At 51.0% G+C, this 121,896-nt stretch overlaps 1 protein-coding gene and 1 long non-coding RNA gene across 3 annotated transcripts; one reads left to right on the top strand and one right to left on the bottom strand.

Annotated features, from left to right (window-relative positions):
• Positions 1 to 22,228: 22,228 nt before the first annotated feature.
• Positions 22,229 to 83,314, bottom strand: SPSB4 (splA/ryanodine receptor domain and SOCS box containing 4). Its single transcript, XM_001494656.6, has 2 exons — positions 82,482 to 83,314; positions 22,229 to 22,820 (listed from the first exon to the last, which is right to left on the bottom strand). Exons 1-2 carry the CDS (start codon positions 83,173 to 83,175, stop codon positions 22,693 to 22,695), a joined length of 822 nt encoding a protein of 273 aa, XP_001494706.3. The 5' UTR covers positions 83,176 to 83,314; the 3' UTR covers positions 22,229 to 22,692.
• On the top strand, positions 22,814 to 28,013 carry LOC111768430 (uncharacterized). Of its 2 annotated transcripts, none has more exons than XR_011427378.1 (3): positions 22,814 to 23,138; positions 23,433 to 23,546; positions 27,256 to 28,013. It is a non-coding gene; the product is annotated as an uncharacterized lncRNA (long non-coding RNA). The 2 variants fall into 2 exon arrangements; XR_002800804.2 differs by lacking the exon at positions 27,256 to 28,013 and adding an exon at positions 26,127 to 26,367.
• Positions 83,315 to 121,896: the final 38,582 nt, after the last annotated feature.

Below are 121,896 nucleotides of genomic sequence, written 5' to 3'. Positions count from 1 at the left end.
GTGGGGGGCTGTGGGGGCCAGAGGAGAGAGGTGCAACCACTCTGTGCAGGAGGAAATGCTGTCCTGGAGGAGGTGACCCCTGAGGTGAGTTCGGCGAACTTAGGTTGGTGGAGCGGATGATCTAGACGAAGGAAGCGCACACAGCCCGAGCTGGAGAGGCAGTGGCGGAGCCTGCACAACACACTCCCCAGCAGCCAGAGGTGGAGAGGACTGGGGGGTAGTTCCTGCCCCACAGAAAGGGCAGGGGAGGATGGTGCAGGGTCAGACAGTGGATGGGCAGTGGACCTGCCCCTCCCGGATGGGCTGTCCAGGCCCTCTCCCACCTCCTGCTTCCTCTGACCTTTCCTCGTCTCTCCTGGCCTCCAGCTCTTTCTGGCTTTTCTGACAAAGTCTTCTGCTTTTTCTCCAGCGCCTCTGGATTTGGAGACCCAGTTTTGGGCCTAAATACCTCAGACCCCATGGTTCTGCTTCCCAGCTTCCTCCTCAGATCTGACTCTGGTCTTGGGAACATGGTACCCTCGGGGTTGCCACTAGCCTACGTGGTGGTTTTGTGCCTCTTGCTTGGGGCAGACACAGCCCTGTGCCAGGGTTCACAGGTAAGCAGGCTGAGTGCTGACTGGATTTCAGCCCCACTTGCCCCTCATTTGGGGGCCTTTGTGCAGTGTTCGACCTGCACAACCACACATGGTGATCCTGACGCTTAAACTCCTGCCCTCTGTTCTGCTCAGATTGGGGGTCCTTGGAGGGTGAAGAAACTGTCATACTCATTTCTGACACCCCAGTTTCCAGGAACAGCGCCCGGCACTCAGTGGGATGAATGGAGGGCCTCACACTCATGTCCTCTAGTCCAACTGCCAAAGGAAGGGAAGGGGAATCTGGGGCCACACTGCACGGCCCACTGCAGGTGCCAGGGCTGAACTTGTTTCAGTCTCTGGCTTGCCCCAGCTCGGGCTCAGAGAACCTCGGCTCCGCACTTCTGCCCTCCAGTGGGCCCAGACTGGGCTAGGTCCCTGAGGCCGGAGGCGGCAGTGGGGCCTTCCAGGTCCTCTGTGCACAGGCAGAGCTGCCCCCGCAGCACGGGAGGGACGGGGGATGGAGCTCCGGGGCAGTTACAACCAGGGTGGGAGATGTTAGGTTTCTGACAAGAATGAATGAGGAAACTCTCAAACCTGCCGATCATTTCAGGCCCGGACCGTGCCGTTCAGGCCTCCTGACTCCACCAGTGAGCGCGTCCACTGAGCTCCCCGGGGCCCCTGGGAGTCTGCGGGGAGCCCGAACCACCTGCTGCACCGCACGCTCCAAGTCTCTTTGAAATTACCTCTTTCATCTTAAAAATTCATGAGAATTTCGCACTCCACTTCTGGGCTGACTTTACAGTAACATTTGTGTTAAATTACTTAAAATAGGAGCTGCAGAAAGACACAGTTTCCCCGTCTTCGCACTCCGCTGGCACAGTCCTGGTGAGAAGATAGCCATTCTGTCGTTTTCCTGCCCTGCCTCCATCACTCTCTGGCGCCAGCGGCTCAGTTTCCTTTTGGGAGTACATCCCTCCCCACTCTCCGTCCACAGTCAGACTCAGCCCTCTGTCCCCGGTGGACCCGTGACTCCGGTCACATTCCTCCGAGCACAGTGATTGCTTCAGGAGTGAACTTGTGGCCCCAGTGGAACCAGGGAGCGTTAGTGCCAGGACTTCTGCTGATTCTGTTGGGACAGAGAAGGCCTATTTCAGCTGGGATGGCTAAACCGCTGGGAGATAGCCTAGAAACTTCGAGGCCACCTAGTAGAAAAAAACTGCCTGAGAATGAACCAACCCAAGGGCAAGCAAAGCTGAAACACGGAAAAAGACAAAGTCTCAATGGGCCATGTAAGTCCCTGGATCTAGCTATACCTGAAGCCATGTATTTTTTTGGTTAAACTGGTTTGCATTAGGTTTCTTTCACTTGTAACCAAAAGAATTCTGACTAATTCAACCAGTGGACACACGTCCCAGTTTGGAGGCCCAGGCTTATTGGAAAGAATGTCAGAGCTCTGGAATGGAGCCAGAAGACTGGATTTGGGTCCTAGCTTCCCCACAAACTTGCTATGGGATTTTAAGGTTTGGATTAGGCCATCTCCAGGGTTTCTTCCAACTCTAAGATCCTCTGCCTAAAACTCTCATAGAAATTTAATGAAAGACAAATTTACCACAGAATTGGGGTGGGATTCCTGGGCTGCAAATCTGGAGATTGTGACTCTATGTCTGAGTGGGGCTTAGAAGTCTGTATTTTTAATGAAATGTCCAGGTGGTTTTGATACATAGCCAGGTTTGGAAACCATTCGGCTTCTTAAACTCTTCCTCCTAATGCAGCCATTTAAAGATTCGTTCAACAGGAAGTTGTTGAGTACCTACCGTGTCTTGGTGGCACCTACCTCTGACAATGGCCTTCTTGTTGGGTGGGGGAGGCTGACCTCCATCCTCATGCCGGACTTTCTGTAAAATCCCAAAGCTGACTCTGAGAAAGAACCCACATTACTGGCAACACACTTCCTCCAGTCATTCAGTTGCTTCACAAATGGCATCTAAAACTTTTATTGATGAATAAGCTATTCACTGTCCAGCTGGTTCATTTATAAACAGCAAGTGGGTGAACGCGTGCATTTATGTCGCCATTGCTGTTGACATCTCATTTAAAACCTTAATGAGACTGTGCCATGGCAACTGTAACTCCCACAGGACCAGAACTCAAATGGCTTATTATCAAGATCAACATTTCTTATATTAAGGTATGCAATATTAGTGTCATATTTTATGCATGGTTACTTGTAGCATAGTTCAGCTCGGGGCCAACACCATATTGAATTATTTAAAGCCATTTCTCCCCGGCTTATTAAAAAGTTCAGTAAAATATATATTAGTGTATAAAATTTTAATGCATAGTTCACATTGCTGTATTTGCAAGCTCTTGGCCTTTAGAAGAGGAAAGCCAGGAAACCGAGCTCCGAACAGACTGTGTCTTTGAGAAGGTGCAGACTGCGCACCCAGACACAGCCTGCACTTGGTCTCAGCGATGGCTTCAATCCTGCAAGGCTGTCTTATACAAGTTACGGGGGAAGAGGCCAGAATGAGGTGACAGCCACCACTCGTGGCTTACCAAGGTTGAATCGGGTGACTTTCAGCTTGAGCAACTTACTACATTCCTCTGAGCCCCAATTTCCCCCAAAATACCTGAGGCTGTGAATATAAGACCCACGACCCCCACTGGGTGCTCCCCACCTGTTCCATCGCCCTCCATGGATGTTCATTTCTTCTCCTGAGAGCTGGGTCTTCAGCGCCTTCTCATTTTTCTTCTTTATGCCCCTGGCTGCCTTGACTCGGGCATTGTTCTACGGCGGGAGAATGTGTCGCCTGTGTCGTGTTGTTGCTTGTACCCTCTTTGCAGCAGGAGACGCTCAGAAGGAGGAAAAGTTCATTTTTCTATCTTCTCTTGCCTCTTAACAGGTAAGGACAGACTGGATCTGGACTCCTTTGCCTCTGGAGAGAGTGACAGCTTTTGGGTTTTAGAGCCCAGAACAGAAGCTATCAGGAGTCTTAGGTCAGGGTCCCGAGAAGCAGACCCTGAGACCAGGATTTGGGGACAATCTGGGAGGGGAGCCCAGGAGGGAAGTGGAGAAGTGAGACCAGGAAGGAAGGGGAGCCGATGCAGGTGTGTTAACGAGTGGTACCTGCTCGGCGCATCCAGGCTCCATCCCACTCGGACGTCCGGGAGATGGTGGGAAACAGCTCCGCGTTGTCCCACACCAGGGGCCCAGAGCTGGCATACTTATCCGCCAAATGCTTCTGTCGTTGGTTGAAGTTGCTCCCAGGGCATTAGCTTCTGGGCACCCCTGGCCCGCACCCTGGGCCGAGCACATGTCTGCAGCTGGCAAGTCCTCAGGCAGTCCCAGGGCCTTGCAGGAAGATGCTGTTGGCTTCCCCAGCAAGGTGAGTCCTGGGGTTAGGTGACTACTACACTGGCACCCAGAAGACAGTCTCTCCACAGTGAGGGGGAGGCATGGAGGTTGGGGCTTCTGGTGACTTCCAGAGATGCAGGGGAAGAAGGTGGTGGTGGGTCCATGCAAGGTGAGAATGACACTTTCGTGTCAGGGCCTCTGAGGGATGGCACACAGATGTTGAGGACTGGGCCCTGAGGGGTATGATATTGGGGAACAGCAGTGAACAAACGCTGTGCCCAAGCCAGGCAGAAGGAGGTGACCCCACCCGTTTTAAATGGACAACATAGATGATAAGAATCTTGCTGGTGGTCATGATGGACTGAAGGCCAGAGATGCTTCCTCAAGTTTTCAGGACTGTGCAAATCCCACTGGCTTGTCGGGTGACCTGGGGAAGAGAGAGTATCCCCAGTAATGAATGATGTTGGGTATCTCATTGCCCTGGTGAGTGGAGCTGAGAGCCAGATTGAACTTGAGTTAGGAAAGAAAGCAATGTTACTTGCTCTTAAGGCTTGTGGAGTAAAGGCAAACCTATTTCAGTCGTTGGAGTGAATAAGGTTTTGCAATCAGGCGAGAGGGAAGCCTGAGATGTGGGGCCACAACCCCAAGGGTGAGCAGTTGTAGTTAAATGCTGTGCATTCAGCAGAGGCACACAAAGGGAAGGGTGTCCCTGCAGCAGGAGACGACAGCATCAAGAGACTGCAGCACCCAGCAGAGAGTGACTAAGTGACAGAGACAAAAAAAAGGTGCCTTATCATCCTTAAAGACTCAGCAAGAGTGTGAAGTCCTGGAGAAGAGGAAGAATAGGACCTGAGGATGAAGTCCAGACACTCAGGGAACTGTAACACAGAGCGGGACCTCCTGTTTTCCCAAAGGCAGCCTGTCACTTCGAGAGACAGCACAGGCTGGAAATGGGGACAGTGTCAAGAAGGCTGGGAGGAATTCACAATTGACCAAGGCATGCGTGTTACCTGGGGAATTAAAGTTTGGGGCAACCATGCCAGATTGAAGGACCCTCCTGGCCTTTGCAAAGCCGTATGGAGGGCAGGCCAGTGGGTCTCGGGACCAGTCTATAGCGACATCACTCCACATCTACCACCGAGGTGTAAGCGAAATATGAAAACATGGTACAGTAACTCAGATGTCCACAGTGGACAAAACGTACTGTGGTCCCACTTTGTTGAGGCACACAGAACACTGGAGGGGAAATTTTAAATACCACAGAGGGCATCCTCCTACTACACAGGGAACAAATATTGTTAAAATATCAAAAGGGCTGTACATCTATGAGCCTGAGACACGCACATGTCTCCGGCCAGCCCTGAGATAATAATTCTAACCCTTGGATGACGGAGTCTTTATGAGAGCGGGGTCTGACAGGCATCCACGCTTCCACCAGAAGCACAGGGGAGTGGAGGAGACCCCCAGGAGCAGGGGAGGGGGCAGGTAGAGGTGGCGGGGGAGGGGAGGGACACAAGCGGTTCTGTGTGACTGGAAGTGCAAGTTGGAAGTTCCAGGACAGAAAGATGGAGACATAAGCAAAGATCAGTTCCCAGGGGGCCCTAAAAATATGGTGACCATATATTATTCTTTAAATTGGGCCACTTTTTTGTAATTAAACTTTTTATTTTGAGTTAATTATAGATGCACATGTATTTGTAAGAAATAATAGAGAGGTTCTGTGTACCCTTCACTCAGTTTCCCCCGATGGTAATGTGTTGCAAAACTCTAGTACAAAATCACCAACAGGATATTGACACTGATACAGGGAAGATACAGGACATGCTCATCACTACAGGGATCCCTAACTCTGCCCTTTTTAGCTGCACCCAATTCCCTTCCACCTACTATCTCTTTAACCCCTGGCAACAATTAACCTGTTCTCTATTTTTATAATTTTGTTATTTCAAGAATGTTATATAAACGGAGCTACATCGTATGTAACCTTCGGAATTGGCTTTTTTCACTCAGCATCCTTCTCTGGAGATTCATCCATGTTGTCACAGGTATCAGCAGCCTGCCCCTTTTTATTGCTGAATAGTATTCCAGAGCATGGATGTGTCACAGAGTGTTTAGCCATCCACCTGCTGAAGGACATCTGGATTGTTTCTAAATTTTGGCTATTATGACTACGGCTGCTCTAAACATCCATGTTCAAGTTTTTGAGTGAACATGAGTCTTTATTTCTCTGAAATAAATGCTCAGGAGAGCAATTCCCAGGTCTTATGGAAGTGGCGTGTTTAGTTTTTTGAGAAACTGCCGGACTGTTTTCCAGCGTTCAAAGAACTCTGTCCCATTCTACATTCCCCCGAACGCGTGAACGACCTAGTTCCTCTGCAACCTCACCGGTATTTGGTGTTGTCCCTAATTTTTTAAATTGGGATATAATTGACATATAACATTATAAGTTTAAGGTGTACAACACATTGACTTGATACACTTACAGTGTAACATGATTGCCACTGCAGTCTTAGCTAATACCTCTACCGTGTCACAGAATTACCATTTCTTCCGGAGGGGGGACAATGCAGATCTAGTCTCTCAGCAAATTTAATGTTTATAGTACAGTTTTGCTGTCTATAATCACTGTACTGCGGATTAATCTCCAGGACTTATTGATCTCCTACTTGCGAGTAAGTACCCTTACACAACCTCTCTCCCATCCCCCACCCCCAGCCCCTGGTAGACACCACGCCACTCTGTTCCTTTGAGTTTGGTCTTTTAGCTTCCATGTATAAGTGAGATCATACAGTATTTGTCTTTCTATGTCTGACTTATCTCACTTAGCACGATGTCCTCAGGGTCCCTCCATGTTGTTGCAAATGGCAGGATTTCCCTTTTTTTTCATGGCTGAATAGCATTCCAGTGCATATATACCATGTCTTCTTTATCTATTCATCTGTTGATAGGCACTTAGATTGTCCCCATGTCTTGGCTGTTGTGAATAATGCTGCAATAAACATGGGAGTGCAGAGAGCTCTTCGATAGCGTGTTTTCATTCCCTTTGGATAGAAACCAGAAGTAGGATTGCTGGATCATACAGTAGCTTTATTTTTAATTTTTTGAGGAACCCTCATACTGTTCTCTATATTTGCTATACCAATTTACATTCCTACCCACAGTGCGCAAGGGTTCCCTTTTCTCCACATCCTCGTCAGCAGTGTTGTCCCTAATTTTTATTCTACCATCTGGTAGGTGTGTAGTCATATTTTATTGTGGTTTTAATTCATACTTCCCTAATGCTAATGATGCTGAACATCTTTTCATGTTCATCTGTGTATCTGATTCCGTAAAATCTCTGTTCATGTCTTCTGCCCGTTTTCTAACTGAATTGCTGTTGTTTTTAACTACTGAGTTTTGAGGGTTCTTTATATATTCTAGATTCTAGTCCTTTGTTGGGTGTGTGGTTTGCAAATATTTCTCTCACTCTGTAACTTGTCTTTTCATTCTCTTTACACAGTCTTTCATGGAGCAAAAGTTTTAAATTTTGCTTAAATCCAGCTTATCATTTTTTCATTTTTATGGATCATACTTTTGCTGTCAAGTCTAAGGCCTCTTTGTCTAACCTTAGATCCAAAGAAGACACTTTGAGAGCAAAGAGGAATAATAGGAATAAGCTACAAATATACAGGGCAAGTCAGGATGTATGGTTACACCGTCCACAAGTCATATTAAATAGCTTGTACTTAATCCTGTAGGTAATGGGAAGTAACAAGATGAGATTTAGGTAGGAAATGGATTGGCAGGGCCAAAACTGGAAGAGTGAGCCCCTTAAGGAGGGGCTTCTAAAATTCAAACAACTGCAGAATGTTGGGGTGGGAAGAGACCTCAGAAATCAAGTCCAACCTTCTCCGTATGTGGAGGAAGACAGTGGCACAGAGGCATAGAGATGTGTACTCCCATTGCCGATTCTTCATCACGAGTGATGGAAACCTCCTCTGGATAGTTGACAAGTCAGCTAGTGATTCACAACTTTAATGCAAATTCAGGCCGCTGGGGTCTTGATGCAATACATGACACCAGGATCACCTTCTGATTCAGCAGGTCTGGGGTGGGGCCTGAGAGTCTGCATTTCTGATAAACTCCCAGGGGATGCCTGTGCTGCTGGCCCATGGATCACACTGAGAGGAGCAAAGTTTAGAGAACATCAAACAGCTCACAGAATGTCCAGGTGAGCCAGAGACCAGGCAAGGTGGCTTCACAGTCAGGAATAATGCTTGGATCACGCTGGGAAGCTGGCACACGCGCTGTGGGGGCCCTGCCGGTGCCGCTGGCACTGGGCCCTGCACACTGCTGCCCGAGCCCCCGTTGCTGCCACCCTTGCTGAGTGGATTCCCCAGGGGCCCGTTTCTGCACATCAGGAGCTCCAGATTCACAGTCCAGCCTGGGGCATCTGACAGGCAAAGTGGGGTTCAGGCTTGTTCCTCGCTACAAGGGAAGCTGGAAAAGAGAGCACCCCTTAGCTCCTCTAGTTGGGAGGCCCCAGTCCACACAGCAGGGGATCCCCCAAACTCAGTTCAAAGGAGCTAGACAGCCAGAAAGATTGGTAGTTGTTCACTCCATCCTCTCCCGGGGACAAAGCCTACCATCTCCTACCAACCAATAAGGGTTAAAATCCTGAAACTTCTGGGAGGAAGAACACAGTAACTTGAGATGTGTGAGGGCCAATAATAATTTTTACGGCTCCATCTATTAAAGAAATGTGTGGATATTTGTTGAGTGCCTACTATGAGCAAAGCACTGAAAGCTCAGTACCCTGTGTTCATCTTTCCATCTCGTCAGGAACTAGTTTCCAAATATCTCTGCAGTTTCCTTCAGGCTTATGACTTTTCTCTGACTCTGCAGAAATCATGGGAATGGTCTTTTTTCAAGAAGGACAAGTTTCCCTGGCATCTATGATCCCTTTGAACTTCTGTTCAGACATCAATTCATTTGCACCAAATTGTTAAACTCTATTTATTCCTTTTACCAGCAGGCTCCTGGCATACTTTGCTTCATACAGAGGGGAGAATGGGCTGTCTTTCTGGAATATCCGAAAGCATACTTGAATAAAATGAGGATCTCATAACAATCTGAGGAGGATATGACACACCACAGATGGAAGGAGCCTCAGGATGTTCAATGCTTGCAAAGCAACAAACAATGGAAAGGAAGGAAGATAGAAATGGGATTTGATAACAGGTGGTCGGTATGAAAATCTGAAATCCTAATTTAGATAAGCATACATATACCTTTATGAAAAAAAACCCTGAAAATGGTAACTAAAAGGGTAAATATATAACATTTTTCTTATTATTTAAATGTCATTGAAGAGATAGTTGACTGTCTAAACAACAACAAAAAGCCACAATGGCATGCGGGGTTTATAATAGATGTGTAAGTGAAATATATGATAGCAAAAGCACAAAGGCTGGGATGGGTGAAATGAAAGCACATGATCATGAGGTTCTTATACAGTATGAGAAGTGGTAAAATATCACTTGAAGGTATAGCATGATAAGTTCAAGATGCGTGAATCTTAAAGCAACCACTAACATAGCAAAACAAAGAGTGACAGCTTATAAGCCAACAAAGGAGATAAAATGGAGCATAAACAATACTCAGTTCATCCAAAAGAAGGCAGGAGAAGCAGAAAAAGGGAACAAAGAACAGATGGGACATGAACTCCTTTTTTGAAAAAAAAAAACATATTTCCTGTAGGCAATATAAAGTTGGGTCTTGCTTTTTTATCTACAAAGAAAAATCCAGGCACAGATGACTTCACTGATGAATTCTTCTAAACATTTAAGGAAGAAATAATATCAATTCTATATGAACCTTTCTAGAAAATCGAAAAGGAGGGAATCCTTTCCCACTCAATCTGCAAGGCCAATATTACCCTGACACCAAAACCAGACAAAAGACTTTACAAGAGAAGAAAGCTACAGACTATATCCCTCACAAAGTTGATGTAAAAATTCAAAACAAAATGTTAGTAAACCAAATCCAAAAATGTGTAAAAAGGGATAATACATAACTGGTGAGTTTATGCCAGGAATGCAAGGTTGGTTTAACAGGTCAATTGATCAATGGAATTCACCATATTAATAAACTGAAAAAGAAAAAGTAATTAATATCTTATTAATTATAATAAAATATAACATTTTAATATTATTATATATAATAAAAATACAATAATTAATCATAATAAAATAAAAATATAATAAAAATAATTATCTTAATACATGCAGAAAAACATTTGACAAAATACAGCATCCACTCCAGATAAAAACTCCCAGCAAATAGCTGTTCTTCTAAAGGGAATTTCTGCAGCTTGTTAAAGGACATTTGTGACAGACCTACAGCTGACGTCTTCGTTAAGGGTGAAGGGCTGAATACTTGTGCACTTAAGATCAGGAATAAAGCAAGAATGTCTGCTCTCATTGCTTCTATTCGACATTGTACTGAAGGGTCTAGCCAACATGATAGGGCAAGGAAAAGAAATAAAGGCATCCAGATCGGTGATGAAGAAGCAGAGGTGTTCTTATTTGTGGCTAGCATGATCCACAGTGTAAAATATCCAAGGAAATCGACAAAAAGATGCTGGAACTAATAAGTGAGTGTAGCAATGTTGTAGGATACAAGATCTGCATTTAAAAATCAATTCTAATTCTCAATACTAGCAACCAATGATCCAAAGCAGAAAATTAAAAGAAAATTTACAATAGCCTCAACAAATATGAAGTATTTTGGGGTGAATCTCACAAAAGATGTCCAAGTCTTATCCGCTAAAACTACTAAACATTTCTGAGAGAAATCAAAGAAGACAAGTAAATGAGTTGGAAGACTAAATATTGTTAGGATGTCAATTCTTCCCAAATTGATCTACAGATTCAGTGCAATCCCTATCAAAATCCAAGAAAATTTTCTTTTTGGGAGAAATTGATGAGCTGATTCTAAAATTTGGATCAAAATACACAAGACCTAGAGTGGCCAAAATGAATTTCATAAAGAACAAAGTAGGAGGACTAATGTTAACCGATTTCAAGAATTACAAAGCCACAGTAGTCAAGACAGTGTAGTATTGGCATTAGGATAGACAATGGAACAGAATAAAGAGTCCAAAAAAGACCACACGTGTATGACAACTATGTTTTCACAAAGATGCAAAGGCAATTGGGTGGAGAAAGGACAGTCTTTTTAAGAAAGGGTGCTGGAACACTTGGATACCTGTATGCAGTAGCACGACATTGATCAATGCCTTACACAGTGTACAAAAATTTTCTCAAAGTGGATCACAGACCTAAATGTAAAACCTAAAACTATAGAAATTCTAGAAGAAAATCTTTGCGATCTTCAGTAAAGATTTATTTAATAAGACACCAAAAGCACAGTCTATAAAAGAACAAATTAATGATTTGGACTGCACTGAAGTTAAAAACTTCAGCTCTTAGAAGATGCTGCTAGGAGCCAGCCCGGTGGTGCAGTGGTTAAGTTCACATGCTCCACTTCAGCAGCCCAGGGTTTGCTGGTTTGGGTCCCAGGTGTGGACCTACGCACTGCTTATCAAGCCACGTTGTGGTAGGCATCTCATAGATAAAGTAGAGGAAGATGGGCTTGGATGTTAGCTCAGGGCCAATCTTCCTCAGCAAAAAAAAGAGGAGGATTGGTGCTGGATGTTAGCTCAGGACTAATCGTCCTCCAAAAAAAAAAATGATGCTGCTAAGAGAATGAAAAGACAAGCCAAGCACTGGGAGAAAACAAAGCATACATCTGATAAAGGATGTGCATCCAGAATACGTAAAAAACTCTAGAAATTTAATAATAAAAAAAGCCAGTTAAAAATGGGCAAAAGATTTCAACAGATATTTCAGCAAAGAAGATATATGGATGGTAAATAAGCATATGAAAAGATGTTCGATATCATTCATCATTAGGGATCTGCAAATTAAAACCTCAATGAAATACCACTTCACACCTAAACTTACGAAGGCTGACCATATCAAATGTTGGCTAGGATGTGAAGGGACAGGAACTCTTAGACACTGGGAATATAAAATGACCCAACAACTTTGAAAAACTATTTGGCAGTTTCTTAAAAGGTTAAACATACACCAGCACTCCACTCCTAGGTATTTACCCAAGAGCAAAGAGAGCATGTGCCCACATGAGTACTCATAGCACCTTTGCTTGTAACAGCCCAATGCAGAAGCAACCCAAACGTCCGTCAATGGTGAAAGGACAAACCAACTGTGCTGCATCTGTGCAACAGGATGCTACTCAGCCGCAAAAAGGAATGAACCATTGTTGCACATTGAGAATACGGCTGCATCTTAAAATAATTATTCTGAGTAAAAGAACCCAGATAAAAAAGAGCACATAAAAACCAACTATGCTCATTAGTGGTCAAAAATGAAAATAGCAAGCTATTAAACTCTAAGCTTAGATTCCAGTCAGTGAAGAACACATTGATGATACAAAATTATTAGTGACCTAGAGATCAAATCAGGGAATTTCATTTTCATTTTCAAAGATTGATGAGAAATAACAAGTTGATTTCAACAGTCAGAATCCCCCTAACTATTAACTCAAGTGATCAGATGTAAATGATCATCCTTCTAAATCAGTTCACCTGCACAGAATCTGTTCTTTTATTATTATTATTCTTATGGATAATTTTCAACAATAAGAGTAGAATGAACAGTGTAACAGACCTTTGTGTTCCCATTACTCATCTGCACCAATTTTCAACTATACAGCCCCGCCCACTCCGTGTGCCTCCCGCCCGGACATCATACCATTTCATCTGGAAATATTTGTTTGTATTTCTACAAGAAAAAGACTACTTTCAGGCTCTGTTTTAAACTTCTCATAATTCAGAAGCAGCCCCGGCAACTTCATCTGAAAATCTTGGGGAGATTTGAGAGGAGAGCGGGACTGCAGCACACTGATAAAGGAGAAGCGATTTAACCGCCAAGAGATTTTTCTAAAGAAAAGGCTTATCTTCTCCATTTACAAAAAAAAGAAAAAGAAAAAAGGTTGATTTTTCTGTAGCTAGTAGGCAGTGATGTCCTATTAGGCTCCATGTGAAAATTCCAGGGGCTGTTGTGTAACATGACCATTATCCAGGAAAGGAATGTGCATTTTTAGATGGCAATGTGAAATTCTAGAACCAGCCCCTGCGTGCAGTCAGGCTCCTAAGGGCATCCACACTTGCTTGATAGGGGGATCGCCCAACAGGTGTTGGCCTGGGAGTGCGTCTGGGACACCAGGTCCCTGGAGATGTTTTCACAAGACAGTGGGATTCTTTGTTCTTCCAAACCTTCAAATCTCTCCACCTCCTTTTCTTTTTTCTTCGTTTTTTTTCCTGCTGTGGCACCACCTCCCTTCTCAGATGCGGTAACTGTCCTCGTTGTAGGGAAATACTCCATTGAATCCATAGCATTGCTAGTGAGAAGGAACAAAGTTTGTGAGGACAGAAATTTGCGCTCCTGCTCCTTCCCTCCTTTTTTTTCGTGAATTTAGCTACACTATACGTATACAAAGTACACGAATCCTAAGTATGTAGTTTGAGGAATTTTTACACGTTTGTGTTCATGTAACCATCACGTACGAAAGCATGTGGAACTTTTCACGGACCCCAGCAAGCTCCCCCATGCTCACTCCCAAGATCAGTAACACGCCCCCGCCCCTCCAAAGTAATGCCGCTCTGACTTCTGCAAACAGAGGTAGCTGTTGCCTGTTGTTGAACTCACCCAACCGGAACTAAGTCTTCTTGGATGTCCAGCTTCTTTTGTTCAACGCTGTCACGAGATCCATCCATGTTGTGTGTTGCAGCAATCTTTTGCTTTTTTTAATAAAAGGATGTTATACGGTCCTCCATTGGATGAATATGTCACCATTCATATTTCTCTTCTCCTGTTGATGGACGTTTGGGCCTGTCAGCAACAGTAACACCATCCCTGGCCAGTCAGTGTGGTGCACTGTCTTCTTCAGACTGCGCCCTGCCCTTTCACTCTCCTATTGTGGCCTTTGATGAAGAAGAGTTGTTAATTTTAATGAAGTTCAACATATTTATCTTTTTCTTTATGGCTACTGCATTTTGTGCTCTGTTTAAGAAAGCCTTGCTCACCCCAAGATCTTTTCCTGTTTTCTCCAGAAGCTTTGTTGTTTTTCTACTTTTCATGTTTAGGTCTATAACCACTTTCAATTTAATTTTTGTCTCTGATGTGAGGTAGGGGTGAAGATTCATGTTTTTCCCACATGGATATCCAATTGACCCAACACCCCCTACTGAAGGGCCATCTTTCCCCACTGAATTTCAGTAACACAATTCATTGGCCATGTAAGCGTGGGTCTGTTTCTGGACTCTATTCTACCCATTGATCTATTTGTTTATCCTTACACCAACATCAAACTATCTCAATTATTAATCTTTGAAGTAAGTCTCAGTATCTGGTAACATAAGTCCTCTTACTTTGTTTTTCTTTTATAAGATTGTTAGAGTTATTTAAGGTCCTTTGCATTTCCAAATGAGTTTAGAATCGACTTGTCAATTTCCATAACAAAACTCTGAAAATTTTTATTGTTATTGCATTGACTTTATAGGTCATTTTGGGGAGAACCGACATCTTAACAATATTGACTCTCTGACTGACCCAATATATCTCTCCATTTCCTTAGGGTTTCTTCAGTGTCTCTTGACAATGTCTTGTAGTTCTCAGTGTAGAGGTATTGTACCTCTTTCATTAGATTTTCCTATTTCTGTTACTATAAATGGCATTGTTTTAAATTTCATTTTCTAATTGTTGCTAATATGTAGACATACAAATTTCAAAACGTTGACCTTATGTCTGATGACTTTTATAAATTCTCTCTTATTAATTCTCATAGTTTTCTTTAGATTCGTTTCTGTATATACTATGATGTTACCTGCAAATCATGATGGTTTTCTTTCTTTCCTTCTAATGTTTTACACCTTTTGATTTCTTGTTCTTGTTTTATTGAGCTGCCTAGGATTTCCAATATACTGTTGCATAGAAGTGAGAGTAGCAACCTTTCTTGTTTGTCATCTCAAGAGGAAAGCATTCAATAGTTTATCATGAAACATGACTTTAGCTGTAGGTGTTGTGTCCATATCCTTTATGAGATTAAGTTCCCCTCTTCCTAGCTTTCTGAAAGTTTATTTAAAAAATCATAAACTAGCGTTGGGGCTGGCCCCGTGGCCGAGTGGTTAAGTTCGCGCGCTCCGCTGCAGGCGGCCCAGTGTTTCGTTGGTTCGAATCCTGGGTGTGGACATGGCACTGCTCATCAAACCACGCTGAGGCAGCGTCCCACATGCCACAACTAGAAGAACCCACAACAAAGAACATACAACTATGTACTGGGGGGCTTTGGGGAGAAAAAGGAAAAAAAAAAATCTTAAAAAAAAAATCATAAACTAGTGTTGAGTTTTAGAAAGTGCTTTTTCTACATCTATTGAGATAATAATGTTTTTTCTTTTTTATTTGGTCAAATGGTGAATTGCACCACTTTTTGATTATTAAACCAAATTTGTACTCATGAAACAAACCCACTTTGGTTATAATGAACGTGTTTATACACCGCTGGATCGGATTTGCATTTTCTTTGATTTTTGCATCTCTGTTTTTGAGTCGTGTCTCTGGAAATGTTGTGCGCGTGGTGGGTGTTTGGATATGGTCAGATGAATAAACTCCTGAGTGTCCCTCGGCCAGACTCTGTGGGCACTGCTGTGAGGGCTTCATCTGGGTGTGGTTTCCTCATTCCCGCCCACTCTACACCAGCTTCTGCTCATCTCTCTGCAAGGGGCACTGCAGGAAAGAGACCACTCAAATCTTAGGCCAAGCGAGATGTGCTCAGAGCCGGTGGAGTGCCCAAAGGGGGTCCCAACCGCCATGGGGGAATCCAACCCCAGCAGCCCAGGGGCATCCCGGAGCTGGCTCCCACTGCTCGCAAGAGCTGATGCTTAGCACTTCAGGAATTGTGCAAGCTGGTTATTGATTAGACATTATTAAAAGTTAAATCATATAAATTTGCAATTAAATAAGTTATATTAAAAACAAAGATAAGACATACTCAAAACTCATCACTTTTTAATTATTTTACTACCCTCTTTGCCTTTTTGGTCATTTCCATTTGTTACATCTATATGGCAGAAATACTGTATAATGGTTGGCTACTGATCATCTTTGCCCAACTCGGCATTTAGTGACATCATGTTAGAGCTTGAAATTGGCTGTGTTGGGAGTATTGACGATATGGAAAACACCAAACACTACAAATCAGGGCTTTTTATTTTCCCCGGAGAACTGGTTGTTAAACATTTGCAAGCACACTGCCATAGCGACATCTGCTCCCTACATCTCTTCCCACTTTAGCACCATCCGGCTTTCTCTCTATTTATCAGTTTACCTCTTTGTGTACCTTTCCTACAAGAACATAAGTTCCATGAGGGTGGAGATTTTTGTTTGTTTTCTTCATCTTAGTGTCCTTAGCACCAACAGCCATGTCTGGCACACAGCAGGCCCTCAAGAAATTTTTGCTGAATGAATGGATGGGAGTGTCTGCACACCTTCCCTTGCCTAACTCCCGCAGGCACTGCATCATTTAGCCCCAAGGACTTGGCCCATTTGCAGCAACTCTGCCTCCCCCAGCCCCGACTCCGACGCCTTCATCCAGGACTTCCTTCTCTCCCTGACACCAACAGCCTTTCCCTTCATTTCTCCACCTCTGCTCTTCCTGCTTGCTAAGACCCCTCCACAGACCCTCCAGGAAGGCTGGACCTCATCATTCCTCCTTCAGCCTCACTGTGGCTCCTGCAACAGTGTTTTAAAAAGTCTAGTTCCAGACCCTGGACCTGCTGCTTCTTGTTACACAGTCGGATTATACTTCGGGAAGAATATAATTTTGACGGCAGCCTAAGGCTCCCTGGAGACGCTTCAGGTGGTTAGCATCTGATGTGCAGGTGGGAGAGGTATAGCGGTGGGGTTTGAAAGCAGCCCAACGCACACAATGGGAACAAATGAGCTTTTATCTATTTATACACTAAAGTTTTGGATCTTTGTGATTTTGTTTGAAAAAAGAATTTTGCAGATCTATAGGATAAAGTCTACTGAATCCTCTCCTCTTGGAACATGTAGACCCACGGTCCTTCCTTCTCTGCCCTGCTCTGGAGGACCTCTGTGGACAGCACCAGCCAGGTTCCCTTGCCTGCTATGCTCCTGGGGCTTTCGGCCAATGGGAGGCCCTGACACGAGATGGGAGGAGGGACTAGAGACTGTCAGGGTGCTATGCCCCCGCTCCCGCCTTGCCAGGCTGTGGTTGGCACTGGCTGTGGTCCTCCATCCAAGACCATAGCTCCTGTCGGGTGGCTCTTCTGACAGCTCCAGTTTCCGTTTCCAGTTACCGCTCCCTTCTCTTAGCCCTCCAAACCTAGGGATGCTAACCATTTTCCCTTCCCACCGCTGCTGGCCCCCGGGCTTCACCCTCAGTTGTTGGTTTCCTGAGCCCTGCCCACACCTCTGTACATAGCCCCTTCATTAAACTCTCCTCAGCCTCCCTTTTGAGTGAGCTGGCTATTTCCTCCTGAACTCTCACCCATACCAAGCCCTTATTCTTGAGTGTGGCTTCCAAGGCCGTCATCCTTCATCATGGCACCCTTCCCCCATACAGCTTGTCCTCCGTGACCGTGGACTCGTCACCGTGCCCTCTCACACTCTAAGCCCTTTCTCACCTCCGTGCGTTGCTTCTGCTGTGCCATTTCTCCTCCAGGCTGTTGATGGTACCAGCACCAGGCACCTGATGCTGCATTCGCCTGTCTGCGGGTCGATCTCCCTGCTGGGGTGTGTGGGTGCTCTGGGGCAGCAGGGGCAAGATACCCCTTAGGCCTGACACAAAGCCTGGTACAGAGCCATGTGCTGACTCAAAGTGATGACTGAAAGGCAAGTCTCCTCCAAACGCCATCCCTGCCCGCAAATCATTAGCATATCATCTCTGTTGGGTGGAAAAATCCCCAGGCACAGGCTCAGGGACAGTGTTACCGAGGCCTCTGTGCTGCTTAGAAGGATAGGGAATAACTTGAATAGGAGGATTTGAGATAGGGAGACCTGGCTATAAGGATGCTTTGGGTCCCAGTATTTCTAAACCTGGCTTCCTTAGGCAAGATGCTGCTTTAGGCCAGAACTCTGGGTGGGCTGGGGAGCCCTTCTCTGGTCTCTGATGTCCGTTCTCACTAAGGTCACCCATGTCTCCATTGAGATCACTTACTTAAGCACCTCATCGAGCGGGACTCAACCCTGGCTGCCCATTAGGATTACCTGGAGAACTTTAACCACTGCCAGGGCCCGGCCCCACCCCCAGAGGTCCTGATTTAATTGGTCTGGGGAATGGCCTGGGCACTGGGACTTTTTACAAAGTTCCTCACGGGATCCTAATGTGCAGCCAGGCTTGTCTAATCATATCGTCCAGCTCATTAAAAGGAGGACCCAAGAATTCTTGTCCTTGTCCTTCAGGAGTTCTTATCCTTGCCCTTTAGGAGTTCACTGTCTAACCAGGGACACACACGTTATCTCTGGAGTCTGGGCAGAGGTCCTGGGTATCTGTGAGCTCCGTGGACGTCGTGGCTGAGGCTGTGAGATACTTCAAAGTCAAGTCCAGAACTAGCTGACTTCCCGCCTGAAGCCTCCTTTTGCTGGTGTGTGTGTGTATGTGTGTATTACCCACTGATGTACGTTATAGTAAGAGTCCATACTACTCAGCCATAAGAAATGACGAAATCCGGCCATTTGTGACAACGTGGATGGACCTTGAGGGTATTATGCTGAGTGAAATAAGTCAGAGGGAGAAAGTCAAACACCATATGATCTCACTCACAAGGAGGAGATAAAAACGACAAAAAAAAAAATAAACACATAGCATTAGAGATTGGACTGGTGGTTACCATTGGAGAAGGGGGGAGGGGGGAGGGCAAAAGAGGTGATTAGGGTCACATGTGAGGGGATGTACTATAATTAGTGTTCGGGTGGTGAACATGATGTAATGTATACAGAATTTGAAATATGATGTACATCCGAAAAAATAAAAATTAAAAAAATTATAAAAAAAATAAAAACATAAAAACACAAAAAAACCAATAGTCCAGAGGCGAACTCAGAGCCTTGACCCAGACAGTTAACGCCCATGAGGGAGGTTGGCAGTGAGAGGTCCTGACGTGCCGTGGGAGGGGTGGACCTAGGGTAGATTACACAACAGAGGCCTCTTCTCCAGGGGCTGTCACTACCCAGCTTCGGCCAACATCACCATAAAGGAATGTGGGACTGGTCTTCATGCATCTCCCTATTTTTCAAGAGAAGTCAGAAATCTGGGTTTTCTGTTAAATTACTTGATGTTTCTGAGCTGAGCTCAATTTTAGTAAAACACACACACACTAAGTGGGATGACAAGCATATCTGCAGAGGGCAATGGGACCCAGGCCCCCAGACCTAGAGGGAATAGCAGACCAATTCCTTGTGTTTGGGACTAAAAGTGGAGATTTCCAGTCTTTGCCAGGAACCTGAGGACCGTGGTCCCCTGTCCATTTGCCAAGGTGCGGACGCCCACCTGTTGAGAGTGTGTGGCTGGAGCGAGGTCCGGGGAGTGGGCGCAGCTGTCCTGGCACCAACTGATCGCCAGGTAACTGTGTTACTTGCTACCTGCTACCGCTTTGGCTGTAACATCGCGAGGTGACGAAATTGTTGTTTCTTAGTGAAAGATGGCCCCCAAAGAAGCCAGCTGCTGGCATGAGTGACGAGAAGAGAAGCAAGGGAAAGAGATGGCTTTTATCCAGAAAGTGGGAATGTTAGATGGGTGAGCCACGGACTTAGCAGGGCTCAGAGCTGCGGGGACCGTGCCCACCATGTGCTCCATTCGTAGACAGTCAAAAACCGATGAATGGGTCTGTTTCAGCAAGTGCCTCCACCAGAAACAGGTCAAGGAGAGAGAGGCCAAACCCCCGAGAACACACCAAGGATGGGATGGGCTGGGTTATGATGGGCACTGCCCCGGGGAGTGGTCAGGAGGCTCCCAGGAGTCTGCAGGGAAAGGCTTTTGGAGGTGAGTGTGTGTGTGTGTGCATGTGGGGCCGGCACTAACACACAAGGAGCCCTGGAGATATGTCACATCCACCCAGGCAGGTGGACTGCAGCTTGGGGCAGAATGGCAGTGCCGTGGCTCACTCAGCTCAGCTCACTGGGTCACAGAAGCTCGAGCTTCGAGAAGGGACAGCAGGAAGCTCCCAGACCCAGAGAGCACCCCCCCGCCCGCTACTCCCTTTCACTTGTGTGGCTCCCTCTCCATTTTTCAGAACTCGGCATCTCCCCAGAGGCCTTCCTTGTTCACTCTCAGAAATGGGGTCTTCCGTGTCCCACTCTCTAGCCCCCACCCAGCTCATCTCTTCCCTCTATGTGTCATCAGTCTCTCCCTATGAATGTAGGCTCCAACAGGGCAGGGCCACAGCCCCTCCTTCCTGTCCCCGGGGGTCAGTGCTGGGGGCACACAAATGCCGAACACCTGCATCCAAGCTGGCTGCTGGTGCTGAAACTGGGACCCTAGGAATTGGGCGAGGCAGGGCCCTCATCCACTGGTCCAGCCCCCACAGTGTGTAGGAGGAAGTGACTTACCCAAGGTCACAGCATATAAGTGACAAAGCTAAGACTCAAACCTAGGCCTCTCGACCCCAAAGCCTGAGGCCGCACCTCTGCAGGAAGCCAAATGGCAGAACCCTGCCTGAGGCTGAGACCAGCCTCCAGCCCCAGGGTCAGGGCAGGGGGGACACTGCCCCTGTCTGCTTCCTCAGTCTGTCCTCAGAAAGGTTGTCTTCCCTTAAGAAGCAGGTGTAGAGAGCACCTCTTCCTCCAGGAAGCCTTCCCTGCAGGCCCCTTTGTGAGCTTCCTCTCTTTTTATTAGGCTGCCCTGTAAAGGCCTCCCCTGGGGATGGGACACGTCTACCCGAGCTCTGGGCCCTGGGAGGCTGGCACAGCACATGTTGGTGGCCTGTGTTGCTGAGGGAATGTGGGCAGTCCTGACCCAGACACAGCCTGAACTGGCTCCTGACCAGCTTCCAGCTCTGAGCCTGGCTAAGCCACTCAGCAATTTCACTGCTCCTTGGTGACAACGTGCCCTTCCAAAGCAACATCCAGCCCCACCTTTGGGTCCACTTTGAAAGTGTTGTCCCATAGGGTTTACCTTCCCTGACCCTGTGCCCCCCGCAGAGCTACCCCGTGGACACGATGGCCCTGGCATTAGGAAATGACCTGTTTGTCTGCCGTCACGGCTGGCCTTGCATGGACCCAGGACGTGGGCACATTTGCTCTTCCAGGGCAGGCCTTTGTAAAGTAACTAGAGTGTAGGCTCAAGCGGGGACAAGAAGAAGAGACGAGAAGCACCTGGAGAGGTCTGGGGACGGACTGGGCAGGTGGATGGAAGAAGCCAGTCCCGCCCCTCCCCAAAGAGCATTTAACACACAGCTGAAGGACTGAACGACAAACTTTATTAGAAACGCTCCTCATTCACAGTCAAATTCACATTAATGTCGGGGACGGCAGTGCCGTCTGGGACTCCGGGATCCCACTGCTGTGACAATTTCCAGTTAAAAATGTGTCTGGGCAAAGAGCGATGGAAACAGGAGAGGGAAGCCCAGCGGTGGCGGCGGCAGCAGCAGCAGCAGCATCGTCCGTGAGAGGACAGGCTCGGAGTGGGCAGCGAAGGCACCTGCCACATCCGCCCTTCCAGTTACAAGGCTGCCCCAAGGCCCCAAGCTGATAAATAAACAGCACACCACACACACACGTGAAACAGAAACAAACTCGCACAGTCTCCTAAAGTGAAAAAATAACTCGCTCAAATAAAGCTTTGCGGCAGCCAGGCTGCCTCCTGAATGGATGGTCACCGGAGACCGTCAGCACCCCGGAGGGCTCCCCAGCCCCAGGACATCACCCGCTTGGGCGTCACAATGCCCCCAGTTCCCCTCATAGCACCTTTGGACTAAGTACTGCCCTCACCACACTCCTCTTTTAAAATGCAACGCTGCTGAAAATAACAACAATAAAGGATCTACTCCGTCCCTGGGTGAACTAATCAGACTCAGCTTCCCTGAATAGAGGTGCCTGGGGCATCCAGAGAACCCGGGGCGGGGGGGGGGGGGGGGGGGAGGGGGGGGAGGCGGGGGGGGGGACGGGGAAGGGAGGTAAACGGCGTCCACAGAGTCGAGCTGGGAGGCTCTCACCCGGCTTCGGCCACTTGCCAGCTCTGCAGCTGGGCATCCCCGGGCAACAGTCTTCCGAAGGGGCACAAAGTCCTAACGTGTCCCGACAAGCCCGCCGCCCTGGCAAGGGGTGGGCCCAGAGCCCCGGCCAGCAGGCGCGCTCCCCCGCATTATTCAGAGGCAGTCTCCTCCCGAGCGGGCCCGTCCCCGGGAGAGGCTCCGCCCCATGTCTGATTCTTCCTCTGGGCGAGGAGGCGGGCTCTCCGATCGAGGCGCGGCCGCAGTGTCGCTGTGGCCCCGGCGGGCCAGGCGCCAGGCTCCCCGTGGCTTCCCAGGTGGTGTCCGACGTGCGGGCTGCGCCCAAGGCAGCCAATACTGTTGGCAACAGCCGTTTCGTGTTCCAGGCGGGGAACCGCGCGTCCCGGGCGCCGGAGGCCCCTCCCGCCGCCGCGTGCGCCCGGGGCCGCCAGCGCCGCCCGGCCCGCTCACTGGTACTGCAGGTAGTTTTTGAGCGACTGAGGCAGGGGCAGCGCGCCGATGTCGCCGAGGCGCGGGCGGCCGAGCGCCGAGCGGATGCATCTCCGGCACAGGTCCATCAGCGGCAGCGGCTCGGCTGCAACGACAGGGCAGGGTTAGAGGCCGCGCGCCGCCCGCCGCCGCCGCCGCCCGCCGCCCTCCGGGCCCGCTCCTCCTCCCAGAAGCCTGCTCTGGTTACACCCGCTGAGGAAAGCCTGCAGCAGTGTTTTTCAAACTGTGGGATGCAAACCGATCAGACTGAAGAATTGTGGGAGCAATCCATCGCGTGGCGACCAGCAATCAAAAAAACAAAAAGAAGGAAAGAAAAGAAAGAGAAATGGAGAGAAGTGCCATTGCAAGGATAAATACTGTCCCATGAAAGCTCTGTGCGATGCAGGTGTCAGCGGGTCTCAGGGTAAGAAACCCTTCTCGCCGCAGGCCGTGATCAAAACGGGCCGCTGACCGCAGGCGCACCTGCGGGGCTTCCTCTCTGATACGGGCTAGGTCCGGGGAGGCGTCTGAAACCCCTCCGGACCCTCGGACTTCTCCTATAGCCTCTCCTGATGGTCAGCAGATGCACTTTTCCCCAATATCCAGTTCTGGAAAAATCCATGGATTAATATCCATAAACCATGGAACCCCTGGACATAGGATTGAGTTTAACTAGGTTTGTCCCAGGCATACTCATTAAGCTCTTCTTCTCTTCCAGGCCCTCTGATTGGCCCCGGAGATACAGACATCTAAGCCAAAGCCAGAGGCAGTCCTGGAAGTGGAGGAAGGCTGGTGGTCAGGGAGTTTAAACAGGCGACAACTGTAATAGAGGGTAATATATGCACTAATTCCTAACCGCACAGGGACAGAAACCGGGGAGTTCCTGCATGGAAGAGTTGTTTGAAAGCTTCAAAGAGAGGATACCTGATGGGGGTTTTGAAGGGTGCATAGGAGTGTAATGTGATGTGAGGTTGGGGAGGGTGTTCTAGGCAGAGAGAACAGACAGAGGCATAAAACAGGACAGGCTGGGAGGTCTGGAGGAGAGGAATGGTGACGGACAGCTGGATCGGGAATGAAGTGACGCTGGTCACGTGTTGTCTCGTATGGCTTGTACAGGCCTATTTTCCCAAGCCTGCAGGAACGTGCTAGAGGCCTGAAGCTGCATCTTAACACTTTTTTGAGACCTGAACAAGTGATGTTTTACAGGTATACATAATGTGCTAAGATACAATGAAACCCTACGTGGTAGACACGAACACACGAGTTGTGATAGGGATGCTCTCCAGGGGATGGGAAGCTAGGCAGGAGCGCTTCCCAGGGATTGTCACGGACTAGAGCTGCAGTTCCTAAGGAGAGCCGTCAGGATGAAGCAGGGCTCGGCACAGGAGCGTACCCAGCTCCCCCTCACGTGGGGCGGGACCACAGGGGCTAATCTGCATGGAGCCTCAGTGGTTGCAAACACTTGCACCTGCGTAGCCTCCTGTGCGCCTCACACGACCCTCTCGGCTGGCCAGCGAGGCCTGGCATCCCCTCTTTTCCAGGCCTGAAAGACGGATCACTCACCCCAGTCACATGGTCACACGGTCACCATGCCTGGGCAAACACTTGATACCCCTGGAGGCGTCCCCATCTCTCCCCTTAGCGACACCCCTGCACGCAGATGTCCTGCGCCCTGTCCACAGCTGGGTCCGCTCCCAGCTTTGCATGCCCCCAAATCATGCCTCTAGGAACCCCGTGCCCTCCCCCCACCAATCCTCCCATCTTCCACGTCTTGCTGGCAGCTGACCTCCCCCTGCAAGTTTCCGTGCTCTCCTTCTAGTTCCTGTAGCACCAGCGCTGCCTGTGCCACCGCACAGTGGGGAGAAAGAGAACCAAGAGTGCTTGTTAAATGAGCAGCTGCTGCTTACCTACCAGGCAACGTGAGGAACGCAGCATAAGTGTAGCTGCTCGTCACTAAGGCTTATTAGGGGGCCAGGTGCTGTGCCAAGCTCTTTATTTGTTTCCACTCACATGCACGTGTGTATCAAATTCATACCACAGCAACCCCTCGGGGTTGGAACTATTATCATTATCCCCATTTTAAGGAGAAGGAAATGGAAATACAGAGAGGGTAAGTCACTTGCCCAAGGACACACACACAGCTGGCAAGTGGCAAAGTTGGGAGTTGAACCCAGACAGCTGGAAGCTGTCTTAAATCTTAACCACATTATTGAGCATCTGTTCTGTCCTCTTTGCTATGCTAGGTTTATCTCATTTAGATGTGACTGTGCCTACTTTGGAGGAAAGGAAACTGAGGCTCAGAGAGGTAGAGGCTTATCCAGAATCACACAGCTCCAAAGCCTACATTTAGAGCTGCACGCTGCCTCCCTGAAGCACTGTGCATTGATAGAGGGTAGCTTTAAGGTGAGCAGTGAAGGAGAGGGTCCCGTCTCCCAGGCTCAGTGCCGAACGTGACACAGGCCACAGGCTCTCACTCTGGCTCCCACCCCTTCCCAGCTCCCCCCGCCTGCCTCTCCCACCGGGAGGTCTGCACCCACCTCAGTGGCTGCTCTACAACCAAGATGCCCTCTGGACTCTCACACCCACCCATTCCAGTGCAGACCTCCCCAGCCACATTCCCATTCTCTTTTTATTTTTAAAATTTTTTTTGCTGAAGAAGATTCGCCCTGAGCTAACATCTGCTGCCAATCTTCCTATTATTTTTGTATGTGAGTCACTGCCACAGGTTGGCCACAGATGAATGGTGTAAGTCCACGTCCAGGAACCGAACCTGGACCACCGAAGTGGAGTGTGCTGAACTAAACCACTCGGCTGCCAGGGCTGGCCCTCACATTCCCATTCTCATGGTCCTCGGGGCCTGTCACCCTGCCTCCTCTGCACAGCCCCTCCTAGGCTCTCCAGGAATTTGGAATCCCTGATTGTGAGCTCCAGCTCTGCCAATTGCACGTTTGTGCCTCTGGGAAGGGACCTCTGTGCCCTCGTTTCCTCATCTGTAAAGCGGAGCATTAGTTCCCAGGCTCACAGAGAGGATGAAAGGATATGGCAGGTGCCAGGGCCTCAGCCAGGGCACCGTATGCAGTGGGAGCTCAGGAAATGCTGGTCCCCACTCATGGCATATTGGCTGCACCTGGGGCACCATGCACCTGGGCGCACTCACTGAGTGCCACCCTGACCAGACGTGCTCCCTTCCTCCACTCAGACAAACGTGGAGAGGATTTTCAACTTCATTCATTTAACAATGAATGCTTACAAGGGGACTGTGCACTTCTTTTTTTTTTTTTTTTTTTTTGAGGAAGATTGGCCCTGAGCTAACATCTGCTGCCAATCCTCCTCTTTTTGCTGAGGAAGACTGGCTCTGAGCTAACATCTGTGCCCATCTTCCTCTACTTTATATGTGGGACGCCTGCCACAGCATGGCTTGACAAGCAGTACATACGTCTGCAGCTGGGATCCGAACCGGCGAACCCCAGGCCAGCAAAGCGGAACGGGCAAACTTAAATGCTGTGCCACCGGGCCGGCCCCTGGACTGTGCACTTCTTAAAGGACATGGCCCTGACTCATCTGTCTTAGGCCCCCCAGCCCCCAGCCTGGGCCTATCACAGAGGGATGGCCCAGAAATGGTCTGCTAAGTAAATGATCAACTTGCTGCTTCAGGCATGTCTTCCATAGCTGTTTTTTGTTTTGTTTTGTTTTTGCTGAGGAAGATTCACCCTGAGCTAACATCTGTGCCAATCTTCCTCTATTTTGTATGTGGGTCGCCACCACGGCATGGCTGATAGGCAGTGTAGGTCCATGCCCAGGGTCCAAACCTGCAAACCTGGGCCACCAAAGTGGAGCACGCAGAACTTAACCACTAGGCAGTGGGGCCAGCCCCTTCCATAGCTGTCTTAAGTGATTGAAAGGAACTGCTCTTACCTGGCGGCGTTTCTGCCTTAGCTTCCCGCTCTCCTGTAAGCCCCCTGAGAACAGGGCAGGTTCTAACTGACCAGTGGCTTGTGGTGGGGGTTAAATGAGTTAGGAGGGGGAAAGCGTTTAGCATGTGACCAGCACAGACTAGGTGCTCCATATGCACCGTTCTAGCGTTCTCCTCCCATCCAGACATTTGTCTGGTGGCCCTTTGTGAGGACATACTTGGGGAGGGCCAGTAACAAGGTCAGCTCCAGCTGGGGGCCGGGGGCCGGCAGCTCCTTCTCCGAGTGAGGCGAGAGAGGCCTGCATTTCGCATCAGGAGAGTTTGAGCTGTTCATGTCTGATCACAATGCCAGAGCTTAAGAGCTTTCTCAATCCCTTTAAAGCTCTGTGCACAGACCACGTCCTCAATGCCCACGGTGTGGAGGCTTGTCAGCACCTCAGTCCCCTGTGTGTCCCCGCCTGGTTAGGGCTGACGGGAAGGGCAGAGCCCTGTTCACCCTCATTACTCTGCAGTCACTGAAGTCAGTCCAGAGCCCAGACTCCAAAGGAAGCGAGAAAGGGGGGATGGAATTTGGAACATGGCTTCAGCTCTAAATGTGGAATATAACTCATCCTTCCTCATTTCTGAGGGAACCTCACACTGACGCCTGCGCAGCAAGCCTGAGTGAGCAGAGAAAGCCGGGGTCGCAGCTGAAGAGCTTCCAGAGCCCCGAGGACGCCGGGCAGTGGCTGTGCCACCCTCCGACTCCTGTTTCTCACTCGCGTTGGCTGTGGAACCCTTCTGAGAACTGCCAAACATCGAGGCTTAGAAACGATCCCCCAGGTGGGAAGAGAAACAGAATCTTTCAGCATGGGAGCCATTCTCAGAAATATTTTCCGACTAAAGATACAATTAAAAAGGAATCATTGTTTGCAAAAGCGAATATCCAAATGGCCAAAAAATATACAAAAATGTGCTCAACTTCATGAATCATCAGAGAAGTGCAGATCACCACCACTGTGTGACTGTGCCACATGCCACCCAGAACGGCTAAAATGAAAACAGACAACAGCAAGCGCTAGTGAGGATGTGGAGCAACGGGAACTCTCTAATGCTGCGGGTGGGCGGGGAAAATGGCACAGGCACTCTGGAGAACTGAGAGCGACTCCTAAAGCTGAACCCGTGGCCTGCAGTTTTACTCCTGGTGCACGCATGTACACGAGCGCTCACAGAAGCGTCATTTGTAACTGCACCAAACTGGAAACAATTCTACTGTCCCTCAACAGTGGACTGTACACGTAATTGTGCATCTTCACATAGTGGCTCAGCCACCTGCATGAGGGAACCACAATCACAGCACAAAGATGGATGAACCACTCGAACATAATTTTGAGTGAAAGAAAAGTACATTTTGTGTGACTTCATCTGTATAGAGTTCAAAAGCAGGATGACAAAGTCAGGGCAGTGGGGACATTGGGGGAGCAGTGGTTGGGGGGGCAGGGGGGACTCCTGGGCGGGGCGTGTTGTTCTGCTCCTTTATCTGAGTCCTGCTATACCAGTGCATTCAGTTGGTAAAAGCCATCAAGCTTAATCACTGAGGTTGGCACACTTTCTGCATATATGTTACACTTCAAAAACAAGTTTACACAATAGGTCACTGACTGAGTTAGGAGCGCCTCGGACCCTGGTGGTGGGTGTGGATACAACACAAGCTGGGCATCTTCCCGCCTGCACCAACCAGGCCAAGTCAGGGAAGGGGATGGCTTGGATCCCAGCTCCTGCTCCCCCACCAGTGGGCCAGACAGCTGGCTCACCTTCTCGGAGCCACTTTCTTCTCATCTGTAAACGGGGACAGCAACACCTCCACCCACACGTTGTGATGATATGACACAACATGCCCCTTGCCTTAAAGGTGTTCTGTCTATAGTATGTCTTATTTCAGGCCATCAGCCCAAGAGGTACCTTTAAATACAGTGATAATCTGGGGCCGGCCTGGCGGTGCCGTGGTTAAATGCACGTTCCGCTTCTCGGCGGCCCAGTGTTCACTGGTTGAGATCCCAGGTGCGGACCTATGCACCGCTTGTCAAGCCATGCTATAGCAGGCGTCTCACATATACAGTAGAGGAAGATGGGCACGGATGTTAGCTCAGGGCCAGTCTTCCTCAGCAAAAAGAGAAGGATTGCTGGCAGATGTTAGCTCAGAGCTAATCTTCCTCAAAAAAAATAGTGATAATTTACTTGCGGTTCTGAAAATGCCTCAGTGCATCATCCTAATTGACAAGAATGCTCTGCTGTTGATGAAGATTTACTGGGGCCAGGGCTGGATGTCTGGTTCTGGGCTAAAATATCACAAGGCAATCATTTCCAAAGTTCTCCAGTGACCTGAATTTCCATAATACACCACTCACCCCCCGCACGACCCCGACTCAGCCACAGAACTTCCCAGGGCCTCTGTTTTGCTGGCAGCTCAATGGGTGAGTTAGCTCATCTGGTCAGGAGGGTCTACGTCTCTGATGGAAACAGCAGACATCTTGGCCCAGGGATTGGGGGTCTGAGCTGCTTCCCGGGCCCCTTGAAGTCTCCCCTGCCTGCAGTGGGGAGATGGCAAGACATGAGTCCCCACTGTCCCCACTGCTGATTTGTACTTTGAAAAAAGATGAGTGTTTTCAGGTTAAGAGGTGAAATTCTTTTGCAACGGTTTCAGACAATAGTGAGCAGATGGGGAAGGTTAGAGTGACAGCCCTGAAATCTGAACTTAAGGAGACCTGGGCACCATTTGTTTGTTTCCAGGAAAAGAAAGGAGAAGACACACACACAGGCAAGCATACACACACAGGCAAGCATGCACACACGCTGTGTGTCAGACACTGTGCTATCCACCTATCCACTGACTGTGGTGTCCGAAGGCTCAGAGGACTGCCTGCTTGCCTCTGGGCCTCCCCTCATGCTGCTCCTTCAGCTAAAACACCCTTCCCTGTATTGCCTGCCAGAAGCCGGCTTCCTCTTTCAGGACCCAAATCAAGAGTGGCCTCCTCCCCAGTGAGCTGGCTTCTCTGCCCTGTGGGTCTGCACCTGTCAGGCATCAATAGACGTAGTTACACCAATGGACAAATGTGTCATTACCCGCTCACTTCTAAAATACGGGATCCTAGTACCAACTGGCCCTGTCGTGGCCGACAGAGCCCTCAGCTCACTTCTAGAAAGCATGTGGAATCTGGAGTTTTCCTTAGCAATTTCCACTGTTTCCCCAGCAAAAAGGGTTCTGACTACCCGGGACACAAGCAGCACCTTCAGGTGAACTCTGTGCCAACAAGCGTCCTCAGCCCAGGAGGTCCCCACAGCCCCAGCGGGGCCCTCATTTTCCCTGGGCTAGAGAGCGCCCCAAGTCACTTCCCATGCACAGAGGAGTGCCGCACAGCAAGCGGCCTAAATAACGCGTGCCCTTCCCAGGCAACGCTGCCGAGCGAGGATGTGGGAACCCTCTGATGGGAGGACCCCTAACAGGGAGTTCTGGCTAGAAAATGCCACCTGATTGTGGGGCTGTGCTCAAGGGGCAGCCTGCGCCCACAGGCTTGGACCCCTCCACCCAGCATCCCCCTGAAATGACAGAAGATATGTGCACGTGTGTGTGTGTGTGTGTGTGTGTGTGTGTAACAGCCCTGACACCAGTGCTGGAAAGCAGGAAAGGCAGTCAGCAGTGTAGACATTCGGGGAGATTCCAGGAAGATGGAAAGCAGGTGGACAGGAGGGTGGGGAATCAAGCAGAGAACCGGCAGCCCCACGCGCCAGGGGACACCTGGCTCTCAGCAAAGGAGCCCAGAGGAGCCGCGAGCTCCAGCAAGGAAGGGCAGACCAGGCACGGAGCCAACAGCGGGGTAATCCCCTAGAGAACTCTAAGCCCGGTCTCTGGGGCGGCTGTGCTCCCCGCTCCGTCCCAGCTGAACCTGAGCCTGCTCTCTGAAGGGGCGGGCAGCCTTGGGGGGGCTCCTGGTCAGCGTCGAGGTCCAACAGAGAGGCCAAATGGAGCACAAGCGAGCCCTTCTCCACAGCGAAGGTGGCCACGGGCGATGGTGGGAACCAGAAGACACTTCCACCTAGATGAAGTGCTCAAGGGCCTGGCCGGCCCACCAGCTCCCTGACCTAGTACCAGACAGGAAGGTGTGTCCAGCAAAATATTCTCACCCCAAGACTCTGCGGTGCTCCCCGGCAGAGGGGAGCCACACTGCTGCAGAGCAAACAGCAGCTACATTTTTGATGTGTCTAAAAGAGGAGCCTCTACCCACTGAGTCTGAAAGTTACTCAAGGAGGTGCTCCAGCAAGATGAAAAAGGAATCCAAGAAACAGAATCGCAGAGTTTCCAGGAAAAGAGGGGAGGAAATGGAACACAGAGGAGCAGGAAGGTAGAATGAACGATATGAAGACCCATTAGATCTTGGTGCTTGGAAGAGCCTCCTTCCAGGGGATGTTGTTTCTCTAAAGTGCACCCCCCATACCACTCTGTGCCTCCTTCCCTCTGCCCCCAGCCCCCTGCCTCCCCACCACCCAAATCTCCCATTGTGCCCTCTGGAACCGCTGCTCCCCACACAGAAAACTGCACCCCCGACTTCTCTGAGAGCTCCTTCTACCCCCGCCTTACAGGAAGAGAGCATCCTCTCCGGGACACCACTGCCCCTCAGCATTCTCTGAGGCTGTGCGCTCTCAGGGCCAGGGGGGCGGCCAGGGCTCCTTGCTCCCTTTTGCCACGTGCAAAGCTCTGCCCCTCCATCTGCTGGGGAGAAGTTACAGCTCCTCTGTGGCTCACACCACTTGGCCTGGTCCTCTCCGGGTCCTTGCTGCTGTCATCTACTGACCTCTGGCCCCTCATGTGTCAGGGCCCTGGCCTGGGTCCCAGGTCCCTCACTGCCCACTCCTGATGATGGAACCCCGCACAGGCACATCCCTCATCCCTCAGGCTCCTGGTTCTCGACTGCCTCATCCACAGGGACCCTCTCCTCCACCTAGCTACCCTCTCACTGGGCCACACCATGGACCTGAGCCTCACCCCTAAATGCCCCTTCCTGTACCCCGGTCTCTGACCACTGGATCAGCCAGCCCCACTGTGACCATTATTTCCCCTCGTGGAAACCTCTAGGCCACAGAGCCCTCTCAACACCTCACTATTCCCAGGGACAAAGGGTACGGGGGCAGGCAGGATGGGGTGGCTGGTAAGTAGGGGGCGCAGGGCTAGCAGTAGAGAATGGACTGGGAACAAGAAGCATCTCGAGTTCGTCTATCTCTGCTCAGTTCCATTTCAGGGCCTCCCTCCTGACCTGCCGCACAGCTGAGTGGGAAGTGGCTGAGCAGCTGGCAGCCCTGGGCTCTGGCCGGCCTCGGCCACCAGCTGGCAGAGTGGCCTCGCCTTCCTCCTTGGGGCCTCAGTCTCTATCAGTGTGACAAGTCACTTGGCAAGAAGGCTCAGGGTCCTTTCCACCAGCTGACACACTTAGTGGAACAGAAATCACATGTCATCCTGGCAGTGGAAGCACTTCGACTGGACCCAATCAAATTAGGCTTAAATGCACACGAAAAAGCAAATGGCAAGGCCAGTGATGCTGGGAGATAAATGTTAGATGAGCCTTGGAGACCCAGGGCCGTGGCACCCAAGCTGCTGGCACAGGCCAGGTGGGCTTCCTGGGGGAGTGGTGTTGAGCCAGGCCCAGGGGGCTGACTGGCTATAGCCTGCTGCTACTTCTTAGGCAGGGCTGGCTGCTCAAAGGCCACGCTCAACTTGACCAAGTGAGGCTCCTTTTAGCCACAGGTTCACATTAGCAGTGTCAAAGGAACACGCAATCTGGTGACCTGAATCCCTCATCCGAGGGCCTTCCGTGCCCGGGCACCCTGTGCCACGCTAGCCAAGATCTCAGCGGGCTGGAGCTCCTGTCCGCTCACTTTGCAGCCACGCTCCGGCCATGCTGAAGCCAGCTGGGGTCAGCTGTTGCTCTCTCCCAGCTGTGAGGAAGAATGAATGGCTCCAGGCAGGTGGCAGGGACTCAGGCCTCCTGGGGGCCTTGTGGCCTCGGCCCCTGTAGGGTCTTCTCAACCCCTAGGCAGATGCGGGCGGGAGGACCCTCTGTGTCTGGGTTGGGAAGGAGTGCGGAGATGGAACAAGGTCCGTCCTGCCACTTGCCCAGCCCGGGAGCCTGGCTGGGGCTGGGGGTGCTGTCCTGGAGAAGATCCTAGCTCAGCCCCCAACCTAGCTCAAGGCCAAGGCCAGGCTCTTTCAGCAGCTTGAAACTTCTCTGAACAACGTAAGAAGTCTTCACCGGCCCATTCTGCAGATGGGAAATCAAGGCATGAAGAACATCACTGCTTTAACTAAAGGCTTCTCAAGAAGAGTTCGGAGCGATACCAGAGTTCTAATGTCATTTTGTAGACTTTGAGGATAAAGTCTTATCCAACTGGTGCTCGTCACACATGCGTGTATCCATCAAGCTTCTACTTACATACTTGATTCGCAGGACCTGAGCAGGGAGCAGGGCACTGGGAGCCTCATGGGGCTACAGCCAGGACAGGGCGACCTCAGTAAATGGTGGCAGCCAGAGGGGTCTGTGCTTAAGAGAAGGAATTGTAGGCGGAGCTGTGAGAGACAGGAAGAGGGGCTCCCAGCCCAGCCTGGGGGTGTCCAGGACGGCTTCCTGGAGGAGGCTGCAGCTAAGAGGAGTCTGAGAGGATGAATAAGAGTTAGCTCTACTGCCGGGTGACAAGAATGTTTATTGGCTCTGAAGGCATCTCTCCAAGATGTAGTCACAGAAATCTCTTTGGCGCAACATTGGGAAAAGTTCATAGTTTTCTCAGATGACACTTTGAGGAAACACTAATCAATTGTTGGAGAAAATCTAGTCTGTTAAAAAAAAAAAGTCAGTGTCCTCACCTCACGGGGAACAGAGGCATACCCTACAGATCTCAGCCAACAGCCTGTGTGGGCGCCTGGGAGTGTCCGGGGGGATGAACCCCTCAGTGGACGTCCTGTGCACCACCTGATGTCATGGACATCGCTCTTCAAGCGAAAACATTTCTGAAGAGGCCCAGATCCGCTTCCATCTTCCTATCCCTGAATTCTGACCCGAATCATCAATATTGGTATTCCTGAAGGCTGAGACACTTTTATTTTGGAGGAGAAACGAAAATGACTCTGCACACCTCAATTCAACATGCACTTAGGGCCTCCTCTTACCTGAGTTAGGGACGTTGTCGGCCTCCACCCCGGCTCCAGTCTGGGACCCTAGTGAGCTAAAGTGTGGTCGGTGGACCAGCAGCTTCTGCTTGGCCTGGGAGCCTGCTGGAAATGCAGGATCTTGGGCTCCACCAGATCGACTGCCTCAGAACCAGCATTTTAATGAGATCCCCAGTGGTTCTGGTACGTGGTCTACAGACCTACTCCCTGGGGATGCCCCACAGATGCCCTAACACCCTGCAGTGAAACCAAGCACCTCCCGTTCCTCCTCATTGCTGTGCACCTCCCATGGGATCCTTGTCCCAGGGGCCATGTCCCAGGCTCCCAGGCCTGGACCTTCAGACACGCTCACTGTGCCCCCTCCCCTGCCCTCCAAGTCCCCCAACCCCAGGCCCTTCCATGTCCACCTTCCAAACAGCTCTGTTCCATCCTGGCGCTCCATCTTCATGACCAGCCCTCTGCTCACTTCCTGACTCCTCCAGGAGAGGCAGCCGCCCAAGGCTCATCCAGCAGAGGTCACACCCCCCACGCGCAGCATCCCCTCCCCTCTCATCACTATGGTGACTGACTGAGGAGTCTGTGGAACAACCCCCGTTGGAAATAACCCCTCATTGTCGTCAGACATCGTCTAACTTTCAGTTCAGGAAACGCGGCTCCCTGCCTGCGGCTGCCTGCAGTGAATCCCGGCCGACGCCAAGTGCTCCAGCATCGCTCCCTGTGGCTGGCGTTGTTGTCACCCCTGTAGACTGTGGGCTCGCACAGACAGGGACGGGCTTTTGTTCTTGCTGCGTATGCCTTACGGCTCTGCTTTGGACACCATGGGTGCTCGGTTGGTGGGAAGGAGCTGACCGGGGTCCAGGAGAGGGGAGGCAGCTGCAACGAGCCTTTGTCTCTGTAAAGGAAACGACGGCCCCGCTCTTCTGGCTCTTCTGGCTCTTCTGGTGCAGGGAATGAATAAAAAGTCGCCCTTTCATACTGCCCTCAGTCAGCTAAAGAACCCCCGGCAAGGTGCCCGCAGGCAGACAGAATCAATAACACCCTGTGCCAGTTCCTCGGTCTAGTGGAGGATGCTCCTGACTCAGCTGAAAAGCTTCCCAGAAAATATGACTGTTTCCAGTTTGGAGGCTGCCCCGGAGCTGCACGATGGCTGGACACCCTGGCCTGGGACCAGGACGGGCCCTGGTCATGCGGTGAGAGCCTCGGGGATGGGGAGGCCTCTGGCTGGCATGCACCCTGCATCACAGACCATCCCGACGTCCTTAGGAGTTTTCTCTGCCACTGCAGCCATGGGAGCAACCTGGCTGCCCCCACAGACACTGAAGGAACCACGTCCATCGTGGGGAGATGGGGGAGGGGAGCAGGACAAGCACGGTCCTTCGGAGACAGTTGGTGCTCATCCCATCCAAGGCAGGGTGAGGACCCGCAGGGTGGGACCCCCATTCCTTGTGGTGTGTCCACTTCTAAAGAAGAATAAGCAGTGTGGGGGAGCAGGACTTGCCTACTTACTCAAAGCCATAGCAATGAACAGTGTGGTATTGACACAGGAACAGACAAGCTAGAAAGTTTGAGAACTAAAACTAAACAAGGCATTGTTTCGACACACATCTATATGTAAAAATCTATAAAGAACAATAAACACAAAATTCAGAGGCATAGGTGCCTCAAGGCAGAGGGATGGGGGTTGGCAAGGATGGACAAGGCAGGGGCACAAAGATACCCAACTGTCAACGTTCTAGTCCTTGGGTTGGATGATGGATTCATGATGGCATTAAATTATACAGAAGTAAATATATGAATAAGCAAATTAGAATGAAAGAGGGCTATGCATGGGACCAATGATGACAGTGTATTACAACTAAGGGTTATCTTTAATCCAATTCTGTGTTTCAGAGGTTCAGTTAAAAAATAAAAAAAGAGAAAGAGAACAAAAGTGAACAAGAAAAGTTTCAAGTTGGCCTCAAACAAGAGCTTGGCCAGAAGATGAATTACAGGGAAATTCTAGTTAATGAGTAATAATGGAGTCACTCTTGCCTGTGAGAACTTAGCGTTGCTTGGGGGACGGCATCGCTGAGAAGGAGAGGCGGCCCAGGCCTGGAATGAGAAGGCACAGAGTGAGTTCTGGCCTTTTATTTTTTTGGTGAGGAATTGTCCCTGAGCTAACATCTGTGCCAATCTTCCTCTATTTTGTATGTGGGACGCTGCCTCAGCATGGCTTGATGAGTGGTGTGTAGGTCCACACCAGGGATCCGAACCCGTGAACCCTGAGCCGCCAAAGTGGAGTTCTGGTCTTACAGGGCAGGCCGCTCCTCTGTGGAATGGGGACAGTGCCTGCCTCACAGGGCTGAGTAGGGATGATGAATCAAGGGGCTGCAGAAAGGTACCCAGCTCAGGCCCTGGCATATGTGGGTGATCATCAAATGACAGCCATTATTGTTCCAGAGCAGTTACTCCTTTAGGACAAGGTGAGAGAAAGAGGTGGCAGATGTGGAGAGCTGAGGACTGGAGGCCCCATGGAGGACGATACCCACAGGTCATTCCAACCAGGTTCTGCATGGGCCAGAGCAGCTTGAGCATCAGGGAGCCAGGGTCCGAACCCAGCTCTGTGGGACCCCAGACTCCAGTCTATCCATCTGCCTCTTCTATTTGGGGGATGTTCCTGCCAATCTTTTCATCAGAAGCAGAAGCATGAGGAAACCCATGAGTGCTGATATATTTTCAAAGTCCACCTTGACGTTCTTCCTGGGCTCTCTGACTGGATTTTGGGCAATAAGAACAGTATTAATGGGACTAGTCACACACAGCAAGCCTTCACATGGCACTTCCTATGTCACGAGATGTTCTGATCACTTACAGGTCTTCCTGTACTTACTCTCCTATGATCCAACGAGGTAGCTACTGTTAGGAATGTCCATTTACAGACTGAGGAAACTGAGGCACAGTAACTCGCTTAAAGCTACAGTTAAGTGGTGAAAATGGGATGGGAACTCGGGCAGTATGTTTGGGATGCACTCTGTTTCCAAACTCCCCAGGGGAGATGGCGTGACACTCACTGCAAAGGACCCCCAGCCCTACTGACTCTGTCACTCAGTCTCAGTGCCCCCACGCCCCTGACCCCATCCCTGCTCTGGGTGGTGGCGCTGGCTTGTTCCCTGTGCATTAGAGATCCCTGAATGGATGGAGGTGGGCCCCTCACCCAACAGAGCCCAGGCAGGTAAGCGTGGGGTGGTTCAGATGAAGGACTCTACCCAGTAGGGGACAGTTAGTGATATGACGGTCCACATGGTCTGGGATTTGGCCTGAAGACTCTGGAGGGAAGAAGGAAGCCAACGCCGACTGCATTACGGGGTCTTCTCCCCTCCAGGCCCAACCTCCAGAACCCCCACGCCCTCTGCAGCAGCCCCGGGCTGTCTCCTTGCACCCACTGGGGCTGACCGGCACAGCTGACTGCTGTTATCTAGCAAACAGCCAAGGTCAGGCCAACTTCCTCCCACTTGGGAAATGTCATCACTTTAGCCTCTTGCTAAACAGCACAAGCCACAGGGTTGACTACGAAGGCCTTCTAACGGATTTATCGTGTTTACCTGACCTTTCCAAGTGTGAGCTCAGAAACCGGCCCAGAGGAGGACGGTGGAAGCTTGTTTTTCTTAAATTAAGCAAAACTGATGAGTAAAACGAATTCTTGGATGGAGTCTGCCTAGTTTTCTCACCCAAGCTCCCCCCTCCTTTAGTCAAAGCATCCAATTAGGCTCCAGAGGAACCCCATATTTACGGGATGGCTCTGGAAGGGGTAGACCGTCTACTAAGAAGTGGTAAATGACGAGGTCTGCAAATAAATAGTTCCAGTGTGTAAAGAGCCGTGAGACAGAATAATAGCCAGCAAATATGGAAACTGCTGCCCTACTTCCACTTCTAGTTTCAAGGCAAATGATTCTTGTTTTAGGTAACTTCTGAAAAAGTTAACGACCAGTGCATGAATGAAAACCAATTCTAGGATCACAAGTATGTTTGGATTTTAGACCAGAGGCTGCAAACCCCCATGCCTGGGGGCCAGGCAGGGAACCTCAGTGACTACGAGGAACAGATGGAAGCGGTGGGCCTGGGGAGAGCAGGCACCCATGGACACTGAGACACACACGAGGGGGCCGTGACTCAGCTCCAGCCTTGGCTCTAAGCAGGAATGTGGCCTGGTGTTACGAGATTTCCTGCTCTTTCAAAAAAAAAAAAAAAAGGGGGGTGGGGAATCCAGATTTTTATGTGACATTTCTGTGTTATTTTAATTTAGTATGGCCAAGCAAAATACTTCTAGATCCAGACACAGCCCTGGGCTGACAGTGTCATCCCTACTGTGCAGTGAAGCTTATCTACCACCCTTTTCAGAAGCTGGTACCTGCCACCCCACCCGGGGCCAGCCCGTCCCTCGGAAACTGCCAGAAGGTCTGATCCAACCACAGAAGTACAAACTTGATCAGATCCAAGAATCTGCTCACCGTCCTTCCACGCTGTGGATGACTCTAGCTCTAATATCCAAAACTACGTGTCAAAAACCAGAACTTCACGCAAACCCCATTTTCTCTCTCTGCGGTCTCTCAGTGTGGATTCTGCTGGATTCTGAGTGTCCTAGTTGGGAAGATGTCACTCATCTGGACACCAAACACACCCACTCCCTCTGCCCGCCCAGTTTCCCTTGTGTGGCCACCAGGTTGGTAAAACGTACAGTCCCCCGGTTGAATGTGCAGGGGTTAGAATGCCGGGGAGTCAGGGCGCTGGAGGGCACGCCAGAGAGCAATAGTCGTAATAACACCGCCACTACCCCACCAATAATAAGGGCTAACAGGAGTGCGCCCCCTGCCAGGTGCTGTGTCAAGCACGTGCCCTTCGGTAACTCCTTCAGTCCTCACGGCACCCTACGACCCCAATGTAGAGATGAGGACACTGAGGCACAGAGAGGTCTCATGATTTCCAAGGTCACCCAGAAGTGAGTGACAGAGAGGTCGCTCCAGAGTCTGTGTCCCTCATAAGCTACTTCTCCACGCCCAGAACACTGATGTATTTGGTGTAAATGCTTGTAATATCTATTCTTCCATAAAATCACACACCTTCTCATTTCTTATTTTACTTCAGACAAGGAGTAGTAGCAGGTGGTAGAGGTTTATGGTCAAAAACATATTAGTAGAGGAAAATAATAGACAAAATTAATATTTTTGTGTGTGTGAGTTGGGAAAACACAGAAAAATAATTTAGTTCAGGTTGTGGCAAAACCAGTTTCCTAGAGGAACGCAGATTGAGAATCCCCTTGACATTGGATAACAATAATAACCTAATAAAATACGGTATCATATACTTGCAATGTGCTAACAGAGTCGATCTTAAATGTCCCCATCACAAATAAGACACAGTAATTACGTGACATGATGGTGACATGCAGTGGTAATCATGTTGCCATAAATAAGTGTATCAAATCAACACGCTGTACACCTTAAACTTACACAAGGTTATAGGTCATTAATAGCTCAATAAAGCTGGGGAAAAAAGACTTATTTACCAATTTAAATCATAACAATGATGATGATAATAATAACCTAAGGCAAGCAGCAGCTGCCCTCTGCCAAGCCCTGCCCGGCCACATGGGGTTTAGACACATCATCCTGCCGTGAGGGAAGCAAGCCCGGGGGCTAAGCTGCTGGCCCAACACTGCAGAGCCGGCGTGGGGAGGACACAGCCCGTGCGCATTCGCTGTGTTTCTGTCAATTAGCCCAGGAGTCCCACGCTTCTTGAGGATCCACTGTGTGCCAGGCCAATTACTGGGGAGGCAGAACTGAGCGAGACGCCCTCAGTGTGAGAAGCGCACAGCCTCCTGGGGGGCAGGGGAGCAGGAAGGGTGCTCCACCAGGGCCGTGCTCAACACCCCTTGGACATTTTCTGCACGAATACAACCACCCTGTTGACTGAGGTCTGGTGACAACTTCCTTGCACTGAATTTTATTTTTTAATTGAGGTGAAGTTTACATGACATAAAACTAACTGTTTTAAAGTATATAATTCAGAGGCATTTTGTACATTCACAGTGTTGCACAACCATCAGCTCTATCAAGTTCCAAACCGTTTTCATCACCCCCAAAGGAAACCCTGTGCCCATGCGCAGTTACTCCCCCGTCCTCCAGCCTCTGGCAACCATTAATCTGCTTTCTCTCTCTATGCACTGATCTATTCTGAATGTTCCATACAAATGGAATCATACAAGATGGGACCCTTTGTATCTGACTTCCTTCACGTGGCACATCTTCGAGGTTCATCTACGAGGTAGCATGTATCAGAACTTCACTCCTTTTTATGGCTAAATAATATTCCATTGCATGGATATATCACATTTTGTTTATCCATCCATCCATCCACTGATGGACATTCTGGGGCATTCCCATGTTTTGGCTATTGTGAATAGCGCTGCCGTGCATATCCGAGTATGCATATTTGTTCGAATACCCGTTTTCATTTTTCCTGGGTAGATACCTGGAAGTGGAATTGCTGGGTCAACGTCTATTCTATGTTCAACGTTTTGAGGAACCACCCAACTGTTTTCCACAGCGGCTGCGTGATTGTACATTCCCACCAGCAATTTCTCCATATCCTCACCAACACTTGTTATTTTCAAATATGTGAATTCAGTTGGACAGGATTCCTGGAGTGAGAGACGGAAGACACAGCTCCTGGCTCTGCCACAAACTCACTGCTATACCGATAACATTATATATCTATATGATGTATATATTATAATGTACAATACTTATAATGTACTATATATAATATTACTAACAGCCAGCATTTCCAGTATGTTTCACACACCAGGCACTGTTTCAAGAACTTTCATAAATTAACTTATTTAATCCTCACAACAACCATCAATTATCTTCCTCTACAGAGGAGGAAACTGAGTCACAGTGAGGTCATAACCTGCCCCAGGTCACACAGCCAGTGGCCTGGGATCCCAGCCCTGGCAGTCTTCACCCTGGTCCCAAGGGCCACACACTGCGCCTCTCTGGGCTGCAGTTCTCGGCCTGGACGACGGGAAAGGGCAGGTCTCCTTGCTAAGGCAGCTGAACCCTTCTGCCAAGTGAAATTTTATGTAGAACCCCGTCTATTTAGCAGACAGAAGGGAAGCTGGTCGGAGGATGGGGTCTCAGTTCCCAACCTCAGGGTGGGGCCTTGAGGACTTCAGAGGAACAGGGTTTTGGAACCCCCTTGCCAACTCCACGATTCTGAGAAGCGAATGATAAGACAAAACCTCAGACTCTGGCCCAATGGCTGGAAAGGGAACACTTTTGAATGTAAATTTAATATGTGAGAACAATACCTTATATGTATAGACCACGCTGCCTTGTCTGAGGATCTTCACAAACATCCTGTTTACTGTTAGAGGGAACCATCCCAAAAGCACACTCAAGGACTTATGAGGCCCTGACGAAGCTCTCTTCAAGAGGAGGGCATACCCAGGATCAGAGAGACCTGCTGACATCACCCATGTGCACACTGGAGCATGCCGACTTCCTTCTTGCTTTGGGGTCAGCTCTGTGGCCTCTCTCAGAAGCTAGTGCCACTTTCCTGCCCCATCAGTCCAACCCAGGGGCCCAGAATACAGACCAATTATGGAGCACTTGCTATGTGCTGGGCCCCGGGCTCAGAATTTTTGACACATCACCTCCCTTAATCCTCAAAACCTCATGAGGGAGGAGCTACAGATCCGAGGTCCTTATCCAAAACCCTGGGGCCAGACTGTTCCAGAATTTAGAGAGTTCCAAAGCTCAGTAATTAGATTGCATACACCATGTATTGCATAACATCCCATCGGTCTGGGGCAGCGCCTGCAATCAAACACATTAATATTTCTACAGCGAAACCTACGAATATTCACAAGAAGTGAAATAAGGAACGAATATACTAGTCTCACATCGCTTCAGGTCGAGTCTGGCTGCCAAATGAGTTTGCCCCAAACTGAGGAATAAAGTTCTGGTTTTCAGGATAGAGTCCTGCCCTGGTATCTTCATTTTACAGAGAAATGAGGCTCTGAGAGGTTAAGCAACTTGCCTCACTAGTGTAACACAGCTGGTGAAGACTGGAGACAGGCTGCAAGCCAGGAGTCTGACTTGAGAGCCTGCATCTGTAATACTTTGCTACATGGGGAAAGAACACAGATTTCTGGCAGAAAGAGCTGAGCGTTCAAATCTCTGCCACTTAGAAGCTGTGGGATCTGGACAAATCGCTTCACCCTTGGGACCCCTGGCTTCTGCAGAGGTCATTAGGACTCTTCTCAAATATTCCAGCTCTCACCCACGCGGCATGGGAGCAGCTTACCCCTCCCCATTACTTGAAGTTAGGTGCAGCCATAAGCTGGCTTTGGCTAATGAAGTGTCAGAGGAGTGCTCTGGGTCCCTTCCAACCAGAAGCCTGAGGGGCCAGTCTGTGCACAGCTGCCTTCTCTTTTCCCTTAGTGACCATCCGGGGCTGCGCCTGCCCTGCACCTGAAGTGAGGACGCACACCTTCCGGAATGGAGCCCGCAGCTGACCAGCGATGGGCATACAGCAAGGGCAAGAAGCAACCTTGGTTGTTGGAAGTCAGTGCAATTTGGGGCTTGTCTGTTACCTCAGCAAGATCTGGCCTATCCTGAGCTCCTTCTCCATGAAACGAGCTGTGGGAAGACTGAATGAGGTGGAACCCATGAAGCTCCATGACAGCGCCTGGCAGTGGACACTGGTCATTCCCTCTCCCATGCTCAGGCTGAATTCCCCAGCTGGTAGAAATGGGGGAACAGTTAACATGCTCTGTGTGAATGAGCGAGACGGATTTGTTACCCCATGAGGTACTCGTGGACGGCTCCTGTGGATGTTTACGTACGTACTCAGCCATATGTGTCCCTCATCCCTCTCTGGCGTTGATGGAGAGGCTGGGGAGAGGTGGTGGGAGACTGGGGACAGAATCCCAGCTCTGAGACAAACGGCCACTTGAGGACTCCAGGTTCCTGATGGAAGTGACAGCTGTGGACCAAACATCCCCAAAGGTGGAACTGCAAAGGGCCAGCTGGTGTCAGGCGGAGGTCAGGAGTGCCAGGCAGCCTGCTGGCAGCTGTGGAGCGCAGAGGAGGCACCACTCCCCCGGGAGGGGCTGCCAGGCAGAGGCTGCTCGGCTGACAGATGGAGGGAGGGCGGCCGCCGGGAGGAGATGCTCCGTGATGGAAATGTGCAGTTGCCGTGGGACTTGCATTAAGACCCCATTTAGCAACACCGATTAAGGAGCTATAAATAGCACCTGGGCTCTCTCACAGGCCATAAAACACAGTTCTCGGCTCCGCTCCCAGCCTGCAGCCTGCCTGCCTTAATTGGGGCTCAGAATAAAATACCTGGAAGGCACCTTTTTGACGGAAGGCCCTCGTTGTCATAGTGACTAGCTGCTGGGACAGGGACGGGGGGCAGAGACTTGACCCAGGGCTGTGAGGCAAAGGTGGGGACCAGAAAGCTGAGGAGGGGAATGAGGAGGAGAGAGGAAGGGGGAAGGGAGGGACCAGGCTAAAGGTTACCATGGGAGTCTGGAATCACACGTCAAGAGGCTGCTGGATACATCAGCATCAGCCTGCTGGCCGAAACGGCTACCAGAAACTGCAGCCTTACCCATCACTTTTTCCAACCGATGGTCTGACAAATGAGGACCATCGAGGCAAGGAAGTGGCTGGGCTGGCCTAGGTAGGTACGAAAGGCGAAAGACTCGGGTTTGAGCCCTGGCTCAGTCACAGAGCAGCTGGGTGACCTTGGTGGGCTCCCCACCTTCCTGGCCCTTCAGTCTCTCCCACTGTAAACAAGGGGCGGAATGAGAAGGTCTCTGAGCTGTGGACACACTGCTGGGGCTCAACAACCAACTCCCCCCACTGTCAGGAGGAATGAAGAAGCCCTCCGCGCACTGAGTCACCTCATCACCTCCGGGTACAGGCAGTGAAGAGAGCAAGGTGCACATCAGGGCGTGCGGGCAACGCCCTCATCTGACAGCATCGGGTGCCTCTGGGAGGGTGGCTGGGAACAGGGTTGGGCAGGAGACTCATCACTGTCATGTTTTAATTAAACCTTATGAATGTATTTCATATAAATAAAATCTAAATTTAAAAACAAGCGCTGGGCTTCAAAAGGCCCAGGTTTTAATGAATGACTAAATGACCGACTAGACCACTGGGGTCTCCCTCCATGAACCGGTCTCTTGGCTGACTACTCTCTGCCTCGTGTGCTCCTTGAACTTCTTGCAGTCTCCTGAACTCGGCTATGCAGCTGACAGTCTCTGTGCCTTTGCACATGCTGTACCCACCCCTGAAATGCCTTGATTAGCCTTTCCCATCTCGGAACATCTTTAAATCTCCACTCCAATGTCCCTCCTCTGTGAGCACTTCCTCGATGCCACAGCTGCCCGCAAACACCTGTTACTCTCTCCACCTCACTCCTCCCGCACTTCCTAGAGCGCTTTATTAATGCGTATCTCACGGAACTATCATTATTTGTGTGGCTGCCCCAGTAACCCAGGAGCTCTTGGAGGCAGGGCCCAGGTGTGACCCTAGGGTGTATGCCAGGCTGGAGCACAGAGGGCTGTCCTGTACAACGCTCTGCATCTCTGAGGGATCACACACACAGAGCATCCATTCCAGATAACCTGCTTGTGGTTTATCTGTGGAAAATCAAGTCTCTGCTCTCACAACGTTTCCTCCCTTGGCCTCATTTGAATGTACTGGGAAAGTTAATTTTTGACATTAGCCTGAGCAAAACACAATTAGGAAGGGATGCCCTGCAGCAAGAAGTAATCACAGAAGATGCACCCAGCAATGCAGGGTGAGGGGCCCACCCCACCGCTCTGTCGGACTATGCATAATTGATTTTGTGGATCATTCACAGCAAAGGCGTCCCCTGGGCCTTCACCTGGGCTGCCTTCCTGCCTGCCCACTCGGGGATCCCATGGTAGTGAGGCACCTATGGAAAGGGGCTGCCAAGCAGAGGGTCTTGGCTCTGCAATTTAACTGGCTGGGTGGCCTTGACAAGACCGTGACCCTCAGTGGTCCCCATCCACAGCATGAGGGGCTTGGACCAGGGTCTCTAAGGCCCTGCCTACTTGGACACTCTACTGGGAATTTTAAACATCAGCCCAAGCAGGGCCGAACAGTGAGAGAAGCCCACTCTAAATAAACGAAATCTCCGAGTGAACGTCAGAGCCCAGAGGAGGGGATTGTCCCCCGTAGTGACAGGATGATATTCACAGGCAAGATACACGGCCCCAGGTAAACCCAGAAACCTACGGAAATACCTCCCTTCTTCCAGGTCTTTGAATTGAAGTCACCACTGAAATGTGTCTTCACCCGGATTGTCCCTGTGGATGGCAGTGTGGGGAGGACAGGACACAGCCGCGAGCGAATGACACTTTCCAGACAGAAGGAAGTGGTGCCATCAGGATGGCCTTGATCATCACCCTGATTTATCTGAAAGATCAATCATCTATAGACTTTCATTCTACTGCTCTTATGTTAGCTGTGAATGGATTCTGATGGTTTTGCCTGCAGCATCCTTGCCCTCCTCTTTTAGTAAAACATCTTTGCAATCCCTTGGAGAGGGTGTTTGCTCCCAGCTCCAGGAGTGGAGGCCATGATGGGGGCTGAGCCCAGCAGCACATGCCAATTCAGTGGCCACAGTGAGTGGTTCAGAGGTGGGCATGTGACCACGCAGGACCAATCGAATTGTGCTAAGCAAGGCAGGTACAAGCATGCTGGCTCCTGCTGGGTGAGGAGGGAACAGGTGGTCCCTGGGGCTCCCTGCAGTCATGGGGACTTGAGAAGGAAGATGAGCCCAACCATGGGGCCTCCAGAAAGTGTGTGTAGGAGGGGCTTCGGGGTCGTGCTCTGTGGGAGGTGAGATCTAGAGATCAGAGCAGAATCAGTATCTTTACTTAGATCGTGTCTTTCATGTGGGTCAAGTATGGGGACCCAAAGCCCATGAGACACCCCTGAGGCACTAGAAGGCACGAAGGAGGAAGAGCTGAGAAATGGACAGAGAGAACCCAGACCCAGCAACGGTCTGAACCCTGGACACAGGCGAGGCCGAAGGCAGAGTTGCCCGGGACTGTCAGTGACGAAAGCGCACACACTCCCTGTGTTAATTGCAGGTGGTTTCAGTCAGGTTTCCTGTTCCTTACAAGAGAATACAACAAATACCACCCCTACCTCCCCCACCCCCCCACCACGGTGCTGGGCCTTCTCCAGACCCTGGACTCAAGTTCCCCAACTGTGATCAGAGGTGGTTCCTGCTGGAGACACCCATGTTTGGAAGAGGATCTCTGGTCCAGTGAAGAAAGGCAGGGACTGAGAAGGGGCCTAAAGAGGCTTGAGTCAGACAGGCTCCCAGAGAGGTGAGAAGCCACGGTGGGCGGAGCCGCACACCTGGAGGAGGAGACGCCCCCTCCGCGGAGTGGCCTGGGGGCTCTGGAGAGCCCTCCTTGCCCAAGACCATTTCTCCCACTGGTGCCGCAAAATCCACCTGCACGTTTTGCCCTCAAGGTCAATGCAACATAAGAGGGACAACAAAGAGTCAGGGACCGTCCAAGTGAGAGGGGTCTCCAGGGGTACCAGGCCATGCAGGCACCGCACACTCAGGGTCTGCTGCCCAGGGAGCTGAACTGGCTGCCTCGACGCCAACGTGGCCGGGCTGGGCGGAGCACAGACTAGAGTCCCTGGACTCCCACTTCCAACATGGGGTGCCCTCCACCAGCCCACTGCGGTTGTCTAGATAAGTCAGTGCTCTTCTCTTAAACCTCTCTCCCCTGCTGTGCAGAAGTGCTGCCACCAGGTGGCGATGAGGAGTCACCGCATGCCGTGTGGAAGGGAGGAAGGGGCCATCATGGATTTGCTTTTAAGACAAAGTATCTTTATTCATCTCAAAAGTTAATTAGCGTATAAAACTACGGTTAATTTGAATATAACTTTGAAGACAAAGCCAAGAATTATCATCGGGGTTACATACATTGTCTCTATAATCACCTGCCTCTTTGTAACCCCGTCAATGAGGGAGTGGGAAGAAGCCAGGCTTTGAAGCCAGACGGGCCTGGCTCTGAAACGCAGCTGGCCACGTATTAGCCGGACATTTTTGGCAAGTCACTTCTCCATGAGCTCCACTCACCCATCTGTGACAATGGGTTCACTGCTACTCTATCCGGGCCGTTAAGAAGGAGACTTTCATTGCTGCATCCCTGGGGTCTCGCACACACACAGGAGATCAGTAACCTCAGCAGAAGGAATGAAGGCAGAACCTCGTGGAGCACTTGGCATAGGACAGCACGCAGCCAGCAAACGACGCTTATTACTAGAGGTAGAAGGGAAGCAGGCTCCCAGTGAAACCACAGGGCTTTGTAGCGGATGTGGAACCCACTGGGAGGCCAGAAATCACAGCGTGTCCATGGCTGACCACTCACTCACTGCACGAGACCGATGCTTTTCAACCTCAGGATACAGCATCCCGACCCCAGCTCGCAGTCGGCTCTGGAACCCTTCTGGAATCCTCTCTGCCTGTGAGGGAGCTCTGCGGGAGGATTTCCACTCACCCCTCTCCATGAGCGGCCCGGCCTCCCTGTGAACAGGGGCTAGCGGGTCCCAGACAGCATGGTGCTGAGGAAGCTTCTCAGGGTGCTGGGTCTCCTCACCTTACACCTTCTCACAGGCTGACTTTCCAGGCTCAGGGCCGCCTTCTCTCCATCTGCAAAACCTGCCCCTGGCTGGAGGGTGCCCACATCCCCTCTGGGACCTGGGCCCACCCCTTCCCTCGGCTGACAAGCCTTTCGAGGGGCACAGAGTTGTTCTCTTAGCTTCAAACCTCCTCAGCTCTAACGGAGCAAATTATGTGACACTTAATTTTTCCCAGCTCGAACGGGCAGAGCTAGCACCTCATAAAGCGACAGGGAAAATATTTGGCTGGTTTCGTAACCCGGGCCTACAAAGACCCACTTGTGATGGGCGGCCCTGCCCAGGTCTGGGCAGCGAGGCCTGCAGACACCACTGCCCGCCTGACACCGGCCACCTGTGTGCAGGCCATGGGGCCTGGCAGCCTCTCTGCCCCGCCGGGCCATCTCCTCCCACACGCTTCCAGAACCTGAGCTGCCAAAAACAACCCCGGCCAGCGGCCCCGCAGAGGGGGTCCTGGGGGCCTGCCTGGGAGGCCCTCAAAGAAGCTTCTGTAGACTGGTCAGTGGCAGGCACCTGGGAGACGTCTGCAGTGCGGCCTGGTCATGGGCTGGCCCCAGAGGCGCCCCTCAGGGAATCCTCCCACAGAGCGCCCTCGTGCCCGACTCCGGTGCTCTCTGGCCTCCCGGCCTCCGCTCCTGGCCTCCCCCTGCCTGGAAAATGCTCCCAGCTCTCCGTCCAGCCCACGCTTGTCCCTCCCCAGCCCTGCACAGGTCCCCCTTGGCCCGGTCCTTCCAGAACTCCGCACCCACAGGGCCTGTTCCTCTCCAGGAGCTGTCAGCACTCACTGCCTGGGCCCCTCCTTAGGGTGCCTTTATTATTTAATGCTGGGATTATTTCACTGACACCTCATTTATTTGAAACTTAGGAAAAGCACTTTTTCAACATCAGTGAATTTTTCTGATAAATTATCCTTTTAAGTACGAATCTACTTTTAGTTTGATCTCCTTGGGTGGGAATTTTTTAAAAATGCATAATGCCCTCATCGTTTTTTTAAAAATTTTTTCCCAGTCTTATTGAAGGATAATTGACATATAACAATTCCTACGTTTAAGGTGTATGACATAATGATTTGATAGATGCATATATTGTGAAATATTATGCCCTTGTCTTAAATCAATCACTCTAAAACTTAACAGAAACTGTTTTTGAGGATTCAGAATTAGAAACGAAAATGCCACTTCTGGCACCGTGCCCTTGTTCTGCTCGGCTCATGCGGTGGGGCTGCCCTTGGCTGAGTGGCCCCAGGCAGCTGCGCCTGGCGAGCTCCAGCTCACGGTGGCTGGTGTGTTCCCCCGAGGGGACAGGTCTGCGCTACAGACCACAGTTGGTGGGCTCGCCTCTGGCCTCACCTACCCCCGCTCTCGCTTGGGAGGCAGACAACCGAGCCAGTGTAAATGCGACGAGGAGGTAGGTGACCAGCAAATGGTGTCGGAGAAGATCTCTTCTCAACTTCAGAACAGAAACTGGGTTCCTTCCAAGGAGCTTCCAAGGCCCAGAGGGAGTCGTCCGTTCATCCCAGGGTTGGGCTGGAGGGAGGTGAGGATGCTCAAGGCAGCTGTTCCTGTGTTGATGTCTCCTGGGGTGAAGGGCGAGCTGGACAGAAAGTGCTTTGCTCCTGTTCGTGGGGCTGGGCTGTGCCCGCCCTGTGCCTGACCCAGAGGGGTTCAGTAATAGGTCCTGGTTGACTCCCTCTGAGCGATGTGTGACCTGAATGTGCTCAGTCCTGGGCACTGCTATCAGGGCTTGCTTTAGAACTAACTGTGTCTTGAAAGAGCACGGTTGACCTGCATGTGGAGCCGGCTCGGCCTCCTCATCGCCTCAGAGGGGCAGTGGCTCCAGGTCGGTGGTAGCTGTTGTCTCCAGAAGATGTGCCTTTGGGAGGAGTGGGGACTTCTAAAGCCTTATTGCAAACAGCAGTTGCATCTGATCTCTGGTTCTTGGGAAAACAGAGATGTCAAACAACTTTATGCAGCGCACAGGACAGGCATGGCCACTTAGCGGCCATTCTGTTCCTTACAAGTTACCACAGCTGGCTGGGCTGCAGTAAATCCTCTTCGAAGGCCTGGAATAGGGGGGCTGAGCGAAGAGCCGGGCTGGGTGTGGTGACTACACAGCAGTCAGGAGCACAGACAGGGGCGGGAATGGGCCCCGGTGGCCCCTGGCGGACAGGTGGGAGATGGAGCCAGAGGCCTGGCCTGTTCCCATGGGCGGGGTAGCCTGCCACCTGAGTCTTGAGGATTCTGCCCAGCAGTGTACCCCTCCCTGGCAACACTCCCGGAGTGGCCACTTTGACCACAAGGCATCTCCAATGCCTTGGGTACTGTTATTGAGTTTGTAATCTCGCCTACACCCCAAATTACCCTTCCTCAAGATTCTTACACACACAAAGCTGTGCTTCCTCTTGCTTCCTGTAACCTTCATGAGACACTGCCTGCCCCCAGCCTTGTTTCTTGCGTGCTCCATGCATGCCATCTGCCGTCTCAATTCCTAAATTGTAACAGGCTCCTTCTTGCTTCGGGACCTTTGCACATGCTGCTCTTTCTGCCTGGATTCACCTTTCTTGCCTAACTAATTCCTGCTCTCTGATGAAAGAATGGATGAATCAACAGAAGCAGGAACAAATAAACAGATTATTAGAATTTCAGATAATTTCTATGAGAATCACGAGGCCCTGCACTGCGCAATGGCAAAGGCCTTGCACGTGTGGCTGGAGAAGCATTCACAGAGGAAAAGGCCCACCTGTAAGAGAATTGTCGGCAACAATGCTCGATGAATTTACAAGCATCCCTCTAAAATACTTTCGGGAAATTCTAAAAAGTCTCTGGTGAGCAAGTGCTGGTGAGAGGCAATGAAGAGTGCAGAACCTCGGATGATGAATTTAAGATGGCTTTACCCCTGGCAGCTGGACTCCGAAGTCCCTGCCCCAGCTGCAGAGAGAGGTGCTGGGCAGGCCCCACACAGGCATCCCCCAAGCTGAAGATGAAGTGCTGCCATGGGAACACGGTCCCAGCCTTTGGTCCTGCCAGGTCTGCTTCCCTGAGTCTGCAGTCAGGTCTTCCCCAGCCTCTCAGCCTGGGCGCCTGGGGTGGTGAGGGAGCAAGGGAGCGGGGGCCGTCAGGCCACTGGGCCAGACCACGACAGCATGCAGTGCCAGCCTGCTGGGGGCAGTGGCAGTCTCCAAGGGGACAGCAGTCGGGCTCTAAGATCCCCCACCTTCTGCACAGGGACCTCCTCCACTGGCAGCCTCGGAGGGTCTGAGTGGCATGTCCTAGGGTCAGTGCCGTTCACCTCTGACAACCCGCATTGTCCTCCTGCAGAGCTGCAGGTCCCAGGAGAAGTCAGTCCTCTGCCTCCTTGAGGTTCCATTCCCTGCGTTGTCACCAGGTACCTCCCCCGCCAGAAGAGCAGCCTCCTGACGTGGGCTCTGACCACTTCACAGGGACTCCCTGTCAGGTTTACGCAGCAAGCTTCCCCAGAGAGTGACCATGTGGTACAAGGGCACCGCTGCCCCCTCTCTCTAGGCTCCAGGCCCACACCCTGGACCCAGGGGGCCCACTCTGCAGGCTCTGCTCCCCTCATGCCCCTCCTCCCCCATTCAAGCCATCTTCCTTCCTGAGCCCTGGGGGCATCGGCCTCACACTGTGGAATAGATGAGCCCTTACCCTGTGTCTTGGCTGGTAGGGCTGCCGTAACAAAGGGCCACAGATGGGGCAGCTTCAGCAACAGAAGCTTACTGTCTCCCCGCTCTGGAGGATCAAGGTGTGGGCAGGGCTGGCTCCTTCTGAGGCCGTGAGAGAGAATCTGTTCCCTGCCTCCCCCTAGCTTTTGGTGGTTTGCTGACAATCTTTGGCGTCCTTGGCTTGTAGGCACGTCACCCTGATCTCTGCCTTCATGTCACAGGGCGTCCTCCCAGGGTCGTGTCTCTGTGTCCAAATGTCACCTTTTTAGAAGGACACAGCTATATCAGACTGGGGCCCACTTACACAACCTCGCCTTAACTCATTACCTCCTACTGCATCTTATTTCCAAGTAAGGTCCCATTCTGAGGCGCTGAGGTTAAGATTTCAACATGTGAGTTTTAGGGGGACACAATCACCCCTTAACACTCTGTTCACTCTATGCAAAGGAGATGACGCCTACTAGGGAAGAAAAAGACACAGCCCAGCAGCTGATCACAGGGTGGCTGGGTTGACAAGACCCCCAAAGACCCCATCGGAGAGCCACGAAGGAAAGAGGGAGACACCTGTGCAAAAGGCAGCACAGAGGGGCGGGGCCGGGGAGCCAGAGGAGGAGGCCCTGCAGCTGCCGTGTAGCTGACAAGGACCATGGCCACAGACTCGTGGCTCCTGGGCGAGGGCAGGACCAGTCGAGGCAACACTGGGCATGTGTCTGATGGTTGTGTGGTTTACAAGCATCTCTAAGAGAAAGGATTCTCAGAAGGGAAACATCCACTGAGCTGGACTTCAGCCCAGGGGACCCCAAGAAGCCAGCTGTGGCCACAATCTCCCGTTCTGAACTAAAGCTGCGTTCACAATACAATGCCTTCCCGACAAGACTGACCACCAGCTCACTTAACACAATCCCCTCTATGAAAGAGGTCTCCCAGGCCTGAGATTCTGCGAGGCATCAACTAACAGGTGTGGCTTTCAAATCACGTTAGTTTAATTAATTAGAGAAAGCTTTTCAGCAAAATCAGTTGGCATTATCAGCAATCTCAAAAAGAGTTCGCATTCCTTGACCTGTTACTTTTGCTGCTAACAAGGTACCAGGCTGATATAAATGAAAAAGACAGCAGGCCTAAGCAAAGGCACACACTGCAGTGTTATTTGTAAAAGGGAACAATCAGAAACAACCTAAATGTGCAGGACAGAGGATGGTCAGTTAGATGATGGTATAACAGACGGAGACAAATTATCCCGTCATTAAAAATTATATTATCCCACCAACACCAGCCCTGCTGATCACTGTGCTGTAAGTACTGGCCAAACAGCGAGATAAGAGAAAGAAGGCAAAGTCGTCATTATCTGCGGACAATGTGACTGTACACCCAGAAGACCCCAGGGAATCAAAAGGGAATCTGCTATAGGAATAAAAATTCAGGGAGGCAGGAAACTGCTGGTAATCAAAAATCAACAGCTTCCCTCCAGATGTAAAACAAGTTAGGAAACGTAACGGAATGGATTCCTTCCATAATAACAAAAAAGACGAAATACCCAGGGATGAACATGACAAGAAATTCATAAGACCTGGAAGGGCAAACACTGAAGTCATCCTGAAGGACCCACCAGGCAACTTGAATAAATGGAAAGATGCATGTTCATGCTCGGGCTGGAGCACTCCACAGCCCAGAGACGCCAATCACACCTAAAGTCATCTACAGATGCAGTCTGATCTCAATTAAAAGCAAGACAGGATTTTTGGGGACCTTACCAAAATGATTAACTGAAGTTTATCTGGAAAAGTAAACAGAAAAATACTAAAATTAAAGAGTAGTGAGGTGGGAGCAGTCCTGCCAGCTTTAGAGCAGATTTTCACTCACAGCATTACGGGAACTGAAACCATTCGGGGACGGTCTAGACAGGTGGGTCAGCGGAACGCTGCATTTCTCAAAGAATCTGCACGTACTTGCTGCCTGGTAAGAAGATGGTCCGGTGGAGAAGAAAGGGAGTGGGTTTGAGAACCTGACGGACCTGGGCTGTCCTCCCAGCCTCGGTGGCCTTGGACACTGTGCTGTCTGCTCTGAGCCTGTTTGTGTTTTGTGTGAGTATTGTGAGAATTAAGGTAACATACGTAAAGTGCTCAGAGTAGGTTCTAAAAGTAGTAGATACTCGTTGAAAGGTCACTAATATTATCAATAATTTTTTTTTAAGATTATTTTAACCATTGAATAGTACCACTTTGCTACTGAGCCAGAGGCCCACTGGCCTTCCGTCCTGTGGCACCAGCTGCACCCCAGCTCCACCTCTGGTCCTCCTTCCCAAATACAGCTGCCCACAGATCCCAGAGCCCATCCCGCCCCCCTTTAACAGAGGGCAGGCCAGTCTCTTCCATGGGAGACAAGCAGAAAGTCAAAGGGCAGAGGCCTTAGAAGGTATTCCTGAGAAGGGATCAAAACTATGGGCAATGTGGGTATCTGGAGAGAAAGGTGGGCAGCCTCAGCAGCACAGTCTCTATTGTTGGAAAGCCTTTTGTCACGGGCCCGGGATGGTGTTACGAAGCTCTTCCCACGCCTAGGCTGGACAAGGCACAAGGGTGGAGGCGGAGGAATCAGCATGGTGGGTCCAGGGACCGACAAAGGCCCTGGCCTGGCTTCAGGGATGGCCTATGTTAGGGCAGAAGGACACTGAGTCACACAGGGGCTGGGAGCTAGTGATGCAGAGCACACCCCCACGCAGGCCAAGTGGGCTGCCCTGCTTCTGGCCCCCAACACAGACTGTCAAGAAAGGATGGAACAAAAAGAAATGCTATTTCAGGGTGATGAATCTAGAAGCCGTGTACGAAAGACACCAGGTTGAGGACGGGGACCCAGAGCCAGGAAGGTCAGCCAGGACACTGACGCAGCTGACCAGGGACGGGGGGGACGACGATGGGCCTGGTTCAGCTGTGGGGCCCTCCAGGCACGGGGCTCTAGACTACAAATTTTCCAAGGGACTTAAAAATGTTTGAGAGCTGGGATGAATTTGCTGGTTCAAAAACTACTGAAAGTTAGTTGCAAAATTAAAATTAATACATGTTTAACTTAATATCTACCAAAAAAAAAGAGCATTAGGGCCGGCCCAGTGGCGCAGCAGTTAAGTGCGCGTGTTCTGCTTCGGCGGCCCGGGGTTCGCCAGTTCAGATCCCAGGTGCGGACATGGCACCGCTTGGCAAGCCATGCTGTGGTAGCCATCTCACATATAAAGTGGAGGAAAATGGGCACGGATGTTAGCTCAGGGCCAGTCTTCCTCAGAAAAAAAGAGGATCGGCAGCAGTTAGCTCAGGGCTAATCTTCCTCAAAAAAAATAATTAAAAGTACATTTAAAAATAAAAGAGCATTATGTCAGTAAGTCAAGAGCAACTCAATACAACTCAGTGACCCTTCGACATGTTTAATGGAGGATGTTCTGTATTTAACATGTTTGTAACAGTGTTACCAAATGTGTAAGCAGCACAAGCTGGAAAAGACAGATAATACAGAGTATGGAATTAGAAACTCAAATGATCTCTATACTCTAGGAAATTTGGCACAGTGCAATAACATGAATCCATCAGGGATTCCTATAAAGTTCCGCTTTTACCCTTGGAAATAAATCCAGCTGGCAGGACAGGGAGAGGTAGCCTGGCAGTATATTCTGTGACAGAGAGTCACAAGCTCCTTGAGACGGGACAATGGGAGCTGGCTGCTCAGTTAGCCAAGATTAAGAGACTGCATCAAAAGAAGTATGAGGTCCAGATGAAAGGAGGTGAGGTCCCACTATAACCTGTGTTGGAGAGGCTCTGACTGTCTACCATACCATCTCCCTCCTTTGGTCACTAAACTCACTTGCTGTCTTATTAACCCATTTCGCTGCTTCCACCTGTGGTCCTAGGGGGTTCTCACATCCCAGGTTTGGCTCCTCTTCTGGAGAGAAGCATCTAAGAGGCTTCTGGCTGAGACAGAAAATGTCTCCAGTTCTTCCATCTTGGGTGTCATTTCTAGCCCCTCTACGCTCTTCTTATGGCTTCCCAAATCCAGACCTGGACTCCCAGCCCAGACCTGCTCACAGGGGTCTCCTGGCTGCCCTCCTGCTTGGACCCAGGATCTCCAGTAATGCCACATCTGCTCCCTGGTCCTCCCAGCTCCACCCTGGTTGGCCCCCAGCCCAGCCTCCTAAGCAGACAGTCCAGGGCAGATTACCCAGAATGTTCCAGAGGGACAGGGCACAAAGGGTCCCGAGCCATCCCTGCATCCCAGGTCCCAGCTGCTTCCCAGGAAGTTAGGCTGTGCACGGGCCTCCCGGCCGTTCCCTTCACTTAGAGAGAAGAGTGACAATTCCCTCCTTCCTCCTGACGCCTGGGGCCTTGCAGACAACAGAGCCAGATGACACTAGGATTTATATGAGTTTTGACAACATCAAGTCCCAGCAAAGTCCCAGGGGGAGCTGGACAGGGAGCAGGTGGAGGAGCGGGGAATGAGTAAGTCAGCCCTGAGCCCCAGGACAGCCCCTCCACCACGCGTCTGTGTTCCTCCCGTAGCCATGGCGCTGCAGGCAGCCGCCCAACAACACAGAGGACGCAGCTGTGGAGGAGCCGGCAGCCTCAGATTTTCCGCCTCGGAGAGCCCGGAAATCCCTGCCTGAACATGCCCTCCGGTCTCCGTGCAGAGCAGTCCCCTCCTGGGCCCCGCGGGCGCGGGGCACCACCGGCACCCCGGCCCCGGCCCAGGCCGCTGCCCCGGCCCCTCTGCCACCACCAATGGGACGCAGGCCAAGAGCAGCCAGGGCATTCTTCAAGTGGGATGGCGATGGACACGCTGGTGGGGGCAGAACGCTTCCCTGGTGGCTGGGGAGGCACTTCTAGACCCCCATGTTCTCAAGATGAAAGTGCAGCCACAGAGAAACTGCGTAGGGCTGGGGACAAGGGAGTGGGGGGCAGGACGGCAGGGAAATGACACTAGGAAGGGCGTGTTCTTCAGCCAGTAACCTGGGACCAGAGGAGGCACTCAGAGGGACACCTGAGGGGGAGAGAGCTGGGCGTTTGCACACCACCCTGCAGACAGGGCTGGGGGGGCTGCTCCGGGGCACGGCCAGCTCCGAGGAAGCCTTCAGTGCAGCCTGCTACGGCCAGAGTGCCGGGCCTGGACTACGCTCAGCAAAGCCAGCGCAGCCGCCTCCTCAGGGTGCAGTAACGTGGTTTCCACTTGAAAGCGTTCTGTTCCAGGACTTTCGGGGTTGGTTAAAAAAGAAAGCCAGGAGCAAACTGAGAGGCAGCCCGAGTTCTCTTCAGGCCCTGACTCAAAACCTGCCTCCTCCAGGAGGCCTTTCCTGCTCCACTTGCCCGCCTGTGAGCTCACGCACAGAAGTGTGTGGAAGGAAGAGCTGTCCAGCTCGGTTGCCCTGGAGGAGCTGCCGTATCTCGCCGGGTGAGGGCCGCCCCAGCACAGATCTGCAGAGCGAAGCACGAACTGACGATGCACTGAGTCCCCCAGCACTGTCTCTGTGCCGGCTCGTGGCGGGGCAAGGAGCGGGAGGCCGTGCCGGTCAGCATGGAGAGAAGAGGGTTGCCTGGGAGCCACGGGAGGGAGAGAGTGACGGACACGAGCTGTCAGCTGCGTGGGGTGACCACTGTCCTCCAGCTGGCTCCGGGCAGCCAGGCTGCTGGAAGTACTGTTCTGGAACAGAGGGAGCATGCCCAGCCACCAGTGACTGAGGGAGCCAGGCCAGGCCAGGGCGGCATCTGTTAGACGTCAACTGCATGCCAGGCACCTGGCTGGGTTTTCATAGACACCAGCACAGTGGGGCCCCCTGGCCATCCCAGGAGGGAGGGGCTGCCTGCTAGCCCCCACTTCCCAGAAGAGGAAACTGAGGCCCAGAACATGGCAGTGACTTGCCCAAGGTCACACAGGAGGTTTATGTGGTACTAGGGGAGGGGGCTGCCTGGCCAGGGTGCAGCGAGGCGTGCTCAGGCTCTGGACGGCCGAGGGCATGGGCATGTGGCTCCTCGGCCCCAGCTGGAGGAGAACCCTCGGCTTCCGGCTTGAGCCTCCCGCAGAGGCTGAGCTGCTCACAACAATAGATGTGTGCGATAAGTATGCCTGTGGGAGGAGGGGGAGGAGTGCACGGCTGGCCTGGCAGTGGGCACACAGCCCTTCTCCAGGAGGGCAGGGTGGTATAGTGGCTCTGGAGATCCGGAAGCTTCCCCAGCCGTGACTAATCCACTGTGGGCCTGGAGCCCAGCTTAACCTCTCTGGGCCTCCTCTTTGTCACCTAAGATCAAATGTTCTGATGGCTTAAATTACACCTCAGTTAGTGTCGCAGAATGAGCATGTTTTTGGAATGAGGCAGACTCAGGTTTGGATCCTGGCCCTGTCACTTAGCTGGGTGACCTTGGGCAAGTTAAGTGACCTCTCTGAGCCCCAATTAACTCATCTACAAACAAAAGACAGTAATGTCTACTCGGTAGATTTGCTGGAAAGATGTACAATGTGAAAAGTGCCTACTACAATATATGGCATTCCTACATATTCTATTATTGCTGTTGTTATCATGCCCAGCTGGCATGTTAGGTTTAAGATCCGAGAAGCCTTGATTTCTCCCTACAGACTCTATTATGAATGGAACAGCTTCATCACCCTGTGTGATCTCTGCAAATGTTCCCCCCGCCCCCCAAGGACTGGCACCTTCCACCTCCTCTTCCCCTCACCCAGGCAGGTCACGCTCAGCCCAGGGCCCATCACTGAGGCCTGCCACAGCCCCTCTGAGCAGGGCCGAGGGAGGGAGGGAGGCAGAGAGGAGAGAGCATGAGCCCAAGCATCAGACTGGCCTCGAAACAGCTATGTGGTCTTGGGCAAGTTGCTTTACCTCTCTGAGCCTCTTAAAAAGGAGAAAGCAGCCCCTCTGTGCAGTGGAGCAAGGTGAAGGAGTCAGTAAGACAGCACATGCACACTGTCCCACAGGAGGGGCTCCCTTCCTGCAGAGGGCAGCCTTGCCTCCTCTCTCCTGTCTTGGCGTGGTGCCCAGGCCACTCACCCAGCCTGTTTCCTGCCCTGCTCTCCCTGTCCCAGGGTGCTAAGGGCTGGAGGCCCACTCCGATGCAGCCAGCAAGCTTGGGAGGCCTCTGGAGATGCTGCAGACCCCACAGCAGGAGACTGAGCCCCCACCCCAGTCACTCCTCCAAGGCCAGCTTGTGGGCAGGACACCAGCCAAGCCAGCGGCTGCCTGAGTGGGCCCGGCTGCCCTGAGTTGCTCTGGCAGAGCCTGGCCACATCCTCGCGTCAAGCTCGCTCCCGGTGCACAGGGCACACAGAGACAGCAGTTGTATCGATGATGAAGGCCTTAACTGTAGTAGGTTCCAATCAAAACTTCCCGACAGACCATCTGTCGGCAGTAGAGAACGGCAGATGTGGTTAGTGAAGAAGAGCTTTCCTTGAATGGAGGTTGGTTGCACCCCGGAAGTCTTCCTTTTGCTTGCTAACAATGCTAATCGTCATAATAGCAACATCATCTACAATTTTCAAGTCCTGTTTTGTGCCACTCACTGTACACACGCTATTTCTAGGCCGTGAACAATGCTGAGGACCAAGGGTTACCCTCCCATCCTGCAGAAGAGAAAGCTGAAGCTCCAAGAGGTGAAATAATTTGCCCCAGGTCCCCCAGCTGGGGATAAAGGCAGCTGAGATGCGAACCCAGCTCAGCTTGACTGACAGCCAACCCAGGCCTTCCCCGGCCCCACGCCACTAACTCCGGGTTCACAGCTTCTTCCAGAGTCAGTTTACTGCTGTGTCGGACAACACACCGACTGCGAAGAGAAGCAGCCTCCGGGGCCCCAGGTCAGCCAGGATGGATGGAGTTAGACCGTGAATGAGCTCTAACTCTTCATCTGCTCTAAAAAAGGAAGTTATCTGATGAAAGCAAGTTGCCCTGCCCTGTCCCCATCTCTGCAGGCTTCAGCCTGTGTCCCCTGGCCATTTGGCATGAACCTGGGCCCACCTGCAGTGGGCACTGCCATTGGGGCTTGTCCCCGGCAAAGCTGGCGTCCACATTCTCGCTGGCGAGCAGCACCTGGTCTACCTAATTAGGTCATCTGTCGGCATCAACAGGCTGTGGCGGAAAGATCGGAGCAGCAGGCGTCTGCGGTCTCCACCACTAACGTGCGCCAGAGCGCTGGCACCCCCTAAACCACACTGAAGCCCAGGCTTCTCTCCTGCCAGAGGGGAGAGAGTACACCCCGTCTTATTGCTCGGGACACTGTTGATGGTCGAAAATAATAGAAAGTGCAATTAAAAGTTGAAACGGACTTGTAAGGAAGAGGCATTAGGCTTGCTGAGACCCACCCTAGTTTGCATCATCAATAACCACACACACTGATGGTGCTCTTGCTCTAGGGCCTTGGTTGTGAAAGGCATCACGTGCACCGGCTCACGGAACCTCCACAACAGCCCTGAGAGGCAGAGACGGCGTTATCCCCAGTTTACAGAAGGAGAAACTGAGGCTTAGTTTCTAAGCACTCAGTGCCCGAGGGCTCGGTCCTGGGACTCTTCTCTTCAGTGGCTACACTCTCTCCCCAGGGCATTTCCCACTGTGTCATGGCTGTAAACCGTGTGTCTGGGGCCCCCCCTGCACTCCACAGCTGCCTGCGCACGCAGCACCCCCTCCTGGATGCCCAATGTCATCTCAACCCTCCCATGTCCGAAGTTGTGCCCCTGGTCACTGCAGTTCTCCCCATCTTGGTCCACATCCTCCCAGCTGCGTGGGCCCCAAACCTGGGGAGCATCCTTGACCCTTCTCTCTTTCTCCCCACAGCAAATTCTGCTGGCCCCACTCTGAGGATGCACCCAGCAGCCAGCCACTTCCCACCACCTCTCCTGCTGCCGACGGATCCAAGCCCCCAGCCTCTCTCACTCGTACTGAAATGGCCTCCCAAATGGCCCCCTGCTTCCACTCTGGCCCTGCTACAATTTACTCCCAAGACCACAGCTAAAGTGATCCTGCTAAAACCCAAGGCAAATCATGTCACCCCTCTTCCCAAAAGTCTGTAGTGCCTCCTCCTCCCACTCAGAGAGAAAGCCAGACGCCATCCTTGATCTGCCTGCCCCATGCCCGGATCCTCTCTGGCCTCATCCCCTGCTCCTCCTCCCTTCACCCTTCAGTTCCAGCACTTGTGCCTCAGGATCTTTGCACTTGCTGATACTTCTGCCTGGACAGCCCTTCCCAGACATACCCACATGGCTCATTCCCTCTCTTCGTTTGAATTCTTTGCTCAAATGTCACTTTCTCAACATGGCCTTCCTCAAACACCTGATTTAAAATTGCAAACTCCAGCTCCTCCAACACGTCTATCCCCTTGTAGCATTTATCACTAGCCAACACTTTAATATTCATTTACTGACTGATTGTGTCTCCATCCACTAAAACGTAAGCTTCGTAAGGACAGAGATTTTCGTCTGTCTGTCCCTGCTGTCTTGTATCCCCAGTGCATGGAACTGGGCTTGGCACACACTAGCTGCTCATTAGTATGTGCAGAATGAGTGAATTTAAAAAAAATTACTTGCCATGGTCACATGGTGGTGGAGGTGGGGTTTAAATTCTGGGCTGACCCTAATGTATATTCCTAATCTGGGAGGCACGGGGAGAGGGAGGGAGAGCTGTCCTGCTGAGTATGTCCTTTGATTAATAAGTCGCCTGGAAGGGGGCGAGGGCAGCAAAGAGGGGTAGGTGGCCGGCATCACCCCAGACCAGTGTGCATGGATGTCCCCATCCCCCCCAAGTAGATACACGGAGATGTGGCAGCTGCTTTAAAGAAGCAAAAGGAGCAATTCCAACACAGGCTCTAAGGCGACTTTCCCAAGGTCACCCAGCTGATTAGTGGCAGAGCTGTCAACACCCACAAATTCTGGAAAGATTTCTGTGGAGTACCTGAAAATTGGTTTCTCAAAGATAACTGGCTTTTGACAAATTTCCCAAAGAATAAGGTGAGGGCTTCTGTCCAAATGCGTCCATTGTCTCATCTGCTCCCTGACCCCAGGGCTGCTGGCAGACACAGGCCTGCTCAGGAAAGCCTGTGACAGAAGAACTCAGTGCAGTCGAGGAGCGCGACAGGCTGACGGCTGGAGACACCGCACGTGCTCGCTGCCCCAGCCTCCCCGCGCCCCTTGCACACCCACACTGCTGCTCAAGCTGGCCCCGTGGCAAAGAGGCTCCTTTGGGCTCCACCCCACTTGGCAGAGGGCCCTGCCCCTGCAGAGCCCTCCTTTATCTGATTTTCATGTCCCCTGTGTGGCCTCCGTCCCCTTTCTGAGGTCCATGGGAACCTGGGGACCTTACTGGACTGTTCCACTTCCAGTGGACGTAAGGGCTACACCCCATTAGCCCGTCTTTGCAGCTGCAGACCCAGCCCAGGCCTGGCCAGCGGGGGCAGGCAGAGAAAGCTCAGCCAGAGTTTGTGAGCACTGACCCGAGGACGAGGATTCGTCACTTGCTCCCCTTCCTCGAGGACCAGCAACCTCTAGCTGGGGTTGGTCCCGTCCTTAGGGGTGTGGGTGTCCCCACAGCAGGATGGAGGCAGCCAGGAAGGGCTCCCAGTGCACCACCTGGCACCTAGAATTCCCCTGCAGCATTTCATTTGGTCCCGAGGGAGCAGATTGCAGGGCGGCAGGCATAGTGGGGTCCCGCTCGTGGATTTTTTTAACCTCACTCAGTGAATGTATGGAGTGGATGGAAGAAGACAAGCAGAAAGCTAACAAGGCGGGAATCTAGACTCAGTATTTAGATACGGACACAGATGCGCTGCGTCTGCCTGCAAGCTGTCTGAGCTCTGGAGGAAAGTGGGCAGAGTGGGCCTGTCTCAGCAGGGGGTCCCCTGAGACAAGGCTCTGGGCGTAGGTGGTTTTGGGGCCAGGTGATCGCGGGAAATAAAAATGAGGGAGCGGGGCGAGCGTTCCGGAGCCCACACTGCCGGGGGTGGCTGGGCTCATTAGCTCGGGGCCCCCTGAGCAGCCCAGCAGAGGGCACCTCCGAACTGTCCCCTGGAGGCTGGGGAGCAGAGGCGTTTATCACTGACCCTGCGCCCCAGTGGTTGAGGGGGACCTCCAAGGGTATGTTAGGTTGTGACTGCATCCAGCTGAGGGGCTGCCTGCAGCTTAGGAGAGAGCAGAGCAGATGGACCCAGTGCAGAGCCAGGACAATGGGGCCTGGGACCGGCCACCCCAGTGGCTCTGACGTCAGGCGGCTGAGGGATGCGTGCTGCCTGCAAGAATCCGCTAGGAAATGGCGACGGCTGGGGAGCACACGTGTGTGCTGACTTGGAAAGGACAGTAAGCACCAAGAAGCAGGAAATTCACGTCTTCTTCCGCTGGCTATAAGGAACCTTCCAGAATCTATGTGGAGTCAAGCCTTCCAGCATCATTTTCTTAGAGTGGAGATTTCTGTGGAACATATAACTTTGTGCCTCTTTTGCGTGTCCCCACGTAACACGGGCGACACCTTCCCCTGAAGCTGGTGCTAGCCGCCTCTGCAGTCCAAGGAGGGGATGGGGTGGGCAGTCGCTGGCTCCACCTCCAGGACAGGCTTGGGAAGGAGTCCAGGGTCCAGATGGGTCTCGGGTAGCAGGGAGACCCCCGTGGGCCAGCTCCCCACCCCACGGCGCGGAGTGGATTTATCACTGATGCCGGGGTCCCAGCTATTAAACACGGGGCTGCCTAAACGGCCCACAGAGCTGTAGATCTCGGCTCCAGGGTCACTTCCATTTTCCTGCTCACTGAGCACAACCAAACTTTTGCTTCCTAAAGAAAAGTCTATCCTTTAAGGCGGTAAGCACAGAAGTGGCCCCCACCCCTACCCCTGCAGACAAGGCAGCGACTCCTCCAGTCGGTGGCTGGAGATGCTTGCCGTTCCCCACCCCCGCCTCCCCCAGCCACGTCAGCCTTGGCGGCAAGTGGCGGGTGCAGGGCTCCCAGGTCCAGCTCTGAGGCCCCGGCTGTGCAACCTCAGGCAAGCCGCTTCACCTCTGGGGCCTCCGCTTCCTTGCCTGGAAGATGGGCCCCTCACACCCACTTCCCAGGACAACCTGAGGACCAAATAGATATAAAGCAGCTGCCACTGCTGGGACCCACAACTGGGGGCTCCCAGCACATCCTGGACTTTCCGTCTCCTGCTGGGTCCCTCCCCCAGGTCATCTCGCTAGCCCTCCCTGCATGGCCCTCCTCCCTCTTCCCCAGCCTTGTCCGCAAAGTCCCTGGTGCGTCCACCCCTCGGCTAAGAAGACCCTCCAAAACCCTGGCTTTCCCCGAGCTCCTCCGGCGCCTCCTGTGGCTCCCACCGTCCAGGGGCTGGAGGCTGAACTCGGCCACTGGGAGCTCCACGCCTGCCTCACCCCCACCCTGGCGCCCCCATGCCTGCCGCCTGCCACAGTCACGCTGCTGTCCACACTGCCTGCCATGCGAGCCCCACGAGGACGGCCCTGGGTCGAGGCAGGCCCATCCTCTGAGCAAGGGCCAGGGTCCCGCGTGCGGATTTGACTGCGAGGGCCCCGGAGCCCTGGTCCTCTGTGCTGCATGTCTCAGGGTCGGCTGTCCCTGAAGCTCTGGGCCACCTCCACCCCAGCCCTCCCCTCACACGCAGGGCCTGCTCCTCCTCAGAACCAGCGTTCCCAGCAGGCAGCACAGGCTCCAGGTCAGCTGGCTCAGAACGGCAAAGCTCAGTGTCGTTCTTCCCCAGCTGTGACCTTGGGCAAGTCCCTGTGCCTCAGTTTCCCCAGGAGGAATGTTAATAGCAACCCACCTCCTTAGTGTTCTTCTGGGGTCAAGGGGCTGAATCACAGACCCAGAACACAGCATCGTCTGTCATCAGAATCTGCAGCATCGTTCCCACTTACTGAGGATGCCCTACGTGTCACTTGATGGCTCTTCTGTCACTAATCCTCACTCTGCAAGGCAGGCCACACTATCCTTGTTCCACAAATGAGGAAACCAGGGCCCAGAGGAGTAATTTACCCAGAATCATAGCCCAGGCCTGCCTGATCCCAAGACGTGCTCTTCAGGGCCCTTTCTCTTACACCACACGCCCGTGCCGGGTCCTGAGCCTTCATGCATATCATCACGTGTGTGAGCCTCACAACAGCCCTGAGAGGTAGGTATTAGTATCATCATCCCCGTCTCACAGATAAGGAAACAAAAGAACAGAGAAGTTAAGTAACATATGCAAGGTCACACAGCAATCAGCAGCAGAGCCAGGACTGGCACCCAGGCAGTTTGTGCTCCTAGCCACTACCCTCTGTGTGTCTTCCCTGCACTGCCCTCTCTCATTTCATGCGCTCCTCCCAGGAACCCCTTGAGGCGGGTAGCATTAGTCCCATTTCACAGCTAAGGAGACTGGGGCTCTGACACAGCAGGTGTGAAATTAAACCAGGAAACACTGCATTTCCAGCTGTGAAAACAAAACGGCTTAAAGTGTCCCTTGAATTCTTTCTGTATTGTTACATTCGGGAAAAACTAACCCGGGGGTGAGGATGCAGCTCCTCAATGACAGCGTCTGTCTTTCTCATCCTGCTGGTCCGCGCTGGAACCACACAGCCCATTGTGCAGATGCCACGCTTGCCGCAGGGCAGCAGATCCTGAAGGAGGCTGCAGATCAGGAACAAAATCAGACTGCAGAGCCCAGGAAACTCTGCCCCTCGCGTCCTGCTCGGCCTCGGGGCTTGGGGAGTGGCTGGCCATGTGCCTGGCTGTTTGCAGGAAGTGCACCAAACACCTCGGGGATCCCTGGGGGGAGGACCTCCTGGCAGTAGCCCAGCAAGACAAGCAGCCGCTGGCTCCACGCCCACAGCGAACGGAGGCATCATTAATTGAGCAGAGCGTCCTTCTCAGAGAGGCGAGGTGGGGCCTCAGGATCCTTTGCAGAACAGTGTTCTGGGCAGCACCTATTGATCAGAACTACATTTCCTACAGCTTCCTTGCAGTTAAGAGTGGTATTTGATAATGTTTTGGTCATTGACCCATAAGCAGAAGTATAGGATGGTATTTCTGAGACATCTTTTTAAAGGGAGACAGTGTGCCCTCCCCTTCAGCTCTTCTTCTATCTTACTGCTTGGAATATCGGTGCAAAGGCTGGAGCTCTGGCAGCCATATGGACCATGAGGTACCTTTGGGAATGGAAGTCACAAGCTGTGAAGGGAGAGCAGCAGGCAGAAGGAGTCTGGGGCACTGATCCCCTCATGGAGCCCCACAGTGTCCTTGGACTGCCTGCTTTCAAACTTGTCTTAAATGAGAGAGAAATGAACTTCTTTTCTTGTTTGAGTCTATATTATTAAGGATCTTTGATTGCATACAATCAGAACTAATTCATACTGATATACCTCTAACCCCATCCACTCCCCCAGGTATACTTTCAGCATGCTCCCCAATTTACAGGCCCCCGAATCTATGGGGCTGCTCCACACTCTGACTCTGTACCTGCCACATGCTATTCCTCTGTCTGAAACACACTCCCTGTTCCTCTCGTCATTGGGAAAACCGACTCATCGTCCCAGACTCAGCTCATGTGCTCCTCCCTGGGAAGCTGCCCGGGATCCAAGGTTATAGTGCACCCAGCTTCTGCGCCCTTGCGGTGCTCTGGGTCTCCCACTCACCTGCAGCCCCAGCAGCCTGTCCTGTAATGATCTATACCCATAGTTGTTCCAGGGGATCCTGGTAGCAGGGACAGTGTCCAAGCTTCCCCACGGGCCCAGGCAGCACAGTGAATGGAGAAAGAATGAAGAATACTGAATGAGTGCCTGGGGGGTCAGCCACTCTACATTACAGAAGCTCCCGCAGCTGCGGCAGCCAGGGCAGGCTCCCTGGAGGTGGAGGGGTAGACGGTGGCACAGAGCACACCAGCTGGGGCTACTGCACCAGGCTGCTGCCTGTGGCACAGAAAGCAGACACCGCAGACCCTCAAGAGATCTTTACGTGGCTTAATGGAATGTCTCCCAGACACTCCCCGGGCATCTCAGAGGTCACGGCCCCCCGCGGCTGCCAGCGCCCGGGACCACCAATTGGTGGTGATTGACAGGGCAGCTGCCTCAAGGAGCTCCAAGGCCCTGGGCGGGCAGGGAGGGGTCAAGCATTGTTGGGAGCTGAGCTTACTCTGTGCTGGCGATGTCCCGCCATCTGGTTGGGGTCAGAGGTCTCCGGGGACAGGTTTGATTTATAGGCCGGTGCAGCCGCCCAGGCGGCATGGGGGGAGGGCACGGAGAGGCCAGGGCGGGGGTGTGGGGAGAAGGGGGAAGGGCAGGCAGAGCCCCTCAGAGGCTGAGCCAGCACCATGCTTCTGCTCTCGGCCTCAGAGCCCTCACGTTGCTTTTAACAGAAAAACATCGCAAAAGAAAGTACTGAAAAGCCAAGAGGTCTATATTGTGCGCTGACTGTCTGCCCTGAGCCGTGTCACAGGCTGTTATCCGGGAGAGAAAGCATCTGTGAGCCGCATGCACTGGCGCCCCCCGCGGGCGCTGTGCTGGGCTCTCTGACGCCCTGCCACCCTCCAGCACAGCCATCATAGCCGCAGTTTACGGATGCTGACAACAAAGGAAAGGCAGAGTCCCACAGGCCTGAATGGAGAGCTGGGATGCACCCGGCTTTCAGAGCCCTCCCCGCTCCCTGCAGGGCCTCCGAGGGCCCCGGGAGAGAGGCGGGAGAGGTGAGCGGGGGCCAGGGTCCAATGAGGAGCAGCCACAGGGGAAGATGTCCAGGTGCTGGTCCCCAAGGGGGCCGTGCCGTCCTCTTTCCCGGGTTATGAAGCCCTGCAGACCCTCCGGCGCCCAGATGTGCTCCAGCAGCACAGAGCAGAGTTGTCAGCACCCACTGAGATCATTAAGGAGGACTCTGGACACGACGACGGCATCTGAGCCCTGAGGAAGGACAGTTCCAGGCAGGTGGAGAGGTGGGCTGGCATCCAGGCAGGGGCACAGCACAGCCCAAGTGCGGAGGCGAAATCTGCCTGGTGAGACACGGGGCTGGCCCGAGGACCGGGGAGACACTCCTGCGACAGAGTGCTGAGAAGCCGGCTCTGGTGAGGGAGGCCACAGCCCGGGCACATGTCCCCGGGTCTGCCTGGAGAGGGGGCACAGCCTAGCCAGCTGTGGCCTCCTTCCTGGCAGGAGGCTGAGAACATGGGACCTCAGAAGGGCTGACGCCTTCCCATGTCCTCTGCTGGACACGTCCTGGGACCAAGAGGGACACCACCCAGGCTTCTACTGGGCACAGGGTGGTGGCTAGCATGGGACAATAGTGAGTGTCTCCTCTGAGAAACCACGGAGCACAGTTCCCAGGGGCCCCCCTAAAGAAGCTGGGAGAAGCCGAGCACCTGACCCTCCAGCTCCCCCACATGGAGGGCGCCCCACTGTCTAGTGGGGGCTCCGGGCCTCCGTGGCTGCCCAGGTCACACAGCTCGGCAAAGCCTGGCCTTAACCCCCATCTAGAGAAGTTCCAATGGTCACGCAGGGGCTACGCGAGGAACACGGGGACACCACAGACATCTCAGGTGTTTAAAGCCTGCTGCAGCTCCAAGATCAGAGGGAGGGTACCGGGGGTGGGAGGGGAGAGCCTCAGGACACCCCGAAAGGGGGCCTTTGAGCTTGGGAGTCAAGAGACTCAAGTCCAAATTCCAGTCCTGGCCCTGCAACCTTTCAGCCTCTCTCAGCCTCAGTTTCCTCATCCACAGAATGGGGATGTTCACCCGGCCCACACAGGGCCAGAAGGATGGGACAGAATTGCACACACAAAAAGCACTAAGCTCAGGGCAGGTAATGTTCACGGCCAGCTTCGTTGGGAAGAACAATTCTGTGGCGGGAAAGGTGGCTCTGGGGGGATTCGAACACCCCTCCCCGTTCTGCATGTCTGCAGCGGGGACTTCACGAAAACCAAAACCGGAGCCAGGCCGGAGCAATGACCCGCCCCGGGCTGGGGCGTAGGAGGCAGACCACCACCAACACGCTGGCCAGAGCCGTCACCTCCCAGCTAGGAATGCAGACGAACAGCCCCTTCAGCCCAGGAGGGGCTGCATCATGAAAGCAGACACCAGGCCGCTTCCTACCAAGCACACCCCTGCGGGATGCTGGTGCAGCCCAGCACTGGCCTTTGACCTCTGCCCCTGATCTGTTTACACACAGCAGGGCTGGGGTCAGAGCTCAAAACAGACGGGCCGGCCTGTGAGTTCAGAAAATGACAGCCAGACCTGGCTGGCCGCAACCACGCGTCAGGGGCAAGGAGAATGCTCAATGACTCGCAGAGCACGGTGCTGAGGACAAGCCGCCAGGCCAGGAGGGAAGAGAGGGAGCCAGTGGGGCCTGCACATAGTGACCCGTGCTGCTCTGTCCAATGGTGGCTGCACAGAAGGGACAGAAAGCCCCCTGCCTGCTCGGGCCGCGGGGACACGGGGAGAACCCGCTACCCCTTCTCCAAAGAGTCCCTGCCCAGCTGGAGAGACACGGCGGACACCCCTGGACCTCCAAACCACCCCTGGGGCAGCCCCTGGCCACAAGTCAAAGTGGATAATCCGCAGTGCGGTGTGATGCGTCTCTAACAGATCCCAGACGTGTACAAGGGCTCTCACCCCATGACGACCCTCCTCTTTCCTCCTCCCTCCCACCCCCAGGGGAGGAGAGGGGCTCCGCAGCTCGGCTCAGGGACTCCTCGAGACCTCGCAAGGGTGCTGCTGCTCCCCACCTGAACCTGCCTGCTCCTGGGGGTGTGGCCTCCCCCTCCCCAGGCCGAGCTCCCCCAGGCCCCCCTCCGTGCATTCCTGGCATGCCTCCTGGCGCTCCTCACCCTGACCTCTGACATTCTCTGGGGCGTCCTGGCCGTGCTGCACAGCTCTTCTTGGACGGCATCTGCACTGGGTCTTCCTGCGCCCACCCGCCACGAGCTGGGACCTGGGGCCCTGGAATAACTCAGGGGAGAGCTGACCCGCCCCTGGCGTGGGTCCCAGAAATAGTCCATGATGGTCACATGGGCCAGCGCCCTCTCCATTATGCTCCCCAGCCCTCCCCCGTGGCTCTGAAGCAGGGCTGTCCACTGGAACTTTGTGCGGTGATGGAAATGTTCTACACCTGCACATCCAATATGGCAGCCACCAGCCACATGTGGCTACTTGAATGTGGCTAGTGCAAGTGAGGAACTGAATCTTTAACTTAATTTTAATTAATTTAAACTTAAATGTAGGTAGTCACACGTGGCTAATGGTTACTGTGTTGGACAGCACAGCAGAAAAACAGAGACCATTCATGGTCCTCTTGTCCCATCCCCTCCTTCCTGAGATGGAGAAACGGAGGCACAGAGAGGGGAGGTGACCTGCCCTAGGTCACACAGTGGTGGCCAAGCTGGAAAGAGCTGAGCCAGGTGCCCTGGTCCCTAGTCCAGTGCTCTTTCCAGGACCCCCTCCCTCCTTTCCAACCAACACCAGGCTCGGGGAAAATTAGGTTAGTTCAGGCCGAGATGCTTTTTCAACTTCCACACATCTGAAGAATCCATTTTGGCAAAACACCTTGAAAAGCCAAGGAACTCTGCTTGCAACGGCCAAAAAGGAAAGAAAAGCCCTCAACCCACCATGTCCCTCATGGGTGGCTTGCCCAGCCTGGAGGTGACAAGCACCCAGGCCAACAGAGGCCTCTCAGAGCCTTGGGGCTCTGCCATGCCAGGGGATAGAGCAGATGGCAGAGCCCATCGGAGCAGCCCCCGCCCTCGTGCGCCCTTCCCAGAGTGCAGCCAAGGACATGGAGAGGCCACAGCACAGTGGCAGTGGAAGCCCAGCCCTCAACTACACGGGTCAGGAGGGCTCCAGGCCATGGGTCACCTGCCCACACCCAGGTAGGGAAGGCTGTGAGCTGAAAGGCCCCAGCCACGGTGTAGCTCTCACCCAGTTCTGGAGCCTGAAAGAAGGAGAGGAGGCGCAGGGCAGACCGGCCAAGGCGCCCTGGGCTCCCGCTCTACGGAGCACTCTTGGCTGGACGGCCAGAGCGTTCTCAGTGGACCTGAGGAACTCTGTGCTTAAACACACATGCGTGAGCACAACCCCCCTGGAATTCTGCTTCTGGAGCCGTCATGAGGTGGAAGACGAAAGACGGGGTTCAAATGGGCTCTCCCACTCCCAGTGCGACCTGGGCGAGGCTCCCAGACGGCCTGGGCCCCAATCACTCGTCCAGTAAACTGCAAATAGCAACGTCTACCTCAATGGAAGCCACCCTCACCACAGTTCCAACAACACGCCATTTTGTAGAACAAGGAGACATGTCCCAGTGGAAAAGACACTTTAAATTCTGCTTTTTAAAAATGAGGTTGTTTATGACTTTTTTTAAACAGTGGAACAGAGTCCGAGAGATGGAAGGAAACGGCACAGCCTGCAGGCCCTGCCTCCAACCCCAGGGCCTCGCGCCCTGGCTCACCCGGCGCCCACCAAACTCGCCAGCCACCCTGTGGGCCACAGACTCACTCTTCCCGCAGGTCCTCCCACGGCTGCCTCCGCCGCAGCGTGTGGGTCTCACTCAGACGCCCCTCCCCAGGCAGGGGGCCGAGGCAGCAGCTTGGAGCAACCCTCCCCGGGACATCCTCCAGTCTCGTTCTCTTAGTCACGTTTATCTGTATGGAGATTTACTATGGCATTTATTTGGGTTTTTTTCTGTTTCTGTTTGTCTCTCCCCCTAAATGGTCATCACAGTATCCCCAGTGCCTGTCACATAGGAGATGTTCGAAAATAGCCCTTGTGTGATTGACTGACTGATAAAAAGTCTCTTCTAAAAAGTGACTGTGGCTCCTCAGCAAACTGGGCTCCAAAAAGAGTGGAGACCCACCTGCCTCGCTCACCATGGCAGCCTGCTCTTGGCCCGGCTCCGGCAGGCCCCTCACAAACACCGAGTGAAAGGATGAACGACGGGGTCACTGTCCCTCCCCGCGACGTGCACAGACTGGCCTACGCAGGACGTGTGTGGCTGAGGATGTGGCTTCTTCAAACCCAGATCAAGTTAGTGGCTGTGGCAGGGTGCGACTAATGTCAACATACTCTTTCTAGCTAACTGGAAACTTCTCAGGATTCCCTTCCCTGGATTTCAATGAGAGGCTTGTAAACTCTTTCTGTTTCATGCAGATGCTGTGGGAAGAGGGTGCTCTTTCCCTGAGCCTCGCCCTCCACCCAAACGTGCTCTTTCATCCTGCCGTGTAGACTCCATGTATCCAGCCATTCATTCGACAGACGCTCACTGAGGACCTGCCGCATGCCAGGTGCTGCGAAACAAGGGAGGTGGATGGCCAGCCCTGCCACCGGGGAGAAACGCGGCCACCGGGAGGTCTCCCGGCTGCACCTGCGCCATCTTGAGGGGGCAGAAGTGGTCACACCGGAGGAAAGAAGTGGAGGAAAGCGGCCTTTCCAAACTCAGGCGCCCAGCACTGACACTTTGGCCACGTGGACTCACCGTCCGTTTCCTTGGTGCTGGGGCCGGTAAGAGCGATCTTCAGTCCCCCAGGCCTGACGGAGTCAAGACTGGGAGCCCGACCCCTGCTTCTACCTTGGACCACACTTCCCAACCAGCAGTTCCTATAAATCTGGGACATCACTGCTTGCCAAGCCACGCCCTTCTCTACACGACCCTGCACCCCCACCCACCCCAGCGGCCGCCTGCCAGCCAGGCAGCCCATGCAGCTGGATGGCTGGGTTGATGGCATGATCAACTGGGAAGCTTGTAACACACACAAACACACATGCACACACCCCAGGGCCCATTGATTCACTAGGTGACAGCCGAAATCTGTGTCTCTCACACTTTCCCTGGGGGATGCTGATGTCTGGCAAGTGTGCTAGGTGACCAGCTCCAGGACTCCCACTCAGAGGCTGGTGGGACCCTCTGCCTGAGCCTGGAAGCTCTGGGCCCGGCAGAGGCCGTCAGGACTTTAACCCAAGCCAGCCAGCAGTGAGGCAGGAGCCGTCAGGATGTGGGGCGGGGACAGGGCCACGGGGAGCCGATGCCATGGGGCACCCACACTCCAAGGGAACAGAAAAGGTACAGGAGAGGCTGGGAACAGGTGGATGGGAGGGGCTGGGGCAGACGTGCAGTCGAGGCAGCACTGGGGCCCCTGTACGCGCTCCTGTTCCCACGCCTGCCCAATCCTCACGCAACCTTCCGCTCACCCGAGGCAAGTGGGGTCTTCTGGACTTCTACGGGAGCCCAAGGAAACATCCCACCCCCACTCTGGGCACCTGGCCTCCCTCCGCGTGAGCAGTGGGAGTGGCCCCACGCTGTGACTCTGGCACCTGACCCCAGCGGCGGCCACACTCTGGGAGAAGAACAGGATCCCACACGCCCCTCCAGCAAGGCCCAGGAGTGAGGCAGAGAGCTGTCACCCACCCCACTACACACCAGAAGCGAACCCGCTCTCCCCTGGAACACCCTGGTGAAATGCATTTTGAGGGAGAAACAGCAACAAACAGGTAAGCTCTGGCACGCGGCCGTGGCTCCAGATGGATCAGCTCAAATGCTTCTACTTAAATGGCTCCGAGGCCGGATGATGATGTCTGCGCAGCAGCTCCGGCCCCTCACTGCTCCCAGCGGGGTCACTGGCCTCGGAGGCAGGAGAGATGGGGCCACTGCGTGCCCCGTCGAGTGTGTCCCAGGGCTCCTGATGGGGCAGCTCGTCCCCATCGGGGCTCCCAGCAGGCGTCACAGAGCAGGGCTCGCAGCTCTATTTATAGAAAGTGGTGGCCACGAAGGATAAAGAACAGGGAGAGCCGGCGGGGCGGTATTTTCCAAGCTCACTCTGTCTCAGCTTAATTTCATCCCAAGCAAATAAATCACTAAGGAGGCTCCGAGTCCTGGAAGATCTGATGAAGAAGGGTTATTAAACCGCACAGGCTGAACTTGAATTATGGAAGGCCTCAGACAAGCAGCCTTATTAGTGTCTGGGCCGGGCCGTAACTCACGCTAACCGCCCCCTTGCCTCAACCAAGCGACAGGACTGGGAGAATGCTGGCTCCTGACCGTGGGCAAACAAAGGCTGTGGCCAGCCCAGAGGCTGTGCACTCTCCGGTCATTTCACCACCCTCCTGCAAACCTGCGTTCTCTCTTCCTGCTTCCCAGCAGCACCCACTGAGTCAGCGCGACTCCAGCAGCAGAGGTGGCAATGAACGCAGCCTGGCTGGCCTGTGTCAAGCGGGTTTAATGCCGTGGCAGAGGGGGCTGCTGACGCCAGCTTCGGTAAAGTCTGCTGCTAAACACACCAAAGCCAAGGCCTGGGACTGCCAGCAAAGCCACGGACGACTCTCTGGACCCCATGTGGCGTGGAGGGTGCAGGTGTGGGTGCGGGATTGGGTCTAGACGCAAGTCCACGGGTGGTGGCCTCCCCCGCATGCCCCGGGAGGGGGCTCCTCCTCCCGCTCAGCCTCAGTCTCCTTGGTGTGAAGTGGGGAACAGCACCTTCTCCCCATCCGTGGGGGATGCACAGCTAATGTGCACAGGGTGCTTGCCAGTGTCTGAATGGAGCTGTGGAGGTTTAAATAAGATGATGCACGAGCTGGGCTGAGCAGTGTCTGGCCTTTCCTAAGTGCTCAATCAATGACTGTTTAACAAAGAGCTATTTCTAGTCGCAATAATCCCTTCCCAAACAAAGTCGGCCCCACGGGAAATTCATGGATAAGAGTATGGATCTACTTGTGTGTACCTCGCTGGCAACCGGGAGAATTTGGGTTCCAGGACATGTAAACTGAGTCACGGCGGTGGTTGGGGAGAATGAGAACAAGAGGGAAGTGGGGCTGGATGGGAAACAGAGGGGATGCAGAGGGCACAGCTGGACTGGGGGCGGGGGGCAGACACAGGAACCACCCTCGCATCAGCCAGGCAGGAGGGGTGGTGGGCAGAGGCAGGCTGGGCAGCACTGGGCCTGGCTGGGGCAAGGAAGGGGCCATTTCCAACACAGAGGTCAGCACGGACAAGGTGCGGAGGAATAAGCAGATTAGCTTGGCTGCAGGGTCAGAGTGGGGTTAGGGGGTGGATGGTGGGGACGAGGGGACAAGCTGTGCACGCAGAGACCTTGCCCTATGCCCGCCCTCAACAGGCAGCATTGCAGGCATCAGCCAGGAGCCTGTCAGAAAGGCAGAACCTGAGCGCACGTCATTCTACCCAGACCTACTAAGTCAGAACCTGCATTTAACAAGGTCCCCCCGACCCAAATGCACACTGAGGTTTGAGAAGCACTACTGACAACAAGGCTTGGATAAGTCACATCGCCACACCCACTTCACAGGTGTGAGAAGTCAGGAACTCAAGCCAGGGCATCCAGGTGGTAAAGGGAGAGACCCGTTCTCTCTGGTCTCTGACTGTGCTGAGCCCCGTCGTTCTGTGCTTTGAGTGCGGGCTGGGACAGGGCGTCTGACACATGAGGGCACTGAGAAGCTGTGGAGGGTCTCCACGTGTGCATCTGTGGGGGTGGGAGAGCACCCATCCAAACTCTGCCCCAGCTCCTAAGGCCGCTCCCTAGGAAGCCTGCCAGGCCCCGCCAGACCCGCCCATCACTCTCCTAAACTCCTACATCCTCCATCAACTATGCAGGGTTTTTCAATACAGACTCATAACCCACACTGAATTCTCAGTCTTGTTTCTGGCAAGGTGCATTTTCAAGGGGGACTGGAGGCCTGGGTTTAGTCCTGGTTCTGCTGCTAATCAGCTGGTGACCTTGGGCTCCCTGGTCCATTCAGCTCGCACCTGTAAATTGTGGGTCTTGCACTGGCTGCCAGACGGCCTCTGTTCCAGCCCTGACGCCTGGGGCCCGCCTTCACCCTCCCGCCAGTCCCTGAAAACCGGAGACCCGCTACCGCTTCCCCCTCCCCTTTGCTCCCAGGTCCCTTAGCGGCGAGCCCAGAGCCAGGCGGCGTAGCCATCTGTTCAGAGGCAGATGCTGCCCCTCAGGCCCACCACCCAGCAGCTCATCCCCGCTGAAGGTCCATGTGGCACAGCTGGCGGGGGCACCGCTTCTTCGGACATCCTTGCTGGACACACGCCCACCATGCAAGTCACCACCGGGAGCTACAAAACGCCTGAGCCAGACGCTTAGCTGGAAACTTTTGAAGCTGCTCACAGGAAGACAGACGGGCCCAGCTCATGTGTGACAGATCACAGTGGCCCTTGAACCTCAGGCGGCATTTCCATCCTGATCTTAAAGAGAGTCAGACTCCCTTAAACCAGTGTATTCTCTTGTGTGAAAGCCCTCAGATTTCACGATGTGGACCCAAATTTAATAACAATAATTATTTCCACATTTAATAAGGCTAGGTAACTTTACTAATCTATGGGAGCTACAATAGCCATAATTGGCAATTATTAAACCTACCTTTTTGAGCACCTCCTATGTGGCAGGCTGTAGCCCAGGCACTCTCCACAGAAATCCACAATCCCGATGCCTCATGGCAAGGCACATTTCTATCACTATTACAGATGAGGAAACTGAGGCTCGGGGTGAAGGGACTTGCTCAGGGTCACAGCTTATTAGCAGCCGAGTCAGGATGGAGTCCAGGGATGGGAGACCTGAGCCCCATCCTTCCCACGACACCACGTGTGGCCCCAAGAGGAAGAAGGCAGCAGCGTTTTGTTCCAGCACCCTCCACACCAACTCCGCGGAGGCCCACAGGGGTCCTCGTCCAGACCGGGCCTGCTTTCAAAGCCCCCTTCCTGCAGCAGAGTCCTGGATTGAACCTACTCGTGACTGTGTTAATGTGAAAAAAAACCCTCAAAGCAGGGCCCTGGCGTCTGAGAGAAACCTTTTTTCAGCTGAAAGTCTGTTCCTTTTTGTGGAAAACAAAGGGCAGGGGCCAGTTTCTGAATGTCGGGATCCTGAATTGAATTGCCAGGCCCATCAAGCAGCCCCGCTTGGCCTGGGCGTGGGGACAGATGTGCTGTGCACGGCGCACAGTGAGAGGTGGGAATGAGTCACTCAGGGGTCGGTCGGGCTTCATGGGGCTGGCAGCCAGCCCCACTCTGTTCCAGCCAACTGAGGCTCAGGGCCCGCTGCGGTGCAGAAAAGAAAAGCTATGAAGGTAGTGGGAGGCCAGTGCATTAATGTGCATTTATTGAGCACCTACTGTGTACACTATGCCAAGGGGTGAGATGAGGGGTGGCCGAGAAGGCTAACAGGCAGTCCCCACCTCAAAGAACTACCACTTTCAGCAGGAGCAGCAGCAGCAGTAACAGAACAGCAAAACACAATTACGGACCTGCTCTGTGCAAGTAAAGGGCCCATGGGTCTTGTGGTGCTGACATACACCCCACGTAAGGATTGACTAGACTACACAGCTCGGATGATTTTAGTCCAATCAGGTGTTTGAAGCCTCGACAGCAAATTAACGTGATTCTAATGTCTTTTAAACTAGAAACCAAATCATTCACAAGCTTTCCTCAGGTGCCCGGGACGAGCTTGGCACCGGGCATGGCAGTCAGTAACCCAGGATAAGCATCCATTCACACCCCCACCGGGAGCCGTGGGCTGGACCACGATTCACCTCTGCACCAATTCTAACACTCGCTTCACCTCGGCACCAATTCTAACGCTCGCTTCACCTCGGCACCAATTCTAACGCTCGTTTCACCTCGGCACCAATTCTAACGCTCGCTTCACCTCGGCACCAATTCTAACACTCGCTTCACCTCGGCACCAATTCTAACGCTCGCTTCACCTCGGCACCAATTCTAACGCTCGTTTCACCTCGGCACCAATTCTAACGCTCGCTTCACCTCAGCACCAATTCTAACGCTCACAGCAGCTCGGCAAGTGACATTGGACTATTGCCAGTGCGTAGATGGGAAAACGCGAGGATGTTAACTAGCCAGAGGGGCAGAAATGAAATTCAAATGGGGGATCAAAATTTTCTTTTCAAAGATAGGAAACTGCCTAAATGTCCAAAAATAGGGGTCTGAATAATTAAATTATGATACAACCATACCATGGAAACCTATGCAGCTGTTAAGAAAGAACGAGGCGGCTCTGGATTAATCATATCAAACAATCCCAGGGTCCAGGAAGGGAGAAAAAGAGATGCAGAGCAACGCTTACAGTACGATCGCGTTTGTGCCAAACTTCTCTGTCACAAAATTCTAGAAGGACGTGTGAAAGGCTGCTAAGGGTGGGTGCCAGCAGGGAGGGGCTGGGGCTGTGGCACCTCACACCCTTTTGTACTGTTTCAATTGGTTGCCGTGTGCACAGTTTACCTTTCAAAAGTAAATGCGTGCATAATTTGAAGTCCCTACTCTGTCCACCTCCCACACATGCCTCTTGGGTCACCATCATGCCCTGAGGAACTTCATATGCAGCTGGGGAAGAAGGCTCATCCATGTGGGAAAGGGAGCGAATGGGGTGGATGGAGGAGAACTCGGCGCTGGGCTGAGGGTGCAGGGGCAGGAGGGAAGCGGAGCCGAGTCCTGATGGCAGGGATGCTGAGAGGACCGCGCCACGCGGGAGACACAGGGGAGTTGAGCAGGAAGGTTGCGAGTTCAGCGCAGGCTGGGAGAACAGCTCTGGCAAGGGGACGGTGTCCTTGCAGTCATCCTGGAGGAAAACTCTCTCTGGCCTTCATCAATACCAGAAGCCTTGGCTGGCTGGCTGGCTGCCAGCCTCCTCTGCTGAGCCGCTGTGCCAATAAATACTTGCTGGCAGATCAATTAAACCATCTAGGAACACGGTGGCTCACGGTGGCGGGCAGGCCCCCTCTGCCAGTCAGGCCCATGGTCCTCAGGGTCCCACTCTCCACCCCCAGAGGTCAGCCGGGCACCAACACCTGCTCGGTGGGCCAAGGGGAGGCGGGGCTGGCCCAGGGGCGGTTATGACCTGGGCTTAGGGACAGCTCTGCTACTTGCCAGCTGTGTGGCCTTGGGCAAATTCTTCACCTTTCCAAGATACAGTTTTCTCATTTATAAAGTAGGGATAATAACAGGAACATTGCCTCTGGGTTTATTGGGTAAACCAAAAAATGAGTAAAACACTTGGCCCAAGACACAGAACCTGGGTGGCATCCAAAAAAAGTGTAATTATTATGACCTGCAAATCAAAGCGGCTCAAGACTGCAAGCCTGCCCATCTCTGTCTCGGGCTCTTCCCCACGTCGTGTGTCACCTACACCCCTCTCACCACCCCAGGACTGCAAGGCATGAGACGAGGTGACCCTGTCAGCCCTCCCGGCGGCCGGCACGGGGAAGGAGGAGCCAGGAGACAGGGAGCAATTGCAGAAACCAGCCCAGAGCAGATGGCCAAGGCCCGGCCCACCCAGGGGCCGACCCTCGCAGCAGTTGGGACATTTTCAGTGACATTCTCCCATTAGCAACCAAAGCCTGCCAGATTCACAGCCACTGCTGGGGCCTTCTGTATGCAACCAGCTCTAGAGAACACCGCGCAGAGCTCGTGCTGAGCCGAGTGCTTGAGGGCTCGAGATGAAGCCGGCGGGAGGAGGCAGAGCATCTCAGGACCTCACCCAAACTCACTGCTGATGGCAAGGGCCCCGCCCTTTGCTGCCCGGCCACCTGGCCCAGTGGAGCAGTCTCTCCTGTTTGTTCTCTTCCTGCCTTGTCTGCGCACGTCTCCACAAGGGGCCCACTGGGCCAGCCTGCCTTGGTGTGAATCTTGGCTCCCCCAGTTACTAGCTGTGTGACCTTGAACAATTTACTCAAGCTCTCTGTGCCTTAGTTTCTTCATCATAAAACAAATATAATAATACAGGTATTTGCTCAAAGAGTTGTTACAAGTATTAAATGAGTTAAAATTTATGAAGTGCCCGAGGACCGTGGGCCTAACTGGCAGAGAGGGCCTGCCCACCTGCCTCGAGCCACCGTGTTCCTAGATGGTTTAATTAATCTGCCGGCAAGTATTTATTGGCACAGCGGCTCAGCAGAGGAGGCTGGTGGCCAGACCAAGCACAGACTAAGCACTATCTAAGTGTCCATTACTAGTGGTGGTGTTACTACTTTGTCATTATCTGGGCCCCGGCCCCAGTCCCCTGCAGACTGCTTGCCCATCTGCCCGGCCTTGGCTCTGTGCTTCTCAGCTCACTCGGAGGGCAGGGCCCCTGGACGCCCTGCAGCTCCCAGCAATGAACCCCAGACACCGAGCTGTTTCACTCGAGGCACGGCAAAGAACACGTCTGCAATAGGAAAACGCGCTTCCAGGAGCTCCTGCCTCAGCAAACACGTGCTTCCCAGTTAAAGGCGGTCAGCCCTTTCTCAGTCTCGCCTGTACAGTCACAAAAACTGAGAAACTGGGAAAATGATATCCATGAGCTCCCTTCGTCACATTAGTGGAGAAGGCTCTATTCAGGCCGCTTTTGTTCAGTCCACAGGTGAACCCAGGACCTGGCCCGGCTCTCCTGGTTAACAAAGCACTGAGCGCCGACTGCTGCGGGTCTGCTCCGTGCCGGCGAGCTTTACCATGCCCATTCTACAAAGGGGAACACTGAGGGTCGGAGAGAGGAGGTCATCCTTGTCCAGGGCCTCCACAGTGCTGGGGCCAGGGTCTAACCCAGTCTAGGAGGGGTCCTGGGAAGAGTTCTCTCCCCCATGATCTTGCGAAGCAACCCCAGAGAGCAGCCCCGCCATCCTGCTCTGAAGCCTGTCTCTGACTGCGGCCCCCTACACGCCAGTCAGGCCTGAGTTTGGAGACCTGCCACCACGTCACAACCAATGTTGGCTCAGAATTCTCCTCATGCACAGAACCCCACCTTGGGTAACCCTCCCTGCCTAGGACTCCATAGCGCCACACCCTCTCTGGTGCCCAGGGACCCACTGGTGGACTTCAGCCCAAGTCACCAGCTATAGGCATCACACAGTCCCTTCCCAACCTGCCCCTGTCAGACTCCCCTGCAATCTGCCCTATGGCCCACCCTGTAGCCAGGGCTTGTCCCAGGCTGACCATGGGCCTGTCAAAGCCCAGAAAAGCTGGGCTCCCCCTTTCTGCAGTCACACCCTGCCCAAGATAGACACCATTACTCCTATCTGGAGACCAGGCCAGAGCCATCGCAGACAAGCCAGTCCTCTCACTGTACAGGAGATGCCACAGGCTAGCATCACATGACATCTGGCCTCCCTTGCCTCCTGAACGGGCATTCCAGCTTCAGCCAACCTGAAAAATACCAGTGGGGAGGAGGATGGAACACTCCAAGTTTAGTCTCACCAAGCTTCTCCAGCCACCTGAAGGATCCAAGAGCTCACGATGCCCCAAACACGACCGTCCTTTCCCACCCAGCCCCCACCAGCATTGCACCAAGGACACCAAGGAGCTCACCTGCTCCTGCTCCTACCACATGTGGAGGGTCACCTGTGTCAACCTAGCTTTGCATCTGAAAACCAAGCAACAGAAACTACCCGAGTGTGGGTCAATAACCAAGAGGAAGCCCACCTTGTGGGCCCAACCGTGGCTCAGGTAGCTCCCACTGGGGATCAATGTCAGCTCTTAAGCCCCATACCACATTATTGGTGCTGCCACCCATGATCTCACAGCAGCTCTGAAAGGGGCCTGATACTGTCTCATTTTACATTTTAAAATGAGTAAATTTAAAATGAGTAAAATTAGAGTGATCCACCAAAGACACAAAACCACTGAGCATTGGGGATGCAACGTGGGTCAGACTCCAGAGCCTTGGTCCACCAAGCCCACCCTTCCAGTCCAGTGATCGATGCTGGCAGGAAATTTTCCAATTCCACTTAACAAGAGTGTTTGTTGCTGCTGTTGGTTTTCTCAGCACTAGGGTTTACCTGGTCCCCGTGTCTACGAGGGTTCCAGACATTCTCCACAGGCACGGGGATGACTAACTAGCCCTTCTCAGGACACACTCATCTGCTCCTGGATTTACCCAGATAATCAAAGAAAGCAGAACAACACCTGCCATTCAACAGCAATCTTAGCCAAACGACCATGAAAATGAAATAGGAGCAAGAAGGTTGCCTATGATACCAGAGGGCTGAGCACCAGCCACTCTCTGCCAGCCTGCCACCCTTGGGTCAACCTACCCTACACTTGAGAAAATGTAAATTTTACTTGAGTAAAATCTTGTTCTTGACTTCTTTTCTGGTGTTACTCTCATCCCTCAACTAAAGCGGGGAGCATGGGAAAGAGTGGGCTTCGGAGGCTGAGAGACCTGGGGAGGCCCTGGTTCTGCTCTCCATAGCTCTGCTCTTCAGTTTTCTCATCTCTGAAATGGGCGCAATTATATCTCTGGCTTTGAGTGCCCACCTCGATGAGCTTCGTCAGGGGTATGCCAGGAAGTCTGTTTGGACAAGGAGCGTGCGAGCCCACGAGGCCCCACTCAGCTGGAATTCAAGGTGGACAGGTGGCCGCCCCGCCTCCCCGAGGCTCCCTCCTAAACCCATACTGTTTTCTTACCACGATTTTAGGCTGCCTCACAGAATGATTGTGCACGTAAATAAGAGGCGGCAGAGAGGGGTCAGGGGTCAAACCCGGCACCCTGTGGGCTTGGCTGCAGCCTGCAAGGGTGTTTTCTTTGCCTACACACTGTTTTCAGTAGCTGTCAACTTTAAAAGTTGGGACAGTTCACACAAAATCTGGATTTCTGGGTCCTCTTGGAAAAATCTGAAGATTCCACAACTCGCAGCTCTCATTCGCATGAGGTAGTAATCAGCTAGAGATGAGAGGCGGCTGCCCCCTCTAACAGTGTACCAGGAAGAGCCGGAATCTGGGTATTCAGCCCCTGCATACAGTAGGTGGTCAATAAATGATAGTGTTATCATCATTACTTATTATCCATCAGTAGCTCGAGCGCACGGCATTCAAGTGCAGGCACTGTGTTTTCTACTTGTGACTCTCCTCCCACTGCGAGTTTGCGGCTGGGCACACAGGTGATATCATTTTGAATACCCTTACGCAGACTGAGAGATTCATAATTGGTATCAACACTCAAAGCTGTTGCTAGGTGCCAGGCACTGTTCCAAGCCCTTCACACATGGGATTATCACATTGTTCGATCCTCACAACAACCCTGACCAAGATTACTATCATTGTGCCACTTTTGCAGATAGGGAAACTGAGGCACAGCCCAAGATCACCAAGCCAGCAAAGGAGTGAGGCAAGGTTCAAACTCAGGAGCCTGGCCCCACAGCCCAGGTCCAAGCCACGACTCCACACTGCAGGATTATCCCCAGCGATGCTGGAGGGCGGGGCCTCCCTCCCCAACTCCCCCAGGGACAGGCAGGCGGCCCCCGAAAGCCCCTGGCCTCCCCTCGCTCAGCAGGCCACACTTACGGTCAAGGCCGTTGATGTAGCGCATGGTGACTTCGCAGTGGCCCCACACGGCACTCACCACCGGGTACAGCTTCTTGCCCTTGAGGCCGCGGAAGGCCACGCCCAGGTACTGGCCGTCCACGACGAAGCTGAGCGTGCCCTCGTCCATGTCCAGCACCACGAGCAGCGAGTCGGGCAGCGCGAAGGCCTCCTCGGGGCCCAGGAAGGCGGGGTAGGCCACCCCGGGCCGGTTCTTGCCGTCGTGGTAGAGGCGGCTGCGGCCCAGGTCCCAGCCCCACGACTCGGCATCACTGCCCACCAGCGCGGTGTAGCCCACCGAGTGCAGCGGCGCGCGGGCGGTGGCCACACCCACGACGGCGTGCGTGCCGCGCTGCCGGGCCGGCCAGAGGATCTGCCAGGCGTGCAGGCCGCGCGCGTGGCCCACCTTGCCGCGGATGCCGTCCGTGCTCTGGGCCACTGGGTGCCGATGGAAGGTGAGCCGGTCGTCGTCCTTGACGAAGACGTTGAGCGAGCGGTCCTCGGGGTTCCAGGCGTGCCGTAGCTGCACAGCAGGCCCGGCCGCCGGCATGTCCAGCAGCTGGTCCAGGCGCGCCGGGCGCCCCGGCTCGGCGCCCCGCAGCTCGCGCTTGGCTGGCCGCAGCGCGGGCTCCCGCACCTCCACTGCCTTGAGGCTCCCCGAGAGCTTCTGGCCCATGGTTCCCTGCCCGGCGCTGCGGGCTGCCGCTACCTCCTAGGAGCCTGCGCTCCCTGCAGCCGGGGACGGGCCACCGGGCTGGGAACCAGGTGTCCGGATCGTACACCTCCACAGCCTCTACTGGGCTGGGGCAGGGGCCCAAGCTCCTGGAAGGAAGCAGAAGACACGGGTTATAACAGCAGCAGCAGCAGCGATGTATGCCCAAGCCTTGGCTGAGCTCTTTGCATGCATTAATAATAATAATTCATCAATATCGTGATATCTGGCACTTATCTACTCCTTGCCGTATGCCAGACACTGTTCTAAACGATTTCCATTTAATAGCTATTTAATCCTTAAGATGTCCCTATAAGACTTATACAGTATTTTATTCCCATTTTATAGATGAGGAAAGCAAAGAGCTGAGAAGGGATAAGTCATTAACCAAAGACCCACAGCTAATGAGGGGCTCCGCCAAGATTCACACTGAGGCCATCTGGCTTCGGAGTGCGTGTTCTGCGCTTAGGGCAACCATAGGCAATTTTATTTTGGATATAAGGGTTGAACCCAGAGAAGTTCAGTGATTTGCTCAAGATCACAGACGCTGGAGAAGAACCCAGGTGCATTTGGGGACAAGCCCTGTGTCAAGGCTGGGGGGACACAGTGCCCAAGACATGGGGGCCGAAGATGTGCAGGGTGTAGCCTCTTGGTTCCTGTCCTGGCTGCCCTGGGAGCTTAAATAGCACCCAAAGAGCACCCAGGCTTGAGAAGCAGGACAGAGGGAGGATCCACAGGGTCACCCAGGGACATGGACATGGACGCAAGGCGACCATCTGAGGATGCGGGGGGCGGGGGCGGGTGGTAAGGGAGCTGGTGTCCAGGCTCTGGAGCCGACAAAACTGCATCCACATCCCTCTCCCCATCTTTTAGCTGTGTCCACAGGAAGGTCTCTTAGCCTCTCTGAGACACCAGTTTCCTCATCTGTAAAATGGGGATAAAATGCTCTCTCTGGGTGGTGTGGAAATCTGAGAGATAATAATAAAAAGGGCCAGGCCTGAGAATCTGTGGGTGGGCTTTCCTCTCTGGCTCTATCCTCTGGGCATCCCACATACGTCCCTTCCCTTTGGGTAAGCTGTTTCTTTGGGCAGATAAGCACCATTAACAGCACTGACCCTGGGCAGCCTCCTCTGAGGCAGGATCCTAGTTTTCAGGGAGGAGGGCTTGACCACCCTCTCCAGGAGACCAGCTGGAACCCAGGGTGCTTGGGCTGGTTGGATGTGCCTGGGTGTGGGGAGAGATGAAGAGCTGAGCCCTGCAGCCCCACCAGACAAGAGGCCTGTGCCCTCCCCTTGCTGGCCTAGAGCTGCTAGGCTCAGAACAACTTCCCCTGAGACAAACCAAGAGACAGACGTTTTTCATGCCCTGCTCTGCCTGGCCCCGACCTCCCACCCAAACAGGGGCTCACTCCCAGTCAAAGTGCAGGTGGAGAAGGAAAGGGCCCCCTGCACACAGCACAGGCCGCTGGGCTGTGGATTTCTCCTTTAGCCCTCCTATTTTATTCTCAACTCCCATTTTCTTTCCTTTCTCTTGTCAGACCCTAGCTTCAGCTCATGCCAGCCCCATCCAGAGAGCTCTGGCTAACGTCTAATCTGGGAGAATTCCAGAACACATAAAAATTTGTGACACTAGACTGTTCTAAGATAGCAGAATAAAGTTACTCCTTTTCATGTCCAAGATCACCCATAATAAAGGCGAAAGAGAAACAGAAATGCAAATTCTATCTTCCACAAAGCTAGAACACATTTGTAACCCGAACCGCGATTTATAAGGAAAGGCTGCCAAAAATAGTGAAGGGATGCCCAAGGCAGGGAAGACCCAGTGTGAGAAAACACCTACAGAAGCCACCAGTGGCTGCAGCTCCCAGAGAAAACTGGCAGATTTCTTCTAGCTGGCACTCCCTCAAGGAAAAAAACAATGATTCCTGATCAGGAACCGTGGGAACAGGGTATGTGGCCTGGCAGTGGGAGCTGCCTCTGACACCCTGGGACAGAGAACAGCGAGGCTAACAAAGGAAACCACAGGCTGCCATCTTTACAGGAAGCAGCGTGTGGGTGAGGCAGAGTGAGAGAAGGGCCTGAACTGGGGGAAGCCCATAGCTGCAGGTCTCTGGTAGAAGCCGAGAGAAACCACTGCCTCAGTCCTCTGAACAACATCATCGTGAACCAGGGTGCAATCCTGCTCTCCTAAGACACTTCCTGGCACCCCTTCTTTGGGCATCCCCTGCAAAATGAGGATCCTAGAAGATTTGCCTCTTCCAAAGAGGAACCAGCACATGACAGAGTCAACGATGCTAGAGGAGAAATCAGGGGGACAGGAAAAAAGAGGCAAACCAAGAAAATTCACCAGAAAAAAAGCTGTCACAAAGCAGATAAAAATTGTGACCAAATTTGTAAACTAATTTTGGGATCACTTATTTCAGAAGGGAGACAAGTAGTACAGTATTTTAAAAAAGATGAAATACATTTTACATAGTTATAAAGGCAACCTCCAGAAGACTAAAAATAAAATGAAAACCTTCCAAACTGTCAGAAAAAAAAAAACCACAAAATGAAACAGACTACACACTGAAAGATTTTGCTGTAAGAAGCAATAGAAGGAAAAACACAAAGAGATAGGCTATGATACTAAAACTAGACCAAAACACTCGCTATGTCAATGAATGACCATAATAAACTACTAGAAAGAAAAGATCCTGAGATTGGGGAATAAGACAAAATGCCCAACCAGATGCTACTTAAGAGAGACATCCCCAAAGTGACGTGACTGAGGGATGCTGGAAATGAAGGGTGGATACCCACCAGGGAAGTGCTACCTCGCACCAGGCAGGCATGCAAACCTTAACACCAGCAAGTAAAGTGGAATTCGGGGCAAATGATTTTAAATGAGACAAAGATGAATGTTTTATAATAATAAAGAATACAATCCACAATTGAAGCTCTAACACACCAAACAGCACCAAAATTCAGAGCAAAAGCTACAGGAAATACAAGACAGACAGACAGATCCACAGCAGAGGGAGGTGATTCTAATTCACTTCTTTTAGCTCGTGACCAATCACTGGGCCAAATTAACTAAATACACAGAAAAGCCAAAATTGCAAAATTAATAAGACAAATTAAATTGATGTATATTTAAAAAAAAAAAAAAAAATTCCCATAAGCCACAAATAAAACCTCCCCCAAAATCAGAAATATACAGAATCTGACAGCACAGAAGAAAAACTAGAAATTAATCACAAAACCATGGATACAAAACCCTAGCACTTGGACATTTTTAAAAATTCCCTTTTAAACAACTCGGATCAAAAAAGAGATCTATACAGAAATTGCAGAATATCTAGAAAATAAGAATCACAAAAAACATTCCATATACTGTAACCCGTGGGATCCCACTTAAAGTAGTGCTCAGAGGAAATAATAGCTGGTGTACTTATATCAGCAAATAAAAAAGAATGAAAATACACAAGTTAAGCATAATAAAATAGAAAATAGAACTAATCAAGAAATCTGTGGAGGCTGGCCCCAAGGCCAAGTGGTTGAGTTCTTGTGCTCTGCTTTGGTGGCCCAGGGTTCGCTGGTTTGGATCCTGGGCAGGACCTAGCACTGCTCATCAAGCCATGCTGTGGAGGTGTCCCACATAGAAGAACTAGAATGACTTACCACTAGGATATACAACCAGGTAGTGGGGCTTTGGGGAGGAAAAATAAAAGAAAGAAATCTGTGAGCTGATCTTTTGGGGAAAAAAATACCACAAAAACAAAACCAGTAAAACATAGAAACTATTTAGTTCAATCATTTAATCTATCATATTATGTTCTCTATTATGTTGTTATTAATTATATTATCTGTTATATTAATCTATCATGTTGATAGTATGTATCCTTGATATGATGTAATGAAACAACACTGTACCTCTGTGGTCTTCCTCCCCCAAATCTGGAGCCCCACTCTACCCATGAGAACAACACAGGACAAACTCTAATTGAGGAGCATCCAAGAAAATACCTGACCAGTATCCTCAAAATCGTTAAGGCCATCAAAGAAGGAAAGTCCAAGAAACTGTCACAGCCAAGAAGCGCCTAAGGAGACACAACGGCTACATGTAATATGGTGTCCTGGATGGGATCCTGGATCAGAAAAAGGATTTTGATAAAAACTAGGGAAATCTGAATCAAGTATGGCCTTTAGTTAATAACACTGTACCCACATTGGTTCACTAGTGTGATTAATGCACATTCTTATGGAAGATGTCAGTCATAGGGGAAACTGGGTGTGAGGATATGGGAACTCTCTGTACTATCTGCTTAGTTTCTCTGTAAATCTAAAACTATTCTAAAAATTAGTCTGTTAATTAAAAAACATTAAATTAACTTCCAGATTTTGGAAAATTGAAAAAAATGTACAGAAACTAACACCTCCTATCTCATTAACCAGATACAAATATTGTTAGTGTTTGGATTATTTCATTTTATTCTTTTTTTGTCTACAAAATATTCATGAACTTTCTTTTTAAAAACTGGCATCGTGGGCCTCTATTAGGTTATTTCACCTAAAATTAAATAATTAACATTTTCACATGTTACTAAATATACTTTCAACGCATGACTTCAATAACTAAATTAAAAAAACAGTAAAGCTTATAAAGCATTTAATCTAATCATTTAAAAGGGTGGGGGGAGAAGACGCATATCTGAAATAAGAAAATGGGAAATAACCCAATGGTCTAGCAAAAAGCACTCATAAAAGAAGCTTGATTTGTTTGTTGTTGTAACATGGAGAGATATGTGCAACACAATCACAGACAACTATATGACAAACTCCTACAAAAGAGTAAGAAAAAACCACCCCAAAGGCAGAATGTGGAAAGATACAGCAAATAGTTCACACAAAAAGAAAAACAGATGGCTCTTTTGAAAAGATGTTTTACCAAATGCATAACAAAAGAGCTATGAGTTAGAACTACAATGAAATGCCATTTTTGTCTGTCAGATTAGAGAAGATCAAAAAGCTGGATAACATCTTCTTGGAGAAGCAGACAGGCTCATCCATCGCTAAACTGAAGATAAAATGGTAAAATGGTGTAACCTCAGCGGATGGAAAATTAGCACCATCGCTCAGAATTGCAAAGGCACATGCCTTTGACTTAGCAATTCCACTTCCAGTGTTTATTCAGTATTAAATGTCCAAAACCACATATATATGTATAACACACAATACATATATAATACATATTGTGTATAATACATAATACATGAGTATATAAAATATTATATTACATATATACATATGCAGCATTGTTTATAATAGCAAAATATTGGGAAAAACCCAAACTAAAGACAGGCTAAATAAAGGATGGTAAATCCATATAATGGAACACTACGCAGCTGGAGAAAAGAATGTATGGAAGATCTAACAGATAGATGAAGTCAAACCAACAGGGGCAGAACAGTGTGCTGCCGTAACTGCGGAGGGAGAGGGCGGGGAGGAGGGGAAGGGGGAGCGGAGGAAAGGGGGAGCGGGTGGGGTGTTACAGAACTGAGGACCAGCTGAGTCTGTAAGAAAACTAGACACTTCAGTTCCATTTTACGAGACAACTCACTTTTCTCCACTCGCCACAGAGCCTCATGCTGATCTTCGCCCAGCCCGGAGCCTCAGCCAGGTTAAGAGAAATATGCAAGATGACTGCCTCTGAGTAGCTGACTCTTGGCTGTACCAAGTCTTCCCCTTCAGTAGACTCTGCTGTGCACCCTTTCTGCTTCTAGTCCTCATTTATTCATTCAACAAACATAGTGGACGCCTGCCACGTGCCAGACTCCATGCTGCTGAGAGCTAGGGACACAGCAGTGGCCAAGTCAGGCTCAGTCCCTACCCTCTCCAGCCAGAGGAAGTGGGCGCTTGCCACATTTCTCTTCTTGTCTCCACCACAGCACACAGAGTGGGCCAGGCACACGGGCGATATAGCAGAGCCTCTTCTGATAGGAATAGCACCATCTCAGCCCGGTAAGCAGAGGGCTTACTGAACAAGGCCCACAGTGCCTCCACCACCTTCCCCCGGAACCAAACTTAATTTCTTAGGCCATGCTTGGATGGGGATGCTTAATGACATTATCCAGAAGGATCCACCCCGGGGCTTCAGTGATGGCTGGGCAAGAAAACAAAAACTCCAATTGCCACTTGCCCTTCCCAGGACTCTGGCGGGTGTTGCGGCCTGACAGGGAAATGAGGAGACGTGAAGTGTTGATGTCGCACTGCTAAATGAGCCTCGGTGGTTTGGAATATGTGACACTCAGTCTTCAGAGGCCCAGGACCCCATTCTTGGAGGCCTGTCTGGCGGGCTCGCCCAGGCACAGGGTCTGCCAGGGGACATGACTGCCGCAGGAATTGGCACCGACTGGGTGAAGTGCCCTCCCCTGGGTGGCCTCTGGCTTCAGATTTGGGGGGAGGGTGTGGGGGTGGACTTCATTCCTTCTTTTAACCAGCAGTAATGATGCCTCCCTGGGGATCTGAGGCTACAGGAAGTATAAGACCCGATCACTTCCACCTAAGGAGAGCTCACACCAAAGGGGTCAGACCCAGGGACAGGTCTGAATGATGACGGGGACTGTAGGAAGCAGGGCCACCTGAATTCCTCTAAAAGAACGCGTGTTGCTTTCAAACATATACCACAGCGCTTGTCAAATGCAAAGCTGACCTCATCACGCTCCCCGCTGAAATCCTCTGCCGGCTCTCCATGATGGTCAGGATAAAGTGCAGGCTCCTACCCCTAACACTCCCAAAATGTTCCCTGAGGCTTCCGGGGCCCATCTCCCTCTGGGACCTCTTCACTGCATCCCCACCAACCTCCTGAATCCCCCCACAGGCACACGAAGGCCTGCACATCCAGGGCCTGACACTGTCTGTCCCCTCCTTCTCCCTGCACACCCCCCCACATGCACACATCTGGGTAATTCACTCAGCTCAGGTCTCGACGCCTCTGGGGAGCTCCCCACCCCCTGCTCTCAGAGCCCCTGCACCTGTCTCCAGCACAGACTCATCACAAGGGGTCAGGATGTCTCCCCAGCTGCCTCCCTCCCACCAGACGGGGGATGATACAGGAGCAGGGCTGACTCTCCTCACTGGAGACCCCAGGACTTTGCATGGCTCTGGCCTGGAGAAAGGAGTGGGTGGACATCTACACAATGCACAAGTGTGAGCTGAGGAATCAAGCAACCTGCTGCCTTAGAAAGAAGCTCCACCGAGCTGGACCTGGAGGGCAGAGCTTGCTGGGTTCAGACAATTCATTTCACATCTTCATCCCTCAGCTCTCATCTCTGTACCATGGTGCCAATGATATGTACCTAGACCTGATTCGACTGGGATGTTTTTAAGATTGTCTTAGTACAAATATTAAGAAGCGGGGCTGGGTTTTATTAAGAGATGCTAATTCAGAATGAACCCGCCAATGGTGAATGAATGAAAGAACCCCCAAGGTTTTATTCATAGACATCCATTAGCTTTTCCCTTTATACACATGCACGGAGCTCACGCTACAACTGGCTGGGCAGCCCTTTCTTCCTGAGAGCTCACAAAGAGAGCCATCTGCCCAGTTCCAGGTGGAAGCATCTCACGCCTGTCTTCCTGGAGTGTAAATCAATGAGGCTTCCCTGAGCCTCTCCTTCTTGTGGGGTTTCCATGGGAATCCTCCCACGCGTGACTGCGCCAGGAGCCCCCAAGGCAGAAGCTCAGGCTGTCAGCCAGTGAGGAGAGCAGGGGATGGGATGAGCGAGGTTTGCTGGGCGGTGACCAGGCCAGCATGCTCTGCAAGGTCATTTGAAAGAGACACGCCTCTGAAGGAGCAAAGCCAGAGGCCCTATGTGCACGTGCAGCCCTGGCAGCCCTGGTCACCGTGGCCGCTGGCCCAGGCACAGGTGGGGCGTTCTGCAGGATGGCTGGCCTCTGTGAGGCCCAGCAGGGCTTGGGCAGGAGCAGAGCAGGAAGAGAGGGGATGGGGAGGATGCTACACAATGGGAGTCTCTTGGGAAAACTTCTATGAAGAAAACACAATAATCTTCATGTCCAGCCCCTCATTTATCTCCCAGGCTGAACTTTGCCCACTTAGTATAAGTGATTGTCTCAAAACTCAGGACACCTAAAGAAAAGCAAAACTATTCATGCCTCAGGCTTGATCTAGATCATATGAGGGAACTGCTGGGGTTTCTGAAGGTCCCTCTCTCAAGCCTGAGGTGTCTCTGGGAGCAGTCTTGAGATACCAGGGGAGAAACTAGAGAGGAAGAGGGGAAGAGGGGATGGTGAGGAAGCAGGGAGACAGGGAGACCTAGAGAGAGAGGAGAGAAGGACCGCCAGAGGTGAGGGAGTCACTCGGCCCCAGGAATCTGAGGGACTTGCCTATCTCATAGTACGTGGGTGACAGCTGAGATGTCCCTGTGGCCTGGCTAACTGGACCAAGCCCCACTCCTTTCTGGAGAAGGCAGAGCTCCAGGTTCACCATAAATGACATTTCACAGCACTAAAAGCCAGCGGGTGGCTTGAGCAGCTCTGGGCCTCTCCCTCTGGGCACAACAGCACACGGAGGCATAGAGCTGACAGCAACTTCCTGCCACCTCCTGGCTCCAGGCTCCACCCTGCCTGCCCCATAAATGGGGCACCCTCTAGGTCACATCTTCAGTGTCTGCTCCTCTCTCTCTCCTTGCATCTTCTCTTAGAACTGACATTTCCAGCTCTCTGCACATTCTCCCAAACTGGGTCTCCAGCCCCGCCTTCTCTCCTCAGCACCAGACCCACCTACCTGGAGGCCTCTGACCACCCCAAACTAGGAACTCCTTCAAACGACCTTGTAAAGCCAGCTGGCCTCATTCTACCATAAGCCTTCCCCCGTGGGCATGCCCACCCTCTCGAGAGGTCAGACATCTGGGGGTGCACAGGCACCTCAGAACCCACATGTCCAGAGCTGAACTCTGCCGTGGATCCCCATCTCTCCATCTCCCTCACTCAACGCCTTCAGCTCTCCCTTAGCTCAGACCTTGCCTGGATTCCGCAGTGGTCTCCCTGACTCCAGTCTGTGCCCCACAACCCACCCTCCACGCTGCCAAGGGGTAAATCTGACCAAGCCACCCACACACCTTCTCGTTTAACTCTCCAGGGAGAAGCTGCAGCCCTTAGCTTGGCACACCAGTTCTCCAGACCTGCTCTTACTTATCTCTCCCCCGCCCAGTCTCCTAGCACGGCCCACCAGTCATGCTAGACTCCCCCAGGTGCCACATCCCCTCCATACCTTGGAGTCCTGGGAGCCTTTCCACCTTCCTGTACCTGGCTGGTACTCTCTCACTCTCCCCCACCCCTAAGCGGGCCAGGCAGCTCTGTAGCAGCCTTCCATCCCCCTGCGTCCTTGTCCTTGCGTCTTCTGTACCACATGCTGCATTTCCTGCTGGTGAGGCCAGTGCCCAAGCAGCCTCTGTCTCCCACCAGCACCCACCCGGCACCTGCCACCTCTGGCTGCACTCTAAAGCATTTGTCAGATTGAAGAAGGAATATCCGCTCCCCATCTCTTGTATAGTTTGCATTTCTAACAACAAACATTTTTTTCATAATTAAAGTGTCCATTTTAAGTGGGGATTAAGTTCTAAACTCAATATGTGAAGCAAAAACCACATGCAATCAACACTGCCCAGGAGAGCCCTTCTGAAGGTCCCAGGTTCGTGATAGCCGATTTGGGTTTGCCGCCCTCTTCCCCAGAGGGCTCAGCACAGACACAGTTTTCGCTACAGCCTCAGAACAGATCCCTATTTCTTGAGCTGAGTGGCAGCAGAGAAACCAGCTGACTTATTTAGGGACCATGTTGTATTAATAATGTGTTGCTGTTTTATTTATTTTTTACTGTTGATCTTTTATATCAAGTATGTATGGCTCACATAAGTTAAGGGCACACATTTATGTACTTATTTTTAAAGATGACTATGAGGCAGAGACTTCTTTCTAGCAACTTCACTCCAGGTCTCCCCTCCCCTGATTTTCCACATTGAGTGGCCTGTTCTAGGTGAGAGCTGCCCGAGACGCCTGTCGTTCCTGTACCAACAGAGAAGCGACATTTCAAGGCCTGGCTATGTGACAACAGGCCAGGCAACTTGGGGAAAATGAAGCAGCCCCTGTGTCGTGAGTTGTACTGGGTCTTTTCCCGAAGGGATGAGGAAGCACTCTGGCCCGGGCCTCGGCCACTTCCTGGGGTAGGAATGAAGCCCCCCAAGGACTGGCCTGCCTAAATGAGCAGAAGGAGCCGGTCTTAAGAAACCCCAAGGGAAAAGTAGCCTACGCAGGGGGAACAGCAAATAAAAAAGTCCCTGGTGTGTTGGAGCAAACCCAAAAAGTCCAGGGGGTGAGGGTAATGAGAGAGGAAAATGGTCAGAAAGGAGGGGAGGGGGCAGTCCCCGGACCGGAGGGCCTGGGGGGGAGGGCCTGGGGGCATCGAGGCTTTTCTGAGGAGGTTCTAAGGTAGGGAGGGTCTTGATCTAGTTACATTTTAAAAAGATGTTTCTGAAACACGGTCATTACTATTTGCTAATCTGATACTTGAAAAATTGCATCTTATTGTAGTTTTAATTTGCATTTTTCTTATTGAATGAGGTAGAGCATCTTGCCACATGTTTAGGTATTATTTTCATTTCATTTCATGAGTGTGAACTGTTTATGGTCTTTGCCCATTTTTGGTCCTTTGCTTGTTGACTTGAGGAACATTTTACACATTAAAGAGGTGAGCCCTTTGTGACAGAAGTGGCAATTCTCTCCCCAGTTTGTCGTATGTCTTTTGACTGCTTATGGTGACTTCTTTTCCCTGCAGATTTTTTAACATATAATTGAATTTATCAGTCTTTCAAATAAACTAGTTTGGTTGGAAGACAGAGGCGCAAGGTGGGGATACAGAGACAAGAGGCTGGGAGAGTCTGGTGCACTGATGTCTTCCCCCAGGGCAGGGACAGCATGGAGGGCAGATCTGGATTCTCCCGTGAAAAGCGTTTCCCTGAGGCTCAGGCCTAACATTTCACATCCTCCTGATTTAGGCTCATCAGGTTGGGAGGGTGGGGGTTTAGGGAGAGATGGGTGGAAGGATGGGCCCCAGATTCCTAGAGAGGAGAGAACTCCTGCCTTCACCCCCAAGCTCCCCCAGGAGGAGGATGCGGCAGATGAGGAAACTGAGCGGGGAGAGATTAGAGTACTTGCTCAAGGTCACACTGGGGCTGGTGGTGGAGACGGAATTCGAACTCAAGCCTGGCTCCAGAGCCGAGAGCTCTCCACCACCTCGCCCCAGCGGTACAGAAGTGTCCTCCTCTCACTTCCAGTCCGCAATAGCCCGTCTTCGGCCACCCGGAGGTGGGAGCAGCCACTCCCCCTCTTCTCCTGCCAGGGAAAGGTCCTGGGCTCGGCGTCCCCTCCTGGCGCGGAGCCCGTGGCGCGTCCTGCGCTACCCCGGCTGGCGGACGCATTTGCCGCGCTCCAGGCTCTGGCCTCCTCCCTCCTACCCAGACCCCACCCCCTACCCCCGGCCCACGACTCGCGAAGCCCGCGACCCCCTCCCTTCAGGAGCATCGCCAAGTTTGTCTCCAAGCAAGGCCAGGAACTGGCCCTGAGCAGCGCGCGGGCCGGGCGACCAGCCTCACCACCCCAGCGTCAAGAGTAAACCGTAACGACAGCCACCACTTCACCAGCGCCTACTGCGTGCCAGGCGCTTGACTTCCACCGCTCGGAATCCCCCCACCCCCGATGAACAGATCCCCAGAATTTATTGTCCCCATTACATAGACGAGGGAGCCACTGCAGCACCGGAAAGTTGCATGACACGCTAGGGCTCACACAGCTAATATTAATGCTCGCTAACATTTGATTGCTTCCTATGTGCCAGACACAGGTCTATGTACGTTACAAGCACCACTCCACAGCTCCTACCAATACTCCTATAAAACGGGTATCATTATCATTCCCATCCTACGGATGAGGTAACCGAGGTTTGGCGCTTTGCCCAAGGTCACCCAGCCAGTTGAATGACGGCTCTTGGATCCAAGCCCCGGCAGGGTTACTCGGAGGGGCGGTTTCTTGTGCCGTCTCCATTACGCAGAGAAGCAGCGGGCTTCGAACCTACGGCATCAGAGGCTGGCCCCAAACGCCCAAAGCTGCGCGCAAACCAACCAGCTCGGACTGCCACAGCTGGCAGAGAGGAATTCCCGGAGACCCGGACGGGACTCACGCCGGGATCGCCGGCAGTGGGCGAGTGCCGGCCCGCACGAGGTCCGCGCGGCCAGATCTCGGCTACCGGCTCCTGTGCGCCCCAGGGCGCCCCTCACCAGAAGCTGGAGAATACTCACCATAAAAGAGAGGGCGAGTGCCTGCCCCGGAGGAATCGCCAGCGCGGGCAGGTCTTGGACTCCCGGGAGAGGCGTCTGCCACTGCCGCCCACTCAGGGGCGCCCGAGCGACCCCGAAAATGCCGGCTAGCTCCCCGAGGCCAGGAGCGCGTCCTCACGGCTGGTGCTCAGCTGCAGCTCCCCCTCTGCCTGGCAGGGTGGCCTGGAGTTGGAGCGTTCTTGGGGAAGTTGGCGCTCGAGCGCGGCGGGAGGGCCCGGGAGGTCGGATGGGAGTAGGGGGGCGCCTTCCTGCGCGGATCCCGGGGGCACGCCAAGGCCCGCGCTCTAGCCTTTCCGAAGCTCCGCGCCGAACGCGGAGGGCGGCGAGGACCCAGCTCAGAGCGCACGGGCCGCGCCTCGGCCGCTGGCCCCTAGCGCGCCCTGCGTCTTCCCCCGCGCCCTGGGCGCACGCAGCTGTGGCTCGAGCTGCGGCCGGGGCCCGGGCTGCGGTGTGCTCATCGCCCTCCCCAGGGGCTGGGCGCCTTTGTGCGCCGGGCGCGCCGGCCGCCGCGGCCAGCTCTGGATGCTGCAGCTGCCGCCGCCTCCCCCTCCTCCGCCGCCGCCGCCCGCTCCCCGCCTTCCCGGCCGGCCCGGAGGCTGCAGCTGAAAGCCGATCCGGCTGAGCTCATCCCTGAAGGCCACTAATCCAATAGCCGCGGAAGGCGCGGCCGCCGGGAACGCCCCTTCCCCCACCATCCCGCGCCCCGGCCCGTCCCAGCTCGGGCCGCTGCCGGCGCCGCCACCTTCCCGAGGCCACCAGCTGGCGGGAGAGGGAAATGGAGCCCGCGCCCGCGCCCCTGTGTGGAGTCGGCGCCGTCGCCATTCACCCGCCCGCTGGCCCGCGCACTCCCTCACTCACGCACTCATTCATGCGCGCGGGTCCTCCCCCATTCATTCAAGCGCGCCGGGAGCGCCAGGGTGGGTACCCCTGAGGGGGAGGAGACACCCACAGTCGCTCGGCAGCTTTGGTGTCTTTACCCAACGCACGTGGGAAATAGCAGCCGGGGAAAGAGGATGTTTAACGTTCTCTTCTTCAGACACGTGCGCACACTTTATTTTTTAAGATCAAGCTCCAACTCGTCTTTTCTTTTAAAGCGCAATTTCGTCCCGCCTCACAGGGCCTTCCCTGCCCACCTAGGGGGCAGGGAGGTGCGTTTCTCTGCTCTGCTGGCTGCCAGCGCTGATGGTGGGCTGCTTCATTGCGAAGAATGGGAGCTGGGAGAGAAGGAAGAGGGCGTGGCCAGGGCGGAGGCCGAGAGGCTGCTTCTAGCATGTGTGTTTCTTCGGGGAAATTGAAAGTTTCTAGTCTGGGTGCCCTCGTTTGTGCTCTCAGAGTTGACTTCTGTTCCATTCCACAATCATTTGGTCTGACCCCAGCCCCCTCTGTGCCAGGCACCAAAGAATCTAAATGCAGAGTGCCTGTTTCATCAGAGACACAGACGACAAAAGAGAGTTCCCCAGGGAAGGAAATCTTTAACCAAAACTCTGGGGCTTCTTTCCCAGACTGGGAAGGGCAATCTAGGAATGCTTCCTAGTGGAGGTGGCTACACGAATTAGCTCCTGGAGGCAGGTGGAAAGGATGGCCACCTGGCTAGGTACTTCCACAGCACAGAGCCTGTGGTTTGACTGGTGATAGAAAACAGTGCTAAGATGAAGCTGGAGGGACAGGCAGTGGCTAGGGTCTCTCCCTGAGGTCAGTTGGGGAAACCTTTAGCTAGGGTGGTGACTGTCAGATTTGCATTCTGGAAAGGTCTCTCAGCAGCAGAGTGGATGGATGGAGGAAAACAGCCTGGAAGCTACTGAAACAGTCCAAGCAAAAGATGAAGCTGCATGAACCAGGGCAGTCGTGGTCGGGTGGCAAAAAGCTGTCTTGATCAAGTATTTCTTGCACATATTCTACTGTTTTGTCATTGCCAGTTTACGTGTCTGTCTCCCTCCTAAGACTGTGAACCCCCTGGAGGATGAGATTCTGCGTTTTATACATCTCTGGATCCCCTGTACCCAGCACAGAACAGCTGTGGAGTAAGTGTGAGTTGAACTGACCCAAGTGGCAGTTCTGACTTACCTTCACACTCACTACGTTTCAGGGGGTCTCACAGCAGTCTGTCCTATTCCCTATCAGGAAGTGCCTGTAACACCCACTCAGCAAGCTACCGCAGGGGCTATGGACACAACTGAGGAGCAAGAAAGAAAAATTGAGGAAAGAAGATCAGAAGCAAAAGGGGAGTTTAAAGAAGACTTTCAAGCTGATGGTTTCTCCACCTGGACCCCAACCCAATCTGGCTGGTGGGGGCGGGGGCAGGGGTAGGGAGGCGTTGCCCACCCCCACCCCCACCCCCACACCTACCCCCACTCCCACTGCTTCCCCTTCTTGCTGGGAAACATTACAGCAGCTTCAAGGACAACTCCTCCCTCCCTTGGGGGCTGCAGGTAGGTTCACCACCTTGGCCTCTCCAGAGTAGACCATGCCTCAGACACAAAGAAGTGGCCATAACAGCACCCCATGTGTCCCTGTAGGGCCCCCCAAATACTCCAGCCCCTGGATATAAGAAGAAATAACTTGCCATTTTGGAAGACACCAGGATAGCCAAGCTATTAACTCTTCAGGTTGAAGTGAGCAGCCTCTACGGTGGCCCCAGTGACCCCTGGCTCTGGGTTTCCCCCCCTTGTAACCCCTCCCTTCAGGTGTGGGTTGACCTTATTGACTTCTCCTCACAAACAGAATACGGTAGAATTGACAGGATGTGCCCTCCAAGATTAGGTTATAAAAAGGCAGTGGCTTCTGTTTTGAGCATATGCTCTCTCTCTCTTGCTCTCTTTGGGGATCACCTCTCTGGGAGAAGCCAGCTTCCATGTCCCAAGGCAGCCTTGTGGAGAGGCTCATGTGGTGGGGCCCTAAGGCCTGCCAACAACCGTGTGAGTGAACTTGGAAGTGGATTCCTGCCCTGCCACCCCCGCCCCAGCCGAGCCTTCATATGAGACTGCAGCCCTGTCTGGCACCTTGACTGCAATTTCATTAGAGACCTTGAATCAGAGACAGTCAACTACGTTGTTCCCAGAAGCCTGAGCCACAGACACAGTAAGAGAATAGATGTGTGTTGTGTTAAGCTGCTAAACCTAGGGGTAATTAGTTGTGTAGCAATAGATAACTAAGATAAGATATTCTTAACTGTCCAAGGGTGATTTGAAAAATAAACTCTTGAAGAACTAGCCAGTCTCACCCCAGAGAAAGCACAATATTTCATGGGCATAGTCAGGCAGCCCTGGCCTTAAATTTCAGGTCAGACTCTTTGGGTCTTAGTTTCTCATTCTAAAATGAGGACAGAAGAATTTCCTGAGTTCGGTTATGCATTGTAGCATGTTACATAGTAGGTTCTCCATAACTGTTTTATTCTACTTCTCAGCAGCAGACCAAGATTCTTGGAATTCTTGGGCTAAGGCGAAGCCGTGCTTGGAGCAGAAGGTCTGTTTGGGTGCTGTTGCAGTCATGGGTCAGATCCACTATGTAAAATGCAAAGCTGTGAGCCCACCACCTGCTCCTCGCCTCTTCTCCCAACAGGGCTTGGTTTCAAATCTATTTCCTAGGTTTCAGCTATTGCAACCCTGGTCTCCTTCTCTGTCTTCCAAATGTATCAACGATGGTTTAACAGAAGTTGAGGAAAAATCCTCAGTTCTGAGAAATTCTGGAGCTTGAAGCTTGCTCGGAGGAGGTGCATGCCAGGCAGGAGAAGGGTGGTGCGTGAGATCTGCATGTCTTCTGCCCCCACTCAGAGGAAGCCCCAGCCTACAGTGGGGGGGTGCCCAGAAGGTGCTCATCTCTCGATCTTGTTCCCCGCTACAGCTCAGGCTCCACCACCTCTTTCCCCAACAGTTGAGGCAGCCTCCTCACCTCTGCGCCACTGCCAGAGCTGTCTTCATAAAGTAAAGATCACCCCTGCACTCTCTTCAGAGGCACCCCGTAGCCCACAGAGTGGTTTTCTCACTTCTTAGCTGCTTCTGGCTCCTGTGCACTAGTCCCCCCTCCCTGCATCTGTGCTCTGGGCCAGGCAACTCCTGTGAGCCAAGTTCTTTCTCCCTGATGCAGGCCTTTGCACACACTGACCTTTCTCCCCGGTACAGACTTTCGCTAGGTAACTCGGTCCACCTTTTGGCTTTCTGCCTGCGTGCATGTCATCTGCTCCAGGAGGCCTTCCTGACACCCTAGGCTCAGCATGATGCCTCTTGGGTCTGCCCTCAGGCCCATGCTTCCCTCTCTCAGGGCCCCAATCCCACTGTGGTTGTTGCCTCTCTTCTTGCCACCCTGCCCCCTCCAAGAGGCACTCAGTTCTAGAACAGAATTGTCTTTTTCATCTTCGTAGCTTTTGCACTCCCACCTTCATTGCATCTTACTAATTTCTTAAAGCACAAAGCTCCACAGTCTTCCCAAGTAGCCCCAGTGGGTTAGGGGCCCCTTCCCTGAGCCCTACAGCCCTTGTCATCTTACCTCTGTCAGAGCGCTCTGCAAACCCTCCGGGAATTGTCCGACTCCTGCAGCAGAGAGCCACTCTGCGAGGGCAGGACTGTGTCTGTCTCACCTGGTGCTCCTGGCACCCAGCCCAGGGCCAGGTACACAGTAGACATCCAATAAATGTTTGTGGAATAAATGATTGAAGGCAGGGCAGAGGGAAGGAAAGACAAAGGTTGGAAGGAAGAAAGACTGACTCCATTGGCCTCTATTTTTCTTTCTTTCTTTTAAAACACTGAATGTTGAGAATTGGATTAACCATCACCCTTGGTTCATGACATGCTGTCGTCATTAATCCACGCATGGCCCTTATTTATTTAAGTATTTATTCATGGTAAACACCGCGGAGCCCACACGCAACCCAAGGCCCCTATGTCTCCCAATGTGCTGCCTTCCTAGGCCATCTTTTTGCCTCCCTTTCACATAAAACCACTATCCTGATTGTTAAGGTTTATCGCTTCCTTGGATTTTCCCCCCAAATATATATATAAACACTTGAAAGAAGTTAGGCATATATATATGTCTAAACCTTATTTTATTTAGTTTTACTTGTTTTTTGAACTTTATTAAAAGACGTCATACTGTATATTGTTTTCTAGGACTTACAATCTGGACTCAAGAAGATTCATCCATGTTGATGCATCAACTGTAGCTCATTCGTTTTCACGGCTTATAATAGTTCATTGGGTGAACAGACACAATGTTAAAAAAATTATGCCTGACATTTGCTGAAGACGGTAAGGAAGACTGTTCAAGGGGCCCTACTACAGTGGGGTTTTGCAGTGGGGACAGAGATCAGGCTCAACTCTCAATGCAAGAAGAACAAGTGGAGATTCACAGCCAAGGAAAAGGTGGGCGCCAGTGGATGGAAAATTACTAAGAGCAAACACGAGGGGTAAGGAGGATTCTTGCTAGACCGACTCAACAGGGTTCTTGCTGCAGGCAGGCCAGAGTGAGGGACGAGGAATTTGATCAGATATCGGTGGGGGGTTGGGGGGTGGGCATGGGGTTCTCGGATACCAAAGGGTGGGGGATTTTTGCCAAACTAACTTAGCAGGATTTTTGCTCAAATTGGATTCTCCAAGAACAGAGAAGGAAGCCCAAAGTCAGGCCTAGTTGAGCAAAGTCTCCTGATTAAAGTTTAGTCAAAGGAAAGAATCTTTATCAGTAGTTTATTTTTCCATGCTCCCTCCAAGCGGGGTTTGGATTGATTCTGCTTTGGGGCTGTTACGAACACCCTGCTGTGAACGTTCTTGAACAAGCTCCCTCGAGCATCTGTGCTAATGTTTCTTGGGGCTACTCTTAGGAGTGGAATTGTTGAATCACTGTCTACATGGGTCAGCCCATCAAAATAAAGTGCTAAAAACTGTTTCAATCCTTCACATTGTATGTCATCAGGGAAATGCAAATTAGAACAACAGTGAGATATCACTACATACCTATTAGAATGGTCAAAATCCAGAACACAGATCACATCAAATGCAGGCAAGGATGGAGAGCAACGGGAACTCTCATTCATTGCTGGTGGGAATGCCAAATGGTACAGCCACTTTGGTAGTTTCTTACAAAACTAGACATACTCTTACCATACAATTCAGCAGTCATGCTCCTTAGTATTTACCCAAAGGAGTTGAAAACATGTCCACATAAAAACCTGCACATGGATGTTTATAGCAGCTTTATTAATAATTGCCAAAACTTGGAAGCAACCAAGACGTCCCTCAGTAGGTGAATGGATAAATAAACTCTGGTCCATCCATACAGTGGAATATTATTCAGCACTAAAAAGAAATGAGCTATCAAGCCATGAGAAGACATGGAAGAATCTCAAATGCATATTACTAAGTGAAAGAAATCAATCTGAGAAAGCTACATACTGTATGATTCCAACTATATGACATTCTGGAAAAGACAAAACTATGGAGACAAAAAAAAAGATGAGTGGTTTCCAGGGGCTAGTGGGGAGGGAAGGTTGAACAGACAGAGCACAGAGGATTTTTAGGGCACTGAAACTACCCTGTGTGATGCTATAATGGTGGATACAGGTCATTAGACATTTGTCAAAACCCATGGAAGGTACCACATCAAGAGTGAACCCTCAGGTAAGCTATGGACTTTGGGTGATGATGATGTTTCAATGTAGGTTCATCAGTTGTAACAAACACACCTCTCTGGTGGGGGATGTTGATAATGGGGGAAGCTGTGCATACGTTGGGGCAGGAGGTATATGGGAAATCTCCATACCTTTCTCTCAATTTTCCTGTGACTCTAAAACTTCTCTGAAAAAAAAAACAACTATATTACTTGGAACATCTGAGTCACTATGCAGACTAATAAACCTGAACTAGAGGGAGAGAAAAAAGCCTATTAAAGAAAAATCCCAAAACTCTTTTACTCCAACCACAAAACAGGAAGGGTCATATGTTCCAAAAGTAATTTGCATCATCCACAGGAGACAAAAATGATTGACCCAGAGATCCCCAACACCATTTCTTTGGAATTATTTGCATACAAATAAATGATTTACATCCTAACTGGGATGCAGATCCAAGGCCACTCCATTCCCCATCCCATTGCTCTTTACCTCTTAGGTAATTAGGGTTAGGGGTGCCCAGAGGTCTCAGCACCTCAGGACTGTGGAATACACCTGAATTAGTCTGTAGTAAGAAAGAAGACAGGTGACAACTTGGTGACAGAGGCACCCAAATTCATCCGGTGAACATTGAACTTGGTGCAGGACAAGATATTAAGGACACACACACACACATGCACCCCTACACCCAGAGGCCTGGAGAGTTCTGCTGTTATAAAATGCCTTGGTATGCAGGGGCGAGGTGGCAGGATGGAAGGGGCAGATCATGGCAGGGTCACACCTTGGGAATTTTAGCTTTTTAATTAATTTCTGTAATCCTAATTTTTCTCTTATATATAATGGACGCAGTAATATCTACCACAGATTGCTGTGGAGGTTAAAGAAGGTGATCACTCTAAGGGCTTGGCAAATGTATTTTCTTCCAACTGTGATCTTGAACAAGTTACCAAACGTCTGGGCAGCTCAGTTTCCAATCTGTAAAATGGAACTAATGGAAAGCACCTTTCTCTAGTGGCATTTGTCACTTTTGGACGTCCAGCTGCTGAGCCACCTTCCTAAGCTTGAGGAATTCCCCTCCATGAGCCTGGGTAGGAAGCAGTCACTTCCCGGTGACGGACAAAAAGCCCAGGGCTCGGTCATGGCTCTGAAATCTCTTACAAAGCCTTTTCACGTTTATTGTTGGTAAAAATGAAACCAACAAACCTCTTCATCTCTCAGCCTCCCTCGCCGCTGGAAGCGGGTGTCATCTGGATTCTGCCCAATAGACTTACCAGTCTGATTCCGAAGTGGGTCACTTGAGAAACTCCGTAGGGCATCCATCCCAGCTGGTACTTCTGGGGAAGTAGAGGCAGCTCTTTTCTGGGATCAGGGGCGAGAGCAGCCGCTTCCGGATCTCAGCTGTGGCGGAAGCTCCCTTACCCGGCCAGAGCTGCAGTGGTCACAGGTGTTTTCCTGAAAGCTGAGTCCAGAGTCTAGTTTTCAACCGTCCCAATGATTCTGTGAGCTATTTTATCTGTCTTCCTGAGTCCCTACCTGCCTGAGGCAGGTGGAGTGGATTCTCTTGTTGGCAACTAGGAACCCCTTCTGTTACTGCCCTTTTTCCTGTCTCTCTGACAGCTTGGCCTGTCAGAACCTCCACTCTGGGTCTTCAAAGCTGGAACCAGCCATTCAAAAAAGCAAAGATGGTGGAGAGTTCATTCTGATGAGTACAGGGTTGGCAGCAGCGACATCCAGACCCCAGGGATGGCATTGGCAGTGGTGCCCACCCCTGGTCCAGTGGTCAGTGCTGGGAGGGGCAGCAGTGTCCTCACCAGACTGGGTTTTGGCCTGATTCCAGCTGTAGTTCCCCCGCCCCGCATTTGTTGTTGGGTTGTTCTTGCCTATTTTTTTCTGGATCTGGTTCTCCAGCTTCCCAGTCATTCTGCGATTTCTCAATTTCCTCTCTTTTTGAGGCTGGTCATACAGTGAATTACAATGATTGAGAGTTGAATGTGGAACTAGCTTTGTGTTCCCGGGCTAAACCCCACTTGCCACGATGTATCATCCTCTGACTACGCTGTTGGATTCCACGTGCACGCATGTTCACAAGGGATATTGGTCTGTGCTTTTCGTTTCTTGTGAAGTCTTTGCCTGACTTTGGCACCAAACTAATCCTGGCCTTCAAGAACGAGTGAAGAAGTATTCGTTTTTCTTCTCTTTCCTAGAAGAGTTTGTGTAGAATTGGTACTATTTCCTCCTTAAATGTTTCGTGGAATTCACCAGTGAAGTAATCTGGCCCTGGAATTTTCTTTGTGGGGAAATTTTTAAATAGAAACTCAATTTCTTTAGTAGATATAGAGCTATTCTGGTTATCTGTTTCCTTTTTAGTAAACTATGGTAATTTATATCTTTCAAGAAGTTTATCCATTTTATCTAATCGTGGAATATACCAGCATTAAGGGGTCCATAATATTTCCTTATTATCTTTTTTATATATGTGACACCTGTAGTGATGTCACCTCTCTTGTTTCTGACACTAGTAATTTGGGTCTATTCTCTCTTTTTTTGCCTGGTCAGTCTGGCCAGTAGTTTATCAATTTTATTGATCATCTCAAAGAATCAGCTTTTGGTTCCATTTATTTTCTCTGTTTTTCTGGTTTCTATTTCATTGATCTTTTGCTCTGATCTTTCTTTTCTCCTCTCTTCTGTTTGCTTTGACATCCACTTGCTCTTCTTTTTCTAGTTTCTTAAGGTAGAAGCTGAGATCATCAATTCAAGACCATTTTTCTCATCTAATATAGGCATTTAGTGCTATAAATTTTTTTCTAGGTACTGTTTTAGCTGCATCCTGCAAATTTTGCTATGTTACATTTTCATTTTCATTCAGCTCAAAATACTTTGTAACTTAGAAAAAATTCCTTCTTTGACTCATAGGTTACTCAGAATTGTGTTGTTTCCAAATATTTGGAGATTTCCCAGGCATCATTCTGGTATTGACTTTTAGTTTAATTCTATTGTGGTCAGAGAACATTCTTTGTATAAGTTGAATAGTTTTAAAGTTACTGAAACTTATTGTATGACTCAGAATATAGTTGATGCTCATAAATTGCTTGGGTGCACTTGGGAAGAATGTGTATTCTGCTGTTGTTGGGTGGAGGGTTTGGAAATACCAATGAGGTCAAGTTGGTTGTGTTATTCAAGTCTTATATACTCTTACCAATTTTCTCTCTCCCTGTTCTGTCAATTATCAAGAGAAAGATGTTGAAATCTATGACTATACTTGTGGATTTGGCTGCTCCTTTTTGCCGTTTCTGTCAGTTTTTGTTCCATGTATGACGAAGCTTTGTTTTCAGTGCATACACCTTTGGGTTTTTATGTCCCTTTATGAAATGACCCTCTTTGTGCCTGCTGATACCCACTGCTCTGAAACCTATTTTGTTTGATACTACTTCATCCATTCTGGCTTCTTGTTCAAATTAGTGTCAGCATGGTGTATCTTTCCCCCATCCTCTTATTAACCTCTCTGTGTCTTTCTATTTAAAATGGGTTTCCTGTAGGAAGCATAGAGTAGTGGCTTGATTCTGTTATCAGAGTAGGTAATCTCCGCCTTTAGACCGGGATATGTAGACTATTACATTTAATGTGATTATTGATATGGTTGCATTTAAATCTACCATCTTGCTATTTGTTTTATATTTGTTCTGTTTGTTCTTTTTCTCTTTTTCTGCTTTCTTTTTGATTACTTTTTATAAGTCCATTTTTATTTCCTTTGTTGGTTTACTGGCTGTAAGTCATTGTTGTGTTATTTCAGTTGAGTTTAGTTATTTAGTCATTGCCGTGTTAGTTATTTCAGGTGGCTTTGGGGTCTATAGTCTACATCTTTAACTTGTCACAGTCTACCTTCAGGTAATATTTTACCATTTCATGTATGTATAAGAACTTCACAACAGTGTATTTCCATGTCTCCCCTCTTGGCCTTTGTGTATAGCTGTCATATATTTTACTCCTACATATGTTATAAACCATTTAATACATTGTTATTTTTGCTCTAAACAGTTGGTTATCTTTTAAAGAGATTTAAAGGCTAATTCAAAAGTCATTATATTTACCCATATAGTTTCCATTTCAAATACTCTTCATTCCTTTGTATGGATCCATATTTCCATGTGGTATAATTTCCCTTCTGCTAGAAGGATTTCCTTGTAACATTTCTTATAGTGCAGGCCTGATGGTGATGAGTTCTTTCAGCTTTTGTATGTCTGAAAAAGTCTTATTTACCTTCGTTTTTGAAAGATATTTTCTCTTGGTAAAGAATTCTAGGTTGATGGATTTTTTTTTTGTTTCAGCATGTTAAAGACGTTCCTTCACGGTCTTTTACTCAAGTTGTTTCTGATCAAAAATCCACTGTCACTCTCACCTTTGTTCCACTGTATGTCATGTGTTCCTTCCTCCTCCCAGGCTGCTTTTGACATTTTTTGCTTTATCAATGGTTTTAATCAATTTGATTAGGGTGTGCCTTGGTGTAGTTTTCTTTACGTTTCTTGTGTTTGGATGTCATTGAGAGATCTATGGCTTTACAGTTTTCATTATATTGGGAAATTTTTTGACCATTATTTCTTAAAATACTCTTTCTGCCCCCTCCATTTCCTTCAAGGACTCCAACGACACATACCTAGGCTGCCTGAAGTTGTCCCGCAGCTCACTATTATTCTGTTTATTTTTTCCACCTGTTTTCTCTCTGTGCTTCATTTTCAAGTTTCTGTGTTTATGTCTTCAAGTTTACTAATCCTTCCTTCTGCTCTGTCTAACCTGCAATTAATCCCATCCAGTGTATTTTCATCTCAGATGTTGTCATTTTTGTCTCTAGAAATTCAACTTGGGCCTTTTTAAAAAATATCTCTCGTCTTTAATTAATGTGTTCAATCTCTCCTCTAGCATCTTGAACATATGGAATACACTCATAATACTTTCTAAAATGTCCCTGTCTACTAATTCTATTATCTGTGTCATTTCTGGGTTAGTTTCAATGGATTGATTTTTCCCCTCACTTTGGGTGGTATGAACCTAGTAATTTTACATGCCTGGTAATTTTTTTCCCCACTGTGGAGCAAGATTCTTCTGAATATTCCATTTATGTCCACTCTGGCTGGTGGGAATGGGCAGTATTTCTAGTCCTATGTGAGCTCCAGGGATGGCTCCCTCTAGTCTTTTTGGTAGTTATTTTCCATGCCTTCCATAATTTCCTCTTATGCACACTCCCATCTGTACTCAGCTGAATCCCCAAGGGGGAGTTTTGCAAAGCTCCGTGGTCCTCTCTCTGTGTAGCTTTCTCCTTTCCAGTATCCTGCCCCGCAAATTTTAGTCACCCCGGCCTCCCACTCCAGATCCTTATTCCCAAATCAAGGAGGTCACCAAGCTCTGCCCAGCTTCCCCTTTTTTCCGCCGTGGCCTGGAAGCTCTCTCCAGGCAGTAAGCTGGGTCCACTGCAGGTTCATCACGGTTGTTTGCCATCTCTCAGAGATCCCTGTCCTTCACTGCCTCTTGTCTAATATCTTGAGAACCATTGCTTCATAAATTCGTCTGTCTTTTCAATTCTTTCAGGTGGGAGGGCACGTCCAGATTCTTTTGTTCCATCTTGGCTGGAAACAGAAGGCTTCCTTTTGCACTTCCTTCTGTACACAGCCAGAGCAATTTTCTCATGTTTATAAAGGAAAACCGTGGCTGAAACATTACTTTGCATGATTAATGTGAAGATTAAATGAGAGAACATATGTAACTACTCAGGAAAGTGCCAGCACAGAGCAAGCCTTCAATTAATGTTGATGTATTAGGCAGCTTTTGCTGGGGCAACAAACAGCCTCCACATCTCAGGGGCTTACAATAACAAACGTTTCTACCTCTTGGGTCTGCTGGTCTGTTGGTCTGCTTAACGGTCTGTCATGACTCAGCTGTGCTTGGCTCACCTTGAGCACCAGACTTCCTCATTCTGGGACCCAGGTTGACAGTAGCATCATTGGAGAAGAAAAGAGCATGAGGCCAAATGAGCCATTGAAGTACATTTAATGTTTCTGCTCTGATATGCTACCTATTATAACCTCTCATATTCCACTGGTCAAAGCAGGTCACATGGCCCTTCTGCAGATTGACGGGACATCGCTGTACTCTGCCCACAGAGAGTCCCTGCAGAGAAGGGAGGTATGACTTTTTTACAGATGAGGGACTTGATAATGGGGAACAGTAACACAATTTGCCATAGCTGGTGATTGTCATTAACCTCCTCTTCTGCAAGGAAATTTCTCTGGACATTTATGTTCAAAGCAACACTTTGTTAGGAGTATTGGGGGGAACACATCTCAGTCCACAGCATTTCCTTTATCCTAGGTACATATCTGTCCTCCACTTGGTTTGTTATTGCCTAGTGGACTGTGATAGTTCAGGAGGAGGGACTATTCATTCACAGCAGGCAGAAGGCCATGGAGACAGGCGGATGCTGAGAACTGACAGTTTGAGGGCAAACGGTATCATTGACCTGGGCATTGGGTGGATAAGTGAATGACTTTCTTCAGTCTTCAATGTGCCACTTCTATCTTGGGTGCCCAAGTCCTTATTCCTGATCATTGGTGCAGGAAACAAGGCTCCCATGAGACATCAGAAAATCGGCCCATCCTTGAGGATGCCAGTCATTTCCCTTCTCCATCCAGAAATCAACCCCACTTACCTCAGCCGCAATGGTTCTGCTTTCCACTGAACGCCAAAAGCCTTTATTTCAGGGCATTTCATTTAGCAATGAATTACAGGTTGTCTCGTAATAAATCTTCTGTTATACTATTTAACTACCAGATGGTCTGAGTGTGAAAGAATTCAGATTTTTTCCTACTCTGTGCCAGGTCCCTTACACGTAGTGGCTATTTTAAACCTCCTGATGACCTGATGACGTAAGTACTGGGGGTGGCTCTGTTTTACAGGTGAGGAAAGAGAGGTTCAGGGAGGGTAAGTGACTGTGCAAGGTCACACAGCCCGTTAGTGGCTGAGCTGGGATTTGAACGTAGGTCGGTCTGTTTTGCATTATGCTTATTTTAGGTCCTTAGTGGCAATTTGTTTTCCTGGAAAGCAGGGCCTACATCTTATCCTTCTTCATATTACCCACAAAATCTGACAGAGAGACTGAGCACTGGATAGGTGTTTTAAAACATGTACTAACTTTTCTTTTTAAAGAGAGAAGCAGGTAACTTCGTGCTGAAAGAGATCCTGGGTGTGGTGTTGGAAGCAGCATCGTCCCTCTTGGCTCTGTTACTCTGGTGGTCTGATGCTCACAGCTGGCTGACGGTACATTAGGCTGAGGCCACTGTGGGGCTGAGAGGATATGGAGATAAATAGGGCTTTGTCGGGGCACAGAAACAAGTCCATGGAAGTTGCAGAGGGAGAAAGGAACTCACACTTACTGTGTATCTGTGTGCTTGGCTTTCGTCATTCATTATCCCGCCAAAGGCACATAATATTTTATGGGGTCAGGATTTCTTACCCCGGTTTAACAGCCCAGCATCATACAGCAATAGATAACAGAGCTTTAATTTGCATACAGGTCTGGCTGACTCCAAAGGCCCCGTTACTGCCAATACAACCCACTGCCAACATGGGTGGCAGCCCCTCTGTTGAGAGGAAGCCCGGTGAAGCCATCGCTGAGGATGGCTGGCCTCAAGCACCGGGGCATTAGTAACTCAGGCTGTCTGCCACCCACGCCACTGACAGTGACCTGCTCCCCTCTACCTGATCTATTGCTGCCTGAGAGATTTTTGTCAGCTATTACCTGCGTGGTAGTGGAGCATTTCATCTTTTTCACTGAATTATCTCATGACGTCCTTGACATAGTCTCTCATTCCCTCTGAAAATAAAGTGGTTTAAAATGAAAACTGCAATTACAATGCCATCTATTAAAAGGATCTGGGCTTCCTGTAGCATTAAAAGGAACATGTAATTGCCAATTAAAGAAAAGCATGCTATTGCCCAAAGGTATTGATTAGAAGTAAATTTGGAAAAGTTCTCTGAGTGACACCATGGACAGGCTCACATGCTTTCTCCTAGAGCCAAAGTGACCTGTGTGAGGCACAGAGAGGTTAACGACTTGTCCGAGACCACACAGCTGGTATTCTCCTGACACTGGAGAATGCACACTTGACATATATTATCCAGGGAGCTGGTACAGATGAGAGTGTGTAAGATTCTAGAAGGGCTCAGTTGATTACATGGGCAACATGCCTGTAGGAGGCCTTTATCATCTCTCCCCTGGGCCTTGGCAGTCTAATCACCTCTCCTTCACCTCACTCCCTTCCCACAGTGTTCTTCAAATAACACCCAGAATGATGGTGGCAGTTATTGTTGGTTGCCCACCGAAAGGTCTCACATCCCTTTACCACTAACAGACCAAAAGTTTTAGTCCAGTAGCAATATACCCAGCTTCAGGGAGAAATCTTGACAGGTTCCAGCCTTTCCTGACAACTGCATCAATAAGTAAATAAGTCTGTGTTTCACTTAATAGATTTGGATTTTCTTTCTTTTTGAGGAAGATTAGCCCTGAGCTAACATCTGCTGCCAATCCTCCTCTTTTTGCTGAGGAAGACTGGCCCTGAGCTAACATCCATGCCTATCTTCCTCTACTTTATACGTGGGATGCCTACCACAGCATGGCTTGCCAAGTGGTGCCATGTCTGCACCCAGGATCCAAACCAGCAAAGCCCGGGCCGCTGAAGTAGAACGTGCAAACTTAACTGCTGCGCCACTGGGCCAGCCCCCTGGATTTTCTGTAGTCGCATGAGTGTAAGAATTCTGAAACTATTTTCTACGTTTGTAGGTCTGAACAAGTAAGTGGATACACTAATGTTGTCGGAATCAGTGTTCTTGCCGAGGAAGAAAGGAGATGCAGCTGTGAAATGGGGCAGAGCAGGCAAACTCCACAGAGCAGGACGGGAATCAGACATCAGTATTTCCTGCTCTGTCCAGAGAACGGCCTGGAATCACTGACACCATGGGGAGTGAGCACACAAGATGAGTCTGGAACATCATGCTGTGACAGAAAGCAAGAAACAGCAGGAATGTATCAAAAGGACGCAGGAGACACCTGAAGGCACTTGGGATCCAAATCTCTGACAGTGCTGGATTCTAACCATTGAACAGAGTAAGAATCCATAAGTCCATACAAAGAACACGGACTACCTAAGGACAGCTCTTCCTCGTTGTAGAAGGTCAGCGAATGAGCACAGAAGAAATGACGGTATTAGAAAGTCACCATTTTGCTACCGTCCTAGGAATAGAGCCAGGCAAGAATCATCAGGGGATGCTAAACATGTGCGTGGAAGCCCCTTGAGGAACAAGATACTTCAGTCTCAACAATTCTTTCCAGAAAAATAATTACTAATTAGAAAAGGCAAAATAGAAACTTGGCAGGCACCATTTTAACAAAATGGCCGAAGTTAACCTCACCAGCAATCAACATCATCAGTAATCAAGATCATCAGTAATCAACAGCAAGGCAACATCATGTGCTTCCTGATACGTTGCAGTGAGAAGGACACAGCATCACTTCTGCGGTCTTCTGGCCAAAGGTACACAACCTAAAACTACTAATGAAGAAATATCAGACACACCTAAGTTATTGGACATTCCACAGAACAACTGGCATGACTGTGCTCTTTAAAATGTCAAAGTTATGAAAGAAAAAGAAAGGAAGAGGAATCACTCAGAGTAAAGGAGCCTAAAGGGATCTGATAACTACTGCAATATGTGATTGGATCCTGAACCAGAAAAAATTCGCTATAACTGATATTATCGGACAATTGGAATATGGGCTATATTATATAACAGTAGTTGTCAATGTTGAAATCCCTGCTATACTGTGGATATGTAAAAGAATTCTTTGTTGTCAGGAAATATATCAGGAAGTATTTGGGGTAAATGAGCATCATGTATGCAGTCTACCCTCAACTGCTTCAGAGAGAAGAATGATACAGCAAACGAGGCAAAATGTGAACAGCTGGTGACTTGTGGTACAATAAAGATGGCCACAAATTCTCTGCTACTCCTCCGATTGGGAGGTGGAAACTAATTCCCATCTTCAGATCTGGCCTGGCCCTAGTGACTTGTTTGATTACTAGAACGTGGGAACGCGATGCTCTGGACTTCCGAGGCGACGTCATGAGAAGCTTTGCACCTTTGACCTGGGCCTCCTGGAAAGCTTTCTCCGGGGGCCTTGAAGACGTCCAACTCCCTGAGCCCAGCACACTGCAGAGGCCCTGTGTAGGTGCTCCTGTCGACACTTCCAGGTGAGCCCAGCCCTCCGCCACCCTCACCAAGGCGCCAGACTGCGAAACGAAACTGTCTCGGCTTCTCCAGATCAGTCCATCCATCTCTCCACGACCTCTGTCAACACCGCATGAGACAGAAATCACCCAGCTGAGCTCTGCCCAAATTCCTGACACAGAAAATCATGATATGCAATATAATAGTTGTTGTTTTAAGCCATTAAGTTCTGGGGAAGTTTTTAATACATAAGTAGATAACTAGCACTAGGTGATTGATTAAAAAAAAAAAGGCACTCTTTGTCATGTTCTTGCAACTTTTCTGTAAGTTTGATATTATTTTCAAGTTAAAAGAAAAAAAATTTAGGGCCATAAATTAATGGTTGAAATGAGTATGTATTTCTGCTTAAACCAAATGCTCTTTTTCTCAATAGGAAAATCATGTAACGATTCCTTAAATCTGTGCCAACCTCTGGACCCAAGTTGAGTGTTTTGAGAGAAACACTGTGAGTCAAGACCCTGAAGGGGCTTGTTGAGCCTTGATCCTCAATGTGGAAACCAAGACTCAGAAAGTGGAAACACACCTGCCAAAACGCCTCGCCTCTGTGCGCCATCACCATTGACTCCTTCTCCTTCTGTGCTGAGCAGCTCAGAGGTGCTTCAGCTCAGCACGTCCTGACCTAATTCTCATTCTCGCCAGCTTGAGCCCCAACCTCCACCCAAACAGACAAACAATAAGTAGATGATAACCTAGCTCTTCGTCAATGTTTGCTATACCAGAGAGAGGCTTCCAGAACGATGCCTCCCTCGCCTCACTCTCTATCACCAGGTATGTTGGTTTTGCCTCCTGATGTCTCTCCCATTTGTCCCCTTCAGGCAAAGCTACATCACCTCCCACCTTCTAACCATCCTTCCTGGGTTTAGTCCTGTCCTCCTGAGATTCCGTCTCCAGTTCTCCGCACAGGAGCCACATTTAAAACACAAATCAGATCATATCACTTCCACGCTGAAAACCATTCAAGGCTTCCTTTTGTTCTTGGACTTCCTTCAGGAAGCCATAAAGGAAAAATTTAAATTTAACTAGGAAAAATATATAAAACTCCCAGAGGCAAAGAAGAATACATATAAATTATCAGAAGCAGGCAGAAAACAAATAACAAATTGGAGGGCAATATTTGCAATACCACATGTCTAAGAAAGAGCTATAGTCCTCATTATATAAAAAGCCCTAACAAAGCAACAAGGAAATGATCGACATCCAATAGCAAAATGGATCTAGAACACAAACATTCAGTTCACAATAAAAGAGAAAAATGACAGATACAAACACAAAAAACTGCTCTCATAGTTAAATAAATATGAAACTAAGAAACAAGCAGAAAAATTGCCTATCATGTGGGCACAGATTAAAAGTTTTGAAAATACACAACATGGATGAAGGTACAAGGATACAGGCAATTTCCTACACAGTTTGTACAATTAAGGACCTTTTTAAGCCCTTTACAGATCTCCGGCACTCTTACTTTTGGAAGCCAGGCCTTAGATCATATAAGATATATTAAAATATACATATGTCCTATATTAAACACAATTTTTGCTGATATTGATATATTGAAAGGGTTTTATAATTTTCCCTTTGAAATTACTTGGCAATAAGTAATTCTTATGAGAGGCTATTTAATTTATCATAGTTTATTTCTCAATAGTCATACATACAAAATGAGCAAAATATATAACCTACAAATTGCTTTCAAATATAAGGAATCTTTTATGAATAATAACAGTACAAGTAATGCATTGTAGAGATATTTAATTAGAGATTTATTGATCTCAAATTTGCAGTTTCCCTTTGTGTCAGGAAGCTAATACTACATTCAGCGCCCAGACGTTTCCTGGGACCTGATGACAGGCTATGCCGACAGAACATTTTAATGGGGAAAGCGCCTGGACAAACAGCCCCCCAGGACAACTAGCTAATGCCTCTCAAAATTATAAATGTGCATCATTTTCACCGAGAAATTCCACTGACGTGAATCTATCCTACACATACACTCACATATGTGCCCAAATATGTCTTTACAAAAGTGTTCCCGGCCACACAGTTTGTAATAACAAAGTATAGAAGGGGCTTAAAATATGCACCCATCAGAGACTGAGTAGATGCACGTTGGCACAGCACGCATTGGAGTGTGTGCAGCCCTTGAAAAACTGATGTGGACCCAACTGTGCTGATGTGGAAAAGGCTCTACGTATTTTGTCAAGTGAAATAAATGAAAACACAAAACACTGTGCATAGAGCCCCACTCCTTTCCCCACACACTAGTCTTTTTAAGAAGAAGCTGTATATCCTCACTCGTGTGTGTTTGTGAAACAGTTCTGGAAGCGCATACAGGAAAGCTGGACAGTGGTTATTTCCATGCAGTGGGACAGGGCTGGGGGGAGGGCACTGTGTTCTTTGAATACAGTCCATGAGTTATTTTCATAACAATTTCACAAAGGGGTGAGAGGGAAGGAGGATGGGGAAAGGGAGGAAAGGAAAAACAAATTCCTCAACTGGACCACAAAGTTCGCGTCTTTGGATGCAAAGGACCTCCCCCTCAGGCTTGATCTTGTGCTCCCTGCCCTCCGTTCTCCATGCCCTAGCTCACTGGCCTGCTCCCAGTTCTTCGAAATGTCCATCCTCCCTCCCATCTCTGGGTCTTGACACATGCTGTTCCCTCTGCCTGGAATGTCCCCCACGAGCACACACACTTGGTTAACTTTTCCTCCTCTTCCCAGAAGTCTCCCTTCTGAAGGAGGCTTTCTCTGACCTTTCAGGCTCAAGCTCCTTGTTACGCACCCTGTGCTTTTAGCACATGGCACCAGTCACAGTTGAAAATTCTATGCCAGTGGGTTCCTGTTTCCCGTCTGGCTGCCTCAGTCGATTGCTGACGATGTCATCCAGCTCCTTGTCTGACACATGTTAGGTGCTCTGAACACGCTTAATGAGTAAATAAATCGCCAAGGGCGTAGGCAGGGGGACGGTCTCCTGTCATGGAGGCACGGGGCTTCTCCAGCAGGGCCCCTTACAAGTTCTTCCCTCCCAACAGCTTCATAGTAGGAGCTAGCAACTTTGCCTTCCTCGCAGAAAAGTGTTCTGCAAAGAGCTTCCTCTCAGCACTGTTAGAACACACGAGAACGGACACTTCCTTGTGGAGGACTGGATGGGGTGTCAATAGACTTCATTTTAGTAATCTGGGATTTTTCTTGATGTCATGGTTGTTAGAACATGGCAAAATAAAAGTCCATTTTACGGGGCTGGCCCCGTGGCCGAGTGGTTAAGTTGGCGCGCTCCGCTGCAGGCGGCCCAGTGTTTCGTCGGTTCGAATCCTGGGCGCGGACATGGCACTGCTCATCAGACCACGCTGAGGCAGCGTCCCACATGCCACAACTAGAAGGACCCACAACGAAGAATATACAACTATGTACTGGGGGGCTTTGGGGAGAAAAATAAAAAAATCTTTAAAAAAAAAAAAGTCCATTTTACATTGGACAATATTTTGTCACATATGAGTCAAACAGGCCAAAAATAAAATTAATAGGCGCAACTATATAGACAAAACAAAGGTAAGAGGAGATTTCCACTGCCAGTGTGGCCAACGGACCTGACCCTCTCAGAGAAAACAATGTAAACTTTGGACAAGCTTACCAAAAAAAAAAAAAAAGAGAGACCTGATGACACCGAAGAATGAACCAGAGCAGGCAGATTCGGGAGAGGAGTCAGCAGTTGGAAAAATGAGTGGCACGGGATGAGTCACTCATATTTATGGATTTAGCCTTAGGCTAAGCCTAAGCCAACACCACAGGGGGCAGCCAGACCTTTGCTAGAACACCTGTACTTTTTGGCCTGAAACAGTAGAGGTCAGAGTGCAGGGCAACCGTCGTCACTGAAAAGTGAAGGGAGATCCTGCAAAGGAGAGAGCCAGAGAGAGAGTCGCAAATTCTGTGCAAAATCTCTACCCAGATCTCAGATCCCATGTGTGCCTGGGGCAGACTGTGAACAGCCCCGTTAAGGAAAAACGAAGTGACCTGAGATTTGAGCTGCCACTCAAGAGACAGAATTTGCAGTTGTAATCTAACAAAGGTAATTGCCTACTAAGAAAAACAAATGTACAGACCCAGCCCCGATGGCCTGGTGGTTTAAGTTCGGCATGCTCTGCTTTGGTGGCCCTGGTTCAGACCGCAGGCGTGGAACCACACCGCTTGTCCGTGAGCAGTCATGCTGTGGCAGCAGCTCACACGGAAGAACCAGAAGGACTTACAACTAGAATATACAGCCATGCACTGGGGCTTTGGGAAGGAAAAAAGAAGAGAGAGAGGAAGATTGGCAACAGATGTTAGCTCAGAGAAAGAAAACAAAACAAAAAACCATATACACTAGAATCTCCAGTCTCTACAACATGATATTCACACTTTTGGGGATATAATCCAAAATTATTGGACACATGAAAATCAGGAAAAAGACCCATCAGCAAGAAAAAGGAAAATCAACACTGACCAACTTTGAGATAACTCAGATGTTCAAATGAGCACATACAGATTTTAAAGCAGCTATTATAATTATAATTCTATAGAATTCTACACCAACTCTTCCAGAAAAAAGAGGAGAAGGGAACACTTCCCAAGTCATTCTATGAGGCCAGCATTACGCCAAAGCTGAAGACACAGCAAGAAAAGAAAACCACAGACCAATGTGAACATAGATGCAAACATTCCTTTGAAAATTAAGCACATTTAATCCAAGAGTGTATTAAAGAAGAGAATACATCACGACCAACTGGGGTTGATCCCAGGAATGCAAGACTGGCTCAACATTCGAAAGTCAATGTAATTCACAATGTCAAAAGACTAAAAAGAAAACTAAGTCCATCATCTTAGAAGATACAAAGAAAAGAGTTCAATAAAATTCAATTCCTATTTATGATAAAAATTCTCAGCAAACTAGGAATAGAAGGGGATAAAGGGAAATTTCTCAACCTCATGAAGGTTGATGCTAAAGATACTAAAAACCTACAGCTAAATTCGTACTTGTTGGTGAAAGACTGCAGGCTTTCCCCCAAGAATGGGAATGAGCATGTCCACACTCATCACTCCTAGCCAACATCATACGGTAGATCCTAGCAGGAGTGATGAGGCAAGAAACAGAAATGAAAGGCATTTAAATAGGAAATAGAGAAATAAAACTGTCTTTATTCATCAATGACATGATCACCTGGGTGAAAAATTCCAAAGAATTGACAAAATGCTATTAAGACTATCAAGTGAGTTTAGCGATATCAGAGGACGCAAAGCCAATATACAAAATCAACTGCATTTTTATACACTTTCAATGAACAATCATAAATTGAAATTTATAAAACAGTGCCATTTACAAAAGCATATAAAACATAAAATATATAGGGATAAATTTTTTAAAGTACGTGTGAGATTTGTATGCGAGAAATCAAAGAGGACTTAAACAGATATACCATGTTCATAAATCAGAAGACTCATGATTAAGATGTCAATTCCCCCACACTGAAGCATAGACTCAACACGATCCCAATCAACCTTCCAGGAGACTTTTCAAAATTGACAAGCTGGTTCTAAAATTCATATGGAAAACCAAAGAATCTATAATAACCAAACCATTTGGAAGGAAAGAATAAGTTAAAGGACTCACACTGCCGGGTTTCTTGGCTTTCTATAAAGCTGTAATAATCAAGACAGTGTGATACTGGCAGGAGAGTAGACACACAGATCAATGGAACGGAATAGAGCCCAGAAATAGACCCAATCATGTACAGTCAATTATTTTCCAACAAAGAAACTAAGATAATCCAATGGAGAAAACATAGTCTTTTCAAAGAAAAGAACCTTGATCTTCAACTTGCACCACATACAAAAGTTAATTCGAGATGGATCATGAAGTTTACGTAAAATCTCTCTGACCTTAGATTTAGGCAAACATTTCTTACAGAGGACACCAAAAACATGAACCTTACAAGAAAAATTGGCAAATTGGACTTGCTCAAAGTGAAAAGTTTCTGTACTTTGCAAGACTTTAAGATTATGAGAAGACAAGTCACAGTGGGAGAAAATATGTGCAGAACACACATCTGACAAGGGACTCGTATTCAGGACTTATGAAGAGCTCTCACAGCTCAATAATAAGAAAGCAACTCAGTCACTTTAAAAAATGGGCAATAAGATTTGTATATGTACAAAATATAGAATGTTAATAGATGTATAAATCATCCATTTTTATACTTAAGGGAAAACCAAGTGGGGTCTTGGAGACCCTCGCTGTTTGGGCGTGTGGGCTGGGAAAAGCACGGGCCGTAGGAAGTGTGCAGGCACCCAGTTCATGTTGGGGGCCTCCAGAGTCACTGGAAGGTCAAGGTGCCCTGACAGCTTTCTTGCATTTGTGTGTGGATTTCTCCCCGCCACGGTCAGGCCTCCGCCCTGGCTCGGCCTCTAGGACGCCCATCACGCCTCCTGCCCTTGCCTGTGGCCGCCTCAGCCTCCCCGTCTTCATCCTTCCTCTGCGGAGCCATCACAGTCAGCCACCTCTCTCTGGCTGGAGCTGCTGCAGCTCTCCCCTTCCCCATCCGTCCGGGGGACCCCTGAGCCACAGTGGAGCATGCCCGGACTGGAGCGCAGCCTGTCAAAGAAGCAACAGGGCTCACGGCTCGGGATACAGAGCTGCACCTGCACAGGGAACAGCTGCTCTTTACACTTTGAAGGATTCCTCCATCTCTGTGATCTCACTGAAGCCTCAGGGCCGCCTGGGCAATGGATGAGTAACATTCTCGCTTCTCGGGGAAGGAGACTCAGGCCCAGAGAGCCCTCCCCACTGCCATCAAAATGAGCAGGGAAACCACCTTGCTCACAGGATGCTCAACGTCTCCCCGGAGGCTGGTGAGCGCTGAAATGAGCACAGGTTTTGGAACCAAGGAAACTCAGGTCTGAGTTGGCCTCCCGCTTGCCAGCTGCGTGACTCGAGGCAAATCACTTACCTTCTCTGAGCTTTCATTTCCTGTGCTCTGCTGTGCTAATACTACCTGCTTCCTAGGGTTATTGATCGTGATCAAATGCACAACGAAGGTAAAATTCTTCTGCAAGGAACTCATTTGATTTCTTTCTCTGTGAAGACAAATCTGCTTATTCGTAATTTTTCTTTGTGAGTGTCTTTCCTCACCTATTGTATTTTGAAATATTAAAACCTAAACATTGAAAGCCTCATGTTTTGTATATAAATAACAATGGAACTATTTCCCCCCACAGTTGTTTGAAGCCGTTCTCTTTATTTTTCCTTCTTCCCTTTCTCTATTCCCTCCCTGGCCCCCTGCACATGGCAACACACCCTCAGTCCACAGTCCTCCCTGTGCCTGAGTCCAACTCAGAAAAAATCCACCAAGGAAAAGGGAACCCTGGCGCGCTGTGGATGGGAAGGTAAATTGGTGCAGTCGCCGTGGAAAACAGTATGGAGGTTCCTCAAAAAATTGAAAATAGAACAACCATATGATCCAGCCGTCCTACTCCTGGGACTATATCCGAAGGGAAGGAAATCTCTATGTCGAAGAGCTCTCTGCACCCCACACTCACTGCAGCATTATTTACAGTAGCCAAGGCAGGGAAAGCCCCCAAAGGTCCATCAGCGGGAGAATGGATAGAGAAAATGTGTATACATGCAACGGAATGTTATTCAGCTATAAAAAAGAAGGAAATCCTGCCATTTGCAACAATGTGGATGGACCTTCAGGGCACTATGCTAAGTGAAATGAGACAGAGAAAGACAAACACTGTATGTTCTCACTTATACATGGAATCTAAAAAAAAGCTGAACTCACAGAAAGGGAGAGTAGAATGGTGGTTGCCAGGGCCGGGGGTGCAGGGGAAGTGGGGAGATGCTGGTCAAAGGGTACAACCTCCCCGCCCTAAGATGAGTAAGTTCTGGGGCTCTAATGTACAGTACGGTGACTACAGTTAACAGTACCGTATTGTATAATTGATACTTAAGAGGGTGCATCTTAAATGTTATCACTACACACAGAGCAGAGGTGATTATGTGAGAGGACAGAGGTGTTAACTAACCTTACTGTGGTAGCCATTTTGCAATACAGCTGTGTATCAGACCATCCCATTGTACACCTTACACTTACACCTGTTATACGTCAATATCTTAATAATACTGGAAAAGAAAAAATTCACAGTCATTCTAAGAAAATTAAAGGAGAGAGAGAACTTCCTTATGGTCACCTGAGCACATTGTGTGGGTTGCTGTCCAGGAGGGAGGAAGAAGAGGAAGAGTTCACAGGAGACAGAGTTAACTTTGCATAAAGTTCCCACAAATGCAGACACACGTGTGCCCCTGGGTCTGGTCAGCCCCCACGCACACTCAGAACCATCTCTGCTGCGGAAACCAAGGCCAGGGAGGGAGCAGCCAGGGGGTCTGGGAGGCTGCGCTTGCCTGTGGCCATCCCTGTCCTCTGTCCCCTGCATTCCTGTCCACGAAGCCCCCCTTCGATGTCCTCCACAAGCGTCTGGGCCGCGGGCCCATCTGGGCTTGGCTGAGAGGGAGGGAGGCCGCCACACAAAGCCGAGGCCTGGCCCGGCCCCAGAAGGCGTCCCGCATTGTTCTAGGGGAGGCCCAGGGCAGCCCCGGGGCGGGGGAGGGGACCAGGCGCGGTCAGACGGCAGGCGGACGCGACCAGACAGATGGCGAACAAAGAAGGCACACAAAGGAAGCAGAGGCACCAGGGCATCCCCACCCAGGGCCCCGAGCCGCCGCCCCACACGCACGCTGGCCCCACACGCACGCTGCCCCGACCCGAAATCCTCGGCGCACGGAGGGAGGAAGGAGCTGCCGTCAGGGGTCGCCTGCGGAGCTGGGACCCAGAGAGTTTCTTCATTCAAAATTCACAGCCGAATTCTACAGACAGGGGACTGGGTCTAAGGAATGCTTGCCCCGGGTCACCTGTCAGGATTGAAATTGATTTGTTTCCAAAGCCCATGTTCTTGATCCGCGTGGTAAATGTCGAGCTCCTGGCCTCTGGCACAGACTTCCAGTCAAGGTAGGACAGACGCAACTCTCAAAGTACCTCAGCCTGTGTTACCCAACCAGGAAACAACAGAATTCTCAACAGGACAAACGAATCAAGATGCCAAACTGCTTGACTAGAGATGTTCATATCACGATAAAATGAGTGTTTTCAGATGTTTAAAATAATTGTTTTTAAAAAGAGAGAGGTTTTGACCCCACGCAGCTGTGCTGAGGCATGACAATGTGAACAACTGCTGGCTCCGTTGGACACTTTCTGCAAACATCTAGAGGTGGCCTAACTATTGCATTCCTCCCCAAGGGCTTGACAATTCGGGGGCTCTCTGGTACCATGGGGAGGGAGGAT

This window comes from Equus caballus, chromosome 16 (assembly GCF_041296265.1).
Source record: "Equus caballus isolate H_3958 breed thoroughbred chromosome 16, TB-T2T, whole genome shotgun sequence".
NCBI lineage: Eukaryota > Metazoa > Chordata > Mammalia > Perissodactyla > Equidae > Equus > Equus caballus.
Note: the sequence above shows the minus strand (reverse complement) of the source record. Positions and strands in the feature narration are given on the sequence as shown.

Bases quoted from the DNA above. Each gene is read 5' to 3' on its own strand.
- SPSB4 (XM_001494656.6), bottom strand. From the start codon at position 83,175: ATGGGCCAGAAGCTCTCGGGGAGCCTCAAGGCAGTGGAGGTGCGGGAG. The intron at 22,821-82,481 runs GTAAGTGTGGCC...CTGTCGTTGCAG, and splicing joins CTACATCAACGGCCTTGACC to CCGAGCCGCTGCCGCTGATG.